The sequence below is a fragment of the Tyto alba genome, unplaced genomic scaffold (genome assembly GCF_018691265.1).
Source record: "Tyto alba isolate M040663 unplaced genomic scaffold, T.alba_DEE_v4.0 Super-Scaffold_7, whole genome shotgun sequence".
Classification (NCBI taxonomy): domain Eukaryota; kingdom Metazoa; phylum Chordata; class Aves; order Strigiformes; family Tytonidae; genus Tyto; species Tyto alba.
In genome coordinates this window covers 25,392,775-25,536,953 of record NW_024881328.1, presented here as the reverse complement: position 1 = coordinate 25,536,953, position 144,179 = coordinate 25,392,775, and the positions used below count along the sequence as shown (strand labels likewise).

Below are 144,179 nucleotides of genomic sequence, written 5' to 3'. Positions count from 1 at the left end.
CACTAATGCAGAACACCTCTCCCATTAATATCTGTTGTCCTGTGCACCAGCTGGGACCAACTCCAATATGTTTTTTTAAGTGACCAAAAACTAGATTTCTGTATCTTAATGAAACATTAACCCAGTCTGGTGTGGTTAATTGTAGTCTCTTTGAATTTGTACCTGACCTAAATTTGCAATTTCTCTAATTTCATGAAGCTTTTCCTGAGCCAGTGATTCTCTGATTGCCCTAATCAGAGTTGGTGGCACAGCTATGCTGTTGTTATTAACATCCATGTTTTTTACCCACAAGGATTCCATTGTGCTTCTTTTTCCCCCATTATATTTTTATGCTGTGCCACTGTATAATACCCTTCACATACAGTGCCTTTCCCTGACCTGTGTGTCCTATTTCATCATTCCTATGAAGTAGGTAATACACATCTCATTAGCTATCCTACTTCCCTCACACTCCAAGAAGCCTATTATATCAGGGTTGTCACTTGATGTCAAGCGTTTTAGCTCCCTCTACCTTTTTAGGCTTCTAGCATTAATGTAGAAGTACTTTCAAGTATTGGCCATGCACCACTGCTTACTGTTGTCTGTGCAGTTCAGCTGGCATGGCAGGCAGTATAATTTACCATTCAGTGAGAATGTGCTGCTTACTTTCCTCCTGACTCTCAGAAATATGTTGCACTTCAGTTACAGCCTGCCCTATTGACTTGTCCCCTGCTTCTGGGTTTGATGCATCTCAATGACTGTTTTAGTTTTTCTATAGTGATGTGCTGGCTTTGTGATGAACAGGCAACCCATCCATCCTGCACAGGTTTCTCCTGTTCCAAATGTCTCCCTGGTTTCCAGCATAGCTCAATTCCTGTTGTCATCTCCTCCGTGCCCTGGAACCCTGGATCTCTTGTCTTTTGGGCTTTGTACGTGGCTTTTTAGAGGATATTACTACGGAAGTCCTGCCCAGCTCCTTTTCAGCAGTCTGATTTTAACCTTCACAGCAACACTTCTATATCACAGTACCAAAGTGGACAGTGACTATAGGCTTTTCCCCTGCAACCTGGGTATTTTGTGAAAATTCCTACCTTTTCACCTGACAGACATTAGCATGGGGCCTTCATGGACATCAGAAACCTAGATATCTGTGCCTGAAAAAATAATCTACTTCTAGCTAAGTCTTCTTATCTTTGACAATTCCCTTTGGGTGCAGAAGCATCCTGAGCACAAGGGGACACAGTGACTGAGACTTACACTATGGATTAAGCAGGCGACATTGAATCTTTGTATCAGTTTCACGATTAAAATGAAGATTAATTTTACAGTCATTTTCGTAGGCATCCTATATAAGCTTCTCAGTTCAGCTCATATTGCAACGCCACCAGGTAATAATAGTAGCTTATGCTTATGCTTACAAGAGAGGCTCATGCCCAGATTGCCAGGCACTAGCCTTGGCCAATGTCTTCCAATTAACCCAGACTCCTGGCTGACAGTGTTGCAAAGGAATCACTGACCTGGGGATATCAAATTAGTTACTAGCCAGACTGTCCTGGCTGGTGCAAGCAGCAGAAGTAGTGGGCTTGAAGAAAAGACCTATTCAAAGGGATCACTGCAGGAAAGCAAAGATTCACCACTGTCAAAGGGTACCAAGGAGGAAAGTATTTTAAAAGATGTGTTTCAAAGAACAAGAAAAAAGGGAAATTGTCCTGGTTTTCAGTATGGAAAGGAGCATTTTTGGTAAAATTTTGGTAAATGTGTTCAAGGCAGATGAAAAAAAACAAAAGGAAAGAAGTTGGACATTCTGCTTTGAGAGAGAAACTTACTTGGAATTAAAATATATTTTCATTGCTAACATGGGAAATTTTTTTTTCTTTGAAAACTTATGTCAATAGCCATACTGGAAGCAGAAAACACAAAACCTCTGAAGAGATTTAAAAGCAATGCAAATGTTTCAGATTTTCATTAGAGAGGAGAGTCTCTGCAGACAAAAGGGCTTTCAGAACATAAACACCTTCGATGCTTCAGTAAACCAGCCCGAGTTTTGCCTGACAGCTGAGAGATATTCCCTGTGGGTCCTTTATGCTCCCGTCCACAGAGTTGATTGAGTAAATATGCAGCAACAAGGAACATTCTTATACCCTGTGTCTGGCGTTTGCTGGCTGATATTTTTAACGTAGGGCAGATACAGTTCGATAATGTTGCTTGCACAGCTCGGCAGTATTCATCAAATACGGAAATGACTTTGATAAATACACCTTGTGGCATCTTCAGTTTTTAGCAGCAGCCATGCTACATTCTAAGTTTGAAGAACTCAAGTGTGGACTTCTGGGAGGATGTTAAATCACCAGTGGGGCTCTGGATAAGAAGTCTGTTTCTGGAGACAGAGTTAAAACACTTTAACTGTAAAGTCTGCCTGAAGTGTCTATGAGGATTCTTTAGGAAAGGTGACAGGAGATTAGCATTCATAAACTTTTCTGCTTTGAAAAGGGAAACGCTTTTTCAGCCTGAACAGAGGTATAGTTTTCATGGGTACTAGATCTACGACAAACTGTGTGAGGAGTTTTCCTAACTGGGGGCCAGCAGACTGGTAGGCAGCTTGGTGGGTGGCAGGGGCAGAGGAGTGGTCTCCCAAGTTCTACAGAGACAGAACACGACCTTTCATTTCTCACCCCTGCAGACTGTTTGATCATGTTTTGAGTGTGACATCATAGAGATTTCTCTGTAACAAAAGTGGTTCTCTAAGTTGTCTCCTGCTTTCTCTAACCAAAGAAAACTCAGTGCAGACATTGGTATTACTGTTCAAGCACAAAAGGCCATTTTCCAGATCTGCCTCTTGACACATCCTCATTTTGGCCTCAGCTATTTTTAGCTGATACACCAGTGATGTTTTTAGATCCATGAACATAGTGATTACGTTTTTTTTAAAGTAAAATTTCAAACTAGCCAATAATATGTACATGATTTTTTAATAATAATTTTCACATAGTTCAAGTTGTGTTTGCCACAGGGATGTTTTGTGATCATATTTGGATGAAGAAATGGAAAATGATGCCAGGAGCTTGAAGGGAAAACTGATTGTAATATCACAAGCTGTACAAAATTTAGGTTTTGAACAGCTCTGTACTAATGCGCTACGCATTTCCTGTGTGAGTTGATGTTTGTGCTAAAACCTTTCACTTTTCATGAATATTTTCACGGATTTACAGCAATTACTGAACTATTTACAAGGAACAAAATGTGACCCACATTAATCATAACTAATCAAGTTCAGCATGTCCAGTCATAAAATTTTCAGTCACTGTTTTGACTACTTTCATCTTTATTCATATCTTCCAAGTTAGTCATGATTCATAAATTAGTATTTACAGCTACCACGTGCTAGTATCTGAGAGCTTTTTCTTTCTGTAATAGACATTTAGTTTAACTGGTATGTAGCCTGAAGAGATGACCCACTCTAAGTTAGCATTGCTATCTTTCTGGGAAATTAAGTTCATGCAAATTGAAGGATTGACAGCTTCTGGAGATTATAGTCCTTTATAGGAGAGGAAAGAAAAGAAGGGCAGAGGGAGTTTGTGCTGTGTCTTGCTAGTGTATCTCAGCTCTGCTTTGCAGAGTTGAGGGAAACACACAACCTTCAGGTTACTCGAACTTAGCTCAAGCTGCTGCCATGTAGCAGGTAGTATGGTGCAGTTTTTTAACTTTGAAGTCATTTGGTAAAAGACAACCAAATACTCACTTCTTATGCTTTTTTTCTATAGTAATTGTTAAGATGCAGTAGGAACTTTAAATGCAACTAGTAAATTTGTCACTACTGGCTGATGGCTGGCTCCATTGGTGGTTTGAGACCTGCGTGGCGCTAAACAACAGAGTCATGCTGTGTTCTGGTGTATACTTCAAGAAAGACCATTAGAGCTGAAATGTCAACACTGACCCCATGCACCTGTAATAAATGTAAGCTTTGTAATTAGTAGCAAGCTGTCTCAGAGGGCTACAGATATATACTAAGATTAATTTTCACTATAGTGCGCCTAAAGTTCTTGTGTAACATAAGGCAACCAGTTAACATTGTCAGGAGAGACTATCAAGTTACGGCATGTCTGGCTTGATGATAGAGCTAGACTCCAAGATCCTTGTGGCAGCAACTGTCTTTCCATACATTTTTCTGGAGCTTACCACACCCTACGAGTGCAGAACAGAATACCCATAGAGGCACACCTCTGTTGTGTCTCCTTGTTCCTCTGCTTCATTATGCATCAAACTTACTGTAGTAACCAATATTTACAGGGCAAAATAATGCCAAATTACATGTCTGTATATATACTTTACTCGTAAGTGCTATAGGTGCCAGAAAGATAGTCAGTGAACACCAGCCTGCAAAAAATTCACACATTGAGGAACTCTCCTGTCTGTTTCAGGCTTTCCTACTGCCTGTGAAAGGCAGGTGGCTCTGGCTTCATATAAAGAAGCCTCAGATGAGGATAGCTGACACTGGAGCACACTTTAGGCAAAAAGGCATTTCAAAAGGTATCATAAAGCACGTCTAGACTGGAATTTGTAGTTGAAAGGAAAAACTATTATCCTTTGGGTTGAAAAGTGACCCATGGCTTTAGGCATTAGTGATTTTTGATAAATGACCTGGTCTTCCCTCTCCCTGGTGTGGGAGGCAATTGGTTTCCACTGTAAACCTGGACTGTAGACAATTTGCTTTATCGTATTTGTAGCAAAGGTAGCATAGCCTAATGCAACAGAGAAAAGAAGGAGCTTTTGAAAATGTTTTCCTTGTGTTTATTTGTAGAAAAATCTGAAATAACAATATAGCACTTCAGACTTGAGACTTCTAATACATTTATTTAACATGAGATGGGGTTTTTTCTCCTATTTTATGAAGTAGTTGTATTTTCATAGAATACAGATTAGCATGATTTTTGGCACGTTATAAATGTGACATTGCTATCGCATATGAACTGTTTTGGTCAAGAGCCATGTTAACTGCCCCATCAATTACACTTCTAAATGCTTGTCAAATTAAAAAAATGCAGCTCTGAGCCCCTTAGGGGTTTTCCTTCTTTTAGGCAAAGATTTTGTTGTGTTCACTCACTACTTTTGATCTCCTTATCATTCTGGAAATTTTCTTGCTTGGGTTTCAGTTTTGGGGGGTTTGGACTTTAGTTTTTTTTAATGAGAGAAATATCTTTGTGTGGGAAGCAAAAGAAGCAGTGTGAAATCCAAAACTCCTTGAGATACTGAAAGAGTCGGGGCATTTAGAATTTCTTATGGATGGATTACTGTGAAGGCAGCATTTAATGTGTTAGGTAGAGTAGCAAAGTTGCAAAGGTAATTGCTATTATATCTTATTCTGTATGTTAATAAAAATGTTTGTCATACTGTGCAGTATATCTGTTAACAAATGTTGCCATTTCAGCCATGGCCAGGTATACCTTTGCATATAATTTCCCCTTAGTATATTTTTGTGCAGAACTTTTTCTGGGAATCTAAGACAAAATATCTATGCCACTTCGGAACACACAGGTACTTAATTCTCTGTGTTCAGCAGACCAAACATTATTGAAATGAATGTGGTGGAACGCAGCAGGAGTTAAATGAACTATTGTTCTCACAGGGTAGGCTAGATTAAAAACCACGAAAAAGAAAAAAGTTTAAAATCCTGTTTTTTAATGGCTCCAACTACAAGCCTATCTCAAGACAAGCAGCTGGCAAACATATGACAATTTTCCCCCCCACAGATCTTATAAAACTGAATTTCACATTCATCCAGCCATGTCTTTCTAAGGGTGCCTGCTGGCACATCATTCTTGAAGTGGTCCATCTGGGAAGGTTTTTAGGGGGCTGGCAAGGCCCCAGTCCTAGTGCGGAGGCAGTGCACAGTGACTGGGAGCAAGGCACACCCAGGGAAAGCTCCAAGCTCATCCCCAGCCTCTAATGGGCAGCTGTGTGAACAGGAACCTGGTGAAGGTTTTCTGCAGCATTGTGAAATGTTCTTTCCCTCCCAGATAAGTTACTGGCAGATGGGAAGAACTCAGTTCTTCCTTTTCTACTTGCACTACAGTACTCTGTAACTCTGATACTGCAGGACTGTACAACTGTACAAGAGCCTCATGTAGTCCTGAGAGCCTCTGTGTAACATTATTAGGCTTACACATATTTTATTATGCTTGGCTGTTGGTGAGAGTCAGATGAAAATTATTTCCAGATTACAATAAAGGAACTTCAAACATAATAAGTGTTGTTAGATCATTGACCATATTAAAATAAAATTTTAAAAGGCTATACATCAATGTTTAAAGGAAACTGTTTAAAAAAAATGTGTAGCATTATTGGCCTAAAGATACTGCTGAACCTTGGGAAAAGATTTGTGCCACGTTTCTTATGACACTAACATCACGGAGGATATAAACCAGTCATTGGCACTCTCTCAAGAAACACATCACTGTAATTCATTATAACAATACCACTGTGATATTTGTTCATAATATTTATGAAAGCTAGGCTATGAAAACAGTATGCACTGACTGTCAGTGGTGATGTATCATTCTTTAAAAGAGAATATACATGACAAAATGTTTTAAATGAACTCTAAAAATATACTGGCGAGTTAAAACAATTTGGCTGGTCTTGCACTTCATGCCAGGAAGGGCTTCCCAGGATATGCTTCTGGATGACCTTTCTGAGGACATATATCAACTAGTCATGTATTTATTATGGTCCCAGTCAGTCTTCAATAGCAATGATGAATGTTGTGTAGTGTACATAGTCATTACAGCTCTGTGTAATACTCTGCTTAGTTTCCAGTTGCTGTCTTTTCTATGGAAAACAGAGCTGCCGGTGTCATGTCAACCCAATAAACCCAACATTTACCCACAAAGTGTTTCCAGTGGCATAAAGCTTTATCTGACCTGGCAGGGGGGTACTAATGCCAGGAGCCCTGGAAGGAGGCTTCTACTCTGCTTCTTCAGTTGTGTCTGTGCCCAACAGAGTTTGGGGGAGCAGTCTGGCCCTTGTGAGTTGGGAGGTTTTATAAGACCTCAGAGCTTCCAGTAGCGTGCTGGGATTCACTGCAGTTCTGACGTCAGTGTAAATTTGGATTTCTGGGCACCGAATAAAGAAGCACACTTCTACGGCTGAATGGCCCTGATGACATGCAATGTTTCCATCTTCCCCATCAGAATTGTGGGGAACATAAGTACCATGATTGTTCTGACATTTGTTTCAACCAGGTATGGGCTCAGTCCGGTTCCCGATGAGAGGAGGTCACCAGTCCTGGATAAGCTCAAGCACAGAGTAGGCTGCATCTTGAAGGTGCTGAGGCTGAGCACCAATGGCAGGCAGAGCACAGGTTAGTTTTCCACTTCAAAAAGAAGTGAGAGATTTTACAGTGGTTTTGGAATGTACCTTACTAGGCAGGGAAGTAGAAACCCCAACCTCTGTCTTTTCCCTCTCTCTTCAGGAAACCCTCCTACTCTGTCCACTCTAGTTCATTTCTCCCAAATTGCTTGATTACTTGCTGTGGTGGGTGAGGAGGGAGAGATGAAAAGCAAAAGGGAAGGCAGTTCCCTCTTACCACTGTGCACAAAGGCTCCAAACAGAATTCAAGCTTGTGTCTGGCAAGAAAGTGGACAAATCTAAAATGACTTTTTAAGCTCAGTTTCCTGGGTTCACTACCCTTTGCATGAATGCTTAGATTTGAGAACAATAAATACCATCACTGCAGGAAGCCCTGCATTTGAATTGTGTGCGTGCAAAGCTATTTATGAATCATCCATTTTTACTTAGCCACTTCCATCTAAGGTAGTTGGCTCAGTTTAATAATGAAATAGCCTCTCCAGAAGTCCTCTGCCAGATGAGCTTATTGTTCTGAAAAAAATGAATCTCAATGATAGTTTTCTGAAATACTTTTTTAAACAGAAATTATTTAGAAAAGATAAGATAGGTGCCACACTAGACACTAATGTGCTGTAGTCAAGGGCTACAGGTCAAAATCATAAAATTGGAAAGACAAAAAAATAATTTCAAACTGAGATGGAATAAAAAAGCCATAGAAAAAAGACAACTAACAGAGCATGGATAACAGAAAGGGAAAGATTAAAACTGAAGCAGAGATGCTTATGCAATGCTTTGTGCAAAAGATTACATCCTACCTTGTACCTTTTAGCTGCTTCTCTATCACTTTCTCCCTTTCTATTTATACCTATATTTATATATTATTTATATGTTATCCATTTCATCTCATGGGCTTTGGGACTCTGAAAGTGTAATAATCTTTTGCCACTTTTTTCCAGTTTAAAGAAATGCATAAACATGAGTTTTAATTAAATTGACATAGTTCATTGGCATGAAAATTTCCTATTCTCTTTCACTATTGAATGCATTGTTTATTTGGAAACAATACCAAGTACTAAGAAACAGCGTTCGAGTACATACATTTTAATCATATTAAGGATGACTGATTCATACAGAGATTGCACCTATGCCAAAGGTTACAGCAGCAATTCTACCTGATAATTTAGACATGTAATTTCAAGCAAAAATAACTGTCCACATTTATAATGAAGTTTCACCTGCAACACTAAAATCAAGGCCAAGGTGAAGCTGGCCAGGAGCCAAGACTGTACCCTTCCTATTTTATTGATCTGGAGGAAATAAATGGTATCACTCCAGATCAGGGAGGTAAGAAACTCAAGACTCCTATTAGCAGTAAGGAATTGTTACTGAATCTTTCTGGCTAAAATTGTCAGCATCCTTGAAAGAAGAATTAAAAATGGAAACCAGTGCACATTTGATAGTAATTTGGTTCCCATTTGAACTTTAATCAAGAAGACTTAGTAATCAGTATATCAACATTAGTGATGTCTTCAGTTGGAATAATTAATAGAAAATATGATGTTTAGATTTAAGTGTAAAAAGTAAAAGGATTTAAAAGTAGGATGCAGATTAAAAATAAAAGACTGAATATCTTCATCTGGCCTAGATAATGGTTGCTTAGTATTTGCATACAAGTCAGATGAAAATTCACGTATTGGAATAGAGAATATGTAAACATACTGGATAGACAATATGTAAAGTAACAAATAAGATGTAAGAAACTCTGAATATTTTTGTCAAGCACACTATAAACACCCTCCAGATGCTCTTATGAGATCATCCATGCTCTTGAACAAAAATTCAAAAGAACAGCCAAGAAGATTTCAGTATCATCCAGCCTGAATTTTAACTCCAGCTTCAGTTTTAAGCTCTAGACCAACCCTAATTTATTCCTAGGCATTATTTTCTTAATCCATTTCTAATATTGATTTCAATGATATAAGCATTTTATTTTTTGCAAAATAGAGGGACAAATATATTTTTTATGCAAGTATTGTACAAATAGCTGAGGCTGTGAAAAGTAGCTGCACGGCAGCTGTGTTCAGTGGAGAAAAACTATGAATGTTGCTGTTTATTCTGAGTATCAACAAACATTTGGAATAACAAATACTTGTTAAAAGAAAAAAAAAAAGGGGGGGGTTGGCTTATGTAGAATTTTACTGTCAAATGGCATGCATAGCTCTGATCCATTAGAACATCTAGTCATGCAGAAATAACAAGTTTCTTATGGCGTGTGTAAGCTATATTTTTCTAGTAATCTTTTGACCTGCAAGAATTGATGACTTAATTTTCTATTTCCAAGTCAGAGGGAAGTTTACTTTGTGAATGGGGAGAATCGTTTTACTTCTGAGCTTCATGTTTTCAAATCACTTCTCTTCCAATGACTTTGACCAGTCATGAGCTGTGTAGGTGGACAAAAACAAAGTCGTATGTGGTTCTTCACCTCCCTCCATGCTCTTTATGAAGGTTCTGTTCTTTCTTCTCTAATCTCTGCAATAACTTACAAAATTTCTTCTTTAAGCACTCTACTTTCTTAAATGTCAAACTATGTTTCCATGGCCTCTTCTGTATTAAGTGCAAAGAACAGAAAGAAATGTTTTCCAGTCCAATGAGAGTACTCTATCTCAAGCTGAATTCTAATACATGCCTACAGTTTATAATTGATACTTCCAAGATGGTCTCAAGGAATTTAAAACAATCTAGAATTTAATAGCAATCAACAGAATCGAGACAAAGTGAAACTATTACGCTGAACTTATCGAAAAGCAGGGTTTAAATTGATGCTGCATATTATTCATTTTGACAGCTGCAAATTCACATTAGAGATAGCAGAGACCAAAAGACAGCAACTAGAAGAGGAAATGCTAATTTATTACTTAGAGAGAAACAACTCTGGACCTAGGCTGTTCAGTTAAAATTATTAAATACTTTGCATTTCCAAGGTACCTTTGATCCACAGAAACCCCAAAGCACTTTGTGAATTACAAGTACAGTCTTAATTTCCTGTCATACCAGGTGATAGGCAAGTGTCTCTGGAGTGGAAATGTAGTAGACATCATTCAATAGCAACCCTACGCAAAGACAAAATGAACACTTTTTTTTAAGTAAGATGGCATGGAAAGGTTACATTGCTAAAGCATGTGTCTTCATCATGCTATGCTGCTTTTGTTAGAAGAATGGGGAATGAAGAAATCCAAAATCTATTCCTAACTGCACTACTGCTTGGTGTACAATCTGAAGCAAGTAACTTAATTTCTTATGTTTCACTATAGAAAGGGAATAATGCTGTCTAATTCCAGTGGTGGTGTGCTGATAGCAAAAGAACAACGTAGTGAATTCCTTCTTATAGGAATTGTATCTCAGCATTTGGGAAGGCTGAAGTACTACAGTTCTAAGAATGCTCTGTAAAATTATTTTAAATCATTCGGGTGGAACAAACATGTCAACTGTGTAAATACAAATTACTATATAATTTAGGAGTTTATAAGCAGGGTGGTGTAAGGTTGATGTTTTGGTATGCAATGATTTCAGTTTCCTACACAAGAATAAAGTTATTTCCAGTGATTGTCACTTTAGGGGGGTTCATATGCATGGGAAGACTAAACAGGGATGTTATACTCATTAATTGATCAAAGTACCAAGTATTTTCAAACCATTAAATCTCTAGAGATATCAGTCTTTAATGAAAAACTATTGGATGGAAGCACAGTGCCCTGTAACGATTGAAGAGAGGGTTATCAATTTTCTAAAACCCTTGAACAAGTCATAGCTTAAAGGCTTGATGAGGCAAGGAAAGATCATTCTGATGATATCGTGCTTTTAATGTTCTATTTCATGAGTATGTAATCTGATTCCTAAGGTACAGTGTAGATTGAAAGTCCTAAAACTCCATTTTCTCTCTGTAGTGTATTGAACAATCACTTAACTGACATCTTAATTGATTAACATTGTTGCTTCAGATTCAATCTGATGTCTGTTCCACTTAGCAGGTGTCAAAACATTAGAGAACAGTGAAGTGGGGGGCGAATACCTTGGAAACCTATGGTCTTCATCCTTTCCTTTGGGAATATTTATAGGTACCATTACTGTCACTGGTATCCATGTTTGTAAATGCTAAAAACTGTGGATTTTGAGTTGCTACCTTTGGTTAATGGCAGAAGTTAGAGAAGTAGTGAATGTAAATATTCAAATATTACACCAAGACATGCCCAGTCAGACATCAGAGCAGTTTACAGGGATCATCCTGAATGACTATAAAGCTGAGACCAAATTCCTCAGACTAGTGCCTTCTCATGGGATCAGAAGATACGACTGCCAGAGTTGGCTCAAGTATATTGCTAAGAATAGGCCAAACCACTTCAAAAATTAATGAGCTGCATGAGCTTAGGACTACTAAGATTTATAGGCTAATGGATAACCATCAGAAGGAGAAAATACTGTATGAAAACAAACACTGGGGAAATTTAGAGCCCTTGTGTCTCTCCTGGCTTATACTGATGTAAATCAGGATTAGTTGCACTGAAGTCACTTGACTTACAATAATATAAGTAGGAAGAGAATGGGTAATTTATGCTCACTTTGCAATGCCACACAGATAGAATTAAGTAGTCTTTTTGGAAATGAGAAATGGGTATTTTCTGAGCCACTTTGCAGGAAATTAAGAATGGCAACCAGATGCTTCATTCAATGCAGATTTTAGATGGGGAAGAAACAAACCTTGGGAGACTCTTACAGAATTTCTCAAGAGCATGTGCTATGTATTTGCCAGCTATAAGTCTGTGAAATTTATATACTCTGTGGACTATATTAATTTTCAAATAAATGTAAAATACACACAACAAGAAATTCTGATAGCTTCCAATAAACACTCTAAAATAGGGTGTTCTCCATAGTCGGCCAAAAATTCAATAAATCTGCAGCACAGCACAAGAACTTAGCTGCTTATCCCTGACCATTCACTAACACTTTATCTATTTACAAAACTGCTGCTGAGTGAATCTCAAATGGAGACCAACTATTCACACTGGGTGAAGCCTCCATGTCTAGAGTCTTATTCTGGGAATTGACCTCTCCACTCAGGGCAGGAGAGAGGTGCCCAGCCATGCAATCCATTCCCTCTCTCCAGCACTAATTTTAAAAAACAAAACAAAATTAAAAAAAAAAAAAAAAAAGACAACCAAAAACACCTCAGTAAAGGAAAATTAACTAGCTGGAATCGTACTTAGTGCAGTAGGAAGAAGAGATGCATCAATGCAGAGAGAGGCCTTTTGTTGAAGAGTATGTTGCCAAATTGCTTTTCTATTTATCAAAAACTGGATTTTGCTTTTCTCTCCCACTGATGAGCAGTTACTCCTGCAAGTAAGTGCAGTGGTTTGAGGGAGGCTACTCTCACAAATACAATATCATAAATCATCTATCAACTGGTTGATAGAATATGCAACAGAGCTAAGTTAACAAGATGCTGGAGCTGCCTAAGTTCCTATTTAATTTGGACACAACATTGGTCTCCAAATTACAGTTTTGTTTTTCATCTGTTTTCTAGGCCATGAAACCAAAAATACTCTGTCCCTTTGAATGCACATGCAACAATCAATTCTCAGTAAAACCAAGGATGTATGTGAAATTGGGGAATTTGTCTTAGAAATAAGTATTATCTTACAGCTTGAAAAAGTATGGCCTGTTGTGTGATTAATGTCCATTATTCAGGTAACTGGGACTTTCTAATGCTAGGCATGCTTTACTCTCCTTCCTTAGTACAGCAACACATTTTGGAAACCCATCATCCTTTTGAGTAGAGGAACACGCTGAAAGTAATTGTCAGGACCTCTCTGTTCATGCCTCTCAATTATCACAGAATTAGGGCACAGATGCATGCTGCACTTTGACTTTTATTGACAGAATAAATGCCTTGGAAATCTGCTGTGCTTTAATGGCCCTGAGTTGTACGTCATCTCCCTGCTCTAGCACAGCTCTTTTGGGTAGCCCCATCCCTGTAACAACTTGCACTTTCACTTTTCAGGTGAGAGTACACAAGCATCCCTAAGCATGATTGTGCATTTTGTAATCGTTGCAGTTTAGTTTGGGAAAGTTTCTTGTGACCTAGTTGCATGGCCACCACCACCACAGACATCGAAACTACACAAACACATGGCTAGAAGACAACTCAGGTGCAGGCAGCTTACAGTGTGTATGCAGAGAGACATTAAGGAAATGGCAAGGTCCAGGCAAGGAGAGACAGCGAGATGCCCTCTGTATCACAGGCCTTGCTGTATCTGTGTCCACGCAATGAAAGTGGAGAAGGCAGGAAGAAATTTCATCATGCAGTGGTATAGTTCTGCAGTGGTATTTCTCATCGCCTCTTGTCAGCTGGGGTCTGAAGCTTTTTCCCTCCCATTCAGGGACCCTTCTCTTCCCCTTGCCTCCCAGTCCTGGCAAGCCTGTCTCCACTGCCACCGTGGCTGCTGTGGTGAAAGACTTCTGAGCGTCTCTGCTATGGAGGAGTGAAAGGCAGAGCTGGGGGCAAAGCACAGCCATCAGCAGACTGGTTTTTATGGCTTCAGGTCTCAGAGGTGAAGAGATATATGACTTTCCTGGGAGGGGAGGCAGGAAATCACCTCTGATAGGGATGCTGGTAGAGTGGAGGTGGGGTAGTTTAGAGAGCAGCTCTGCCCACCCTGGGATAGCACACTGGTTGCTCTAGGTAGCCCCCCTGCCCTAAACACACAGGCCTTCATTGCTTTATCACACAGTGGAGAGGCTTCAGTCGTGCCAGGAAAAGATAAATAGCAGCAAGCTAATATGCGCCCTTGCCTCTGCTTAGAGCAAAGTGCTCTTCAGAGTAGAAGAGGGGGTCTAACCTAAAATTTAGCAGTTCTCAAAAGGAATTCTGCCTTGGTATTCAAGCCTGTAGTTAAACTTCTTAGTTAAGTGTGAAAGTAAGTAATTTACATCTAAAAAGTATGCTGATTTCTTTTTTTTTTTTTTTTTTTTTTTTTAAAGCTGTTCAGGGCATAAATATGCTTCAAACAATGTTAAGAAGCTGACATAAAGTCAGGAAGTCCTAAGTACCAAGGTAAACTTAATTTATGTCATTTTGCTTTTATGTATTTTGGGATTTTTAGATTTAGAATCTAAAGAAGAAGCCTTAACCCAGACTTTTCTTGTTAATTGTTCTAATGTGGCTTAAATATTGATATTTTTTTAAGTTATTGTTAAGCATGTGACAAACTATTAATCCACTAGTGAAGATATTGATATTCTCAAAGATGTTCTCTAATCTCCTTTAGATATTGATTTAATATTATTATAGCATGGCCAAATACTGTATTACTCTTTATCTAAATTAACATTTTTTCAAGATATATTTAGGAAGGAAATGTGTGTTTATTGATTGTATGAATGAAATTACTTTAATTAAGGAAACAGGCCTACTGCCAAAAATGGCATACATGACTATTAGCACAGGCTGCTTCCTACAACAACCCAAAAAGGCTTCATCAAAAGCAGATGCCTAAATTAGTTACAATGTACATCCTGGCCAGACAGATGCTTCAGACACTCAGCCATTTGTAGAATAGATTCTCTTTGCTTTGAATGCAAGCCGGAGCACAGTTTTTCTACCAACAATCGTTTAAGATTTTTCAGCTTTAGATTAAAAATTACTTCAGTGGAGCTTGATTCTCTTGTCAAGAGATTCCCATGTCAGCTTTCAGCACTCTCATTTAGATTAGTGCTTGGAGTACAGGATATGAGATACTTAAAAAATGTTAGAAGTTTCATCTTTTTGCCTGAAAACACAGGCAAAAAAGTGATGACAGTAATGACTACTGAAAAGGAAACATCAGGCTCTTGTGCTTTGTTTTATTTCATAGCAGCATTTGAGCATCCTGACTTGCTTTTACAGCTTTGAGCCTCAGAATTAGTTAGAAATCCAGTGTGGATTTCCAGTGCTGTTGCTGCCTTATACAATGAATAGGAAATCCTCAAAAATGGGCAGGAATCTACAGCTTAGTAACTTCCCATAAGAATGTGATTTTGGAATGTTGTGTAACTGAGAAGTTAATGTATTTTCTGAATCCCAGCTTTATAGTCAATGGGGTACTATATACTCACTGAATCTTTCTCTGGTGCATGAAAATAAAAAATGCTCCAAACATAGGCATTGTGGAATGTCTTTTCTCCACTCAAAATGGAAATGGTTGAAAAATACAGCCTCTGAACCCAACCCCCACAGCTGAGAGTCTTAGAAACCTGGAGGTGGGACTTAAAAGGAAGAATCCCACCCCAGCAAGGGGTATTACAAAATGAGCCATGGAAGCAGGTTCATTGATCCGGAGTCCTGGCAGCAGGGATTGCCCAGATCTGTCTAGCTTTGCCTGATATGACAGTCGAGTTTCAGGAAGTCTTGTGGCCTCACTGGGGCTCTGGCATTTGCTGTAATCAGGATCGAAATTGCCATTCACTGCTTAGCAAGAACTAAGCTTAGCTGTGATGCCGGCAACTTGGGCTGTAGCATGCTCATCCCTGATACACTTTTTCACTTTGGGGGTTTTTTGGTGTTTTGGTTTTTTTTTTCTGCTATACTAGAAGCTTGTTGTCTTGGGAAGATGTCTGTAGTTGACTTGCACTTGAATTGAGGAATATGCCTGTGTGTGAACTGTATGGAGGGGACAGTGAAGGACTATGTTCTGGGATTTTTTGATTGCTTTTTGCAATCCAGCAATCATTCAGGAGGGCACACGTAAGATGAGCTGTTTGTACCCCAGACACAGGAGAGCACCTGGGGGGAAGGTGCCTACTCTGCCAAGCCAGCTTTCTGAGAGACCGTGAAAGTGCATCTGCTTCTGTAGCAGGGAATATGTATAGGGGCATATGCAAACAGTATATGTGTCAGGAAACATGGGAGAGGCTGTAGCTCTGCCCTTCAGTGCTGATGGGTGGTAAGTGTACTTCATCTTACACTGCAGCGTAGTTCCCATCACTGTCAGAGCTGGGCCTAACCCTGTGACACTAAGAAGAGGCTGGCTAGCCTTGGGCACCTGAGATGTTTTCTAAGCCCCTGACCTGACTGCAGCAGCCATATTTAATTCAGCCTTCCAGATTAAGGTTACTACTTTACCTTCAGAGTGAGGAAGTACAACTACAGATCTTCCCACCTTGTGTTCTCTGGGTATTATAGATGTGTCCATACCAGCAGAAGAAATTTCAGTGTAAAGTGCCTGGTTGCATGCCATGGGAAACAGAAGAACATCTCTTCCAATGTTCTTCCAGTATTCCAAATGCAAAGCAGAAGAGTGTTTCTTCTGGCCTTTTTAAAAAACAAAAATAGGATATTCCTGATTCTGGCAAGGTAGAATGTAACTAGCCATGGGGAATACTGAGCTATCAGGACTTAAAAACTTATGCCACTCATTTTTAATAGAACTGTTTTAAACAATGGATAGACACCCTTGAAGGATTAGCTGTACACCTTCATCTCCTGAGCTCTGCCCTGTGGGGTTCTTTGTGACAGTGTGAAAATGCACAGCTGAAGTGTTGACTTCCTCTGCACTTGCAAGCACCCTCTCTCTGAAGCCATGAGGTTTCTCTGTCCTCTGTTCTTACTGGCAGGGGATAACGGTTTCAGCAGTACTTCTGGGATGACTTACATAATTGTCACTGTCTTCTTTTTGTAGCAGCTCTATGTAAATGCCAATAAAATCTTCCAACCATCCTATATAATTGTAATGTATACATATTAGAGGTGTAAATATTGGGATTGGTGTCTTGGTACATAATGTTTGCTTATGCACTTACACACATGCACAGATATGTCACTCTTATTGAAAAGTATCCAAATATCATAAGGATGCTTGCAAATCCAGTAGCCAGTATTTATTGATGATTTGGCATATGTTTGCTAAACATATGCATAAGCTTTGAAGAAAGACTGTGTGAGGGGTCCTCCAATCAAGACATGCAACCAGCAGCTGCTTTGGTTTAAGTCATTTTAGAGCCTTAAAACCATACTGAGGATTTGAGTGCTGTAGTACACCTAGTCACCAGTAAGGGGAACCCTTTTTGCAGTAAACCTTCAAGCTTTTACTGCTTTGATGGAGAGCGTGGTCATAAAGATAATATGACATTTTGGTTCCAAAAAAATTATGTTTAATCAGAAGGCGAACAGAGATAAGCAGTTTAAAATGAAATCTGAATTACAATTTCAAATCTACTTTTTTTTTTTTTTTTACCTCTCAATGAGATTGAATAGGAAATGTGAATGAACATACATCACGCTGCAGGAATTAACCCTTACAGCAGCGCTAAAGAAAAGGAGGAAAGTTGATTTTGACGACCACCTTTAAAGGTGATTCAATATGAATCAATTCACCCCAGAAAAGTGGCTGTCACTGGACATTGTTTTAACAAGGACCATAGATGGTTGATTTATTTTTTGAAATTAGGTCATCATAGGTAAAATTTCATCTGTCATCTTCTTGTTCCAAAAATGTAATTTGGAAACCTAGGCACTAACATTCTAAATATTCTCAAAAGTTATAGTTTTCAATAAACATAAAGATGAATCTCAATACTGTAAATGCTGTAGAAAAACTCCTGAAACTATTTTAATTAATCTATGTTGCTGTACGATAGATGTTATGTCAGGAGAAAATTGGTGTGTACATGGATCTCTGTTCACATAATATCCAAAATCACTATAGTCTTTAACTGTCATAGTAGGTGTATTTTTATATTGTCCAGAGAGAGAAACAAGTTTTATTGGGGTGAATATAAATTCAATATTTACTTGGCTAAATAAACTAACTATAGATTTTCTTATATCAAATGAGCAATTCTGGAACTGGTGTGACGGATTTATCTGAGGCAACTCCTCTCCCTGGCCAGTGCATGCATTTCCATTACTTTTAATCTAGAAAAACATATTATATCTAGTCAGATTTACTTTTTCACTACTATGTACCTAGTAATTAATGTTATGAAATCACTCAACGCACAGGTTCAATTCCACCCATAAAATCTGTAAATAAATACCACTGTAAACTTAAGCCAAAGTTTCTGCCATGCTTTCTCAAATGGCCTTCCCTCTAGACTGCTAATCAGCCTCTCTCTCTAACTTTGCATACTCCATAAATGCACTATGCTGATTGAGAGTGCATCAATATTAATTAATAATTTACCACACTGGAATTTTCCTCTACATGTAATCACAGCTGCAGCTCTTGTAAACCTTTCTTTCTCTAGCAGAAAAAGAGGACCATGCTTTCACTAATTTCAACCTATGTTGTTTAGTCTCCCCTTTGGTTTGTCTGCAAATATTTGGAAAACTCTCTTTTGGATACTTCTGAAAATTCCCATGGTTTGTTTGGTAATGTAGTTCCATTTCACAGAAGTATGCTGCTGCTCCTAATTGGAGCTAGTGTAGCATGCTTCATGTTTTATTTATACGCACAGTACATATGTGAAGTGCTCCAAAGTATCTGTACTCTGTTAGGAACTGGAAGTCTGGCTTTCAGATGGGGCCCCCATGGGCTATGCCATTCTAACCCCCGGATCAGCTGGATGTGCTGCAGGGGACTAGCTCTGCCCAGGTGGGCAGGAGCTCATCAGAGGCACAGTCCTGCTGAAGCAAATTGTTCAGACTGTAGTTAGTGTCCAGATTCACACAGACATTTTTGCAGTCTATGATTTTCATCACAATCAGAAATAATGTAGTTCACGACAGAATTATCAAATTCTTTTATGTCACTCTATTCTAATAAAGATACAGGTGCTCCCTAGGTGGGATAGAGTAGCCCAAATGCTTTAACTGCATTTTCACACTGCTCACAGATCATTTCCTAAAAACATCCTTCTTTTGTGAGAGTCTCTTTGTAACTCCCTATAAACATTTTTGCATAAGAATGATTCCCAAAAAACTTACATTCAGGCCAATATCTACTTTCTAATTATGAGGTCTCAACACAAATGAAAAGCCAAACTTCTGAAAGACCCTACAGGTAATTTATATGAGAGGAGGGATTAAAAAAAAAAAAAATACATTCCATCAGTATTTGAATGTAGCATACAGTGCCTGTCATTTAGCTAATCTTACCTGTGTAGTCCCCCTTTTGTGGGGAAGAGCTGAGGATTTGCAATTCATTCTTGTTGCAATTCATTCCTGTTGCAGTTCATACTGCTCAAAGCTCATACAATCATTCTGTTTTCCTGGTGGCTGTCAGCACCTGCGATGTTACTGAAATGTCCCCAAAAGAAAAACTGCCTTTGCCCAAGACAATATGAGTTGAAGGGTTTTGGTGACAAGCTTGCATTGATTTTGTTTGTGCCACTTCTCTGTTTATTGAATGAGAAACCAGTATATAGTACCAGGCACACGAATCAAATGGCCAGCACCAAGCAAGCCTTCCTTAAGGTATGCTTTCCAATTCTTAATTATTTAAATATGATAGATGAAAGTGTACACTCACGAGCAGTGTTCAAAATACATACATACATATTTAATTTACATTAATATTTTATCTTCAAGGATAACCTCTTCAAAGCACAAGAACAGTCATTCTGATTTGCAGGAGCTCTGACTGACCTAATAAGATGACTGGCTATGTGGATATGGGGAGAGTAGTGGATGTTGTTTACCTTGACTTTTGTAAGGCCTGTGTCAAAGTTTCCAGTAGTATCCTTGTAAGTAAACTGTTAGATTTGCCCTGGATAAGTGGATGTTAAGGAAAGAGGAAAACTGGCTTGCCCACCAGGCTCAAAGTGTTGTGTTCGGAAGTGCAAAATCCAGCTAGCAGGTGGTTTCTTGTGGCATCCCTTAGAGACTGACACATTCAACACCTTTATTAACAGCCCAGACAAGGAGACAGAGGGCATGATCTGAAAGTTTGTGCGCAACACAAAGTTGTGGGGAGCAGTCAATATGCTGGAGGACGGGGATGCCATTCTGAGGGACCGTGACAGGCTGAGGCCATGGCCTGACAGGGTCCTCGTGTTTCAGTGAAGGCAAGTGCGGTGTTCTGCAACTGGGACAAAATATTCCCATGCAACCATACAGACTGGACAATGGAATCAGTGTTGCAGGAAAAGACCTGAAGGTCCCAGTAGATATGAAGCTGAAAAGGAAACAGCAGTGTGTTTTTGTGACAAATAAGGCCAATAGCAGACTGTACCATAATAGCATGATTGTAAGCATGTGGACAAGGGCAGTGATTATTCCCAGCACATTCGGGGTATTGTCTTCTGTTTGGTGTCTTCTGGATCAAAATGGATGTTGGCATACTGGAATTAGTCCAGCAGAAGCCACCAAGGTGGCCTCTAGAGCACCTGACATACGAGCAGAGGCTGGGGGAATCGGGTTTATTCAGCCTTAAGAAAGTGGAGAGGAGATCTTACCTGCTGTCTACAATGATCAGAGCCTGTAGAGTAGACAGACTCTTCTTGGAGGCACGCGATATGACAAAAGGCAACAAATGCAAGTTGTGACATGGGAAATTTTTATTAGAAGCAAGAAAAAATAATTCACTGTGAGGGTGAAGCAGGGGTCCAGAGAAGTAAAGTCTCCATCCTTGGAGACAGTCAAAACTTGACTGGACAAGGCCCTGAGCAGCCCCATCTAGTAGGACTTGTTTTGAGCATGAGGCTGAATCAGATGACATCCCAGAGGTCCCCTCCAACCTAAACTGTTCTATGATTCTGTGATATTGCAACAGATTCAGAAGTATTGACAGAACCAGTCAATATTACTCTGTTAGAGCCATTTACAACGTGTTTTGTCAAAGATCTATCTGTCTCCATACTATAGATTAATGATGTTTTCATTATCAGACTCTGTCTTATGGAGGAAGTAGCTATCTCTAAAATACAGTGTATTTTTTTTAAATGACGATGGAAAAAACATAGACCAAAACCAAGGTCTAGCTGTTATGTTAATTTTGCTAGAGACAGTGAGGATGAAAGGGGCCTAAAATGTTTTTCCAGTCAAAACAGAACAGGACTCCTCATTGAGAGCAATCCCATCAACATTGCAAACATAATCAGAATTCAAGACTTCATCTTAAAATATCTATTTGATAAAGTCTGGGTATTATAGGTTGACATGATGTTTTTTATGAGCTTTAAATTGTCAGAGATCTCTTCCTTAGTGCATTTGTACCATATCCCTGTGGAGAAGTTACAGTGTTGACACATTGCAACACTTGCACATTTGCATGTTGCGAAGGATGCTATTTACTAGTGGCTATGTGTTTCCAATGAGCACAGTCCTGCATTTTTGTCTGCATAAGGTGACTTACTTCCCCGGGACAGTAGGTTTCAACCATGAGAAAGAGAAATCTATTACAAATGTAAGTTAGTGGTTAGGTCCCCCCTGCATCTTGGGGTAACAACATGCTGCTTTTGGGGCAGAGCAGGAGTAAGTATAATTTCACTATAATGATACTGCAGAAACTCTGTTGTCTCTTGCATTGAGCTGAAGATGAATGACCACATGTATCAGACTGCTGAGTAGGAAATTCTCCCTAGTGTTTATGATGTCCTAATAGTGGGACATAATAGGATTTGATAAAGAGAAAAGCCTGTGACAGAAAACACACTGATAGTTTCAGACTACTCTGTATGCTCAAAGAAAGTGGCTTTTTTTCCCCCTCTTAACGTTAATGTAAACTTTGTAATCTGCATAGGCAATAAAATCAAAAGATCACTTGGATGCAAAAATAAATGTAACATTTTTGTAATATGGGTATACCAAGATAACTGTCCTTCAAAATTACTGGATTTTCTACTAAAAATAAGTAGTCTTGTTTTTTTACAAAGTGAAAGTTTAGACCCTCTCATGTCATCTAGACTTTTATACTATGCTAGAAACAGCCATTCAGAGAATAATATTTCTGCAAGTTTTCCCATGCAATTGAAGCTTTTTTTTCATCCAAACATAGGAAGGTCATACAAAAGACCTGAGCTTGGCAAAAAAACCTGCTTATACTGACAGTAGCTAGAATGGAGAGAATGCAAGACCTGTGTTAAGTCCCCCTGGTTCTTGCAGACTTTCCAGGTCGAAGGTAATGCTTCCTATTTAGAAATGCATGGAAATATGTAAGGAGATCTGTAGTTTTTCCTTTCCATACTGGTCCAGAAGCGCCAAAACAGGTTGTCTTGCTTATTCCAGGGTTCAATTCTGAAGGATTATTCACATAATGATCTTGGCCATAATGGTTGTGTACTGGTCTCCGGAAAGCCTGGCCAAGCACCGCTGAAGCTCAAAACTGGTTTAAGAGGAGTTTAGGTTATTTGCTAGGATTAGCCTACATGAATAATCAATTCTGATGTTTTTACTGGTTGGATTCCCTGAAGGCTACATGAAGACAGAGAATTCCACAGAAAATTGTACATAAACTGAATATATATCATAACTTAACTCACTGAATGCAAAATTCCCAGCACTTCCTATTTAGAAGTATCATGGAATATACTGTTTGACTTCTGTGACACCAAGAGCTACAGATCAAATAGGTGTTGGCCAGAAGGCATTTCCCCTTCTCTTTATTAAGGCTGCTGCGTTTCAGTTTTGTGTACATCCAGTGGAAAAGAGATATAAACAGAAGCATTTTGTTACCTCCTCTGACTAATTTTCATTTTCCGAATCTTTTTCCTGGTGTGTCTTTGCTATTGTTGTCCAGTAGGCAGGTTACTTGAATGGGCTGATGGGAAGACTGTGTGTAGTTGTGAATGACAGCTCAGCATCATACTGAATGGGGCTGAAACCACATAGAGTTTGGTGTAGATTAGTCAGTGTACAAACTGACAACAGACTGTGGGATGTATGGGGTGTATGGCCTTTGATACGGTAAACTACAGTACAGGGGTTTCATGCCAGTGAAATATCCAATCAGTACGCCCCACAGTGGGATACAAGACATTCATTCTCAGAAATGTGTATTTTTGCTGCTGCATACCAAGGCTGTTCAGCATAATGTGATCTCTTTACAAAAAGAAATGAGAGGTTTTAGAAATACACCCGTGGCAGTGATCCCCAGGACCAGATTGAACAGACCCTACTAGAAGAGCCCCAGAACACAGGAGGGTAACAGTGAGCTCCACCATCACAGCTCATGGGAAGTTAAAAGTGCTTCTTTTTTGGTTTTCTTTGGATTGTTGGGTCAGTGATATGCAAAGATTATGTCAAACTTCTAGTAAGTAGTTGCCCACAGGAAAGTTGTAGCTTTTTTAATGGTTTCTCTGGTGCCAAACGCTAATTACAAGACTGTAGATGTAGTGTACATTGTTCCTGTCATCTTCGTGATATCCCAACATTTGCAAAGTAGAGTTAGATGCTGTGTTCATGGAAGAAGGAATCGGCCACTGTGCACTCCCCAGACGTGGGAGCAGTTTACATTTTGTGGAGCTGAAAAGTCGATCAGGCCTCAAAATAGTCCCACATTTCAGTTCCTTCCAGAAGCCCTCCCTGGGGAAAATCCTGAAGTCATTCCCTGCTCTTAGCTAGAATTCACAGAGACCTGCCTGTGCAACCTCTGCAGGCACGTAGGGATTTCAGCCACACGTATCCCCCCCGCAGCACTCACTGCCTTTTGCTCACAGCCTTTGCAGGGGGGGATGCAGCGTGGTGATCGACGGATGGAGCTGTGCATCTCCCCTCATGTCAGAGCCGTGTTCCCGCTCGCCATGCAGTCTCGCTCTGCCTGCCTCCTCGCTGGGCCCTTTGTGCTGCTTCCCTGATCCCTCCCCTTCAGTGCCTGCGTCCCAGCTCTCCCCTGCCTCTGCTAGCAGCACTGCAAAATTGATCTGGCTCTGGAGCTCGGAAATACCAGCAAGGGACGGGGATGCTAGTCAGTTTGATTTCTGCTGCTGGGCTGACAGGGAAACAAAATGGAGGGGTGTGATGAGAGAAGAAATGTACAGAAGGTGTAGGAGGAAAGCTAACATCAAGAGTGAGGGGACGGAGGAAAATCAGACAGTAAAGGAAAGAAGCTTTGAGAGATGGGGAGAGCGCAGAACAGAAGTAGTGGGAAGAAATCAGAGCACAAATAAAAACTCCTTTGCTAATTGCGCGGGAGGTAGAAGGTGAAATCCAACAGGAAATGGTGTAAGTGGCTTTGTGTCAAGAGTAAGGGGAATAATTAATGGGGATTTTTTGTGAAATAGAAAGAGGAAAACTGACCTGCTCAAAACAAAGCAGGGAAAATCAGGAGGTACAGCAATTTCACAGAGTTCAAGTTTTCCTTGTAGGTCTGTCAGCAAGGGCTATTTCATACTTGGCAACATCAGCAGTATCAAATCTGAGATTTCAAAAATCACAATTCTAGTCCTCCCCAGGCAATGCCATTTTCTTTAAAGTCATATATTTGGGGATCTCTTTTATGGTTTTGATGCCTTATATACTCAAATCCTGTTTTCATGGGGCTAAAAAATAATGTAAAAAATTATCTGTGGTCTTCAAGAAATCGCCAGAGTTTGAGAACTGAAACTTTATAAATTCACCACAAATGGTAACAAAATCATATGAGTTGGTTTTTCACAGGACTATGACTAACACTGACCATATTAGATTAGATGAGAACTCCTGTGGACCAGGAGCGTATTATCATCTACATTTTTGATGGCACGCTGAAGTGGGGCTGTTTGCTGTTTAATCTGAGGCTGTATCTTGCTATAAGGGTAACTGACAGTGCCAGAGGACTTGGCAGCTCCTCTCCCTGAGGAGGAGCAGCAGTGAGCCAAGACTGAGGAGGAGTGCCGCAGAACTAAGACCGTGAGTGAGGTGAAGGGATACAAGCACAGGATAATCATGTCCTGGATGGATAGTAATAGTGCTTTCCTAATCCATCTTTAAAGTGTGGCCAGGGAGTGGTACCTATACAGTGGTTTGATGGTAACATTGCCAAGACATTAATCTGCAACTATATTTTGATTTCATGACGTCTCTTAGTAACAGAGTGACTGTCCAGCTCTCCAAGGTTAAGTATCCTCGCATTAGAATACTCCATTATCATCAGTGTTAGGATCCCCTTATCCCAGAGGTGTTCTTAGAATATTAAACTGAACAAGTAAAACCAACAAGTAAACCATAAAGGATGGTCTTTTAATAGTAGTCATCACACTTTACTCACTGGCGCAACTTCAGCTTAATGGTTTTTTATTGGTAGCTACGTATATAAGAAGTAATGGTTCTAGCTGCTAGGGTTACTGCATACTTGGGACACCATACAAAAAAATCTTTAGTTTGGAAATCTCTTTCTACCACAGATGCAAAAGACTTCATCAGTATAAAAAGCTCTAATAAAGGATCCCTTTTTTTACCACTTGGACTAGATCGTTTGTCATGATAAATCTAATTTCTGGGCAAGACAGAGACTGACTGGAGACACAAGCATAAATAATGGCAGGAGTGAAAGACATTTAGAAACTTCTCTGCAGCCTCTGCTCCACTGAGGGGAGAATTTTTCTGAGATACACACCTAGCAGCATGGACATTTAAAAATAAAACACAGTGAAAACCCCACCCAAACCATATGCTCCCCTGCATACACACTTCCTCAAGAGAGGAGAATGAAGCAAAGATGATGGATGTTAGTCTTGTCAGTTAATGTGCTACTCAATGGAGTTTAGATGCTATGGGGATGAAGGCAGTTTAAGAGCTTCTATAGACTATGAAAGAATAATTCTATCACTGCCAAAGCATGTAACACCTGCTCACACAGGGGTTCTGACATCAGAAAGAAATTTTCGGCAAGGTCATAAAAAAGCTTCACATTAGGTGAGCTCAAGATATGATGATTAAAAAATCATTATATAAAGCACATTAAATAAAAAAATCACAATAAAAATTTACTAACGTGATGAAAGTTAGGTAGAAAATAGGGCCATTAATCTTTCTCAAATGAAGGAACAACCAACCTAGCTGACATCAAACATCTTATTAGAATAAGCCATCTTTAGTTAGTTAATGAAAGCCAACTTATAATATGTGTGTTGGTCCATCCCTTATTTACTAATATTTATGGGCGTGAGCCTGCAAGGTGATTTTTTATGAGATAGTGATGCCTGGTACCAGTCCATACAGCAGCAAAAAAAAACATCAGCCAATCCCATTCGCAGTTGTAGCCAGTGAAGATATCTCAGCGTTGTCAGGATGGAGTCCTGCTCTGATGTTCCTCGGAGAGACTCTGTTGGAAATGAAGCAGATAGATTTTGAATCAGTCAGATGAGGATCGAGTAGAGGGAGCTGAATCTGAACTTTCCACATGCCAGAAAAATCTTCTGACCCATGAACTGTGATATATGTGGGGAGTGTTAAAAGCAAAAGAACACACAAAATGGAAACACCTATGTAATTTTTTTTAAAAGGCCACATAGGCCCGCTCTCCTCAGTGTTTCCAAGTGATAGGAGGTAGGTGGTCCCTATTCAGCATGCTGATGCTGGAGAACCCAGCTGCAGGTAGCTGACTCTCATTTGCTCTTCCAGACGTTGAAGTCCTGCATACAGGTTCGAGGTACCAGGTCAGAGCCTGTGGAAGCCTCCCACTCCTCCGTGTCATACGCTCTTTTGGTTTTAGCCTTAGTCCTCTGGGAGTTTAAACAACCTCATCATCGGTGCAAAACTCTCACATACGTTTCAAATTACATAGGAAGATGACCATTTCATTAAATGCTTCAGCGAGATTTATAGAGAGCCCTAAATGTGCTTTGTGGCTGATACGGGACACTAATTCCTCTAAGTTTTGTTTTTAGAACAGCTTATACTGTTATTACTTCTCTGGTCAAAGGTTCTGCTTCCTGCCCTCCATCAATGCAACCGGCATGGAAGTGTTTTCTGATATTAGTCAGATTACCTTTTTGCAAGAATCATAGTAGCGAGAATCTGCCTGTAACAGTTAGCAAAGTTATGGCTCTGTCAAGAAGATACGTCCCAGTTTTCCTAGTAGTCAGGACTAACTATATACTTTAATAGTCTGAGAAATTGTGGGAGTCTTTTTAATATACCTCTGTCTACTCATACAATTATTATCATAAAGCATCATACAGAAAACCCATACTACAAATTTTAGAAAATTGTGTAGCAATAACTATCATTAAGAAAACCTACAAAAAAAGTGAAAATACATATTTGTCCCAGAAGAGTCTGTATGGTGTGGCACTGAATCTTGTCTTGGAAGGGGATGAGACTGTAAGTCTGCAGGAGACGACAAACTCCAGCATGAAAGTTAACATTCCATGTTTAACAAGATTTTTTTTTTAAAGTAGCCACATGATCATTGTCTTTTCTACTTGTTCTAGTTCTTTTCTTATTAGATGTTCAGCTGTAGGAGTTCATTGCAATAGAAACCCCGTGTCTTTGAAATACCAGAGGAATATTCTCTGGAGCTGAGCTACAGTTCTTAAACATCCATGTCATCTCAGTTCATGTGTCTGGTGTGGTTTGAAATAATGTCCACTTGTGTTAGCTGAGTAACAATCTCACTCTATATCAGCTTCGACCGTCTTGAGAAAAACAGCATCTTTCTGTACTACCTTCTCTTTTGGTTCCCTGTCCAAGCTGGTGCAGCACACTTTGTGCTGAGTTGTGAAGAATATTTTATTCTCCTGTCTACACACATTCTTACTGAGGTAAGTCCCTTTGAGTAAAGTCATGACAAAAATCTACCTTTATGCAGGGGTGGTGGTAGTTCCCCCTTTCAATTAACTTTTTTTAAGGTAACTAAACAAACCCAGGGCCCATTCGCTACACTAGCCACCTCACATTCTTCATCCCTGTTTTCATCTTTGTTTCTTCAGATAAACCCTCCAATCTTACATGATTCCCCTGGGGCAAACTTTGAAGGTCAACTAATTTAGCAGAGTGAAGTTTAATTTGCTGAAGGAAGGGATTATTAATTTGTTCTGGTTCCTTTTGTTGATTTTCCAGGCTTCCCATATACAAGTCCCAGATGCATATGCAAAGGGCCAGGGAATATTAGTTTCAAATATCTGAAACATATACGTTGAAATGCAAATGTTGAAATGTAACACTCATTTTGTCTTTGGTAATTTTTTGCTTTTTTAAATTCTGTGTGTTTCTTCTAGTGTCAGTTTGCTGAACCCAGACACCATTGCTGGCATGAGCAGATCACAGTCATCAGCTCTGACATTCATTCCTCATAAATCAGAGAGCAGCTTAAAAAAAAAGAAGAATTTATACAAAATTAACTCCAAAAAATATTATATTTTATGGAAAATATTTTGGGGACTTAGTGTGTTGAACTTAAGTCCTGATAGGACTTCAGCTGTCAAGCAGCCAGTAAAGACATGCAGTACCTTATGAAGTTGCATCTGATATAAGCTTTATACTTGAAATGTGTCACATACCTATCAAAGTTACAGTCAAAAGAGTATCCCAAAGAGCAGCTTCAGCTTTGCCTCACATACGCCTCTGGGCTCATTATGGCAGAGCCCATGGCTAGAACAGGGCCTTTGGTGGATTACAATGAATTTGAGATAGAAAGCAGTGCTCGCGTTTAGAGATAAATCACAGCCTGGTGTGTTCTATAAGTTTTGTAATTTGCTTGATCTCCAGATCTGAGACTGTTTTTTCCCAGATGGTTAGCTCTTCAAAGCAGAGGCACAATCTTTGCAGGTATTCACTTGGGGCTTCATATGGTATGGCCCCTATGCTAGTAGTCTTTATTTCAAAACAGGCAGTATATGACAAATTAGTTGCTTGATTGTCCATTACTATGTGCCCATAGGAAGCAGTGTGGATCTCTGTGCAGAATGCGAGGAGGAGTGGCGTGCAGGGCGGCAGCACTGGCTGTGACCGTGGGCCCCACGTGCTCTTACGCACAGCAGCGGCAGTAAGTCACCTTTCAGCACGCTGCTGCTGTGGAGGAAGTCAGGTGTCTTTTTAAGATTTCCTAGTAGTGATGCTGCCGGTTTAATACACTTATTGGTGCCTATCCAGTAGTGTATATCTCCCCTGAACACAAGCTAGGCATCTCACATACACCACTCTTCTTTTTTTTTTTCCCCAGTTTTGTAGTTTTTATTCTTGTACCAGCTTTTCCTGGTCCAGAGGCAGCCCGCACAGATCTGAACAGTATCTCAACCTCAGTGTAGCAGTGACAGAAAACAGACTGTAGATTTGTCCTTCAGCCACTGCCATGGCTTTTATTATGATAATCCCTGAGGATCCTAGGATTAACCACAGGAGAACTGGAAGTATAGTATCACTGATGCTTTCTCTGCCATGACTACAGAATTTGGCCAATACATATGGAAAAATACATAATGTTGGTGATGTCAACTTCTAAAAGCATAGCGACAGTATTAAAGAATCAGTGTTAATGATCTATAAGCATACCTTACAGACAAATAAGAATTTAATTTTAAAATCTCATTACAAATTTTTTGTGACTAAAATTAATGAAAATACTGTATTGGTTGAAGGGAAGACACAACAGCATTGTTTTTCTTCATCAAAATGAGCATTGTTGAGAAACCTGCAAATAATAACAGCTGAAAGAAAAGCCAACAAGTCTGTTTTCAGGGAGAAGTAAGACTTCCAAATATTCAAGTTCAGATGTGAACTTGTGTGCATTTGATACTGAAGAATTCAAAAAAGAAAAACTTATGTAAGGAAAGAAATAGAATACAATATAGCTGAACCTGATTCCAGCTCAGAAATTCCATAGGAAGAAGACAACAAATGTTCTGCTGCAAGAGGAATATTTAGGGCTTACCACAAATACTAAATGACATCAGTGTTTTCAGTGCTTTGTTGACAGAAGTGCCAGTTGCTCTTAGTTGTATTTGCACGCCTCATGCTTGTCATGGTATATCACTACACAGATGGTTTGCACACAAAAAAATAGAATTTCTTTAAAGTCATCTTTTTGAACTATGTTTTCAGAATTACGGACTTGCAGTAAAACAGAAATGGTTTTGAAGTGAAAAGTGAATGTGGCTAAGAATTTTTTTACTCAATATTCTGCCTGACTACTTGAGTCCTATTTAATTCTGCCTTAATTTTGACATAGCAGAAGAGATCGAGAAAATTTCTGGCCTGAGTTTTAAGTTTGCAATTTTAGAAGCAGCACTAAAACCCAGCTAACTGTAGCAATTCACTACCCTCTATTTTAAGAGCATTTCCTGCCAAACATGTTTCCCATTAAATAGTTTGAGATCACCATACGTTATGACAATTTGGATGAATTTTATCTCCGATAGTTTCATAGTTGCCCACATCAGCTTGTAAGCAAGCATTAAGTTCATTTGTTTGTTGGTGTTTTTTTCCTTGATTTCTCCACTAGTCCATATAAACTCTTGTAATGTCCTTACCACACTATCTGAGAACCACACAAAAGTGCGTCAAACAACATGACTAACATTTCACATGTGGTTTGTTCTTTCTTCAGTCCTCTCCTTGGGGAGCAAATTTCATGCATAATGGAACATTTTGCTTTGGCAGAGTTTTATTGTTTAATTGTTGCTTTTTTAAAAAAAGTCTATGGCATGTGTTTATTTGAAAATTGAAGAATTATGTTTTGTACTTAGAGCAGAAGTCGGTGATATTTGTGCTGATGTTTGCTACTACAAAAGCTCATTCTTGGCTGACTCTTGAAGTTTGGGGTTTTTCAAACCCATTGTCCATTTAAAGACATGGCCTAGTGTCTGAAACTTCACTAGCTATCCTCTAGGAGTCAGGATAGGCAATAGAGAATCAGTTTGATGCACTTACAGTAGCATAACCTTGGGTTACTACAAATCTTTCCATGCCATCCTTTCTGATAAATATGAAAGTATTGTGGGATCTTCTTTTGGTTCTTTACAGTGTGTCTGCTTGGTATGTCAGGCTTCTGTTCCATATTCTGCAACCACCTTGTGAGCTTCTTTTGAAGCAATGTATTGATTTTAAAATTGCTCTCTTGACTTCTTCATCATTGTCCATTTTTATTTAATTGATTTTCTTTCTACGTAAGCTTCTGGAGGCCCTGTGAAGTAAAAGGGGAATAAAAGGCAAACAACAACCAACAGCCGGTTTCTTACTTCTGGTTAAATATCCCATGGCATTTCTCAATGATAAGCTGGTAGTGCTGATTTTCTAATCAAATTCTGTTTGGTTAATAATGTTTTTGTCCCCTGTATCTAAACTATGACTGGATCTGTGGCATCAGTATATCTTGTATTGTGTCTTTACAGCATACTGTATGCTGCTGCTATGTGTTGTTAAAACATTTTATTGCTGTCTTCTTAGGGATTGTTTATGCCAGGCAGAGCAGCTAACATGCACAATCTTGTGTGTACAACACCCACACACATTCTCACTCATACATAGTCAGTAGTCAGTAATAAAAGCACTTTGATGCTAAATAAATTGAAAATAGTATTAATGCAATAAATGTCCAAGCAGGATTGATTCTGTGTATTTTATAGCATCTGCTATTGCTCTGTTTTTAAGCTACTAATATGTTTGAGTCTGCATAATATTGTTATTTCCAGATGCTATACTGGAGTTTGTCTGAGTGCCAATATTGACTTATTTTATTTAGTATTAAGTTTAGGCAGAGATTAACCACTCACTATGTAAACAATATCTTGTAGTCTATGTTTCTAATGTATACGTTTGTTGGCTTCAGTCACTTGCATCCATTTTCTATCAACTGCAGAAAAGGTCTATCTTCTATTCCTTTAATTTAGTAAAAACTACTGAAGCTCGACATCAAAGGTCACGTGTAGGTGTTATGAGGACAGTGATGACTTTAAAATTGTTAAAACCAACTAAACTAACTCTGTAGTAGGAGAAACACCTTCTTGTCCCCCTCTTTGATTTCTGTTACATTAGAGGAGCATAACATGTCATTATTCTGTATTTACTCTCTCTATCTAGTTCATTTACATACATAAGGCACAAGAAAGCAGTGATTAGCGTATATAGGTATGGAAAGACATGTTACCAGTTAATGTAATGAAGCAGCATAATTCATTCTTTGCTGTCTACATTATGTAGAGGGAAGCAAATGTGCATTAATCATGCAGAAAGCAGGAAATTGAGATGTATGGAAGGGAAGAGTGATATGATACATGAACCCATCCCCCAGCCTCACATTGCTGCCAACAGGTCCATTTTTGAATAATGTATATTTTGACAGACATGTCATTTGACAGGCAGGGCTGACCAGAAGGGATGTAAGGAAGCAGCTAGTTATTAGCAAGAAAAAGGAGGGAACAAAGCATTGTTACATCTAATGCAAAGTAATACTGACCTGTTTAGCATCCACTAATGCGGAGGTGCTGGCTAACTGACAGGTTTCAGAGAGCAGCCAGCCATGGGGAGTCATCACCAAGCACTGACGTTTCTGGTGAGTGGTACGTCCCACAGGGTTTGCAACCAAGGCTAATGCTGCTAAACACAGTTCAATCCCAGCTTCCCAACAGCCCTGCTCTGCACCATTCCCTCATGGAGAAGTGCAGACAGGGAAAGGTGAAGGGGATCACCTGTCCCTGGAGAGAAGTGTGGGTCCCAGGCTTGCAGCCTGCTTGCCATCTCAGAAGAAGCTGCCTGCAGTTTGTCCTGGGACAGAAGCAGCTTGCAAGGTGCTACCTGTGCAAAGAGCAAAGGTGCAGGCTCAACAGCCTGCTGGGGCAAGGGCAGCCACGGGGCAAAAGTCATGCTGCGAGTAGAGAAGCACAGACAGCTCCTGGCTCCTCCACTCATTGTGCGCGATACGTGCCCATGCTGTGCACGTCCACATGGCTCACAGAGGGAGACAAGCTCATTCGAAATCCGCTGTGCCAAGCGAAGCAGCACTTGTGCGTTTCTCCCTAAAACTCTGGCTCCTGGGGTGCAGGACCAGCTTGGCACTCACTGTGCCAAGGCAAGCAAGACAAAAACCCGGAGTTTGCTCAACTGGTTCCCGTCAGAGCCGTATCTCAGCATCCTTCTTCTGTCACCCTTTCCCCAAGGCACAGCATCACGTCAAGGCCAGAGAGGCAGTATCCGGGGCATCGCTTCCCTGCTGCACTCCAGGCTCCTTCAAGAAGGGGTGGCACATCCCAGAGAGCATTAGTGCTGCTTTGACAGGCCTGAACTCTCAATTCCTGAGATCTTTTGCAGGACTGCAGTCCCTTCACCACACCCTGCAGAGGGAAGACAGGAGCTGAGTGGGAGACTGTCCTCACCCCAGTATAGTTTAATTTTAGCCCCTCTTCTGTTGCCAGTGGTGCAGGTGGGATGTGGGAGTGAAAATCATGACCTTTGCAATCACAGCCCTGATTCGTGGGCTCTGTTATTCTGCACTGGCCAAGGCAGATGTTGCTGAAGGGGTCTACCATATTTTTCTGCTTGATTAAATTTAAATTCCCCAAAATGCAGCATATGACATTTATCTATATTGTTATATACATATATACATTTATACATACTTTAAATTGAATAAGGTCATAAAAATGATGAAGATTAAACATAAAAAGGAAAATCACAGAAAATGCAACTCCAGCTGATGTTCACCAGCCTATACTCAATACTACTTTTTTCGCTGCTTCCTATTTTTCTACTAGTTGTCACTTAAGGAAAGTTAAAATAATTTTTCTTTATTATGAGTCTCATAAAAAACGATCACTGGTTATTTCATCAATGGTTTATTTTCTTTTCTCCTCTCAGGTCTGTTTTTTTTTATACCTGTCTTGCTTTTAGATTTAGTTTGTGGGAATTTATTTTGCTTTTCTATTTCCCCAAATTCCAAAGTGCTTTATACTTAAAAGAAATCAGATAGATACTTCCAAGGTAAAAGATATTTATCTTGCCTAGGTAGTCTCATACTCAGGCAAATAACATGTAATAAAAATAAATCCATAGGAAGAAAAATGATGCTTATGTAATCATAAGCATAAGCATTGGGTAATTCTAAGCCCTTGTGCTGGCTGCAGGTAACAGATTTTTACATTTACTTTGTTATTAATTATTTTGAGACTATTAACTGAGAACTGTGGTTCACTTTAATGACACACAGGACTAGGCTCTGTTACTTTCCTTGATTTTGATTGTTCTCTCCTTTCTTTTTTCCCATTTTCCCCATGGGTTCCCTCATACCAGGACAAAATCTGCAGGTCTGTACTGTTTTGCTATGGAAAAATTCTTTTTCAAGACCCTCTGGATGATATTTCTAGTCACTTCTTTGCCACATCATTTTGTCTGCAGCTGCCAGAAGAAATTTGAAATGCATCATAGTCACTACTCAAACTGATAACATGTGAGAGGTCCAGAAGAAATTGTTTATAAAATTTCTGACACAGTGTGTCTTGTAATGCTGCTCTGTGTCATGTTCCATAGTTTTATGTCCTAATCTGACATTATGAGATTACATAATGCATTCGATCTTTAAACAAGTATTTCTTTGAAATGTTTGACAGAGTTATGGCACTTCAGGTATTATTTCTTATTATGGACAGATAGGTCAAATCTGCAAACAATTTAATGGCCATACATCGCTACCCTTGTCAAATCAATCCTCCTAGAAAATGTGCTATCAGCGGTAGGAACATTTAGAAGCCTAATCCTTCAAGGTGCTAAATATACCAGTCCTCTTAACTCCAAGTGGAGCTGAAGGCTCTCAGCACCTCAGTGGAGAAGGGCTCCAATTAGCCTACTTTTATAGTAATCCTGAATGCATGGACTTCCTGCACGTATATTAGGATTCAAACTGCCCTTCAGATTTACTTCATTGAAACCTGAGAAGAAGCTATGCAACCATGGACTAAAATGGCTCCATATGCTTCTTGGCTCCAGTATGTGCTGAGGATTTCTTTTTTTCTTTCTCAGATGAGCATGCTGCTCTCAGTTCTGCTGAGCTTCAGAGAAATGTGGTGTTCTCGTTAACACTTTAACCCTGATCCCAAATAAATTACCTCACGCCACCATTTAGCTCAGCAGCAGCAGGCAAATTGCAGGGATTTGAGGTGTCAGAAGGGGACCAAACTTGACCCCTGAAGCCTAGGAAAGAAGTGTTTCCTTGTTTAAAGAGTCGGAGGAGAGAACAGTGCCTGAAGTGCACACAGCCTCATGGAGCAAACATTGATATGATTAATCCTCAAACAGGTTGTCCAAAGAAGGCTTGACAGATCTGCTAGCTTCCTTCATTGGAGCACTGACCCTGTGCATGTGTACATGAGCTGAAGTGCTATCCGTACAGAGAGACTGTCAGTCTCTCATTTTATCTGGCTTGCTGTGTAACCCAAGGGGACTTCCTTTCTGACTCATCCAAACAGACAAAAGTCCTAATGAAGGAAAGAAAGATTGAACTAAGAGCCAGATGCTGGACCTGTAAGATTTCCAGGGCACTTCTACTTTTTTGACGGTATCATGGAAAGAGCAGTTTTCATTTCAGGGAACTGTAACTACTGCCATGTTCCTGCTTCTCCCTAAAGCTGCCACTTTCATACATTCTCCCCGAAGACGTATCACAATATCTATCTTCTGATGTGCTGTGAAAGTCATAAGGTACTTTCACCGCTTCTCTGCACAGTGCCCGGGACGGGAAAATACACCAAGGAGACAGCCAACATAAATGGCAGCAGATTTTACTAGACCCAGCACACGCATGCTGACCCCATCTCCTCACTGCTTAACCAACACCCTTTGGACATGTTTCTCTGTGAAACATTTCAGATATGCAACGCAGGGCTGAGGGAGAAGGAGATGGGGTCATGACCAGTAAGTCTGAGAGGGAATGCGTGCGCCTGGGAGGTGATGGGTTGTGCAGTAAGTTCCCTCAAGCCTCATGCAGGTGCACTGAATAAATCAGCCCCAGATTGCTTTAAAGTATGCATGAAATTTTCTGTAGCCAGGGGAGCATGTAGTAAGAGTATCTGGGAATGAAAAGAGGGTCAGCACCAGCTCTGTATCATTACAGAAATCAACAGTCTAAATCAGGGAGTATATGATGATTGTAGGGAGTCCCAGCTGGTCTTAGAGCACCAGCTGAAAGGGGAAGATGATCAAAATGCAGCTCTGGAATTGGACCTCATTCTTAAGCCAGGGTTAATAGGAAGACCTCTGAATACACTGATTGCAAATGATGATTTGTTTCTGACTCTGCAGAGCCCCGCTGTGAAGGGCCCTGGAGCCATGACATATTAAAAAATGAAAAAAAGAGACTTTTAAATTGGCACAGAGAAAATAAATTCCATGTCCTAATCCTGACAGCTGAAATATGTTTGGTTTTTTTTTTTCAGAAGCCACTAAAATAAATGCTGTAAATAAATAGTTTTAAATATTTCTTCACTGTAGCACGGTGTCCCTGCTTGCTAGGAAGGTATTTGTGTTCATGGAAGAGCCAAACCTGTATGCGCTTATTCCAGTATAAATATTTTAATATTCCAGAATAAAATTTTATTTTATAATAACAGATCACTGGTGAAGTAGCATTTAGCTGTAATACTACACTGCTGTTGAGTAGTGATGTCAAAGCTGATTTTACAATTTAATGAGAATGAATCGACACTAAGTAAATAATGGGAAAATACCTTTCAAAGCACCTTACATTTATGTCATTCCTCCCTATTTACCTCTTTCTTCTGAAGTGTTGTTCATTGTGTTTTCTCCTTCCTATTCCAGTTCCATACTAACCTTAAGCTGATTTGAATACCTTTGGCTCATGACTAACTATCTCAGGAGTGCTCAGTAAGTGTAACTAAAGGTACACTACAAAACCAGAAGTTTATTATTAAATATTTCCTAATTTGTTAAATAACTCTGGGTTCTTTCAGGAATTTCATAGGAAGGGACATTTCAGAAATTAGTATAGTGAAATTTGAGCATTTTGATACTGTTTCTATTACACATAAAGATATATCATCTCATTTCTGTGTTTGTCATATAGGTGTTGGCATGGTTAAAATCACCTCACATTTATAATAAGACCATGGTTTGAATTGTTTATTGTTCTCTAAAATCCTAATCAGAACAGCTGAGATTTACTGTGGCTCAGAATTATTTTTTTAATCAAATAAAAACATTTAACCATTTTTGATAAAAAATTGAAAGAAAAATAGGTTGGTTTGTTCCTGTTAAAAAAAAAAATTAAACAGATGTTGAAAAAGTTGTCTATGCATTATCACAGGAAAGTTGTCAGGATACTTGTTCTGCTATTCTGCCTCTCTGTTCCTATTCTTGTGAAAAAATCTACCACACTCAGCAAAGCCTCCAACAAAAGCACGATAAAAAACTCCACATTAAGCCAGTAAAGAAATTCAGTTTGTATGAGCTTAGAGATTCAGCAGTGTTTAGTAATGCTGTCTTTGCAGATGCCACTCCAGTAGACACTCACAGCGCCTGTGTCTTGGCAAAAGCATCACCGCCAGGACACAAGCGAGCGTCTCCTGCACAGTGGCCAAGGGGGCCCAGCCCTGTGGTGCAGCTGCATTTATAGACGCTATCAATTATTTAGAAAATTCCATCTTTTAATGAAGAAATTTATTTGTAACAATAATTTGAGAATTTAAAATTTTTATTCTCAAAACTGAGGAATATGATATCATACTGTTTATGGTTTAATCCTGTATAAGTAGTACTCAAAATTGTGCATGTCCCATCTTCAACCAGCAGAGCACTGTAGTGTGTGCTTCATTTTAAGTGTGTAACTTCCATGGAAGTTAAAGGGAATTTTAAAAAGTGTACTTTGAATGTTTTGCCAAATATTAATAGATATCCAAGGAGTAACCTCAGTTAAGTTAACTTTCATTCCCTTAAATATAAACAGAGCAGTTAGTTTGAAGTTATATACACAGGTACCATGTCTGCAATTGCAGTGATCCATAACAGCAAGATGTATCCCATGGGCTTGAGAAAATGTTTGGCAGTTGAGGTTCTCTGCACGTTACACAGTCAGGCAGATTATCTAATGGGTTTTGGCCATACAAATCACTGAGTCCTAAGCCTATGGTGACTATAAGTGAGAAACAATTTAGTAAGTAACTGCTTTTCCGCTCACAAATAACCAGAAATACCACTTCACAGATATATTCAGTAGACCTCAGCCATGTGACTAAACTTTATCTTTCCTTTTTCTTTGTATGATCTACTGGTTTAAATATTTAAATGACTGCTAACAGTTTAATATAGGTTATCTTGATCACACAGAAATAGGATATGATTAAGTTTCTCAGTGTACTTGTCTGTATCAGCCCTCACATATCCACTTACTAAGGCTATTGTCTGAACTCCTGAAAACAAGATCTCAATGAGGGGGTTTCTTTTGTTGGCTAAGTAGCCGTGTTTCTTCCTGGGGAAATGTGGAAGTGCATATATACCCTAGGGAGAATTTCTTAAGAGATGCATGACCAAGAAATTTGCCTTCTGAATTCCCAGGTAGCTGACACAAATAAGGACCAACAGAGAGTCATAGCCTCAGAGCTGCTGGCAGGAGGTGACCACTGGAGTCCCCAGTCCAGCCTCCTGCTCAAATCAGAACTATTGCCATCTCCAAATCAGGCCAGCCATGGATTTGTATAGTCAAGTGTCAAGACCTCCAAGGATGAAGATTTGACAACCTCCCTGGGCGACCTGCTCTAGTGCTGCACCAGCTCCAGCAGCAACGTAGCAGTGCTGGCATTCAGCAATGTGCTCAGCTAGAGCCAAAGGCCCAGGGAGATTGCTGCCAGGTGGTTTAACGGAGGTTTATAATTTATTTATATTCGAATTGTCTACTGGATCCCAAAGAGAAGTAGCAAATTGGAAACCAGGACCAGTCTGGCTTGTCATTTTTGTTGCCTTAGTTTTGACTTTTCTGAGACTTTTACTTAGTCATGGAGGTCTCCCAAAAGCAGAAAACTTTGCTACAGAAGCAGACTCAGACACTGCACGTGGAGTGGGGTGAGACTGATGAGTCTCACTTGTATGAGAGGGTCACACTGAAGTACCTCTACAGCTTGATCCAGCATCAGCTGGCGAGAGATGATGTGAGCCATGTAGAGCAGATTCTAGTCTGGAGTTAATGCCATTTAGCTGGAAGTCTGTTGTGATCCTGAAGAGCCTAGAAATGTAAACATTACATTCAAATGTGATGTTGGAAGCAGGTTGTTGCTTGCAAGTTTGTTTCAGCCTGCAAGCCTGCTACAGCTTGTGAATTTAATTTTAGCTCTGGAACTTGCTCCAGTTTTGTAAGGTTAATGAAATCCTGAGAGAAGCCAGACTTCTTACTTGCAACATGAATAGCATGACATTGTTTTCTTAAGAATTAAGCCCCCCCTCAAAAAAGTGCCCCCAACACCAAGAGCTTGAACCAGGTTTTCCCACCTGTCAAACACATGCTAAGCCATTGCTGTTTGATAGCAATTACTCCCCACCCCTTTCCTCCCAGCAGCTCTAGCTTAGCTACAAGGTATTAATTAGTGAGTTTTTCCCAGCCCCAGAAATCAGGAGACACAAAGAAGACCAGGAGCCAAAGTTACTTGGTGCTGTGGTTTATACTGTGCCTGCTTTGCTTTGTCTCAGCCGCCCACATTGTCAATAAAACAGGAAAACTGTTTTAAAAGTTAGAGCAGCATTGGTTTGACTAACAGCCTGATCCTTGCAAAGTATTTGTATTTGAGCTTATTGAACATTCATTATGTATCAGACACTCAGCCTTGTAAAATTGATCCAGGAAAGGCTCACAGCATCAGCTGGGCTCCTGCCTTGCCGGCTGTGTGCTGAGGAGTGCATTGCTTTTGCTTCCACGCTCAGGCAGGTAGTGCAGCAAATGCTCTCTGAAGCAGCCTACCACCGAGGGCACAATAATAGCTCTTTTCCTGACCATTAATTCAGACATCATGCAATCAGTCAAATGAATCTGTCCTCCTTTGCGGCTCTTGTGGAGATTGCTGTCCTCTCAGCTCCAATGAAAGGGACCCCGACTCGGTAGCCTGTGTCTTCCTTTAATTAGAGCCGGTGATAACCCACGGACAGGCTCATTTTGCCAACAGCCATATATCACACGACCATCGCTGCCTGGCACCAACAGATTTCTGTCTATAAACAGAGCACCTTTCATATGAAGCCAGCGAGCATGGGAACACCCCGTGAGACCACAAATACAGCTCTTGCAGCCCTCCTCTTTGAGGCTCTCCCACACAGCCTAGCTGGGTTTTCATGTGATTCCCCAGATTTTATTCTGATCCCATGTCAGAGCTGAAAGTGGCACATCAGCCTTGAAAGAGCCCTTTGAAAATGTCTGTGTAGGCAGTCTCATCTCAGCGCGAAGCTTAACTGCTCCAGAGCAATGTGCGTTTTAAGGAGACACAGCTTTGGCATTCCATCAAGTTTTCTCTGTTGCTGCTGCTGCAAATTTTATGCCACCATCATACTACAAAATGAATACTCCATATGACAAAATTAATATTGGAAATACTACTTCTGCATTTTATGGACTTTATTTGTGCTTTGTTTTCACACGATTGTCTTACTTTCGTCTCTAGAGAATTAATAGTATTACTATCAAGGGCAAACAAGCCTGGAATTATTCTGATTTAATGTTTAATTATTACTTATGATGTTTTTTAGATTACATACCAACATTGTAGAATGCTGTTTTACAAGCTAGAACAGAGAGATGCACAGTAAGATGGGACACTGGGATTACTCTGAGAACTCATCAGTGATGTTTTTCAGCAGTAGCATCAACCATTGCATGTTGTGAGGTTTAGTTTAAATTGCCATTGCTCCAATCAAGGGAGCAGGCACAACACGTGGATAGGAAGCTGAAGAAATAATAAAAATTTTAAAGCTAAACTGAGAGCACCCACCTGGATAATTTTGTATTGAGCACAGCTCAGGCCTCCCAGCCTTCCTCTTTGGCAGCAGCTGTTGTCTGGAAGGTTATGTCGAGCGACTGCTATGTAAAGGAATAAAAAAGGAGCTGAAAGAAGATTACTGCACATGTGTTTAGTATCATCTATATAAAGGTGATAGAGTATTTCTGTGGCTTCTTTTGAAAGCTGATAGGGTTGGGTTTCCCCTTGAGCATACCTGGCTGCCTTGCCTGCAGAAATCCTGAACAATACAGATGAAATTTTGGCCTTTCTGAACTTCACAGAAAAACTTTAGTTGGCATCCGTGAGAGGGAGGGCGTCAGACTCCAGTCTTTCCCTAGTCTTTATTTTCTGCCTGCCCTGGGATCGAGGGCATGGATCTGGCTTTGTCAAAGATTCCCTTGGCAAGGAGCACACACGCGAGCTGGGCAGCTGCAGCCTCGCTCTGCAGTGGGGAATTTAGGAAAGGGGTGCGCTGAGGAGCCCTGTGCCAGCGAGATGGAGCCAGCCTGGCCCATGGCAGTGCTGAGGTCTGCTCTGAATGCTGCGGAGGACCTGAAGATGTTCAGTGCAGGCCTGTGAGCGATCCCTTCTTAGGAGGACAGTGACAGTGCACAAGTGAAATAGGGCTGTCTTCCTGCTGTAGGGCTCTGCAGTAGGAGAGTGGACATGTGACAATCTTTTGAGATCATTTCCAGGCTTCCTAATTTGTGTATGAGGTGAAACCCTGATGCTCAGCACTGTGTAGGCATCAAAATCAATAGCAGGGCAGCACCATCCCGTTAAAGACAGGCTTGCAAGCCCTGGGGTAGTGCTGTCTTCAGCAGGGTTAAGTTGTCTGCATTATTTGGAGTGGGGAGGGAGATGGAGCTGTGTCCTCAGGTCTACCAGGGTTGGGAATACTCAATTTCTACTCCTTTTACTCAGAAGAAAAAAATTACTTTTGTGTTTCTCTTTTTCTCTTTTTTTTTTTTTTTTTTTTTTTTTAACTTGAAGAGTGATGATAATAGCGGAGCTAAAGGGTGACCAAACATTGAATGCAAATTGTTTAATTTAAAATAGGGCTTATAACCTCCCAGCAATTTCCAGACAAATTGTTCCTAAAAACTCCTTATTAAACATTGCTTATTGTTGTCTACATTTGAAATTTAGTTTACATAAAGATTTAGGGGTAGTGCTAAATAATTACACGTCAGGATAATCTGTTCTTATATATGGTTATAATTATTTAAAAAATCTATGCACAGTGTAGTTCAGGAACAACTATTCTTCAGCAGCTATTTTGGGTCAACTCAATGCATAGTCTATTAGAGGTAATACTTCTGCTGCAGAGTAATGAATCATATTTGCAGTCAAGAAGTCACTTGTGTAATTGTCACTAAATATAATGAATACAGGGCTATTTAAAGGATTTCAGGATGGTCTGATGTTCTAGAAGGTGCTGTTTCTCTGGAGAGGAAGGGTAGAAGCCCCTTATTCCAGATGCTCTAAGTGGTTTAATAGGGAAGAAAGGGAGCTATCGGGATTTGTGCAGCAGGATATTGTTGTGCTTTTGGAATTCCTATATAAAGTGAAAAGCAGGCTTCTTAATTTGGAAAATTGACTTGTAAACTGGGTATAAAAGTTTAGCAAAATTCCTCTGCATATTAAAGCCTAGATTATCAGTTTAAAAACTGATATTTTGCTTATTTATTATGAGTCCTGTGTTAACACAGGTCTAAATCCCACATTGCAAATCAAAGCAGAGACTGAAAATACTCTGATTGTTGCAGACAAACTCCCTGGTGCTTCATTTGACAAAAAGATGGATTAGAGCAAACTCTGGAGTGTTATTATTACTACCTACATGAAAGATTGTTTCTTTTATTTGTATTAATTACTGATTAGTGCTTTCTGTATCTCCAGTTCTTTCAGATGCTTTGAATGAGATGTATTGCTTTCCATAGTTCCTTATCTAAGGGGAACCCTGACAGAAAACTGGTATCTCAGCCACTGTGCACAAGGAAATCACTGATGTACTCAGACAGTGTACTTCGGGGAAAACCCTGGGTGAGATTCTTGGAGAGGTTAAAATAAGTTCACGGATAATACTGCAGACAGATAATGTTCCCCCTGACAATAATGTCGTGAGTAAATATACTAATTTATTTTAAATTGGAGTGCAGAAGGAAGAAGGAGGTGGGTGTGTGGGACTCCTGGGGTGTGTGGTGACTGGGGAGCAGCGCCAAGCTTGCAGCAGTCCTAGCTGTGGGAGGAGAGCAGGGCAGCCCCTCCAAGCAAGCTGGTATTGCTGACATCGCCTGCCTGGGGTAATGCTCCGGGGCTTTCGCTTATTTGGAAAGAAACACAACAGAGTGGCACCTACCCCAGTGAGTTTGCATGCTAACTGGGACAGAGGGGGTGTGGGAGATGTCCTGGCCAAAGGCTGCATAGACAGTGTGGCTTCCTACTGGCCAGTGAAACGCTCCAGGTCGGACAACAACCCTTGGGCCTGCAGCTGCTAACACGGCGCTCAGTCACTGAATCTTGGCCTTTGCAACCCCCTCAGCTGGGAGAGCCTTCTATGCAGATCCTGTTGGTCTCACTGCTCAGGATGAGCAAAGACCTTTTCTCTGCCTGAGAAAGAAGAAGCAGTTACATAGGTAGGTGGAGGAAAGTTGTGCTTAAGAACCTTAAAATGTTACTGAGCCCTCATTTAGCCTGTGGAGATCTTGAAATGGAAAAATACAGGTTGCCAAGAGATAGGACTGCACTTCAGCATCCTATCTGAGAATTAAAAAAGAGGCTTCCTGAGGTTCAGGGGTCTGGATTTCATACCTTTTGTGCATAAAAATGATCACAACATCTTGGATGCAAGGAAGAGAGGCAGTTATTTAAGGTACCAATTAACAGGAGACCAATATTTTGTCAGGTGACTGCATGAAATTCACCAGTGAGCCTTTCATGGCCCAGGTTTTGTTATAAAGGGTAGTTTTAAAATAGCCTGTTGTACGTCATCAGCTGATCTGTCATTTTCTATAATTCATGAGCACTGGGGCAAGATTAGACAATGGAGTCTTGGGTGAGAATTCATTAATTTCCTCCATGTTTTTATAAATGTCAGAGGTGTAAAGCTGAGAATAATAAAAGTCAAAGTCCTTAGATATATCTACTGTGCTAGGAAGAATATTACTCTGAGCATCGCTGATAGTATACAGTGTCTTAGTGTGCATGTGTCTTTAATTGGTATGCAAGGAGTTTATCTGCTTTACTGCCTGCACTTATCAGAAAAGATATAAAATGGGATGGTGATAATGGCTGCCTTCAAAGAAAAAGATATGTTCTTTCAAGGGTGTAAGTGCAATAAATCTTTCTAGTTTAAGGGCTCACTGGAAGCAGAAAGATTCTGTTCTGCTGACGACTGAATGTGGGGAACTTTCCCAGGGGAAAACAAATCATGTTTCTCTATTCAAAATATAGTAAAAAGTCACTGAAACATGATACTCCAGAATGTATATTACAGTATTTCCTATTGACTCCTTTACCAATTAAGACACACTTATGTACTAAAACGTTTCTCAAACAGCTAATATAAGGTATCTGGCACTGAATTCACTTAGAATACACTTGTGAATGACTCCCACAGTAATCTGCAGTTCAAATTTAGGAAAAAAAAAGACTAAAAATAAGTGGGCGTCTTTAGGTCTTTTTTTTAAACTATACCACAGGAATTAATTTGCCTGCAATAAAAGTGACACTGCTGAAGTCATTGCTATTCCAGAACCATTCTGCGCATCTGTGGAAAGCAGAGTTAATACTACCAGCACCTACTGGGTCATGAAGGGATCTTTTGTGAGTTGAAAAGAAATCAGTATATTTACTTTAGTAAAACCCACATTATTCATAAGAATCAAATGTTGTGCCTGACTGCTATGGAGAAACAAAGCAGACAAGGGTGTTTTAAATTGATCTGTCAGTATGGTACTTTCCAGTGCTCACTTTGTTCATGCAGCCAGCAACTGATGTTAGCATGAATTTAAATAATTCCTCTTGCCTTGAATAATGACCACGAGGGTTGAGTAATGGTATCTAGGAAATATCCTAACTTTTGAGGAGCTGCCTCTTATCTAGGACTATTTGTTTGCTCCTCATTTCCCCCAACCCCTAATTGCAGGGAGGTACTCCACATAGCACATGACTAAACATAATACAATTTGATTTGTGTTGCAGTGTTCTCCAAAGAACAAATCTGTAAAATTACAACATGTGAAAGCTTAACACAATGATATAAAATGGCAGTGGCACGGTTCATATCTTAAACTGACAGACTGATGGTGATTATTGCAAGGACAATGCCCTGCATACGTCAAACGATTTGCAAATAAATTATGTCACCTTATCCTCCATTATTGTTTTTGCAGAGGACATAAACTGTGTCACTAATATTAAACTGTTGGCAAAAAAAGCCTACCTCAGCTTTTTCCTAGCTGAGAATGCAGAGACATCTGCGCAGAGGCAAACATGCATATGGCCATCATTTGTCCAACATCTTACACATTGTGAAGGTTTTTTACTTGAAATGCCAACCTATGTGGCAGATGATGTATGTGTTTCTTCAGTCCTGTGATTACCAGCACAGAGCTGCTCTGCAGTGCTCTTCACCTCATCAGTTCCACAAGCTGCACTCCAAGGTGTGTGAAACATTTGCAGGGAGATGGCATCTGACATGCAGCAAGGCAGAAGCATTCTGGTGTGAATATTTGACTCCAGATTTTGTTCAAATCAGGGTCAGATTCTGACCTGGAGAAATTAGTGCGGGTAGAGATTTAGCACTACAAAATAGCAATTTGAAAACTGGAATGAATATATTTTAAAGATGGGGAAGCAGAGGAAAGTGGTGCTGTCTCCTGGGTGACTCCCGAGGGGCTGTAAAGGAGAGGGGAAAGAGGAAGGCTTTATAAATGACCTGGGCTTTATTCTTTTGGAAGTAAGCAGAGGACAAGGCGATCTTAGTAATTTCTATTTGTTAAGTTGCATCATCTCAACCACTGGGTTCTTTGTTTAGGTATTGATGGTTCATTTATTACTACCAAGAAATGTCTTTGAAGATTTTCAGAGGCCGTTGTGGTTAAAAAAGCAGCAAAGAATGCAGTGCGGTGGTTAGAGCGTGGTGCTGGGAAACCAGCCTCCTGGTCTAGATTTTGCCCTGCTCACATTTGGGACAAATTATTTGCAACTGCTATGGTTTGACTTACTCTTCTGTCAGGCAGGTTTTTCTGTCTGATTCATCCCCTTGGCTAAGTTTGCCAAGTACTTTATAATCTTTGGCTAGAAATCACTCATTTGATTGCAGATCAGTGACATTTCAAACGGGATGCATCAAACAACTTCTGTTGGCTTCAGTGCAAGAGATGGCTCCAATTCACTGCAGCGAGGAGGACAATATACTGAGAAACTCACTAAGATGATTTAAGGATTGAAAGGTGACTCCATTCTCTTACTGGTATCTGGTTTTCCTCTTTTGCAAGCCCCATTTAAGAGTTTTGCACTTTTTAACCCCCTCAGGAGTGAGGAGTCTACTCCTTGCCCTTCTAAGATTTTCTCAGCCTGCTTCTCAATAAATCACAATTTCTGACTACATTGATAATTTTTTAGTATTATAATACAAAAATGCCAAAGAAATTTGAGATAGCTGCATTATCCAAATGAATTTTGATCTTACTTTCTGTTTTTCCAATGTTGAATTTTGTCAAACTTACAAAAAAAACAAAAAACAAACAAAAAAACCCCACAAACATTAACACCAATTACCTTGTTATTGGAATTGTTTGTGATTAGTGAGTTAGAAAAGCAGATTTTAGACATCATAGTTTATGGAAACACAATGTGTTTCCTGTGGCAGTAGCATTTGGACTCACTGTAGATAGACAGAGCAGAAGGTGGTAGGCTTGCAGGATGCTTCTCTCTGACTAAACAAATCCTAGAAAGCATGCTGGTTTTTCTGTTCACGGTAAAGTGATTTTACTGGCACAAGGAATCGCTTTCAAAGCAGAGGGAATGCAGTCCACAGACATAAAAACCTTTCCTAAGTGTGAACCCCTTCCTTTTCCCAGTGCAGGAAGACCCTGAAGTGGCAGCAAAGGCGGAGAAATCACGAAAGGATGTCAGGGAGAAGAGGCAGCAGGACGGGCCGCAGGAAGATGCACTGAACCAAATGAAAGCGCCTCCGCAGAAACAAGTCTGCAGGAGCTGTCCTCTGTGTGTCAAAAGCATTTCCATCAGATGATGGGCAGCATTTTCCACAGCAGTGTTTTTAGGCTTTGCTACAGTTGTGCTTTGGCATAACAGCAAGACCTTTGCACTCACGCATGCATGTAATACACAAGTCACAGTCAGGTGTGTGATCTTTACACACGCCTGTGCGTATTCAGAAACCTACCTGCCTTTTACGAAACGTTATAACCTACAACAAAATATGCTGGAGAGAAGTTTATTTAAGTAATTAAAAACATAACCTTCCCATAATGCCCCCAAACTACTGATCTTCAGCAACTGGCTCCTTAAACATGCCACAACACCGACTTAGGGCTGCAAATGAAAGAGATCATGGAGATAGTCAGTAATCCCAGCCATATACTTCTTGGCTAGAAGGCATTGTAGATCAAGATGCTATGCACTTCTAAGGGGAAGGCGTGACAAAAACTACAAGGAATTTTAGAGAGCAATTTACAGGAATCAAGCTAGAAATAGCAGTGGACCTAAAAGGAAGTTTTTATTGTCTTGACAAGAAAAGAAACTGGGCAGCTCTTAATCTAACAGTCCAAGTGATAACATCTGAGAGAGGAAGGATCATTTTCACAAAATAATCTCAGGCAATAGTGCTGTGCATCAGTGACAAAACTGTTGATCTCAGCAGTGAGAGAATGATGTGACCAGCAACATATAGCTTCGAAGTCAAGAAAACCTGGCCAAAATGGTACTTCGTAGCTAAAAGCAGAGAGAAAAGAGAAGTCACCAGCCATGAGGGCGTATTTTCTATGAATGATCATCACCTCATTCTTGGTTCAAATCTTTGTCACTGAACTGAGGTCACAAACCCCGGAAGACTGATGTTTGGAGCAGTGCTTGTAGGAAAGGTGACCATCATGCCCTAATGTTCTCTAATTTTCTTCTTAAATGCTGAATAAACTTCTAGGTTAAAAAATCTAGATGAAACAACATTTATGTGATATAAAACTTCCTTAAAAAAATGTCTTTATTGACAAACTGGATTACTGACAACTTTAAGCCAAATAGGTGAGGCATGAGTTCGTGTTGATCTCTCATGTCAGCTCACTGTTTCAAGTCAGCCTCTGGGCACATGGGCTGGGTAGACAGGAGTTACTTTGGCTGCCACAGACGTCAGCAGGATCAGTCCCTCTGTGTCAACACTGGCACGTTCTTCACCTCAACTAGTACCAAATTTGAAGTCTGCAGCAATAGATGGAAATGGTTGATGCCCTCCATGGAAGAAGCCTGTGCCTTCTTTCCAGATAATGAATTAGTTGGAGCCAAAAAGGGACTCTCAAATTCTCACTATTTTTCTTTTTTCTTGTAAGCCACAAGAAGCAAACAAAATTGCACCCAAAGTTTCTGCTTGCCTTCAGTGGTGGCGCTTCTCTCCTGGGACAAGCCCTTCAATCATATTCAAGTCTAAAACAATCGGGTTTTAGATCTCATTTATGAACCCAGAAAATAGCATTTTGGTGGGCATTGTTCCACTGTCAGCTCCTCGGCTGGTCTTGCAGGGAGAGGACTTGGTATGCCACATTGACTTGGTGGCTTTGGTTTGTAACAGCACACGGAGACCTCATTGCAACTTCACCACTTGTGTGTAGGCCAACCCTTTTTGTATTTACAGGTGAAATACTTCTGATCAGGTGGCTGGAATTTGTGGGCTGTTGTAATCCGGTAAGTGACTAATGGCCCCAGTATGAATACAGTTACCTGGGTGTAAACTTAATTCTTTTGAAGTCTCTGATTTTGTTTCCTGCACTCCTATTATTGCCTTCACACAGTGGTGTTTCCAGGCTTGTAAGGGTTCCTATGGCAAAACCTTCCAGCCTAGATAAGCCCTGGAAGGTTAAAGTCATTTCAACGTTTCTTTTGAGGCAATTACACAATGGGCCTTGAGCTCCCTGCCAAATGCTACTTTTTTACGCAGTTGGTGATGGGAGTGGAGCGAGCCAAGTATTGCAAACCTCTGACACAGATGAGTGCATGTTAGCAGTTGGTGAATGACAGACCAGAGATCAGCCAGAAAAGTTTCAAACTATATACGGATATATATAGCCTGACTTTGCTAATGCTTTCTACTTCCAACTCCTACTTTTATCCCAAGATCAGATAACGAGTAGCACTTTTTCTTTGTAACAATTCATTAATCAGAGAAATGATCCTTGCTAGTGTTTAGATGTTTTACTTAATTTGGTACTTCTGGCCCGCTGCCCCAGTAGTGCCAAAATTATTATTTCTCACCCAGCAGGTGATAAATAACAACTTCAGTCATGATTAATACCATGAATTTCTCAACCTGACTAATGCAAAAAACTTCAAACCTGCAGAACAAGTGGGTGCTAATTGTTGTGAGAGCCATTGGAGCTGCACTCTGCTTGTAAAGAAAGAAAGCCACAGGAAATGAAGCGTTTTCTAGCAGCACAGCTGATCCTAAGAGGCATCATTAAGTGCAGCTCAGCAGCATTCTCCATGTGCAGGTCTGTGCTAGGCTCTTTTTTTTCCACAACACTGAGCTTTAAGCACATTTGAGAAGCAGGAGATTGCCATGTTATTTTTCTTTCCTTGGGGTGGGGGGTAATAAAACAAAAGGCAGAGAAAATAGCAGATTAATATCTTATTAATAGCTTATTAACACCACTCAAATACTATAATTTTTACTAACTGATATGTGCAGACTGATACATCCTAGCAAAAGCTGCTACCACTGAAGCTCCTTCACATAATGTCTGTCTTGAAATTTCATCATAACATCATAAAGTGTAGCATCAGACATTCCCCAGTCAAGGAGAGCTTTTTTCAGAAAGGGACAAGAAAACCAGGGGCTCAGGAGGGGCTGTCAGCTGGAAACAATGATCCAATCCTATAAATTAGCCTGTGGCTGAAAGCCTGGCGGCTTCTGAGTCACAAACTGGTTTGCCACACCCTGTGCTGGAAGAGGGTGGTTGCTCCATTTTCTGTGCTGTACATGCAGTGGCATGGGCTACACCGAATCCACAGTTAGCTGTGGATCCAGTGCGGTGCTGGTCAGGCAAATGAGACCTCCACAACATCTGGAATTGGCACCACGTATTTCTGGTAGGAGCAGACACCAAAATCCAGCAAGGACACGACCAGGTAACTGTGCTGAGTGGGATTAGTCCCTTCCACAACCCCAGAGAATCATCTTGGGAGCGGAGGAGCAGTCCTGTTTTCACCAGAACTTTCCCAACTGTTTTAGCTCCATCAGGCAAGGAAAGCAGCTGCTACTTTCCAACTAGCATTGAGCATCTCCATATGAAGCTATTAATTTGTGGAACAAAAAGACTACAAGAAGCAAACTACCATGGGTAAGTGATTTATACGTTGTTCAGATTCAGTAATATCTATTCACTTGTAGTTATGAGCTTTTATGACTCTGTGTACTATTTTGGTTGAGTGACTCCTGCAGCTCCTGGTGGGGCATATTTGGAGGATAAGCCACGGTGCAGCTGGTCCTGACATTCTCTCTGTTAGAAATCTAATTTTTGTCTTAATTTTGGGACACAAAAGAAGTTCCAGCTGTCTGCTTCACCCAAATTAGCCTCTGGGAGCTTGGGATTTTTGAGCTTGAAAAACTAGGAAAGAAAATCACTATCCACCCTGCCCTGCTCCATGAAACAGACCATCGGCCTTCCTGGCCTGATTCCTGCCTCTGGGGCAGCAGTTGTGCTTCTGTCATGGGAGATCTTCTAGAAAAACACACAGCCCAAGAGCAGAATTCTCACAGACTGCACTGGCACAGCCTTGGCTCCTGGAGAGCCACTCAGACCAATAGCGAGCCCTCTTCACTTGGCCGTGGATAAGGCAGCTTGGTTGACTTGCTCAGCTCGCTTGCTAGAAACGTTTCTGGGTTTGGGTTGGTTTCATTTTTTTCGACCCTTAACTGGTTTTATCACCGGTCTTGTTTCAACTTTTCGTTCTTTTTCGTGAGCTGTGCACAGCATTTCAGGAGCAATCAGTATCAGTGTCCTTTCAGCATCAGTGTCCTTCATAGGCCTGCAGCTTCCCAGAGTTAAAGCCTGCCTTACAAGCTTTGGTCCTCAGTGCTCAGTCCAGTCTGCTCCGTAGCAGTGCCATGCTAGCAATGTAAGTTAAAAAAAAGCATAATGGCTTTTTAATATCTATGAAGTACAATGTATGTCCTTTGTCTAGGATTTTAATAGCTGTTTTCAACAGATGGCAAAGCCACGATTTTCCTTGTAGTTACAAGTTTAGGTATTGCCTAGAATGAGATGCAGCCTGAAGTACAAACCAGCCCTGTGGCAAACGTGCTGTATAGAAAGGACGCTCTTCAGTCAAGGCAGTAAGGAATGATTTTTCCCCCTTAAATTTTGGTTTACTAAGTTATCAGTCACACACAAGGACCAAGGGGTGGTTAAGCTTTCAGAAACTATTCAGTTTAGCTTCCAGAGCTCAGTCTCTGCTTGTCCTCTCACTTCAATGTTGAAAAATCTGTGTAATTTGCCTGTCTGTATCCTTAAATGCAGTGTCTGAGTAGCTCAGGTGGATTTACACAAACTTTTGATCAGTATCTTTTGCCAAACCACTGCCACAGCATTTATTTTCTAGATGAGACCTTCAAAATGGGTTTATGTATCTGGCTACCTCTGTGCGGTTGTTTTTATCCTCTGAAATTACAAAGCTTGCCATATGTTACCACACAAAATTTGTAGTAACTAGCTGTTCAGCATTCAGAGTGGCGTATTACCAGTGCTTACTCTGCCTCACAGAACCTTGACAAAATAGAAAATCATGGTTTAGTTCAATGTGGTTTCAAAGCAATTGCTAAAATTTGGCTACAGGGTGGCTAATGGCCACCGCAGCCTTGAAAGAGGAGGAATACATGCTCACTTGCACTTTTTCAGGCTGCATGTAAATTAATGTCTGTGCATAGATGAGTTTGGAAATCCATTACATAAATTATTGCTATAGTTCAGTCTACTGGTAGCGGAATAACTGCCAAAACCACAGAAGCTAGGTTAAAATCTTTACTTATGAATGGTGCTCTGTAAATAGCAGGAAGTAAAAGGCAAGTTTAATTGCTCTGGATTAAGATACTTCAGTTTTCACACAGGATTTCCCCAGCACCGTGGCACTGATAGCTTTAGAAACTGAGAGTGTTTTTCTCTCAAAGTAGTGTATATCATAATATTCTCTCCAAACTAAGAGGAAACCCCACAACAAATTATTTTCCAGTTTTTTCCAGAAGTTGCATTAGTGCAGAAAAGCAGGTTTGAAAGAAGTATCTGGGTTCTCAGCTACCGACCCCTTCGATTGATAGCAGAAACTGTCACTAAGCAGTCAAGAGCTGATGGGTTTTAGTTTGTAAAGATATTCAACATACACATGTGAAATTTTAAAATTGAAATGCAGGACAAGGGCAATTTTCTTCTCCTAGCAAGGGTGATTTGATAAAATGCCAAGACTCCTTACACATTGATACTTACATGGATTTGACTCCAGTAGGATTCCTGTATCAAAAAGCAGGCAGCAAGAATTCAGCTCCACTTTCCAGTCGAGCTGGCAAGAGCGGTCCCCCGCAGCAGGAGCGAGTAAGCAGTAGTGGTTCATGAGCCATGGAGCCGAGGGAGACCTGGCCAGTCCGAGGTACACAGCTCTTTCTGTTCAGCTTTTCAAACAGAAGGAAATGGCTGCTGAGATTCGCACAACCATTGCATAACCAGTCCAAGCCATTAAATATTTTGACACTGAGGAGTATAGTCAAAAGAACGTATTTCATACTAAGAAAACACAACGGTTCCAGCTAGCCAAACAGCCTGAGCTGGTTCCCAGCTGCACCCAGGACTTCCCCAGTGCACAAGGGCTGTTTTTGCCACCAGCACATTCCTGGGGCTGTCAGTGCTTTAGGAAAAGCATCAAGTACAACTGATAAAGCAGAACAGAGTGGTGCCATTTAGCGTGTTCAAAGAAATACTAGTCAGATCGAGTCCTTGCCCACACACAGAAACTCTCCCTTGAAAAGTTCCACATTGCCAGGGTTTTTGGAGCACCACAAGATTTTTTTCGTTTACTGCTGTTATTGTCCCTACATGTACTATAGGATAATCGGGAGGCGGAATGACCAAGGCCTGTCAGTCACAGGCTCATACTAAGTCCTTCTGCTACAAGACCTGCCCCAGCGAGTACGTCAAAGTTCAGAAGCAACATTAACACACTGGAAGTAGAAACAGTGAGACAGACACTTAGCTAGCAAATTCATTTCTTAAAGCGCAAGACAAACTGAGAATTAAAACTGGGAAATCATAGGAAGAAAAAAAATAAAGTGTAAATCCAAAAACCAATGGTGAACAAGAAATAAAAGCAGAGGCAGGACACACATAAGAAGTAGTAATGACAGCCAGGAGCTACTTTGACACAAAATAAGAGCTGACTGAAAAAAATCCCATCACTCGGGTGCTGCAGAGCTCCAAGACATTTCTGTCACCCAATTTCTGAATGAATTTTGGCTGAGGCAGGCAAACTTAAGATCTCTAATGAGTCCTTTCATTCCTAGCTTAACAGTTCTAACTAGTTTACCACACAACTGTCTTCCTGCCAACAAGATCCCACTCGTTAACTACATAGACATTAATTACACAGACATAAAAGTTAGTAAGAAAGGCATTTAGAAAGATCAGAGACACATTTTAAAGTATTTTATTTTTTAATACAGATACAATATTTTTCCAAGGTCACTTCAGAGTAAGTGACATACAGGCTATTAAAAGGGAAGTGCCCACACAGTCATCTCAAGTTAAATGTGCACAGTATATTCTACAACACAAAAAAACTGCATTTAGAGTTTTTTCTTGCTCCAGAATGATTTGGCAGCTTCAGTAAGCGAACACACATTTCCATTCTCAAAATTGGTTAACTGAACAACAAAACCCAAAACTGAAATGCAATCCACCCCAGCCACCAACCACCACGCTTATCTCAGTAAGGACCTCTTGGCAGAGCGGGCTGCAACAGTGGTGGAGCTGTCTTTATCATGACCCTCAAAGTACTGCTGCTCTATTCGCCGACAAAAGGCTGTGAGGTTACTGTAGTTTTTCACCTTTTCAGAGAGTTCATCAGTGGTTAGTTGAGTAGTAAGGATTGTGAACAGATGTCCAAATACCAGAGCATCTAATTCAGTTGGTCTGTAAAAGCAAACAGAAAAGACAACAGGTATTTTGGAAGGCAGGCCCTGATCAAGAAAAACCTTGCTGTTCTGACTAAATTTTAGATAGTCATGCAACCTAAGAATTTGGAAGAAAAAAAGGCAACACTGAACAAATGCATGAGAAGTGTGCATACAATATATAAGCATACTGCTAGTTCTCAGTATGGCACCCTTTGCTTTTGGTAGCTTGGAACTGTGGAAATAACACTTCCTAGATTGGGCAGACTTACTGACCCAGTATCAAATCATGCTCCACGTTTTAGTTCCATAACAAGAGCAAATGCTTACCAGGTCTTTTGGGGGATTTTCTTTTTTCTCTGCAGATATTTATTAAAAAAAAAAAAAAAAAAAAAAAAAACAGCTATTATCTTACAAAGACAAAAAAAAAAAGAAAGAGAGGGGAAAAAAAAAAAAAAAAAGGCATAAAACCCCTATTCCTTTTTTGTATTTTTCAGTAGTCAGGAACTATTCAGCCAATAAGAAAAGTAGCTCCAGGGTGACAGCAGCTGGAAACATCCCCTTTTTGAAAAGGGACTACATGGAAGAAAACAAATATTGTGAGAAACAGTGGTCTATTGAATATTTTCAGTCCTACCTTATTTTAGGTAAAAGCCTTCTGAACTGTCATCTTGGACCTTTGCATATAGGTGGCCCACATGCAAATAATTTTTTTTTCAAATATATTAATAACTTAATAGTCCTTTTTTACTAGTGTTCAAAGTAACCAGCATGAGGGTTTTCTGACTGATAATTTTTTTGCCTTTCTATTTGTGGATCACAAAGAACTCTCCAGTGGAAATGTGGACCCTTGTATAACAAACTTAAATCTGTCAGCAACAGGCTGCTTTTCTTATTCACCTCCTACAGACTCCCAGAAGTTACAGACTGAAAAATACTGGACTAAGAACACATATTTTCTTAGTAATATTTCAGACAGCTACTGTGTTTAAGAATTATTTGAGAAGATGCAGTTCAAATTTGTCTTCTGTAATGCATATTTCTGTATCCACTCAATTTACACTTCCCACCTCGTCCCAACTTGGGAAAGATTAAGGGGCAAAGACATGCAGAAAAGTAACCAAGACCATATGCTGCCTTTTGAAGACATGTCTCTGTCCGAATGTAGTTAACTGAAGTCCAGACCTGAGCATTTCTAGTCTGGTCTATGCACAGGAGACAAGAGGGAGCTAATGTGATGTTATCTAAATCCGTAACATTTCAAAAATACTGAATTATTAGAGAGGGAAATAAAAGTGTTTTGCAGTTGGAAGAAACTGGTGAAAGCAGAGGACATCCCATGAAGACAAATGGTTGTTCATTTTTTCTCCCCTGGGAATGTGAATCTTAGTTTTCACTTTGCAACTGATCCCTTGTTGATAACAAGGCTAGCTTCTCCCCCAGTTCCTACAACTCACAGACACCCTCACGCTAATTCAGTTCAGTCAGAATTGCCCCTGGACTTAAGCAGGGCAAGATGAGCTGTCCTGGTGAGGACAGCACGACGTACCTTCACGCCCCTGTACCTAGTAGAGAATGCTACTGAAGAAATACAAGCTTTAAATGTACAATTGTTAATAAGAAATTTACTGTATAAAGGTGCACATTTGTAGCCTACATAAATTGTGGTAGACTGTAGAGAAGACAAACAGGAGTAAAACTAAATCATAAATAGAAAAAAACCTTCCTTTTAAAACCTCCAATTACTTACTTCTGAAATTTCGTGTTTATTTTTCAGTTGCGCGTTTGTATTTCTGCAGCTAATCACATAGCATTAAAATAAAACAGGTGTTTTCCATATATATATATATATATATGTATGTATGTGGATATGTATCTGTATCTCACATTCCTGGATGTAATATTTCAGTAGAGAGTAACTTACTGCTTATTGAAGAAATATGGTTGTGTTCCTAATCTCTGGGAGAGAGCCTGACAACACTGATCTACGTCTTCAAGCACCTATCAAAACACACAAGAGATAAAAGATCCGTATTGTCAGGAAATACCAACACTGCAAAGAACGACCTCCTTACTCTGTTTGCGCTGGCGGTGGGAACAAGGAACATCCGATGCTGGAACATCAAAAGCTGTTAGTCAGTCAAACCCACACAGCGGGCAGGTAGCTAAGTGTTACTTAATCCAACATTTGATGCAAGGCAATTCTGAATAAGCGCTTCCCATAACATTTATAACTTAGCTTAATGAAAGGTACTAACTTATACCTCAAAACTGCTTTGCCCTTTTTTTTTTTTAATGACCTCTGACAAGGGAAGCCGCGGTCCTGCAGAGTGTGCCTATTAACACTGCACAGGAACTGGGGGCCATAACTTACAACCTATTTTCAGGACTATGGCCTAAACTAACATCACCAGAGAAGTACACTCATGGTAAAACATCCTTCCTCCCACCCCACGGGGTTGCATATAATTTAAGATTTATTGCTGCTGAAAGGCAAATACCTGACTCCAGATAATGTTTTAAGTACAGAATATATTTTTTACTGCACCTGTTTCAGGAAAAGTGTTACTGTCCAAAGCCTTTAAACAAAAAAACAGCCAGGTAAATAAGCAAGCCTCACTTTTCATACTAACCTGTTCGAGTGTCTTTCCAGCCCATCCAATGGCTTTCATCTTTCGCCTTACCTCCCACTGCTTCTGATAGGACAAAATGCGGTTAAGAGGCCACGGGTAAGGGGAGCCATACCTTGGGTGCGTAATCTTTGTTTAGAAACAGAAAAGTACTGTGTTATCATATAAGAAATACAGATCTCTATGCACAAAATAGCTAGTATTCAAACCTTTCTATCAGAAAAGGAGCTATAAAAGAGAAAGGGTGTTGTGTGACATGCTGTAATTATTTGTGCAGAACTTATTGTTTATAGCATAACCATTTAAAACTATTACTTCAGAAGCACATACAAAACCCGTACCTATTCTGCAGTCAGCTATCTCCAGTAATGACACAACTTCCTTAAAATGTATATGCAAGCGAAATCAAAGTGAAAAGGCTGTATCATTAATGGTATCAACCTCAATGTTTCATTTATGAGTAGGGACTTGCAATTGTGAGCAAAAGTGTTTTCTCATTAAATTTTAATTAAGATAAATGCTGCAGAACCACTCACCTCCTCTACTGTAACATCATCACACCATTGGAGATAGAGCTAGGAACAGAAAGAACACTTACTAAAACTTCCTAATAAAGGAGAATACAGACACAGTCATTTCTCAGTAGTAGAATTTTATTTTCCATATTAGATTAAATTTCCATTTCATTCCTTCTGTTAGACCTCTCAATGTAGACAAGAAATTAAAGCTGGAAGGCAAGAGCCCAGTTGCTAGTCCTTACTTCACCAGCAGCAGGACCGCTGCCCCCGCAGCACACCGCGCAGCCCACCGGTGACCAGCTTGCAGCGCCACAGCCACCCGCAGCTCACCAGCCTTTCCAACACCGCTCCCACACTGGGACTGTCACGTTAACTGGCCACGGACACGAACTGCAGGAGATCCCAGCCTCCCACCCGGCACGTGAGCACGCACACTGCGGGGGGGGGCAGCGGGTGCCCAGGCAGCATCCCCAGCACCACAGGCATTTTCCAGTCAGTTACTTCTACAGCTACATGACACACCTCAGTGAGGTGAGGGGAATCATACCCGTGGCTTGTGTCTACAAGAACATTACAGCAAGCAATCCACAAGGTTCAGAGAATTTATTCCTGCCTCCTTGCACCTCAAAAATTGACAACCTAATCTAAGAACATGCAGTATTTCCAATATAGGGAAAAATTCTAAAGCTTTCTTGCCTATAGTCACTTATGTAAGCGTGTGGAGTTACTACGGTTTGCTGTACCTCTGCTGTCAAGAGCATATTATTGACTAATTCCATGTAGGCTTTCATCTCAGCTTTTTGGACTTCATCCAACCCATCACTGAGAGAATGGCCCTAATGGGGAAAAGAAAAAAAAAAAGACACATATGTAAGAAAGGATATTGGACTATTCAGCAATGCCTGACCCAAGGACCTCTGAAGTCAATGAGCTTTGGCTCAGATCCTGATCGCTTATGTAGTTCAATAACAAATTGCATAGGCAATTTTTACATACAGTATCCTTTAATGAGAGATCACTGTAACATAGCATAGCTAATCTACAAGAAATGTAGACTATGATCAGTTATAGATGAACACAGTTTGAGCACATAGCCTCCTGGTTAGTGTATCCCTGTGGCAAGAAGTAAACACAAATTTACATCTGTGATACATCTTTATCAACTGCTCAGTGAAGATGCAGTATTTTAAAGTACTGGGGGCACGAGGGGGAGCAAAGGCAAATTTGAACAGTGTCTGACACTTCAGGACTTAAACCAGTCAGTTCTGGGATTAAAGAGCTCTGAGACTCAGAGACAGGGTACACAGAAAAGCAGTCTCAGAAACTGGCACTGGTATGCAACTATCCTGCACAGAATTTACTTCCAGAATTTGAATAAACGACAAAGAACATTTCCACCTCAACAAACTCCTACTCCAGGATATCCTTCTTTTTAAATGGCACTAAATTTATATACTGTTTTAACAAATTAAGTAACATTCCAGAAGAGCACACCAAATCCGCACAGTGCTAAACAGGATTAACATGCTATCCACTAACTGATAAAAACAATGTGTTATTACCTTGGCTTTTACAAACTGGACTATGGGCCCAAGTTCAGATACGACTTGATTTCCCACATGAATAAAGGGTACTTTGCCTGTAAAATGAGAAATGTATTTTAGTAAGAGCTTCTTATACCCATAAAACATAATTTACAATTTTTAAAGTGATTAAATATGGCGGGTACACCTGAACAGCAGTAGGGTTTTTTTTTTTTTTTCAAATCAGCACATGTAAAGCTCTAACATACATAGCTCACCCAGTAAACATCTGTAATAACAAACATCTTTCTTCTGATCTTCCTCCTCCAGAACCTCTTTTCTACATGCAATACTTGCAATTGTGAATTTCGAAGTTATTGAGTGAGATCTATCGACTTGTATTTTTTGCTTTGCTGGAAAGACTTAATTCAATGTTTCTCTGAAGTACAGCTGGGAAATCCTAGGAAAGCAGACAGAGCCCTTGGCTAGTTTTACGACAGAGTGTGTTCCCACCCTCCCTCCTAACCCACTGGCAGGGAAAGGGCTGCTGAGAGGATGACAGGAGATGTGGCACTGCGCCCAGGAAAGCGCAAACGCACACTCAGCAAGGCAGGGCCTTGCCTCCTTCCTCTGGTCCTTCAGATTTCCAACGAGTGGGCCAGCCGGCTCCTGTGGTTCCTGAGAGCTCTTTAGTTGTGAGCTGGCATTTTCGAGCCCCCCATGGTCTTGGGGTCAGCAAGAGGTTCATCGTATGAGGCCCACAGCTTCACGATCTGTGGGGCTGGGAGGGAGAAGGAGCTGCTTCATCATCATGGAAGCAAAATGGGGTTAAAGCTCAGTACTAGTAAGGCTCAACATTCAGTCTCTGAAGCTGAGCCCTGAGGGTCTAGCCTGGAACAGGACTAAAAACAGCTAGTCCTCAAAAGGCGACTGGGAAAAGACTGTGTCACTGGTGGAACTCCTGGGGGTGTGAAGGGCTCCCAAGTCTGTACGCACCACCTTCTCTGCTCGGTAACTTTTCTTACACACAGAACTGAGCCAAAGCTTTAAGGCAGGCAGAGATACAAGAGGAAGCCCTGCTACACACAGCAAGACACGACACATGGCAGGAGTTGCCTTGTGCCCCTTTTCCCAGCTCACAGTATGTGAAGCTGACGGCTACTGCTCCAACCCACCCTAACCAGGTCGCTTGCCCTGCAAATACTCATCCAAGTGCAACTGACAAACATCAGCTTTATACTTAAAACTAAATCTCTGAGTATTACCTACCTGATTGAAATAATCCATGAAATGGTGATAAATGTTGCATGTTTTATATTGCTGAAAACATCCTCAAGCCCAAAGGCAGTGAACGAGCCTGCCCAGTGCAGCAGGGCACAGCATCCTTTTACCTCCCCACCTCTACTCTGCTCTCGTCAGACAGCCCAAAGAGCAAGACCAGTACCTGCCTGACTCCAAATATGTTATTAGCAATACATTCACTCTTTCCACTGAAACACCAAATAAAACCCTGTTTGGCCTAGCTCAAACACTGTTCATGCTAACAGCAGATTCAGTCATGGTTTTTATCATGAGATTCACTTCTCACCGGCTTGATCAGCCTAAGGGTAATAAATGAAGTGCACTGCACCAACAAAGGCTTCATCTGCACCCACATGCCGCATGTTGTGGAAGGAAACGCAGACTTCTCTGTGCTGCAGAATTCAGTGATTTCAGTCAGGCTGTATTTCACACACCAAGACAAACCTTTGGTATCATACTTTTGACTCCCTCAGAATAGGTTGCGTCATCACAACAATTACGAGATTAAATAACCTTCCCCCCCAACATGGTAAGATTCAGATCCTTGGCTGCTGCGAGACAGAGGGTGGTAGGGAGGAAGAAGGAAACAAATTAAAACCTTGTTGGAATCATCATTAAAGAACCAATATAAAGGAAGGAAATGGGGCAAGTGAACAAAAATAATGACTCCAGGAGCAAGGGCTAAAATAATACATGTATTTCTACCTACTCTACCTTAAAATTGAAGCAGAATCGTTTTTCCTCTTGTGCTCCTTGTTTTCAGCAGAAGGAAGTGTTCAGACCCAAATTACAACATCAGATGCCAGCAACTGTGGACATGGGGTGCGAGCGGCAGAGAAGCAAGAGCGTGCAACTGTCACCAGTCCTACTCCTGCGTATGCAAGATGCTCCTCTGTGCATGGATTCAGCATTTCAAAGCTACCTTTATTTACTAATGAATAATTTATATACCTCCATATTTTGCTGTTTTTAAACTGCTGCCAAGCAACTGTTTTTTTAAAAATAGCATCATTCCACTGCTTTGACCAAAATATTGGTAGCAGCAGCAGAACCCATACAGCTGGCAGACATATACTGACAGGCACTTTCATGTGGCAGTCATCATCCAAGCCAGGTAAGCGGTAAATAAATACCTCCTCACTCAACAGAAATCTGGGACAGAGTGCAAGAATCGCCAGACTTCTGCACCCTGCATTCAGCAATTCTCTCTGATTTTTAGGCAACCTTCTGAAGCCAGCCTCTGGACACTTTTAGGCAACCAGTCACCTCCAGCAAAAGGTAGGCTCTGTACCCTTCTAATACTTCATTGTATTGTTGGTGGGTTTAGATTCTTTTCCAGTCTCACGGATCAGAGGAAGATTTAAAATTGTCTGTCACCCTTAACAGTAACAATGCACCCTGCAGCCTTCTCCTGTATCAGCATCCTGGCAATCATCTCCCAGAGAGGGTAACAAAAGATAATCTGTCTCCACTGTTGTCTGATCTCAGCAATGGGAAAATGTAACAGCATTCACTGGAGTATTCCCTGGATGCAGAATAAAACCACTTTTGGAAACCTATGTCTTTCTGCTTCAGGACACAGCCACTCTTAGGCATTTGAGAGGAGGTTTCCACCAGGCATTCTGAACTGTCTGAATGCCTTGTACAGGTTCTGCACTGACAGGCACGGTTGTTGTACCAATGTGACTTTGCATTTGACTGTTTTAATTTCTTGCAGAGGAGAAACTGCACTGGAGAGGAGGGGGGAAGGCAACCCGCACATGGTAGCACTGACCGACCGTTATCAGGAAGACAAGGCGTAGTTGCCATGGTATCAGAATGGAGGTATAACGTAGTAATCTAAATGAAGGCCACACTTACCAGATGGGGACATGTACTCGGCATTAGCCCTGCAAACCACCCGGATTGGCAGATTGCACATTTGCAAAAAGGCCTGGAAACAAAGAGTCACATTTAAAAAGCATTAATACGCCAGTGACAAATAAATGTGTTCTCAATACATCTGACTGTTTCAGCTAGTTCCTAGCCCATGCTTATGAAGTACAGCTCCTTGCATACTGCTTTTAGGAAGAAAGAAGGGTAGGTAAAAAAAAAAAAAGGGGGGTTTTCACTTCCTCAGACAACTGCTTTTCATCCAGTCACTGACTGAAATTCTTCTAATGAGGTTTCATCTACTTTTACTGCTTTTTCAAGACAAGCAAAGAAGCAGTATCTGACAGACACGGTTACTGCTGTGGCTATACAAAATTAAGTGACATTTTGCCCCTCCTGAAAATCACAGTACTTGTTCTGGCTAAAGCTAGCTAACCAAGTTCATGTTGCGTAACACAGCAAACACATACAGCACCTTCCCACACTGTATTTACAATAGTTGCCAGAAGTTTTGCTCTCTGATACTGTCAGAGCACTAGTCCACTTTGGGAGAAAGTATTTATTATCTTTATGTGACTCATGGAGAGCATAAGTGATCGATTTACTGTTTCTTTCTATCTGTAACCTTAGATTCAAAGCATTCTCAGTAGGTTACCGATTTTTGTCAGCACCTGCCATCACAAAATCCTTAGTGTGCCTCCATTGAAATAACAAAATACCGAGAAAAATACTTGCAATTTGGACAGAACAAGGCAAATAAGGAAACTCTTAATCTCTGGAGTCTCTCACAACTCAGCTAAATCCTATCACTTGTCTTTGCAATTAGATAGGCCACAATTCCAGATTCCAAAACTATACCTATTTATCCACAGTGGCTTGAGGTGAAAAATCCTACACAAAGGAGGCTACCACCATGAAGAAAAATGCTGCTGTAACACAGCACTTTTCTACATCAGCCTCCTCCCAGCCCTTCAGGTTACAGGATCTGGCAGGAAACTGCACTCTCACAGCTTTAGATGTTCAGACCCTGATCACAGACATCAAAGTAACCTAAACCTTAACCTTGGGATTGCTCACCTCTGCACTAAATGTGACCATAAGGCATGAACTAACACTGGGCATCAGCCTTATGCCTAGCTTTGTGGCTTCTGCAGTATCCATCAAGCAAACAAAAATAACCCAAACAGCCCCTTCTCTCTCCTGCACTCTTCAAATCCTTTATTCCCAAACCCTAACCCAGTCCCAGGAAAAGAAGCCAAAAGCTTTGGTCCAAATCCAAGAACTGCACAGTCCATTATGACATTTGGCTCTTGCAGATTTAGATGATCTAACTGAAATCCAAATCCCAGTTTAAAGCAAGGAACTACGGTCACAAGCTGCTACATAAGACATTGATTATGGCTCACAAGAGCCCGCCTCACAACTGTGAAGCCCCTGCAATATCTACCACAAACCTGGGTTTCTACATCTTCTGATTTCCTCAGCCTAACTCTAACTTAAAGCACTGCTTGGGAGCCGATTACTACACATACACATGCAGATAGAGAGACAGATATCTAAAGACAGGGTACTAGTCATGGGCAACATAAGCCAAATACTACAGGTTCTGCACTAGCAATAAGCTGGTCTCTAGAGTGCGTCGTCCCAACTAGAACCTCTATTACTGTTTAAGGGTACAACTATCACCCAAAGAAAATACAAGGTACTTGCGACATTTGACACCACCCCACTTTCTAAATCTGTGCACTCATCAGAGTCCACCAAAAATTGAGGCTCTTGCTGTTAAGACATTCCAAACTCCATGCAAACAGTAACAATACCCAAAGGACTAATTCTGAAACAGGAATTTCAGTTATTGCTCTGTCTCGGTCCTAGATCTCTGCCTTTATCTGCTGGCTCCACAGGACCTAGCAGTGTCCACGCTGTCCCAGCTACTGTTATATGCGTCATGTCTCCTGCCCAGACTGGGGCTTCATATGCAACTTCTTTGGAAATAGTTAGACAAGAATGCAGAGACTTTGGTTTAGATTAAATAAATGCTCCTATGCCACTGCTGGACATGGTCTAACCCACCAAAAACATACACTCTGACACAACTGAAACACAGACTTAGTTCTTCTGAAAGCTCCACCAGTAGCTAACGACATCATTTCAACACTGCTGTGCTGCAGTGGAATGGATGGCATCAAACAACAGCTCCAGAGAACTTCATCTTTGGGTGGGAGGAGTGGAGTGAACTTCTACCACACTACTTAATCCTTAGCTGTTGAATGTCATCTCAAAAATATGTTAAGTTTCATCTGGTCTAGACTTACCAAATGAATTTCTTTCACAGTAAGGCACTAAATTAACTCTGCAATTCTGCATTGAACTAGAGATTAATTTTGTAACTGCCATGTACTACTCTCACTGCAAGTTCAGAAGAAGTCTGAGCTGCACTGGAGTTAGGGCAACACATGAATAACTGAAAAGCTTGTAAGTGCAAAGACACCTTCAAGCAAAAGGAAGTGTATCAGAGAACTAATTTTACTTTTTCACATCAGCATGTCAAAAATGAGACACGCTGGCACAGAACACTTAGGTTACATGAGTTGCTTCAGCAAATTATTGCCTACTGTACATCTTACATTGGCTCTTACACAGTACAAGGTTTCTACCAAAAACACAGTTTGTGACTGAAACAGTCCTCAGCGCAGAGGCTAAACTATAAATGAAATCTTTTCCATGTAAAGATTTCAGCCAAGTTTCCATCAAAAATCTACATCTGACCGTTCTCTCCCTCCTTCTCCTCAATAAACATCCACAGACCAAGGAATATTGACCTTTATTACATTTGGCAGGGAAATTCTACCTCAGTCTCTGGCCTAGTGCAAAGGGGTTTGAGAATACGTTGCTATTTTGGCATCTCAGAAATGCAAACACACTGGGTCCATGTGCCTTTTCTGCACTTTGGAAAGAAAAGAGGAGAAAGAAGGCTGAACTAGAATTGAGCTCTAATGTGGGAACAAATATTAACTAAATAAAAACATTTGCTACTCTGCATAATAAACTGCAGATTCTAGTAAGCTTAGAAGTAAATCAGTCTACCCTCACTGAGGTTAAAAAATAGGGGGGGGAAAAAAAAAAAAGATTAAAAAGACCCTGAAGTAAACACCAAACCAAAAACCTGAGAAAACTTCCTTGGAATAGTCATCTTAAGTTCTGATGAACGTTTCATAGATGGGAGACCAGGACTGAGCTTGAGAAACTGATTGGTTCTGCGTTCACTGCAGCAGTCCTCCTGCGAGCTTCAGAAACACTGAGCAGTGGAGCTGCCTCTCCAGCAGCCTTAGAAGGCCTGTTCCAGCCACCCCCTTCAGCATCCACACGCCAACACCTATTCTACTTCAGCCTTTGTCTATATTTCACACTGGCTTTAGGATGAGTGGTGAAATAGTAATGAAACACAAAACTAAGAGAAAACAGAACAGTGAAAGAGTTGAAGACAAAATCATTTAATGCCATACAATAAATCTAAAAATAAAAGAATATTAAAAACTGCTATTACATCTTTGAAAAGATGGAAGCCCAGGGAATTAAAAGACCAGTATGTTGCACTGTAATTTGTACCCAAAGCATAACCTATTAAATTTGAAGTGCTCCTTAAATACTGTTCAGCAGGAAAATGAAGGAAAGCTCCACAATATGAGAGAAGTTTAACCCTTACTGATCTACACTGCTGAACTAATCATCACCTTGAGAAGTGGGTCAGTATCCATTTCTTGATTCAGCTTAAACCAATGGTCCACTGGATAACCTTCAAGTTGACTAAAAAATACATGTCAACTGGTAAAAGGAGACAATACTATTCCAAACTATGAGGACTCTGCCTAAGAAATAAGCCTTACATTTTGCATTGCTTTGAGAGTACCTACATTCTTTCATTGATGTAACCAACAGACTTTGGAAATTATTAGTATTAACAATACAGGTGTTTTTGACTTTTCAAGCACAGTGAATGCATTTCATAATTACGGGGATTATGGGGTTTTTTTAGAAAAAGAGATAGGCAAGGATCATGACCAATGCATTCTTATAAATAGCCACTGCCAGAAAACCTCAAGACTGTTTTTCTGATGCATTCAACTAGATAAATTAGATTTTAGAAAAAAATGATGTTAGACAGTAAGTGGCACGAGCTATTACCAAAATAGTTGAAATCGGCACAGATGAAAGAAATCCTACAGAGACAATACAGGACAAAGCAGCAATTTTTGTGAGTCTTTATCTCATTTAATGCTTTAGCCCAGTGATCAAGGGAGGATTTGTTCCCTTTTTGACCACTCATGTAGAATGTCAAGAACCAGCACATTTGGTGTGCAGATGGTATCAGACCGCCATGGCTTCCAACTCTGATAAAAGATGCAGTAGAACACTGATTATTCCAGCACAGAGCATCTAATTTCCCCTTGGGTACCTCACACATATAACTTGAACAGGAAAGTAAACCCTTGCTTTTCTTGTGAGAGAAACCATCAGCAAATGGGAGTGATCTCAGCTCCTCTGAGTGCTTTTGGAGTGAAGGGTGAGAGATGATTGAAGGCTGAAACCACCCCAGTGCAGTTTTGCTGAGATTTATGAAGATATCAACACCCCTTCAAAGACACAGCATCAAAAGCTGAGCAATGCAAAAGATCAAGGGCCCAGGCTTATTCTAGTACATCAGAGATTACTGTTAACATCATAAATTTGGCTGATCAACTTAAAAAGGGACTGAAAGAGGCCAACTGAATTCCAAGTGACACATAAGCTAGTTCATCAAGCTCTTGCGAAAATTCACCTAAAAATGATAAGCAAGGCGGTAACAGTAAAACTAGAAACAGGACACTTAACTGAGCACAGCCTGTCCTGCTTTGCAAAGGTGCTTGCAGTTCCAAAGAACAGCATTAAATGTCCCGTTCTTTTCTCCTCTGGAAAAAAGAAATGTACTAGCACAGAATGAACAGCGTGACTATTGTAGAGCAGAACCTGGATCTCCTCCAGCACCTAGGATTCTTATGCAATAATACTATAGCAGTTGCAGTTCTTCAAAATATGGAAAAAAAAAAATAGCTCTCATGTCTCTAGTAAAACTGGAACACGTTACTTCATGTAGTTTTCCAGTCCAAAGTAATTGTAAAGATGTTTGCTGAAAATGTTTATTGATACTTTGAAAAGAATTCCTCCAAACAAACGCTAAGCAGGGAAAGTAGAACTGAATTCCTGCTGGAGCAAATAAACTTTTTTTTCATGCTTAACACCTGCCCAAAGAGCTAACCAGTTGGATGAATTCATAAAGGAGAGGGATTAACATTCTTATTTCCCCCTGCCCATGTTACAGAAGATCAAGAGATGACTGTCTATTAGACTTCACACAAATAAAGGAAACTTCATTCAAGCATAAATATACAGCATTCACTACAACTGAAGGACATCAAACCAAAACGCTCAGCCTTTTAAAAGGAATGAGTAATTTCATGGCTCATACTAGCTAATGCAGCATAAAACAAGGGTAATGAAATCTCAGATTGGGAAGAACCGACTTTATTCCCCTGACATCAGCAAGAGTGCCTCCTTTATCCATATGTTCCACTGATTGATTATTTGCATTTCTGTAATTATAGAAACACGGGCCTGATTTCTTGTGCAGTATCCGCATTGGTCAATGACTGAAGCAGATGCGTGGAAAACTGTCCAGTTTAGTAACTTATGTTGAATATAGTATCTGCTACAAATACTTTTTTCCAAGTTATTTCTGGAACAAAGCGTGCCCTTTCTTTGGATGAGGTTAACATGTGAAACAGATAAAGGCATTAAAAAATAAAGATTTGGATTAATAGGGCCTGTCAGCTTCTCGCCCACGTGTGCTCTCTGCCTCCCTGCCCTGCAGGCTAACAGTCTCCCCTCTCACACTCTTCCAGCCTCTCTACCTGTAGCATCACCTACTCTTCTGGCACCTGGGATGGGAAAGGAGAAATGTGAACAATGCATTTTTAGCAATGCTACTTCTCCTCTTCCAGACTGAAAGTACCAGGTCTACAAAGTTGCTACTGTCTGCGTACCTTGTTTTTAATGGGAGACCTTGCTGTAGATAGGGAGGTGGAAAGTTGCTGCGAGTCCATGAGGAGAAATAGAGGGAGGAAAAAAGGTGCCACCAGATAAATTATGTCTGTCCTTCCCAATATTTACTGTTATAGGCTAGGGAAGAAAGAGTGTGGGAGTGAGGACAATGAATAGAAGAAAAAGCATGGAGAAGCCTCTCGGTGCCTTTCCTGCCCTGCTGCACATTGATTTGCAGAGGGCAAGGTTTGCATTGCACTGCCTTCTCCTCCCAGAGAGTAGCATGAGCCGCTCTGTTTTCAAAGTCAGCTCGGAACAAGCCAGTTCATATTTTTGCTGTGAGAGAATGAAGCAGCAGCATCTATGTGAAAAGGGCTCATAGGAAGCTTTGAGGTGACACCTGTTACAAAATTAATCAACAATCTTATGCCTATCATTCATTTCAATCATGGCAGGTGACACCTCCTGCCAGAATTATGGAGTACATTTACAACAGCAGCATTGCTTAAAGGACACGGTCAACTTAAGGCTTGTTTTGTTTTCTCACAGCCTGCCCAATTTCAAATTCAAAATGTAGGTAGTATGTTGGATTTCAATTATCTGAAAATATAATCAGAGCAATCACCTTTGTGTTGCTTTAGCGCAGTTCAAAAGTCCAGAGCCCAGAAACCACAGCCAGTCACAAGGCGACTCAGCCCACCCTCCCCTTCCTCCTCTTCTTACGCGACTGCCATTCTCCTCTCCGCTGCCGCCGCCGCCCTCAAAGCAATGCAAGAAAGGGATGCCATTGTGTCTTCCTATGATGACAAGGATGGAAAATGACTGTGCATGAAATACAATGGGAAGGAGTAAGAGAAAGGAGGGAGGTGTTTTGTATTTATTCCTGTAGGTAATTGGTTTAGGTGCCATTTTTACTCGCTCTCCCTTCCTCTTTGCCCTGCGAAGCTAAGAAAGGGCTGTTTGGACACTGACAGCTGGAAACATAACACATATCAGGCTGTGAATCACCCTGTCAGAGCTCCATCACAACCCTCTCCTCTTCCCCTCCAGTCCCCTCTCAGAATAATACGTATGAGCAAACACATATACTCATTAAAAATGAGTTACAACTTAATGTAAATCATATCCAGATTGCAGTTTCTGAGATCAGAGGCAAGAATGAAATTACTTATGCCGAGACTCAAACAGTTCACAACTTACATCCCCACATGAGGAACACTATTTTCAGATGGCACACTCCAGGCTTCATTTGAAGAAGATATATTCATGATTAGATTTTAATAAAGAACAAGCCATTCCAAGCCATCTCTTATTCAGCAGCACTTCTAAAAGCACTCACACAATACTGTTGTGAAGAAAGAGTGAAAGGAGTTCTCTGTTTTCATTTTTAGATTATTTCATAAGCATACAAAGGACAATATGTGATGACAACTAAAGAGTTATTCTCTACTTTATTGCAGAAACACATCTTAAAATTAAAAACCATGAACAAATCTACAGAATAATGCAGTTTTCATATCAAACAGCTGCAGACTCTGTAACTAAAATAGTGTGTCTAAGGTTATAAATGAAAACTGTTCAGTATCATTCTTTGAGTGACAGATTAAATTCCTAATCCAGTTATGGTAATGGCCACATTTGTAGTTTAACATAAATTAAGAACTTAATTATATTTGTGACTATTTTAAACAAAATTACAAATTCCTTTGTACCTGTGAACGTAATTTATAGCAAAGCCACGTTCATTCTCCAAAACAATCTATTTTATACTGCAGCACAACACTACTCTAATGGTATAATGTAATTCTTGTAGAATGTGGAAAGAGTAGATTCACTGGTAGCACAGAGGTTTTGAAGATAAATGAAGATGCTATTCATTCAGGGGTAATTTCATCTTAGAACTATATGAAAGATGTTTCACTCACAAACAGTACCTGTATGGCTTGGGATTTAAGCATGTTTTCAGCTACAACGCAATGCTGCTAGATTGATTATGTTGATACCGCATTTCTCATCATGAAGAATTCCAGCTTTTATTCTCTTTAAAAAAAAAGAGACTGTCAGATTTTCATTTCAGTACTAAGGCTTTGTTCAAGCCTCAGCAACAAGTTCAAATTTCTGCTAATGTTTTGTCTAGAGAAAAACCAAACCACAAATCATATACACACAGACAAAAAAAATCACAAATCTGTCGAGGGCAATTAATCACGCGTGATTTACACATTCATTTGATTACTTGTTGAAGTAAATAAGCAGTTGGTCTGTGTAACACAATTTTAAATTGCCCAAACATCCTTCTGTCACTCAGGACTAAGAACAGACAATTCTAAATGCACTTTCCTGGAATATATTAAGACCATTTACAAGGACATCAACTGCACAAGCAATTAATACATAACATAATGAGCTGCAGGCTCTATAACCTCAGGATAGCTAGGAGAATTTCCACAATCCTGAACACTTTAGACAGCCTTTTAAGCAAGGCTCTGAGACTACCTGCATAAAGATTTCAGAAGAACCTGTAATAACAGAGGCAGCCTCAACAACCACATTCCTCCGCCTGACAAGTTGGAACAGTGCACAGAGATGCTCCTGCTGCCATTTGAGGCAAGAGGCCTGGCACAGCGCAGCTCTATTAACCCCCTCCCTCCTTCTCAGCCACACGACTTCCAGCTAGGCACTGAACAAAAAGCTTTACCTGTACTGGGCATCAACAGGGAGACGGGGCCTGGACAGGCTCTCTGCTTCAGACTGAAATATACTCCCCTACAGTAATTCAGTTTTAATCCATCTAAAACTCTGTTTTCCCCTCCTTGAAGTTGTGGAGTTGTTTTGTTATTGAAATACAGCTGTGTATTCGCTTCTTGGGTTTGGTGGCTTTTTTACTATGATAAGACTGATCAGCAGGAATGCTCTATAATGGAAGCTGTACAATAAATAAGAGGAGAATGGTCTTAACCGTGAATCATGTTACCCAGGAGGTGTATGTGTTTTCATTAACTTTAATGGGAAGAGGGCTGAACATCTCACAAGAAGAACAGCACCTTCATTCTACATACGTTCTCTTTCCTGTAGCTGGATAATCATTACCGATCAGTATTCTCCCTTGATTTTAATTCATTTGCAGTGAAAATAAAACTTCATTCAATATCAAGATTTTGCCGCCTAAGATCAAACAGGCTTCACTTTCAACAGGACTGCATAATACACTACTTCAAGTTAACAAACAAGGAGTGCAAACACCAAAATGTACCAGAGATAATGCACTAGCTCATTTGAAGTTATGTTGCATTTTCAGCAAATATAAAGAATCTGAATGCAATAAAGGCTAAGGAATTATTAATTTAATCTGTTTCCAAGAACAATGGGCAGAAGAGGAGTTAAAAAACAAACAACAACAACAAAAAAATAACCCCTACCAGGATCTGCAGAGAGGTTCCACAAGGTAAGAGGGATTTTTTTTTTTTTGGTTGGCTTGGTTGTTTTTTAACTACTGAAGATACCACCACAGTCACTTGGCAACTCCCAGAAGAGTCTATCCTCCACTCTCTTATCAGACATGTAGCTATAGTCAGGAGTCCAGATTTCATTGCACAGAAAGAAGTCAAAAATCCAATCATTATTAAAATAGCAAGGCTCAACCAACTTCCTACGTTCATTCTGCAGCCCTCAATACTCATTAATTCAAACAAAACACTTGCAGCAGTCTGCTACACCTACACTGAGAGTAACTTGCTCTGCTGTCTGTTTGACCTGCTCTGTTGACAAGAGGTACACGAAATGCCATCCATATTGCAGGGTCATCAATTTTAAAAGTCAACTTTTACTCTAATTACTTACCATGGCAGTGGATTTTATTCTTTATTTTATATGTAGCTATCTGAATATATGTCCTCTGAGAGCTATCCCAGAGCAGCATTCTGAAGAGGTGCTGCAAGATTGAGAAAAATCTGAAAGACCAGTTGCAGCACATTTAGTCTTGTTGTGAACCACGTACCTTAAAGATTTGACAGTGGTTGACTCCACACGCTCTTTTAATCACAGGGACTCAAAATTCTGATGTGTTTTCACCACATGGAAGTTCAACAAGCCATGAACAAGCTATGTATCTGCTCTGGTGATATTCACATGCCCCAAATCAGTAATGGGGAATTGCAATAGTAGAAAAAAAGTCCCAGGTACCAGATCCTATTTCTCCTCCTAATCCCCATTCCCATTTTTTCCTCAGCAAAAGAACACACCTCACCCTCAACACACACACACCCCCCAAAAAAATACACACCAGCAAAAAGATAAACAGGCTCTCATCAGAATAGAAAGATAAAAAGTACATTTTAAAACAGAGGAACTCAGCAATTTCCATATGCAAAACACACTGGTATATTTAAAGTTTTCTGATCGCTAAGCTACATAGCTACAGATCATAGTATAATTTCAAAATGGACCAAAGACACCGAGGGTAGCTATTCTTTTGCAGTCACAACCATGTTACACAGATTCTTCAAAATAGATATGATTCCCCAATACAAAATTGTTCTATAAAGTTTAAGATCTGATATCTACCAGAGCTGTATTTATAGTCATGGCTACTATCAGCTGTCCAGCTAGAGAATATTGAAGAAAAACAAACATTTTTAATATATTATAGTTAATTTATCATCTAAGTGACATGTGTAGGATAACAATGGACTGAAAACAGTAAAGCACAATGATGCATTAGAAAAGGAAATTTTAGGGTTATGTTGTTGTTTCTCTTTTTTTGTGTGTTTTAAATACAAGCCACACCTATACATATTGTTAGATGGTAAGAAAATTCATGAGAACCACAAAAAATACAATTGCTGGAGTAAAAAGGAACACCAAGATCAAGTGAGCAACACAAACACTTATTTGCATTATTGTGAGGCACAATACAAAACACACTGCGTAAACAAACACTGCCCCATTTATTTGGTGTATCAAAGATGACAACTCTTTCCAGCAAAGGATAAAAGTATCTTCTTACTGTGACAGAATTTACTCTTAGAGGCATTTCCAGACTGGAAGGAAAAAAGTTAGAGATCCTGAAAGTAGTTACCATGATCAAACGACCCTAACCTGTTTACCGGTAACATCAGTTAGAGTCTCCAAGTGTCCCACTTTGGCTAAATGAGATGTGATCTTTTTGGATAACCTTCAAAGACTGCTTGCTCTAGCTGCTCTGAGCTAGACCACACACAAAAAGCAAGTGGCAGAGGATGAATGCAACTCCCTACTTACACAAAATAACAGCAAAGTTGCTCTGAAGAACAGGAACCTTACAGACATCCTGCTCACCACCACTTCTGACAGCCAGGCCCTCTCTACTAATGGGGAAAACATCCCCTTGAGATTTGGGGTTACTGAACTTAACAGGTTAATGGAGTTTACGCGGACTTCACAGCCACAGAGGTGCTTTTAAGTCAATTAGAGATGCAAGTTTGTCAATTATATGGACTATTTCTAAAAACCACATTGGATCCCAACTCTGTAAACACAATGAAATTGAGAAACCTATCAGAGACATACAGAAATTTGACGCCTACAGCATGAAACAAATATGCCTCAAGTTTCGGGCAGTATTAGCTTTGAGAATTAAATAACCAGCAAGCATCATGCAAGATGTTACAAGACAAACTAGCATACCAAGTGATAAAAGATGGGAACCATACACAGTTCCCAGAGTAGGTAGACAAACAGATACTGTACATAGACCAACATAAACACAAGTACAAGCAGCAGCACTCTGTATAGGATTCTCAAAATCCTTGTGTCCTTCAGGCTCTGGCACTTCAGTGACAATGTAAAGCATGTAAGATGCAGGAAATCAGTCATTGATTTTGACAGAAATAATTATTAATTTAGCTAAATACAGTTACTTTAGCTAGATAATCATTCAAAAAAAAATAAAATGGAATTAACATCTTTAGTTTAGAAAAGATGACATTTTACCTGAACAGCAAGGGAAGATGCATTATCAGAAAGCAAAATTTGTTCCTCTGTTGAAAGAAAAAAACAAAAAACACAATTACAAAAAACAGTGCCCATTTAGCTACTGACCTGTAACTGTAAGCCATTCTGGGTTGCATTTCTTAGACATAAAACAAGAAGCACATGTATAATTATTATGCAGCTGGACTAGAAAACCTGTGATACGAATACTAAAAAAAGAGGAAAAAAAAAGAATACCAGGAATATTTCTCCTGCAAATGCAATTGCATTTATCATACATTACCACCAATGCACAATAAAAAATGCTCACAACTAAAAACCAAATGCTTGAGTTTTATGCCAATTACTCTTCTTCTAATCAAAGTTAAATAAAACCGCATCTTCATAACTCCTCTGGCTAAAAAGTAAAAGCATTCAGAAACCTATAAAAGCAGCTTGCAGTTAATATTGCACACTGTGTCTAGGTCTGTCACACAAAAGAAAGATGACAAGTTCACTGCAATAAAAATTCCATGCTTAGAAGACTAGGGCTGCTACCTATTAGTCTTCATTACTTTGCAGTCTTCTGACAACTGTAGCAGGCTGCTGAGCCCCAAATGGGGGCCATAATGTGATCTGATGATATATGAAGAGCTGCTAAAGGGAGCCTGAACCATCCTAGCCTATACATTTTAACAGTTCCTTTTTACTGAGAGCCCACTTTACCACAAGACTTCAAAAATCTGCTGCCTCAGCTATTGGTGCAGTAAATCTGCCAACTGTGCCTGCAACCACATCATTTTACACTGCCTACAGCAGCCAATATAATGAGTCAATAATAAACCAAGGACCTTATAGGCCATGAATAGCTGGTTTATATTGGCAGATGCAAGCGTAGCTAAAACCTCTGACCAGACAAACAACACAAAGGACTCTTTTAACAGCTTCTGTGCTTCCTTGCAGTTAATTATCTTAGTGCATATTTAATGTGTTTTCTAAAAATAAAGTAATCATTAATTGCAAAAACTAGTGTACCCACCCTTCAGTTGCTGATACAATGCAGCATTTTCAGGCCAAGGCTCTGCGGCTGTGGAAAGAAGAGGAATTAATTAAGCAAGCCAAACAACAATGCGCTTGCAGATGCTAACTGAACACAAACATTACCTAGATCAGGAACTCAAACTGCAAAGATGCTGATGCAAGATTTAATCTGCCCTAAAAACATCCCACTGTCACTCTCTTCTCCCATATGTCTATCCTGTTCACAGAGGGACAACACAGAGCAGAAAACTAAGTCCCAAAACTCAATGTTGCTGGAAAATCTAAAATCCAAGCTATGTTACAGAATGGCTTTGTAATTCTCAGGCAGCTAAAGCAGCTATTTTCCCTCTACCATAAAGACATCCTTGTGCACATTCCCATCACAACTCTGGCGACTCTCAAGAGCAACTATTTATCAAGGTATTAAACAAAGAATTCTGGAAAGAACAGGACAAGACACAGGAGAGAGGCACAAACCTCCAAACCCAGTGTGAGGAACGCTTTGGGGAAACGGAAGAGCTTTCTGCCTTTTAAAGTTGTGTCCTCACTGGTCCTGTATAATACCCACGAAGCCAAGTGCTTGGGCATTGTCAAACCAACCCACCAGGATGACTGGGACTACCTATTGCTTTAAATGATGTACTGATCAACCCTAAAATGGGAATATCAATATGCATTAAAAAACTGCATCATCATTTCTGCTGAACTGTTGAACAAAACAGTTGAACAATTGTTAAAAAAAAAAAAAGCAAGGAAAAAAAAGACAATCACATCTTCCAGTTGAGAACTGTTGTATTTAATCAATCATACACCACTTGAATTTATAGAAAGGCAAAAATAATAATCAGTAGTGATTTACTGTTAATGGCAGCATTAAGATAACAACAGATCATCACATTGTTTTGTCTCCATTACATTCCTTGTTAATGTCTGATTAAAAATCTACTTTTAAATAACAATTCAAACCCTGTGTTCTACCCAAACTAGCTATTTGTAAACAAAACTAATGCTCTAATCCCACAAATTATTTTTTTAAAAGCAATAATGTCTATAAATAACTATGTGTGTTTCCAACAAAAATATGCCACTGGTTTCAGTAGGGTCGTTCTTTGTGTCTTCACTCTCAGAACACAAAGAAAAAAAAAAAGCACAATTTTCTAACTATTATTCTTTTTGGATACTCATGAAATATTAACTTTTATGGAAGTCACATAGAACTGTAAAGCTTATAACACTGTACACAGTTTTGCAAAGGTCACTGCCTCTAACATTAAGACACAAAGCTATACTAGTACGGGCATGAAAAAGCAACTAATCACATTTAAGTGTCATGAAAAAATGTTTTATGTTTTATTGTAGCAGTTATTGGTTTTACACCCCTCCATTAAAGTTTTGCCCTGGAGTAAAAATTCTTGAGGTGGAAGTACATTTACTACTTTAAATAAAAAGAGACTAAGATAGTATCTGTGGTACTACAGCCTTAACTGTTTAAAAGAATTTATCTAACATACATTTCTTCAGGTCCACTGAAGTCTTGCAAGAGCAAATGGAATGAGGAAATTAAGAATGTTATTACTATACTTTAGCAAACTTACTGGTGCTGGACTCTTGAGATACTTACAGAAGTAACCAAGTCTTGAAGGTACATTGATCTCATAAATACTCCAGCCAGCCAGTGAAAAAATCCTTTTTACATGCACAAAATGGTACAGAGAACTTCAAACTGCATGAGCCCATTTCTACTGAAAATTTTTGCCTGACCCTCTTCAGACTGAAATGTCAGATTTATATCTAATTCTTGGATTCCAGCCCGAACTGGAAGTGGCCTACTTTTAAATAAGCACATGGCTGAAATATTTCAGGACCACAAAAATCAAACTAACTTTTCATTTTCCAACAAAAGAGCTAGGTATATTTCAAGAAATTCAAACACTAATTCCAGTCTGATCTTGGCACTAAGCTATATGCAGCTGTGAAGATACATGTATATATAGAACAGCTTCTTGGCATGCAGAATCCAAAACTACACCGCTGCTAAGGCATGCCATACCCATGTTATAAACTAAAACACAAGAAGAATACTTTTTATAACTTGTTTCCCTCATTGGCTTAAATTTCCCTTTCACATTCTACTGATCACATACAGATTTTCATGAACTGTATCTACTGACCCTAATTTCATTAGTCATGATATGAAGACTTTATCCCACAGTCTTAGTACACAAGAACAGATGCCCAACTTGAGGGAAGGAAGGGACAAGTGTAGTTTAAAATCTTTGCATTCACTCATTTATAGTTCAGTTGTGTACTAATATACGTCTTTTGACAAGTAAATGAAACGAGAACAAACAGCCACGTGAAAATCTCTGCCTCTGTTATTGGTATACCTTAAACTCCAAATTTCAGCAGTCCTAAGAAAATTAATGATAATACCCCTCGCACTTAGCACCTAACAATCTCCAGAGGGAGGTCAAAATTCTTTGTTTGGACAAGATGGACACATGCTCACGAGCCTCGAACCCAGGACTTCAGTTCTTTGTACACAGACCACAGAAAATAGAATTGATTTTGCTATGCCTGTAAAGACTGGATTTTAAAACAATCAACTTCATGTTAAGATTCACATATTATTACTCATATCCTAGAAAAAATATTCTCCAGCACGCATTCAGAATTGCATGCTGCAGATTGTGTTCAATGATACTGGAGGTATATACACAAAGCCTGTGCAATCCTCTGGAAATCAAAGAATTCAACACCCACTCACTATCTGTCCCATATCTTCCAATTTCTACTCACTCTCTTTCTTCCAAGATGTTTAGAGTATGAAATATTCTTTTCCAGTGGACCAAGAAGTTTAAATACATACTGCTCCATGAGAGGTCCAGGTTCGTAAGGTACAATCTAAGTTCAAACATCAGCTCCCAAGCTGCCATCAATTAGTTGTAAGGTGAAAACACTCAGCTAAGGGAGATCAGAATCCCGCTGGGGGAAAAGAGGAGGAGGAATCGCTGAAGGGATGTCACATGCCTCCACAAGAGGAGAAAGTGTGTAACATCTCTAATGTACGGCAATGACTCTTGCCTTATGAATGTAGGTGAAGACATAATTTGTAGAATAATAGGCACTAATATTACACGCTGCTTCAGTTCTGTCATATTTCCAATCCATCAAGTTGATTAATGCTATAATAACTCCTCACAAACTTATCATTTGTGCACTAATGAAGTCAAATCCAGTTTATCCTTCGGCAACGATAATCTTCTGCTCTGCAGATATTCGTTTCCCTGCTAACCATGGCTACTGTGGCACTAGGTATATAAAGAGAAAATTAACAAATGTGTTGTCAATTCAGTTTCAGAGGCTTTCAACACAGAATCACATTTATGTGCTAGATCCTACACAACAGACATTTTTATCATTAGCTGCTCACAGGGTAAAATAACTGCCTGGAAGTATGCCTTACAGGAATAGCTTCTCTACATATCTTAATAAGGAACTATTTGGTTCTTCCTTATGCCTCCATAATCAGAGGAATTACTACTATGTGGTTTTCAATGGGCCTGTCTCTCAGGCTTGCAGTCTTTAGTAAAAATTGTTTTCCCACCCTACCAAAACTTTTCCCATACTTAACAAGTTCAAATATTTAGTCATTCATGTGGATTGTCTGTTGTTTGTTCAGGACCAGCAGAGCTCACGCTGTTGCCTTTCCCTACTTCTCCCCTACCACACTGCTTGTTTTAATGCCAGTTACAGTAACAACCACCTGTAGAATCAGCCCTCCCTGTTAAATGTGTCAGAAGTGAGCTTGAGTTCAAAAGTCGCTGGAAAGTGAAAATTAAAGGGAGATGGACACAGAAAGCATCACTGCATAAGTCTTGTTATCCAAGGAGCTAAGAATTCAGCAGATGCAGCATCACAATGACCAGAGAAGTCAAGTAGACCACCTACATAAAATATTCTTTGTTTTTGTGGATGACTAAAAATACATGAAAATTTCACTAAGCTCAACATGTTTGTTAGTCAAAGTGGTTTACTTATTAACAGCTTAGCATAGAAAATGCAGATTCCAAAGTGTTACCAGGGTTCCTAGGTGTCAAATTAGACTTCTAGAAGAAAATTCTGTGAACCGGTGTGTTGCATGTTCCCACTGGAGTTTTAATTACTCAAGTTTGTAACTATCTATTGAAACAGATTCCTAGACTCCTCTCACCTGTCATGTCAGAGAATGACAGAAAATACATCATTTCTGCTCTCGCAAAAAAACTTCCAAAACACATAAGTCATGACAGTCATGTCAAATTCTCTGCCACTAAAAATGTATTGCACTAGGTGCATTTTTCCAGATTCTGTGGTGAAATGTTTTACTTCAGCAACATTAAGGCCAGAGACAGAATTTCAAATAGCATTTTTATTTCAGCATTTCCAGATGTTTCAGACTGTCACTTCAATAACGAGACTTTATCCACCCAAATACTTTTGGGACAGCAAGAGAGAAGAATGCACATATGTTGTAAGAAAAGATACTTAAGAGCACTGGACACCACTATCAGCAGGGGATCAGCAGCTCACCTGAGGTCTACACACATCTTGGCTCCAACTAATGCTCTCAAAACAGGACATACTATACTTGCACAGAGGTGAATTTTAATTCAAAGATTGAGAGGCTGCAATAACATTCCCTCAGTGAAGTCTGTGCAAGAGGAAGCACCACATTCCCAAGGTGCTCTACAGTGCCTCAGCCCCAATTTCTTGTCCAGGCTGTTCAGAGTCTCTCTGTGAGTATACAAAACTTGGTTTCAACTCCTACACTCTGAATTACTGGGAAACTATTCATCCTGTGTCAGTGCTGCCTGGATGGATGGGAGAGACAGACATTTTCAGCCACCTTCCTCAAGCAGCTTCACGATGATGAGATACAATGAAATTAATGGTTTACAGTTATGCCTTTAATCCTGTTACTTAAAAAAAAATAAGACTCTGACTGAAAATGAGAAGACACTAAATACTTTGCATGTTAAATTGTGGAATATGCTAAATAACAATATAGCTGTTTCAGTGGCCTAGTATGAATAGCCAGTTTCAAGCAGCAGGGTATGAGGTGTGGTTTGCCCTGCTAGTCTGCCATTCATGTAGCACGCTTGCTGTCAGGCTGAAGCATTCTTGAATATCAGCCACAGACAAATGCCAGACCGGTGGATTCAGCCATCAAGATGTTCCCTCCTGCATGGGAAATTAAGTTATCAACAGGTTAAAGGTTTTTGTAGGAAAACATTCAACTTGCTAAGAGCTGGGAACAACCTGATTTCAATACCACAGAATTTTGGTGGGTCAAGACCATTTTGGAAGGCAATGCAGATAGAAATAATTTTCTGTTATAAAACTAGGCTAAGAATCAAGGCTGAAGAATTAACACCAAATGTTACTATCCTGTTATTATTTCTCAAGTACTGAAACTATACAACGAGATGTAAATCAAGAAAACTTCCGCCCCAAATATCCTATACACTATAATTTACTGAGTCCTCAGTATGCCATCGATTTATCTTTTAGTATCTTCTTTCTGCTTCTGTAAATAAAGTACTCAGTTGACTAACGATCTCTTCCATGAAGTTTACTGGGTGCTGTTGTGTAGGTGAGGCTAGGACTTGGCCCAGGAACATCTGATCTTCTCAAACAGAAGAATTTCCTGAAATGTTAGGAAGTTTATGGATCATATAGAAATAAAGACTACTCCTTGTCTAAAGTCACCACATTTGCATGGACCAGCTTCCTTTCTGTTATATTATTCTTAAACACTTTGTTATTAAAGTTGCATAAAAAGGAGGAAAGCTAAAACATCTGTATTTACCAGTTTGGTTCATATGGCATTAAAGGCCTGTTAAAACAGCCAAGAGGCAAGGTATCCTCTATTAAAAACAAAAAAAGTTGGCATTAATTTGCATCACTGTACTGCAATATTACAGCTGGAGAGATTAACTTACACATTATTTCCACATAGTTTCCTTCAGCTTCTCCCTAGGTGCAAATTTGATTAAATTATAATGAGATACCTCAAAACTGTTTTCTCACAAGAGTAAACACTAAAAACAAATTTAGTCTTACATCTGGGCAACATCCACATCCAACAATATTACTTGCAAGTCTCCAAACATTATACAGCAAACATCATAACCATCAGCAGGAAAACAGCCTTTTTGGTTTCCCAAGACTGGTGCCATGGAGGCACTTGCTTCTCACTATGTTCTAGATGTAGTAACCCAAAGAAAACCATGTGGAAAGCCATCCCACAGACTCCAGAAGGAAAGAAGATTATTAGCTACTTGACATTAAGATGCATCAAAAAGAAGCAGATGATCACTTCTTTCTCTTTTCATAATACAAATTGGTCATATTTTCAAGTAGTAATACATTGTTTAAAAAAGAAAATGCCAGGAATTGATGTGTTTCTATATCCTTATTCTAGTAAATAAGTGGAGGGCTATATTTTGATTAATGTAATGAAGCTGCAGAGACTTTGGAACCAAAGCAGTTAAAAATATACATCTCATACTTTAACAGTGATTGATAAAGGAAGTATAAGAAAGTTGTGAATTAGCTTCCTTAAGACTCACCAGTTCAACCCACCCACACTGAGTACAGATCCATTTCATGTAGTTGGCCTGATTCTGTAAACTAACAAGGGCCAAGAAAAAATGAAAGCATCAGCAACTCCCTGGCTCTGCTGATAAAGAACCAAAAAGTGTTTCACAATGCTTTGCCAAATGAAAGCCAACTTTCACACAAGTTAAACAGTATGAATTAAATCATGTATCAAATAATTACATCATTTGCTTAAATCCATCCCAGGCCTCCTTCACAGAGATATTACAATACAGATAAATCATCACTGTTCAGTAATTATTGATCAAGCAGACTGTCAATGTAAAGACTCAATCTCAGCAACAATTCTCAAACTTGAGTTTCCTGTGGCTGCACCGCTAAGAGAGTCAGCATGTCACATTACTGCAGCAGCCATTTAGCATGACACAATCTGCTTCTTCACCCTCCAAGAAAGCTATTAATTGCATGTATTTAAGCATTAGTCCAATTCTGTTACTGTCTTTGAGCTGACTTTCCAGAGCATACACATCTGCGGTTCAATCCTCCAGGGTGCTCAGCACTCTCACTGATAGGAGAGGCCACAGGAGCAAGATTGCTCAGCATCTCTATGCTTGCAGAATCACAACTCCCGTCAGGAAAGGAGGCAAAAAAATCTCAACAAAATCAAACCCATAAATAAAAGTTGTTCCTAAATCAACATCTGTATTTCTTCAGAAAAATCAGAGAGTGTGCCAGCTAAATGATCTCAAAAGACTTATTTATAAAGTCCTGACAAGCTGGAACTATTTTACTTATTCTTGATATTCAGCACAAATGCTCCACCTCAAAGCAGCTCTGTAACTCTTAATTATAGCTTTTTATAGATCTCTAAATCAATCTCTTCCCTTTGTGCTACTTAAGTCCCTTGACTTTCTTTGGCTCTCACTCAAGAAGTGAAACTTCAAGCATGGGAGCTTGTGAAGAGTAGGTCAGTGAAGGTATGATGCTCGTGAATGCCTTGGGTGCCTTACTGGACTGGAACATTTCTTAGCCATGTTATATACACTTGTATACTTAAAATCAGTCCTTTGAAAGCCCTCTTCGATTGAGATCCCCTCTTCTCTGTGGTAGTCTGAACTCCTCCTCTAAGGATGTCTGGCAGGCAGTCTGAACACCACTTCGGCAAAGTGCCCCAAGGAGCTCCCTGCTTTCTCATCCACAGCACCCCTACTCTGATCCACTAGAGATCCTACACATCTGTCCCACCAGACAGGACCTTGATATCCCATACCTGCTCCAAAAGCTGCTCCCCACACACGCAGTTCCTGCTCACCCAGTCCTGGCCCCTCCGGCCTTTCAGTAAGGCTTCCCTTCACTCCCTCTTTCCTATCTTGCCCACAGCCCTGAGCGCAGGAGTACCAGGAGACACAAAGTGATGATGACAACAGAGACTCCCTGTGCTACAGTCCTGCAAAGGACAGGGAGAGCCAAGATCTCTAGGCGGGAGAGCTCTGCAGGTAGAAATGCAAACAGCACTGGTGCAGTCAGCCAACTAAGCACTGCCACTAGCAAGGAAGAAGATGCTGCTTTAGGGCTCACAGTCCTCAAATCGACCCAAAACAGACAATGGTATTTGCAATAGCACCTCTCAGGCTCTTCCTCACCTCTGGGAAACACTGCAGACTCCCTACTTCAAAATCTGAAAACATTTATCCTGTTCTTCTAGGCATATCCTCAGTCTTTCTCATTTCTTTTCCAAGGCTTTCAGTGAACAGACTCCAAGTGTGGAATTTCTCCAATATGACATTCAAATACAAACAAAACAAATTTAAAAAAAAAAAAAAAAACAACACCACGTAGTTGGACTTTGAAAGTTCTTGATAGGGATGCAAGTATTACATTGGCTTCAATTTCATTACACAACAGATAGAAGGCAGAACTGCTAAAAATTCCCATCTCACCATTTTTACTTTCCAATTCAGTAGTTACATTCCAGTTTTTTTGGTTGGGTTTTTTCACTCAAATGAGACTGGTATCAATTTTCCCTGCATTTCTTGCAGTACTATTGTAATTTTTTACAAATTATTGCATTTTTTTCCTTTTCCAATCCCTCCTACGCATTTCACAGGTTTTACTACTACATGTAACTTCTTCCAGTTTGTATTAGAACATCCATGTTCACATGACATCTATGTCATCTTCTTATTAACTAAAGACCAGAATTTTAAAATACTAATAATGAATATTTCAGAGCCTGGTGTGGACCTTCCCTCTGTCCTCCCCGTCACTTGCATGAACCTGCAGTTTCTCACTCACTTTCAAAACAGACAGCTGAAAATGCCCAGTAGCGCAGTAACATGCAACGCCTGTTCAACTAGAGCAAAGGAGGACAGCAACCAAGCTCTCTTATTCATCCTTGTTTTGAAAAGGAAGCAGCTCACAGGGTCCAAACCTGCAGGAAGGGACCAGATTAGTTCCTGGGGACAGTGAGAGAATAGAGCATCCAAGAACCAGAGAGAAAAAAAGGAGTGAGAAAGAGAAAAAAAATCTGGTTCATCTCCAAAGTCATTCTATGACCTCTTGTGAACTGAAAAGTCAGGCTCCTAAACAGCACTCATATCTAAATCATTCTACAACTGATGAAAGCTCACCTGCAAATCAAACTGGACTATATAAAAATACATGTTACTTTTAATTTATTAATTTTGTTACTATTATTTCTTGAGCAATCTCATTCCTGGCATGAGAGAAGAAGATTATTACTTTAGCAGAAAACATGTAACAATAAAATGCTGATTAGAGAAAGACTGCTTAGTCTTAATGGAGCCAGAAACAACTATAGAAGCATATTCTATTATAAACTGTAATTATATTGCTTCTTAAAAACAAGAAATAACAGTATCTCAAATGAAATGTGTACTGTACTATAACAATTGTGAAATTGAGGCAATTCACTCGAAGGACTGGTCCAAATCAAGTCATAAAACATATGTGTCTGAGCACAAATTGGCAAGAGTAGTCTAAGAGACTTGTTTATAGAAACTGAACAAGAGTTAAAGGGATTCCTTTTAGTTTGATTACAAAAAAAGGAAAAAAATAAAAAAGCACATGCAAAAATGATGAAATCATACAGCCTGACAAATTTGGTATTTTCAAATCACTTCTTTTTGACTATAAGCACCTCTGCAGCAGACCTAAACAATGTGTGCTGCAGACAACTTATTATCAAGCAAGAATAACTATTTTTTTCATCTTAAACGTGCAGAAAATGTTAACATTTACCTATGCATATTCTGATGCACAAAATGTATGCTCAGTTTAAATTTTATGTCTTTATGTGCAGGAACAATTTAGGTGGTCAGGTTCCATTCCCTACGTATTTGTTCTCAGACAAATTGCAGCTTGTCTCAATACATAAAACATGCACATCAGAGATTTATTTTTGCTCTGGCACGTCACACTGGAGGTAGACTCACTAAGAATATAAAATACCTAGAGGCAGAAGGGCATCTGTTTTTCAAACTGTATTTATTTCCCTTAGTACTAAAACTAGCCTAAAACTCTTACACGTAATTCAACTGCAATAAAGAGAGGTAATTTTCCAGAGATCAAAGGACAAACAAGGATATTATTTTCTCTCTTTTGATCACTGATCTAAAACTAATGGTTTTTAGTAAAAAAAAAAAAAAAAAAAAAGTAAAGCATATCGAGTAATTTAGTGATCAATTAAACATATTTTCAACAATCTTTTATAGATGATTTGAGTAGTCAGCTTCTCAGAACGACTAGAGTCAGGAAGATTAATGTTCTGGACCACTTCAAAGTTGGCACTCTAATTCTTCTTACAGTATAAACACTAATTTCCTATCCTGTTAATATGTGATTGATGCTGAGCTACTCTAAACAAATTCTCTACCATATTATCCAATTAATATTTTCTACAGTTCAGAAATAGATGATTTAAAACATGACATAACATGCTTGCTATTCATGAAGCTATGGAAATATTTGTTTATTATTCCCTGGGATACAGCATCAACCTCTTTATATTTCTGAATAAGCAAACAGTTGAATGGCACTAAAGCAAGTGTTTTACTCCACTTAAGTGATTTAGTCATCGTTCTGTATTTAATCATTAATGCATTACAGCAGCAGGCTATGCTCAGCACATTCAGGTGAACGCACATTGCACAGAAAGGGTGCAGAATTACTGCACCAGTGCAAGCAGGCTGAGCAACCGATGGTCACAAAACAGCTGAGGCTGGAAGGCACTTCTGGAGGTCCAGGGTCACCTACAGCAGGTTGCCCAGGGCCATGTCCAGTCTGGTATTGAGCATCAACAAGGATGGAAACTCCACAACTGCTCTGATCAACTTGGTCTAATGTGAAACCATCCTCACAGTAAAAAAAGTTTTTCTTATGTTCAGGTGGTATTTTCTGGGTTTCAATTTGTACCAAGACAGTGAATAGGCAAACCACAAGTGAATATGTAAGGTATAGAAAAGGTAAAGATAGGTTGTACTTAAAAAAAATATATATTAAAGTCTAATACCTACACTAGCAAGTTAGTGTGTAAAAGAAAGTTATGATTCTCTTCTCTACTACAACCCCTCAGCTTTTCAAACATTTCTGGAAAACAAACTGTGCTAGGGATGATTGTCTTCAAACACCTACTTACAAATACCCATGCTTTATATCTGTTAAGTGTTAAAGCAGCAGCAGTTCATTGAAACTGCTATGACAAAGCGACTGACTTCATGGAAAGGACCCTTAATGCCAAGCCAATCAAATTTCGTTTTTATGGACATGGAAAACTTTCTCAATCATTCTTACATCTCCAAACATCCATAACAGAAAGGCAGTATTCACAATCACAGATACAGGGATAAGATCCTATTAAAACAAGTGTCATTGTTAAGTGCTATTTTCCCCTTGCAGATAGACCATTTTTCTTACTCACAAATATTCTTACATTTGTATCTTCTTGGTAACAGAATTAAATATTCTCTGTGTCTGTGCAATGTATCAGGTAATCTAAAAGTGTGGTAGGTATTGGTCAAGGTCCCAGATAACCAGCCCCCCAGCCCCAAAAAATCTTCTATATGAACAAACTGAGTGATTTTGCCATTATTCAGTCCCAGTCTGGGACTGGTACACAATACAAACAAGCTAGGAAGGCCATGACCCACTGGCAAAGGTATTTTTTTATTTTCAAGGCAGATAACTGCTTTTGGCACTGATTCACTTTTGGGAAAGCAAAGGCAATGTTCTAATTTTGTTTTAAAGAACAATTCAGTGGACAGGTCTGCAACAAGAATTTGTACTGGACCTTGAGTCACAGTAAGTAGCTGCATATCTGGCAGAAGTACAAGATTAATAAAATAAGCACCAACCATTTCTGCTCTGCAAGAACTGTGTTGCCAGTATTTTTATATCAGATGCCTACATACTACTTTACCTATGAAAAGAAAATGAGCATCACTTAAACTGTGACTGACAGGTAAAAGATGAGGGGCTACTGTTTTAAGCTTATCAAATTGTAGGAGTGTCCAAGAGTACTTGAGCAGCTCTTATGCCCTCAAAGCACCACCTTAATCCTGCAGTTGTTAACGAGTCTGAGACTAAGATAAACAGCATGCAACTACCCCAAATGGGAGACAAGAATCTCTCCAGGAACAGAAGAAAGCTTCAAGGATGGAAAGAGACAGTTGTTGCAGAACTTTGTCATCTTATTTCCAGTTTTTCAAACGTGTTTTCCTTACACTACACTTAATTTGGATCCATCATTGCTGTATTCTGCAACAATTTGCTTGTTGAGCAGGAAGCTGTCCCAAAAAAACCCCAGCACTTTCAATAGGAAAACAATGAGATGCCTACATACAGTATAGTTTTGAGTTTGTATTTATAATTCCAGAAAAAAAGTAAATATCAGCAAATTATCAGTCCAGAATATTCATAAAGGCCACAAAGCAGAGGAATGCAGCAGAATCAACACCTACTCATGTATGTCAATAACCTTGTGTTTCACAATATAAATAAAATACACTGAAGAGATCATAAAGGCAAGTAAATGGCATAAAGCAATGCTGATTGTAACCATATTCTTCCACATCCTGAGGATGCAGGGCTCTGGCCCTTAGAACGTAAGTATGACTTGTGCTAATGTCTACAAATTAACAAATGCCAACCCAAGAGCCCAGCGCAACTTTCAACCCTGTCTGTGGGCACCTCTACACACCCCTATTCAAGATCCACCACCTTCACTTTACCTACCAGCCAGACTCATGCCTGCTCTGGAAACTGTACATTCATAGTAGAGAATCCAATTCTGACTCTTATGTTGAGGCTTCTACCGTGTGGCCAAAGACCCAGCTCCTGGGACAACACACCAACTTCCTCCTCAACAGTTCAACAGCAATTAAAATGCTGTTTCCTTGCAGCATTTATTGCTTGTGAGCTTGTGTATCAGCAAGAAATCAGGAACAGAGAATAACAAGTAAGGAGAAACTGGCCAATGCACTGATTTTCAGTGTGCAACGTACTCAAATGTATACTGAATTTCCCAGCCAGGAATTATACCTTTTTATTTTTTCAGAGAAGAATAATGTCATTTTTTGCTAAGTAACCCCAAGGCTCATGTCCAGTTTACACAGCCCAGCTGGAGTAGATCACAAGAGCACTAGCAAGTAGCAAAGGTACCAACACATTTCCCACCAGAAAGAGAACATGCACCCGTGGGGATCAGGGAGAGGACTGCACCATACTGAGCTCTCCCACTGAGCAGGGCTCAACTCCGGCTGCTGAAATTATAAATACGATGCGCTTTTTTTTTTTTTTTTTTTGACGACTGAAGAAAAGCAAATCGGTTTAAAGACAGAGAAGTTATTAAAGCCAAGCAAGGCCGCTCCCTAGCACAGCTAGAGGCCAGGCACCCCAGAAAGGAGGGGGCCCGGTGAGCCCGCACGGCTGTGCTCCGTGGGCAGCCGTGGCGGGTGACCTGCCCTCGCCACGCAGCGCCAGGCTGACGACGCGGGGGGGCCGGGCGCCCGGGACCGAGGTCTCACAGCACCCCCGCCCCCGGCAACCTGCCACAGCCGCCCCTCCCCGAGGCCCCCTCCTGAGGGGTCACCCGCGGGGCCGAGCCCGTGAGGGTTCGGCTCCGCACCCCCGCGGGGCGGCTCCTGCTCCGCCACGACCCTCAGGCCGCGACCCGGCGCCCAGCGCCTGACGCGAAGCGGGACCGGGACCGGCCCTGGCCCGCGTCACCCCCCCCCCGCGCCCCTCACCGGCCAGCTGAGCCACGAAGGCCTCCGCCACCAGCGACATGTCGCGGAGGGCGACAGGCCGAGGACACGCACAGGAACTGGGCGCCGCGCCGCCGGGGCAGCAACTGCATCCGGGGCCCGCCCCGCCCCCGCCGCCCGGGGCGGGGCCCCGCGCCTGCTCCCCGCCCCCCCACCCGCGTCCGTGGGCGGGGGAGGCGGAGGGCAGCCGCTCGTCCGTGGGCGCAGCCGTGGCTCCCCTCGCTTACCGCGCCGGATGGCTGGAGCGGGGGGAACTCGGACGGGGGGGCCGCGAGCAAAGCGGAGCTGCCGTCCCTCCCCTCAGTCAGCCCGGCCTGAGGAAAAGCCCCGCTGCGCGCGCGGCCCGCGAGGACGTGGCGGAGGCGTCACGGCGCGTTCAGCCGCGCGCGGCAACTGCCCGAACTTGGGGAGTGCGGCCACGAGGGGAGTGGAAACAAAACCCCGGGCGGTCCAGGTGGTGGGAAGAAACACCGGCCCGACAGATGAGAATATTTGTGTCGTGCCCCCGTGCCTTGCGGTGGGCTGCTGCGGGGAGCGTGGGGCGCAGCCCTGCCCGGGAGCAGCCGAACGCACGACAGATGCCAGAGGCTTCAGCGGAATGGACGTGGCCGGCTCCTGAAATGCGGCAAGCGCCTCGGCTTTATTCCAGCAGGAGCAGAAGGATGTACGGAAGAACTGCGGACCTTTCGCAGCGCTTCCTCGGTGGTGTATTTCGTGCGTGCAACCCAGGCTGTGCTCCTACGGGGAGGAGACGGGCACAAGGCTGCACATCCCAATCATTCAATCAATCAATAAATCAATGAATGAATGTATGTTAAAATACCGTGGCTTAGACAAAGTCCCAGACATCCCAATAAATAAATAAATAATGCCTTAGACAAAGTCCCCAGTCACAGGGAATCTATTGATGGAAAATTAGCTTAACATGCTCCACATGACATGTAGAGACAATATCTTAAGGAGCTAAAATATGCAAGTTCAGACTATTTAACATCCTTTTTTATGAAAGAATCCCAACGGGGCTTTTTGTGGGTTGTTTCAATCTTATTTTTAAATTCAGTGTAGAAAGAGCTGTTGGGAATGATGTAACCAGCTCTAAGGTCTCTCAAGAAAGGTGACTCAAGCCATCTTCAGTTCCTCTGATGTTCATCTACATGGGGCTCTAACACATGTGAGGGTTTAATGCCATTAGTTCTCTGAGGATAACAGAAATAGCTAAATATGGTTTAGAGTCTGAAAGCAGAAAAAATGCCAACCTCTAACAGCCTGAAATTGCCACACTAATTGCAAGTCAGAATTCTTCCCTGATGTAAACGTAAACTGAAGTGTTAGTTCTGGCTATACAGCTTTGGAATACATTGCTCCCCTGGGTTGGTTCATAACAGTGTACCAGCTGGATCATTAATTTTTTGATCTTTAAAACACAGATGATGGAGGAGGGGAGGCAAGGTGGACATAAAATGATCTGAACCTGACAGGAGGCTGTTCTGAGAATCCTAGGTGCTTTCTTTACTGACCAAACTGAGTATCTTCTTTTCCACATCCTGGTACCAAAATGCTTCCTGAAGTGTCTTTGGGACAATAAGTTATAACTAAAGGGACTCAGTAAAGGGTACAGCTGCCTTTTCTTCATCCGAGGTTAAGATTCCAGAAGACAAACTGCATTTTGAGATGTACACCTTGCCTTTAAACAACCATTAATTTCTTAGTCTTAATTCTATAATATAAAGACTACCCAAAGTTTGGAAAAATGCCATAAAATTAAATTATGCATCAAATATGTAGATTGCAGAGAAGATAGTGAATATGTGAAAGACTTGTTCCATTATAGTGCCTCTTGATCCTCATTTCTTTAGCCACACTTTAGTAAGAATTAAGAAATATCTAATTTTATCAAATAGACTTATTCTACTGTGAAAGACAGATAACACACTGATATTTCAGTCTTGTAAGGTAAGATTTTAAATCTTATAAGTACTAGAAGATATGGAACAAATACAGAAATCTATTAACATTTGCAAAGTATGTGAAAGACCTCTGGTGACACTCACTATTAAATCACTAAGCATCATTACTACATATATTCTTCACATGGTAGTGGAAGCATGCTTTTAGAGCAGTAGCAAAAGCAGAAGAGCCAGTACATGCATTGGAACAGCGGACTGAGGACTGAAAACAGTGATGTGTAAGAGGACTGATTGTTTTAAAATGCTGATGAAAGCTACATTTCTAGTTACAGCTGTAAATTGAAGAGCACATAAATTACAGAAGCTCTGAGCAGTCTTGAGAAGTTGAGTGGCTTTGTATTAGGAGATTACAACAGTCTAAATTAATCTGCTGTGTCCTATATGAGTCCTTTTATCACCAACAATACTTAGAAGGCTAAAAGCACAATACATGGTGCAAAAGTGGCCTTGATAATGCTGAGCATGAACTAGGTATGAGCTAGGCCAAATCCACATGTTAGCATCCAATTAAAGAGTTTTTCTGCAGAGCTCAGTTTGATACCAAGATCTTATCTCCAGAAATGGAGGTGGATGATGCAAACTAAATCAGGGAACAGAAATCAGGAAATAATCCAGCAAGTATCAACAAATACAGACCAACAGAAATCTATCAACAAATCCAAAACTGAGGAAAACTGAGTGGAGCTCAGCCCATGCCTCTGACATACGGCAGGTCACGGGTGCTCAGGCTCCCTTCTCTGGGACAGGAGATTGCGGCGATGTTTTGTTTCTGCATTCCCAGTCCTCCTCCCTGCTCCCACTGAAAGGACTTTTTTAGCAGAGTATCATGTAGGAAATCCTCCAGGGAGATCTCCAGTGATGATAGATAGCAGCAGTGAAACCGACTCCATCACCACCTTCACCTTTATTCGATACGCCTCTCTCCTCCCCTGGCTTTTTGAGGAAAGACATTGCTCTTGTGAGCCTGGCTTCCTGCAGGGCCTGAATGTAAATCATTTCTTCATCTGGCCTTGCCATTAACCAACTTCTTTCTGGTAATTCTCTCTGCACACCATGGAAAGCTCCCCAGCTTTCACAGGTGTAACAGCAGATCCCAAGGTGCTAGTCCCTCTGATTTCAGTGCGGAGAGAAGGAAGCACTTTCAGATAGGTTTTCAGGGGAAACCAAAAGGCTGAATTAGGCTGTCTCTGGAGCTTTGAATTTCATAAAGTTAGCCAGAGTAGATCCAGAAGAACCATTACCCCCTTAACAAGGGCCTTACCTTACACAGGCATGCCCAAAAGATGGAGTACAGTTTTCTCATAGCCCATCTCTCCACATGGGCTGCCTTTACCAGGTAAGGTATTAATTTCTAGGGTTAAACTGTCTGCTGGGGAAACAGGACTAGGCCATATATACATATAGTGCATCTGAAATAGAATGGAATTTGAATAGGTAATCTGCATGGTAAAAAAAAAAAAAAAAAAAGAAAAAAAACCCTTTTTATTAGGTCCCTTAATATTATCTATCAGTCAGCTTTTAACATGTATGCTTTATTTGTATTGTTCTTTTGTTCCATGTTAACATTTAATAAAATGTATGGCTATCAATAGTGTATACCTATAGCTGAATAATTTTACAAGTGGAATTGGGAGATAGCAATGAAAGACTTTTAGTCTCTGCATTTTTTAAAGCCATTTGCTTTCTAACACACCTACTATTGCTGGCCATTCAAAGTACAGTCTAGCTGGCCAACTATATGACAGGACATAAGATTAAACAAATCACCAGAAAGTGGAGGCATTTGAATGAGTTTCTCCAAATCTGAGTTCTGCTAGGTGTCACGTGCAGTTCTCAAGTTCATGAGGCTCCTGGTAGGCTAAGTCTAATTTAAGGTGGATATAATGGTATGTGCCAGATACTGATAGCAAACATTCCTCTTCGGAGCACTGTTGAGATGGTAGAGGACACTGCAGTGTTGTTCTGTGTTAAGGTCTGACCTTTCTCCATCACAAGACAACTAGCTGGGACCACATGCTGTTCGACAGACCTCATCAGAGCACTTTCTCAGCACACGACCAGGGACCTCCACCCAAACCACTGCTCTCCATTTCCATGGAGCAGGTCTCTAACAAGTCAGGCCTTTCCAAGACACAGGAGGAGTGCTGACAGTCATAGATTCAATTAGGAATGGTTCTCTCTGAAAGAGAACCATGCGGAAATTTTGCTGATGAGTGAAACCTCTGAAGACTGCTTGTGTGGTACAGCTGATATGAGAAAATAGGCCAAGCTGTAGTGAGAGACAGCAAATAAACTAGCATTGAAACGTCTTCTCATCACCTGGCCCATGGCCAGGCTGCCCCTTTGGTGTAACTTAGGGCATCCTAGGGGCTGCTCTACATTATGCTGCCTGTCAGTGTCTTTAAAAAGCTATTATGGCTGCTGGGAATCTCTGCAATGAAGGAAGACTTGAGTAAGTCCTTCCCTGCCAACACATCCAGTGCCAGGCAGCAGCAGGAGGGTGTTTTTAGCATGACTCCATGCCAGAGGTTCTCTGTACACTAAACAGTCTGGCAAAGTACACAGAGAAACAGAAACAGATGGATCTGGACTAGTGCGATCAAATGGATCTCACAGGATATTTGATATATCTTTAATGCAAGTGTTTGCCTACCAGCCATTTCATGCAATCCACTATTCTTCAGTGTGAGGAATGGTGCCAAAATTGCCCAAGTATGAGCCAAGTTGCAAGTTTTTCAGTTACACACACAGTCTTGTGAGTTTACTAAGGAGCTACCAGCTTATAAGGGAACCTGAACTCAAAACTGAGGCCAAACTTTCACCTCTGCAGCTTATGTGCATTTCCTTGAGAAGGTAGCATGTATGTCCTATGGTAGCATCCATGACAGAGTAAGAAATTAAGTTGTTTTTATGGAAGTTTTATCTTACAATAGATTTACACACTATGATAAAATTAATTGCATGTTACTGACAGTATTCTCTTATTTTCATATTAAGCAAGTACAAGTTTTGGTCTAATGTTTATATGAACATGATAAGGTATGATTTCTAGGAACATGCTTATATAAAAATGCAGTAGTTAGAGTATTAACACTAACCACTTTGCACTTAGGGAAGATACTGAATACTTAATTGACAAATCAATTAATGCTGATGCATTTCCAGCAACCCACATGAGGATAGAAAGAGTTTTCACAGAGTTTTAAGAGGCACAAGAATAGAATTTCTGAGGGCAAACAGGGGATCTCAGACTGTGTATGAATGCCATTAGATGAATCATTTTCTCCTCCTTTTCTCACCTCCCTCTTATTCAGCAGGGCCAGATTTTCAGGGATGCCAAGTCTATTTTAGCACATCTGTCATCCTTGCAGCTGCACTGAGAAGGCTTCAAAGCAGTTGTGCAGAAATCCCAACTTCACTGTTTTTCTCACTGGAGGCATTACCAGCCCCCAGGCTCTTGCCTAGCCCTGTCATTCATAGCAGATGCTGAGGAAGCTTTTCCCATGCTCTTGAAATCAGCCCTTGATCTTCCCAGCTTTACCTAAACTTTCATGGCAGGGCTCCACAGGTTGGCAGGGCAGGGCAGAGCCTCTGCAGCCACAATCCATCCCACTGCTCTCAGCCCAGGGCATCAGGCACCTCTGTGGTGTAGTGATTTGAGCCCAGAGGGTAACTGAGCACCACGAAGCTGTTCACTCACCCCTTCCTTTCCAGTGTTAGGAAAGGGGAAGATGAAGCAAAAAGGCTTGAGAATCGAGATAAGGACAAGGAGGGGTGGCTCGCCCATTACTGTCACAGGCAAAAGACAGACTCATTAGGGGAAGAAAAAGAACATCACTAATTCAAGCACTAACAAAAACAACACTTAACAGCCAAGGTGGGATAGTAAGAAGTATCACCACATCCAAAAAACACCACCCCCTACCCATCCCTTCTCCCCAGAGTCAGTTCTACTCCCAAACTCTCTACCTCCTCCCCCAGAAGCACAGGGGGAAGGGGATAGGGGCTACAATCAGTACCACCACTCCTTTCTCGGGAGGTAGGGTGAACACCACACATTCCTCCCCTGCTCCACCTGTCTCCCCTCTCACTGGAGAGTCCTCCATGAACCTTCTCTGGTTTGAGTCCTTCCCATGGGATACAGATGTTTCCATGCTGATCTGGTGTGGGTCACCCCCACGTGTTGCTGTCCTCCCAGCACCAAACTACTACAGCAGGGGCTTCTTCTCCGCTCAGAGTCTCAGTCTGCTTTAAGCACATCCACCTGTCCTGGTGTGGGCTTCTCTACAGGCTTCAGGTCAGCCTCTGCTCCACTATGGACCTCTATGGGGGGCAGCCTGCCATCCCACCACAGGGACTCTCTACTCCAGCACACCTCCCCCCCTTCCTCCTCCTTCATTCCACTAACCTCAGTATTCACATAGGTGTCCTTCTCAAAACTTCTCTTCACAAGACCCAACCCCCCCTCAGGTTTCCCCTTCTGAAATACATTATTGCAGAGGTACAAGGACTGTCACCAATTGGCTCACCCCTGGCCAGAGGCAGGTTCAACTTGGAACCAGCAGAGCTTTTCACAGGGGGCCACTGCTGTAGCCCCTTTCCCCACTACCAGAACCCCTGCCACAGAAACCCATCACACATGAGAAAAGGGACATCACCAGACAGGTCAGGGTCCAACTAAGCAGGAGCCATGGCTAGGGAAAGAGAGACATGTGCCTGGGCTGAGCTTTAAATAGATCCCCTGGGCCGATGGGCAGGGTGTGGTGGGGTTCCCAGGTGGTGCTGGTCAGGCCCATCAGTGCCCCCAGAATCTTGACAGTGTCTCAGCTGCACATGGAGCATGCTTCTCCACACAAGTGGTAGATCTAGGGCAATTGGTTTCACATAGCTTATGCTATATGGGACCAGGATTTGGCTTTTAAACAAAATCTCAGAGCAGAGGGACTTGGAAGCAGGAGCTCCCAGAAGGGAGACAACAGCTTCAATGGGACTTCACCCTGGTTTCCCTGCCTGTGCTACCACACAGGTCTGCACTGCCTTCCTCTACCCTCCCTGCCAAACTGACTGTACCTTTGGCTCCCTTGGATCCAACCTTTGTTAACAGACTGTTTCCATACTTGTCTATCATTTTTTAATGCCTATCTGTCCAAACACTAACAAATCTTTTTTTTAAAGCATGGATCGGTGCTGCATTGTCAAAACAGCATGTATGATGTCAAAGTGGCAATCATGACTCCAGCTTGCAGTAGTGATGGCTGTAAAGGTTCATCTTGATATTTGTATAGCTCATAGTGCAGCAAAATCCTGATACGTCTTGTTAATGAAAGTAAGAATAATTGTTCACAGTTTGACTGTAGGCACTAGTTAGGCAAGTCTTCTCAAACTCTAAAGATGTTATCTGGAAAATTAAGGAGCTTCAATTGAACTCAGTTTCTGGACAAGTGTGGTAAATACTGAGGAGGTCTATTAATTCATCAAAGCTCCTTGTGAGAGGGTCTAAATCCTTCTCTAGAGGCTGGCATAGAAAGAATTAACTTTCTTCTTCTTCCTGTAGAAATGATCACAAGTGCCTACCCGGCATGGAGGGAAGAGGCAGCTGTAATGAATTATTTATCTGTAGCACACTGTAAGAGGGATGTGCTGTGATTAATTGTAGAGCTGGGCAGGAAATGGTTTCCTTGTCCCAAAAGATTTTTGAGATTAAAAATGTGTTGCTATTCTACACTGGGATAAAACCAAAACCCCTTTAAAAGATCTTAGAAATAGAGACAGCAAGACCCACCTACAAAAAGACCTCATCAGTTGTATGTGTAGGACTCTCTTGCAACACAAAAGCCCAACCGAAAATTTTAACACCTAAGAAGAAAGTTTGGTGGAGAATTCATGGGGTCGAAACCATCCCATTCAATTTCCACATCCTTGGGGAGTGCTTTAGGGAGGAGACCAACATGCTGGAGCGGAGGCATGAACCTTGTTGATCTCATGTGAATGCTGTCTCTGCTGAGTCAGGATGGGGCTTAGCCCTTGGCTTTTTGTGCTCTCCATCTCACTTCAGCAGAAGCGTCATGACTGGTTCTACCCAATTACCTGGTCCTCAGAGAAGCAATCTGTTGTTCGTACTGACTTTTCCGTTTTTACAGCTAAATGCTGCAAAGCTGAATGACCTTTTATAAACTTTTTGCCTCCATATGGGAAACCTCCTTTTTTAAAAAGCCTACATGGAAGTTTTTATTTTCTGAATCATTTCCCCCATGTGTGTAATAAATAAGAAGCTTCACTCTACTTTTTTGTCAAAACTTCCAGTTTAAACATGTATCCTGACCATACAGGAGTTCCCTGCTATATCGCTAAGGGAGGCTGAGAATTGATTCGCTAGATATGACATAGCAGAAACTTCAGAATTTGAATCTACTTCATCTAAAATCATTGTCTTGTACCATAAAAAGGACAAGGGAAGCTTTGCCATAGCTTCATTACAGCTGTAGAAGTTCATACTTGACATAGCTTCTCCCCAGGGTACAACTGTGGTAAGGAAAAAAATTATGCTGACTGAAATAACTTGAAAGTATATGGATTAAAAACATATGGTCTTTTTAGTAGTGGGTATGAGTTGGTGAGGCTGGGTACCTCCTGAGATTCATGAGGAGATGTGGCAGATCAAATTGATCCTTTTCCTGGCACTAGTAGAAGGATGTGAGCAAAGCACCAGGTGTCTCCTTTGGTCTTTTTTGAGACCAAGCAGCCAGAAATAAAAAGTAGTGCAACAATGATTTCAGAACATTTTGCAAAGAATATGCACTTTGAAGTTTTTTGAATATTGGGACATGGAAAAGGAATGCCTGATTGAGAAATATTTTGAGCCACATAAGCCAGATTCAGTTTCCACGAGTGTGCAGAGAGCACAGGCTAGCTAAATTCCAGCCTAGTCCAGCTAGCAGCCGTGTGTAAGTGTGACATCCCCAATCCATTACCTCCTCTCAATTCCCTGAAGGCTGGCAAAAGTTACAAGAGTAATGTTGTTAGGATCTAAAGCCTTCTTAGTCAGATGTTCAGAATTAAATGTGCTTAGTAAAATAAATTCCTGGGCTTGCCAATATATCTCAACTCTAATACAGAAGACATACAGTGATGAGTCAGATGGCCAGTCAGTCTGAACTATCAGCGTAGTTGAATGCAGACAAGATCAAGGCAGAACAAGCCCTGAGACTGACACACCCAGCAAATGTGAGCAATTGGTGGCACTGCTCGTACCTCATGCGGCCACCGGCGAGGCTCAGGCTAGCCTACGGCTGATGACGGCTTTAGGAAACAATTTGCAGACTGGCAGTGACCACAGATCAGGGTGTCCCTGTCTGGATGGGACTGCTGCTGACAACATCCAGATATGCCATCACCTTTTTATTAAATAGAGTGGATTTTAAATTTAGGAAAAAATCTTCGGAAAACCAGGCCAGGACAGTGCTCTTCCAGTTCTTGAAAACACGGTCATCTGCCTCTGCAGTGGGTGAGCTCTGTTGCAGGCCTTACATCACAGGTGACAGACACAACAGCATCATAGATGACACTGACAACATGCAGACAGGAGGTAATGCTTTTTTTTCTTTTTTTTTTTCTTTCTTTCACATTTGTTATTAGCCCCAGAGTTGTGATAGTCCTTTTCTCATGTGGTTCTTGCTGTAACAATTCACACCTGTGAAATCCCAAATCAGATTACCAAATCTATTTGATTTGGTACTACATTTGAAAAGCAACCAGAAGCACCAGGTGGTCCATTTCTTAAGTGAGACGTGACATTAAGAGTGTTCAACAGTCCTGTGCCATTTTTTTGAACTGTCTGCCTGGTCACAATAAAATGAAAGTCACAGTGCTCACAGTGCTAGTTACAACTACAAAATTTTACAAAATTTTGGACCTATTATAAGACATCACCTTGTTGTGTATACTGGGGTCCAGTCTCTCCAGCATGAGAAAAAAGGTTTGATAACCCATTACTGTCATGTACATACCACACTTTTACTCAGCTGAATTTCTAAGGGGAAAGATAGATGTTTTTTATTGATAGGCTTTTAACACTGTTTAATAATTATCATTGGATTTGATACAGTTGGATGTTGAAGAAAATGTCACCCCAGATAAGTGATATAATTTATAAATCCATAAATGTGTGGAATTTTAAAATAATTATTACAATATCTATGCTTAACACATGGATCTGATATTAGAGATTGTCAGGATTAAAAACTGTGTCCATTATCTGAACAGTAACTGGGCAAAATCTGATCTGAGTAGTCATTAAAAATTTTAGTGAGATTTTCAAATACCACTCTAAGCTTTATTGTGCTTAATCTAACTTACTTGTTAAAGGAACATAAAAAGGGGCATTAGGAATGTAGATGTAGTGTAGCACAACCATTACGATGAAGAGTAATGGCTGGGAAGCCTTAGCTCTCAGGTTCTCCTGCTATACTAATGTCACCAAAATCATATTACTGGGACTTAGGTGTTTTTCATAGGCTGTATGGGCGGAAGGAATGGTTCCTTTTGCCCAGCAGAAGTAGCTCTCCTGATCCACTGAATTCACACATGGGTGTAATTTTATTCACAGCCACAGCAGCATGGATCAATGCATTGCAAAAGTCTTTGTTCTCCATGTAAGGACACAAGCACCCAGGTTAGGTATGTCCCACGTGCTGGTGGGTATAAGGGTCTCACTCTAAGGCCAGGGCCATGGGCTAGGCTGCTTGAGTTAGACCTGTTAAACATTTTCATAAGGCATGATATGCTGATCCTAGTTAAAAATGCCTCGGTTTCCAGAATAAACTGAAATTTCTTGTGGTTTATTTGTAACACTGCTTTCTGATGAAGTGTAGTAAAAAGATCTGTTTTCCAGGTGTCGGGAAGTCTGATAGGCAGGTAGAGTAGTGACTGACTGTATTTGTTTATTTGTTAGTTTACTTAAACAGCTGGTTTTCAATCTGCTAATCACCAGGGGCTGATGCCTTTTAAGGAAACAAAAGCACAAGAAAAAAAAATGGTTCATGAAAAGCTCTTTTGTGGGCCAGTGTTCTAAATTTTTTTCAGTATAAAGAAAGCCTTGTCCTGCTTACAAACAGTTCTCGGGACTGTATCTTTAGCGCTCTGTGCAGGCATAAGCCTAAAACTGTGAAGATTCACATGTTGCCCAGCTGAAGGCTACTTTGTTCACTTGGCTGGTGCTCAAGAAGAGCAAATTATTTCTGGCTAAAACTAAAATACAATAAGACATGGGCTCTGGGAAGTATATTTTCCTATATATTGCTCAGAATTATTTGGGGAGCATTTTAGAGATATGGTTGGGAAGGGGTTTGCATAACAGACATTGTAATGATAGGGAACAGAATGATTTGTCATTTGATTCACCTTTCTTTCTTTCAACAGGGTTCCTTCTCCTGGACAAAGACTCCTCTTTCTCATGGGCATCAGGAAAAGTCATAAAAAATGATGGTGGAGATTGAGTGAGTCACATATACATGTAGCTACATGTAGCCATATATCGCCAATAGAAAAGAATGTGTTTCCCCTAAACTTCAGTCACCTCTTAATGATAAACTGATAACAACCATGTCCTATTTGAGGTTTTTCTCCATACCTCCTTCTCCTTGCTTGTCAGGGATTTGCAAGTGTTCTCAGGATTTCCTTGGAATTTAGGCTAACAGAGCAGTGCAGGGCAAATCATAAGTATGATTTATTAACTGTTAGAGACAAGTGCTTGGAACTACAAGGAGGTCTTTCCATTTTGTAATTTTGCCTGCAAAGATTTTTCTTAAAAGAGGTAATAGCCTGTTCACCTCTACTAATAATCTGTACTGTTTTATGCATAAGCCACTCTTCCAGGTTTTACCAATAAATAGAGGAAATGGCACACTTTTAAAAGGAGATTAAAATGTGGCGATTGGGTTGCATATTTTTGTTTTCTGGCTTACTGCTGTGTTCTTTCATGCTCAAAATAAACCTGTATATGCAACGCATACCATAAACCAGAGTTGTGGGTTTGACCCTCAGCAAAGCATTCCCTGTGCTGCATTTGCAAGCGACAACATACTCATTCAGTTCTGCATGGGAAGCCAGATACCCAAGCAAGCCCAGGTTCTTACCTAAGCCTGTTTTTTGAAGAGGTGTGATTTTCTGTTATCACTTACCTATCCAAAGGATATGAAATCTCTACATTCACATATACCACTTAGGAACACTAATTTTACAACCTTTTTCTCCTTGTAAGCCTTCCAAATCAATATTTTTGTTCTGTTTCAGGCAAAATGGGAACACATAAAAAAAAATATTTTATTCATATCCCTTTGTAGCCTGTGGCCCTTTGAGCAACAGTCAGTAGGCAAAAATTAATATATGACTGAAATAGAATGGTCTTTCTGTGGTTTCTAATGATGTCTGAGGGACAATAAGGCCAGGAAATAGTATTTTCATAACTTGGGATAAATTATATAGTGGTGGGTATCTACTGAGGCAAGTCTGGAATATTTTGTTCTGACTGTGGTGGGAACTGCAGCTTGTGCTCTGACCTCTATCTGCCCAACCTAAAACCTGTTTCCAACTGCTAGGCATCAAATTGAACATGTGTGAAACGCAACTCTTGGGATTAATGTTAAATGAGCGAATCTTAGACCTTATATATCATTTATTTGTCTCGTGTACACCCATGTATATCACAGGCATTTTTATTCAATTATTCAGGAATTGGCACATGACTTGCATTAGCTCCTTCCTTTGGGCATCTTGCTGACAGAACAGTGCAAAGGAGCAGTATCTAATCCTCATACAGCTAAAACTGTTCGTGAGGAAGAAAGATCCTATTAAACTGGCCCTATCATGTAAGCAGAAATTACACTTAATACTAAGTACCAGTTCTTAAGAGAGAATATAGTTGTGTTCATACCAGCAAATTGATTCAGACTGCCACAAAAGAGTGGTAAGGTTTCATCTTAATTTGTAAGTAAATCTATATATATTCAGGCTGTGTCATTTTGATGGATACAGAACTGTGCACTGCTACAAGGCCGGCACATGCATTTATTTATTCAGGAAAATATACAGCATGAAAACACTAATTTTAAAAGACTGAGTGTGCTCTAATGGCCTGATCCAACAACACTGAAATCAGTGAGAATCTTTCTCTCCATGTTCGTAGCACAGGAGCATGCCAGCAGTGTGGAAAACGTTCCTCTGGCCTGAAATGCCTAGCACAAATCTCAAAATCATTAGGAAAATAAAAGGCTGACAAACTGGCAACCCCTTAGACCTGTGACAAATTCGTAGGCAATTGAAAACACAGCTGTTTTCTAAAGTTCGCGTGTGAACCATATGCTCTTAGAAAGATGTGTTACTCTTGTTACATGTCTATGTTTATTTGTTGTTTAAAAAACCAAGGAGTACTAACAGGAGACTTGGTACAAACATACCTTAAAAACAGCTGAAAAGGGTTGGTTAGCAGTTGACTTGCCTTTAACATTCAGCTTCAAAAGCAAATTTGATTTACTTTTCATTAGTTTTTTCCAGATTTTGCTTTATTCTGCTTTAAATACCATCTTCTCAAAAACACGTGGCAGAAATGCTATTTTCTAATTGTAATGAAAAATTAGCCTTCAGTATAAACTCTTGTTTGGTGTCATTACTTTAATAAGGAATTGCAAACCACACATTTTGGTTGCAACTAGTTTCACACAAGTACTTCCATCCTGAGAATTTTCCAGTGATAGCCCATGAAGTGAATCAGCCAGTGGGACAGGAACTGTAACAACATATACAGAAGAAAAACATCCCTGTGTGCATGCACAACCACAAGCCTTCTAGCTTTATTGTACTTTCCAGGTACAGTTGGGATACGATGTGTAACCAAACACGTCTGTCTGGCGGGTCCCCTCCCTCAGATGCTCACCGTGGGGACCCCCGTCTCCTTGCCGAGGCAGCCTCCTGCCCCGCTCCACCGTGGGCCTGCCACCACAGCACCATCCCAGCGTGCCTGCCCAGCTTTGGGAGCACGCCGTGTCCCAGGGCTCCCGCCACCCTCCGCTGAAGCTGCCATCGGTGGTGGCTTCCCAAGTACCTCAGCAGAAGAGAGTCTTCGTAAGAAAACCTGTAAGCAGCAGGGTGCCTTGGGGAATGGAAGACGTTACAGAGTACCTCCTACATTGGGGACTTTCTGACTTGAGACATCCATCTTCATCTTCTGTGTTTCTTTTGCCCAGCAAGCATCCAACAAAGACCAGCAGCTGTTGGTGTCTGGGGCTGGCTTTCAGACAGGGACCTAGTGCTTACAGGTCCCCAGAGATCCAGCTCCCCTGGCGCTACAATTTGTGCTTTACCCCAAAGTCCAACACCTGGCAGAGATCTGAAGCAAAGGGAAAATTGTCCAAAATGATTGTCCCACAAATAAATAAAATCACCTTCCCGTAAATCCAGATGTCATTCCTCTCCACATTGCTGTTATGCTTTCCCAGTCAACAGGCAGAAAAAGAGTTTAAACTTGGCTCCTTTGTCCACTTTGATACTATTATTTTATCTCTGGGGAAGATGAAATCAGGAAAAGTGAGGATCACTGGTGAATTTTGCACCTGTATGGGGTAATCAGTCGTTGTCACTCTTTTTGAACAAGGAATCCTCATGGTCTTTTAGTGGCAGCAGTCCGTGATCAAACCCAAGGATCTTTCTGCACTTTAACAGCTCTCAAGGTTCTGCATGTGGTAAGATTTGCTGCAAACTGATCTAACGTGGTGCATTTCTTTAACCATAAGATAAAATTTCTTTAACCATAAACTTGGGAGAGCTGGATGGTCTGAGAATCACCCTAGACGCTGTAAGAGGCTTTACATTGTCTTCTCCTTGCCCGGGCACATGAGAGGTGCTGGGAGACAGCAGAGCGGCTGCTGGCCTGTCCTGGGCAGCCCAGAACTGCTGCAAGGAAAATCCCAGCACCTCTGCAGTTTGAATGGGGAAAGTTGCTCTTCCTAAGACTTTATTTCTTTTAAAACCCTCCCTTACCGTTACTAAACAAATTTTTGACTGAATCAGCCACATCAGGGAAAGGAATGGGAACCAATGAGGAATAAAAACAAAGCATAAACAGCCTCAGTTTTTTGCAGCAATTTTGCGAAGGGTAGGGCAGAAGACAAGGGCACTTTTTTCAAACTGGAGTCAAACTGGTAGCGCTTATCACCTCTGCCCCTTCCCACGGGAGAAGTTTTCCCGACGCTCTGCCTTCTTGGGGTTTCCCCCCCTCTTCTGCACGAACTCTGCCTGCAGGTCTCTCTTTTTGAAGACAAAACGAAGGAAGCGTGGGGAGCTTGGGGCGGCCCCCCCCCGTGCACCCACCGCCCCGCCGATCCAGGGGAGCTGACGGAGCTGCCCGCTGCTCTCTCCCCGACAGCTCCCAGCCGCGCCCGCCGCTGCCTCGGCCCGGCCCGAAATTCAGCAGCAGCAGCGGCGGCGGCGCCGTGTCGGGCTGGCGCCTCCCTGAATCCTCATCAATAAAACTGTAAATAAGTTGCAACAGAAAAAAAAGCGGAGCGACATCGCCGCGGTCCCGCGTGGAAGGACACCTCGGGCGCCCCGACGTCCCCGGCAGACCCCTCCGTGGGGGGCGGCGGGGCCTCACGCGGGGCCGCCCGGGGCACCCGTGGGCGCGGCGGCGGCGGGGGCGGCCAGCGCCTCCCGCTCCCGCTTCTTCTGCTTCATGCGGCGGTTCTGGAACCAGACCTTCACCTGGGCGTCGCGGAGGCGCAGCGAGCGGGCCACCTCGAGGCGGCGGGCCCGCGACAGGTACCGGCTGAAGTGAAACTCCTTCTCCAGCTCCGTGAGCTGCCGGGTGCTGAAGCTGGTGCGTGAGGGGCAGGCGGGAGGTTCCCCCCTGCACGGCGCCGCGCCGCCTGCAACGCCGAAAAACACCGCGCTTCATCGGGGGCTGGGGAAGGGAGCGGGGCGGGGGTCGGGGCCGGGGCCGGGACAGGATGGGGGGCACAGGGGAGCTGGGATGGGAGCAGCCCCCGCCCGCGCCCTGCCGCCCCCACTCACTTCTCCCGGGCGGGCTCCGCTTCGCTCGCATCCACTCGAAGGTGCGGGGCACCGCCGGGGCCCCCGCCGGGGCCGGGGAGCCGAGCGCGAGGGCGGCCCCGGGGCAGGGCGAGGGGCGCCGCAGCCCCCCGCCGCCCGCGCCGGGGCAGGGGCGGCCGGGCTCCGGCGGCGGCGCCGGCGGCGGCGGCAGGCGGCCGCTCCCGGGGAAGATGGACGGCCGGTAGTCGGGGCCCAGCGCCGCGGGGGTGGGGGCTGCGTGCCCCTCCGCCCCCGCGCAGGCAGGCGGCGGGGGGGATGCGGCGCTGGCCGCGGTGCCCAGAGCCAGGAAGGCGCCGTCCCCCCGCCGGGGATAGGGGGGCTGCGGGGTCCCGCGGCACAGCCCCGGCGGGAAGGCGAGGGGAAAGTACCCCAGGTCCATGGCCGCGGGGCAGCGCCGCTCCCCGCGCCCCTCTGGGGCAATATTGCTCTAATATAGGGCCAGGAGTGGGGCGGCACGTCCCGCCCCGCGGCCAATGGGAGCCCAGCGAGGGGAGCCCGCACCGGGGGTCCCGGGCCCCGCTGGCTCTTCTGCCCACGCCCGGCTGTCCAGGGCCGGCGCGGGGCTGCGGGTGGGCAGCCCGCCCCCGAACCCTCCCGGGACCCCCCCGAGCCCGGCCGCTCTCTCTGGGCTCGCCGGAGCCGCCGCGCACTTCGGAGCCGCTTGTCGGGAGTTGGGAGGGTGGGGGAGCCGGCGCTTTCCCTCTACGCGGGCTCCCGTCTCGGGACAGCTCTGCCCCCTCCTCTTGCCTTCCCGCCGGCCAGGCCCCCGGAGGCTCCCCACGGGAGCCCACGCAGCCCGGGGGAGTATCTGGGGGGGGGGGCGGGCTGCACGGGCACCCCCCAGGCTGTCCACACCCCGAGGAGGGGGGGTTGCTGCACCTCGCGGCACTTAATGGTCTCGCTCCATCAGATAAGTGCTCTGCAGCCTATCAAAAGTGAATCCCCGGACTCACCCCGTTAATGGGCTTTCATTTTTCCCTTGGCGATTCGGCATTGTTTACTGAGCGCTTGCAGCTGGCAGAGAGTGCAGCAAGTTGCACTGCCCAGCCAAACCCTCCAACCCTCTCTCTTGGTTTTCATCCCCCCAGAATGGCAGGAACAAGCATAGAGGATGTGAAGTCTGGACTCCAAAAGTGATTGCCTTTCCCTAAATGGCTCCAATTGATGCTTGACCATCCAGTCTCAGCTACACATATGCTTGATTTGGATAATGATGGGTTTCATCCAACTCGTCAACTGATAACCATGTGTCAGGGCAGTCTGGAACAGCAAGAGTACACTGGGCAGAGCACACTTGGGCTTTGGTGACTTGGGACTGGACAGACGAGGAACACAAAGAAGAGCTATGTTGTCCTGCTTTGAATTAGACACATAAGCTTCTAAGTTTTAGGAGGTAGATGTGGACCCATCTGGGAAATGCAAGGGTGGTACCTTATAAAAAAATTATTTCTTAATAAAAGCAAGAATTTGAAATGACTTCATCCAGTGACTTCTGCTCAACAGCCCAAAGAGCACTACAAGCTCTTGGCCAAAGTGCCACTCAATGTGGTCAGGAAGACGCCACAAATTTTGCAAGGACCAGACATGGTGCCAACTACCCAAGGGCAACCAGAATCCCCAGAGGACAAAAATTATGCTGGGTCTTTTTCAGATTTCAGAGCACTGGGCTGGTGGCAGGAAAGGGGCACCGTGGGCAGACACAGCCAGACCACTTCACTGAGTCAGCCTCAAGTCTTTACCACAGAGGCTTGGGCTTTGCATCTCCGCCTCAGCTGCCCTGTCCAGCTGATGGTTCAGAGCAAGCCTGGTTTTCTTTCCTGCGGAGGCCCTGAGAGGACACATCCCTGGGACAGGCAGACACAACCCCACAAGGACACGGCAGCGCTTCCCTGCATATGCGCTCTGGCCAGTGACACAACTGCCTGTCAGCCCCACTTTCTCCCCAGCTCGTCCAGCCCATCTGCTATAAAGCAACTGTTACAGAGCGAAGGCTGGCTATACAGATTACTACCTTAACATGCCTGGGACTCAGAGTCTACAAACAGAACGGGTGCGGTAAGCCCAGAGACCCGAAGTTAAGTGTTGTCCAAACACAGACGTATTGACTGTTCTGGGCTGTGCTACCCTGCAGCACTAATAATGGGATAACACCTACATTTCCATTTGCAGAGGATGCAGGTATAAATTAGAAGAACAGTTTAAATCACATATACCTTGTCAGGAAACCTACATTTTGAGGGAGGGATTAAATTCTGGATGATAACAAACTTGCTCAGCACACCCGTGTCAATCAGAGCAGTTTGGAACATGTCATCTTCTGACAGAACAGAAGCCTGGGAACACCAGGCTTTCTCTTTAGCAGAGAAAGGCTGTCCACTCAGGAGAGCATCTGTGCTCTTCAGTCTCCCCTGCTGTAAAAACTCCTGCCCACAGTGAAGCAAACAGCACCGGCTCCAGAGGAGGGCTGCTGCTTTACTTGAGTCTTCTGTTTGAAGAACACAGCCAGTTTAATTACACTTAAAGCTGTGTTTCAAATGCTAGAATAGCTGTCTGTGTTCACACCAACATACGATCTTTCCATTCACCCAGCTGGATTCTGTTACCGAGTTTCTCCTTTGTTACCTGTTTGTTTTTGTAGGACTGTCCAGGGATGAGGAAAGCAGAAATCAGTGGCTAAACACAGGCAAAGCATCTCTTGTTGCTGCTCTGGCTTTTGAGGGGGCTGCAATGTTCTATGCTCCTGAATTTCACAGTGTTTAGACTTAAATAGCTAAGCCCCAGTAATACAAAGTTGAGTGACTGCAGCTGGTTTTTTTGCAAGAGTTCTAATAGGAAAGTGTCCCTGGAAGTCAAAGGAGGAAGAAGAAAAGTGGGTTAAAAAGAAGAGTGGGAGGAACATGATGCTGTCAAAGTTAATTTGAGAATGGCTGGGAGGTTTAGGGACATCTGTGCAAGCAGTGTGGTGATGGCACGAGCTAGAGGAGCTGCTGGGGCAGAATTCTCTGCGAGAACAATGGACCAGACCAGCCCCTGTGCCACCACACTTCTGTAAACATGTGGGCAACTGCAAAGCCTGAGACAGCCACTGTGAAATTAAGACATGATGTAGGAACAAGCCCAGCCAAAAAGCCCCAAGTCCCGTTGGGTGCAGACACCAGCAGTGCCCTGGGGACGCTGCTTGAGCAGTGCGGTTTGAAGGCAATGGCAGCCCTGAGCCACAGGGACCACTTAGAGGTTGGGGTGTGCTGCCTTTCCCCTCTGGAGCAAGCCTCCACCCTCTGTGCTTGTCATAGTAACTCACAGACAGGAGATGGAACAGATCCCTCTCCAGCCCTTAGGAAAATGATGTGAAAGGTCTGGCTCAAGCGTGACCTGGTCCCGGCCCCTCTGCTGCCAGGACATTGCCAGCCGGGGAGAGCTGGTTCGCAGCAGTACGTGGGGATGTACATCCACGGTGCGGAGACAGCCGGGGTGTGGGTGGGCATCCCAACGAGAGATGAGCAAACACCGGAGATTTAAGCAGTGGCCCTGTTAACACAGGCAAACCATCAAAGGCCCCTGGGAGGAAGGCTATCAGAGAAGAAGGAGGAGAACCTCTGTGGGGCTTATTTTGTAAAGTGTGACTAAAACCAGGGATATACAGAAACCCCAAAGCAAAGAAGGGGAATTGCCCTGCTGCTCCGGGGGAGCCAGGCTCATCTCCGGCACAACCACAGCCCTTCCAGGCAGGCTGGGCACTTCGTGATCTTCCTGAAGAAGGTGTGTTTCCCTCTGCCATCGGTATTTCCCTGCCACAAGCTCCTCTTTGCTGACTGACTCCTGAAGCAGTTTCACCAGCCCTGGGACAGGGACCTCTGTTCTCCCAGTATGTGAGGTTCATTACAAAGATCCTCTGCATGAACATAGAGGAGTGGAAAGTCTCTCCCTCCTTCTGTAAGGATTTCCCTAGATGAGTGATTCCGCATGCCCTGTTTCCTGTCCCATGGCTGTGAATTTGGTAGGAAGGAAAAATTACATGTATCGATAACCCAGAGGTATCAAGGTAAACCATACTGCTATGTGCAAAACAGATATCAAAGGGTTTACAGGCAAGATTTCTGCCTTGCCTAGCCTTTCTTGATTCCAAAGATCCTGAAAGGTGGCCCAGGTTCCTTGGAGGAAAGATTGAGGCTACGCACCTTCTTTAGCACGGGGATGTCTACCCTCTCCCAAAACTAATGTTGCAAGAAAAACTGCACATCAGAAAATAAAGAAAATATGAACACAAGTGTTCAAATTGTACATTTGGGAGTATTTTTATGCAGAAGACCTCCATCCTGCCTAGTACAGATCCCATGCTAATTTTGTTCAGCTTTGTGCTTATGGTCATTGCAGCTGAGCTGTTCTGGGGTTCATCCCAGAGCAGTTCAGGGAGCTCTGGGACCATGGGCTCTGAAGGTGGAGACAAAAGGCCCACCTCTGCTCCAGAGCAGCATCTACAGAGGCCTGGGGATGTGCAGGCACAGACACTTCAGTGTCCCCTTTTGCATATCAGCCTTTGTGACCAAAGGTGCTCGGTCCCATCCTGCCACGTTACTCCATGGCTCTTGGGCTCCAGGACTGGGCTTTGCCTCTGCTGGCCAGGGTTTCTGGTCGAGTCCCAGCTGGCTCAGGCCCAAGCAGAAGTAGGAGGAACTGCTGTCGAGTGAAAAGTGCTCATCATGTGATTGATGACCCTTAATAGAGCCAGCCCCCTCCCTCCCCCTCCAGCCTCGCTCCCAGCGAGGACCACGGCATACCCACTGCCGCTGCTCACATGGGAATCAGAGCTGTTGCCCGTTCAGGGATTAACCTGCCTCTCAGGCCCTGGAAAGTGGCTGTGGCCAACAGAGCTCTGGTCCAGCCCATCTCGCGCCTTTTAAAAGCAGAGGTAGCCAGTTGATCAATATATATAACATCACGTGGTGCCCAGCCAACCACCGCGGCCCTAATTGCCCCGGCAGCCCCTTTGTGCTGCCCGTCTGGCTCCAGCTTTTGTTCCCCGGCAGCTCTGCAGCGGCGGTGCCGGACGCCTGGGCCTCTCCGCCACGCAGCACGCTGCGCCTTCGCCAGGCTGCCATTGTGTGCGGCCGCTGGGCACACACGGCAGGCTGGCACCTAGAAAGATGGCGTTGCGACCTGCAGCTCCTTCCCTCCCTCCCCGGTCGACAGCTGTCAGCGAAGCACCCTCCCAGCCGTAGTCTGGCAGCCCCATCCCCTTTGCCCTCTTTTTTCCTTAATCGAGTAGTCGCTTCTGTGCCTGGCCCTCCCTGCAGGCTGTTTCATAGGGCTTCCCATGGGACTGGAGGCATGCAGAGACCCCAGTGGTGGATCCTGCCTTCAGACTTCTTGCCATGGAGCTTCAGTGACCCAGCTGGTCTGTAAGAAAGTCAGGGGGCTTCTAGGTGGTGCCGGTGGGCTCGCTCTTTCTTAGCCAGCCTCCCCCCTGCCTGTCCTTGCTTCCTGGGTGTGGAGCCAGCTGCCTCCTCTTCACTCATGGACAAGGTTGCCCACAGTCCCGGGTGACCCAGGCATGGTCCCATGGTGGCAGCCATGTGGGGTGCACCAGAGTCCCTCCCCAGCCTGCCCAGGAACCAGGGCTGGGAGCCTGCAGTGCTCTGCCCAGGGAGCACTTGCTAACGGAGCAGGAGGCACTTGGCTTTGTTTTCCCAGCCCCACACAAGTGGCACCTGCAAGACAGTGGCATCTCTGGGAGCCCCTGGCTGTGCCTGCCTAGGTCCCCCTGCCCTGGTCCTGCTCACCAGGCCCTAGACAGAGGGACATGAATGTGACCCCCGCCTCAAAAGAAACAGGTTGCGAAGGGGCAGTTCAGCCCTGCACTGACTGCACAGAGCTACGACAAACCGTCACCTCCTTTTTGCAGCAGTGGAACTGCTGCAGCCCCATTAAATGGTGGGTTACTGTAAGGGCCAAATCAACAAGTGGAGACCCCAAAACCCACTGATCTGAACAGGAGAACCTGCATGGCCTCAGTGAAGCTTGGTGTATCCCTGACGCCTCTCAACCAGTGCTGTCGGCAGCTCTCTAGCCCAAAGACTGATGCAGCACTGCCAGCATTTCAAGTCCCTGGCTCGGTGACCCTGTTATGGGTCTGGAGCAAATGGAGAGAGCAGGGAAGGAGGAGAAGGGGTGCTACGGCTCCTATTTGCAAAGAAAGGCAAGGCTGGGATCAGCCCCAGGCCTGGCCTTGGCTGACGGGTTGTGTTTTAAATAGGTGATTGGAGTTCAGCACACCAGATGCTGTTGCAAAGGAGCTGAGTTCCTATTGAGTGTGAAAGGGGGTTATTTATAATTTATGGGTTCTAAATGATGGGCCAAGAAAAAGTCTAGCTTGTGCCAAAGTGTCTCTCTCCTCTAGATGGCTGATGCTTGTACAAACATTGTAAAAATGCCAGCGATCTCACTAAAGTAACATTACTACTAATAATTAGGTTATCATCACGGGCTTCTATTGCATTACAAATGAGACACCTCTGCCAGAGTCACAGAGAAGAAAGTGAATTTATTTACAAGAAGGTTCCCCCTCACACATGCTCCTCCTTCTACCCCACTGGAAACCAAGTCTGCAAACCCCATCTTTCTGCAGTATGAAAATAATTCAGGATAGTGTGCCTCAGTAACACTGTGGTTTTGGTCAGGGTTCCTCTGAAACCCCCTTCTTCCTCAGATCTGGGGAAGGGCTATCTATAAACGGCCTTTTCCTTCTTAACAGATTTAATGAAGGACTAATAGTGTAAGTCAGAGCAGACACTGAAGAACAGCTTACAGAGCACGAAAGTGGGAAACACTTGGGAAAAGCATATTGGGTTACACCTGGGATGGCCCTGCAGAAACAGGGGTGCCTTGCCGTTTCACAGATACAAGCAGGTGATGCAAAATATGTTGTGTTTTCAGTAACACACAAAAAACCCTACATGGACAATTTCAGTTGTGGGTACAGAAAGTTTTGGAGATACAAACAAATATATATATAAATATGTGGACTATTATAGAAGTAAAACTCATGAGTGGTGTTTAGCCTTACTTTTTGTGTTGTGTATTTTGATTACTCCTGGATGGAGCTTCTAAGAAATAATTTGTGTGAAAGCTTCCATAGAAAACAATTTTAGGGCTCAAAATGGTTAAAATATGTCTCCGAACAAAGTAGTTTATTCTGTTCTGTTTTGTTTACAGATCTACAACACATATGTCCAAATTTGCTTGGGTGAAAGTGAAATTTAACAAAATATACAGTTCTCAACGTAGCATGACATTGTTAAAATCACACAGAGGGGAAAATAAAACCCTAAGTAATACTTTGAATCATTACTGTCCAGCCAAACACAAATACCAGAAGGAGAGGAAGAAAGCAGGGAGGAGAAAGAAAAGAAGAATAAAAGAACGAAAGAAAACTTGTCTGTGTTGACCAGAAGTGGAAGAGTTAAAATATTTCTCACAATAGGAATGCCAGGTCCTGTCATTAGAGGATGGAGTGGGAGCTGCAGTGTTTGTCAAACTGGAAAGTGGCGTCAGATGGCTTGGTGGGGAATATAGAAGTTCGGATTAATCTTTAACTCGACACTTTTTTTAAAAGAGATAAGAATAGTCTTCTCGGAGCAACATGTACCATCAGGAAGAGACTTTAATGACAACGTTTACAAAAGAAGTATCTCTGTAAATCCAGCAAGGGATTCAACACAGCCATGTAACTAGAGAGGAGGAAACACGAGGGTTTAGAGCATCGTTCCTTTTTTTTTTCTCCTTTCTTTGTTTTCTCTCATTTTTTTTAAGAATATTTATTTATTTATTTATTTGTTATTCTTCCCCGTGTTAGCTGTCCCGTCCGTGGCAGAGCGCGGCGGCAGTGCCCCCCGGCCACGGTCGAAGGGGACAGGACCGTCCTGGCCGGGCGGCGGGGGAGCGAAGCGGCACTGCCCAGCCACTGCCCGCACCCCGCCTTCGGCTGCCTGGATCTGATTGTCAATTTTCTTTCAAAGTTTATTTTTACGAAAAACAAGACGAAAAGCTCAGGCTTCCCAAGATGTCTAAAAAATTGATTTATGGTTAGTATAAAGACAACAGTATAAATAACAAAGGAGGCGGCAGCTGCTGCGTGGATTGCTATGGAGACCCTAATGAAATTAGCACTATCAGAGGGCTTCTAATTTTTTTGCGTTCTAAGCTTCTATTTTCTTTCCTATTTCAGATAGCCAGAGTGTAATTTAAAAAAAAAAAAAAAAAAAAGCCCACCGAAATAATAATATGTGCGATAGATACCCAGTCAATAAATAAATGTTAACCTCACCGAGGTTTTTGTATGCAGGATTTGATCTGAAACAAGATGGCCAAGCGCCCTGCTTTGTAGATCGCCTCCTCAAAGCGGCCGCTCTTCCAACTACAGGGTGGCTTCACCCGGCCGAGCCAGCTGCAGCCAAGCCACCGAGGCGCTCGAGTGGGGCCAGCCGGTTAGAAATAAATACTTTAAAAATACTTTCGATATTTAAAAAAAAAAAAAAAAAAAAAAGTGTAACGGCTCTTTGTGTGATGCCACAGTTTGTTTTACTCTATTAATGACTTACGACTTGCTGTCTTAATTAATCCTTACATAAACTACAAACACCAGCCACTGTTACAACTGTTCAAGACTACTCTCTCAACTAGCTCAGACCGAATATACTAAATAGGTGAAATGTAAGTCACCACGGACCTGAATCGCTCTCCCGAAGCATTGGTGAAGAAACTACAAATACCCACATAAATACATTAAGACGAGGATAAATAATCAGTGATACAAAAATGTCTCGCTTAAAATAATAAATACATATCATTTAGTCCGATGCGATCCTTACGTTACGGCAGAATTCATAAATTAACTTCTCTGAAATAAGCTCACGCGCGGGCGAGTTCCCACCGCCCACGACTGGTCTAACACACCTCAGCATGACGCGCTGCTAACACTACGGCATCTCTAAGACTTACCTTCAAGTACATCATTACCAGCTTATCAGTCCCTCGGTTTGCAGTATATTGCACTGTCATGCTTTAACACAGCTCTAAGAGGAAGGCTCCTGCTCACGGACCTACTCGGGGCTGCAGAAGAAAAGAAGGGAGCTGCTAGGGGAGACAAATCCACTAACACTGTTGGCACTCGAGAGCAAAGTAACACTGTCCCGTCAGAAAAGTGAGGTAATGGAGAGGGGAGCGGGCCCCGCCGGCCGCCGCCCCGCTACAGATGCGTGAGCTTGGGCGCCTCCTGCATCCGTCCCTGAGAGGAGTGGTGAGAGGAGAGGTCCGTGTAGGTGGGGTGGGGGTCGCAAGGTCCGTGGTGGTGGCCGCCGGGGATCTGGGCGGCGCAGCTGTAGTCCACGCTGGCGGAGGAGGGGTGCTGCAGGTGCCCCAGGTTGAACATGGGGCCCGAGGCCGGCATCGAGTCCACGAAGTTCCCCCCCACGTAGACGGGGCTGCCCTGCAGGCTGGGGTTGGCGAAGCCGCCGCCGCCGCTCTGCATGGGGTGGGGGTCGTACTCCGCGCCCGCGTAGCGCTTCTGCTGCGGCAGGCAGCTGCTCAGCGGCGCCGTGTAGGCGGCCAGCCCGTACATGCTCTGCTGGGATTTGGCGAAGGAGGTGGGCGAGGGCGCGTCGTAGCTCAGGCTGTTAACGCTGGGGAGCTGGCTGGAGTAGCCGACGTGGTTTGGGCCGCTCAGGGGGGGGCTGCGGTCCGGGGACTGTCCGACGGGGGAGTGCATGATGCCTTTGGCTTTCTGGTCCTTTTTGTACTTCATCCGGCGGTTCTGGAACCAGATCTTGATCTGCCGCTCGGTCAGGTTCAGCAGGTTGGCCATCTCCACCCGGCGCGGCCGGCACAGGTAGCGGTTGAAGTGGAACTCCTTCTCCAGCTCCACCAGCTGCGCGCTGGTGTAGGCTGTGCGCACCCGCTTGGAGGCCGGCCCGGGGGGGCTCTTGTCCTCGCAGCTCTCTCCTGCGGGGAAGAGGCACAGAGAGCCGTTGGTCCCCCCCGAAAGCCCCCCCCCGGGGTCCCCCGGAGCCCCGCCGTCCTCTCCCACTCTGCCGCCGCCCGCGGAGGGGGCCCGGGGGCGACCTCCCACCCCTCCCTGCCCGGCATACACCCCACCCCACCCTCCGCAACTGCCTCCCCCCGGGGACACCCAGCGGCCCCTGTCCGGGCGCTGCCGGCACCCGTCGGGGCCGCGCCCGCCGCCGCGGGGCTGTCAGAGGGAGCGGGGCGGGAGCCCTCAGCCCGCCCCACCTGCAGCGCCCGGCAGGGCTGGGACCCCCGAGCGGAGGGCGGGGGCGATGGAGGGCGGGGGCGATGGATGGCAGCCGGAGGAGAAGGGGACGAGGCTGAGGGCCGGGGGGTGCAGCCCGAGAGGTGCAGCCCGAGGGCCTCATACCGGCTCCCCGGGTGGGCAGTGGGCCGGGGCGGGGGTGTCGGGCTACCTGAGGGGGCGCAGGTGCTTTTCTGCTTGGAGTTCTGCCGGGACTCCTTCATCCAGGGGAATATCTGCTTGCTGAGGGTGGCGGTGGCCGAGCCCGAGGAGTTGGGGCCCCCCTTGGCTTTTTTCGGAGGGGGCGCGCTGGGAGGGGGGTTGGGCGGGGAGGAGGGCGGCAGGGCCGGCGGCTGCTGCTCGCCGATGCCCGGGGGCTGGCTGCCCCCCGGCCCCCCCCCGGCCGTCCGCATACAGCTGCCGCTCAGCTCGCTGCCCTTGTGGGCCGGGGCGCGGCCCGGCACCGAGCCCTGCACGGAGCAGGCGGAGCTGGGGTACTCGCCGTCCAGGCCGGCCTGGCCGTAGGGCTGGTGGGCCGCGCCGTAGGGGTAGGCGTCGGCCTTGCTGTAGGTGTAGCCCCCGAAGAGCCCCGCGTTGTCGTAGTAGGCGGCTTTCTGCATCCTCCGCTCTGCGATCGCCGAGGCCCGCGGCCCCCGCTCAAATAACATTGACCGCCGCCCCGCGCCTCACGTCGTCGACCCGGGCCACTCGCAGCCACCTGGGGAGGGGGACAGCGGGGACACAAAACAGACCTTCAGTGGAGGGGGGGGGGGGTTTGGGAGGGTGAACCGGCTGGGAGCGGCCGGGCCGGCCCCGGCACCCCCCGCACCACGGCACCCCCAGCCTCGGCTGGGCCGGTGGGCCCGGGGGCAGCGGGGCAGGAGTGGGGGGGACCAGGGAGAGACCGGGGGACACCCAGGGAAGGACCGGGAGACATCAAGGAAGGAGCAGGGGACACCGGAGAAGGAGCAAGGAACACCAGAAAAGGAGCAGGGGACACCAGGGAAGGCGCAGGGTCACCAGGCAGGAGCCAGGGCACACAGGGAAAGATCAGGACACACTAGGGAAGGACCGGGGAACGGCAGGAGGCGAGGGTGCTGGGGGAAACGGGGACACATGGCGGGACTTCCTAGAGGCCACTTTTCAGGGCATTTGGGGGGATGTTTTCCTGCTTTGTTTTGTTTTTGGACCGTTCCCGCACGCGTTTGGCCGGATCGGCCCCCGCGGGTGCAGGCCGGGGCTCTCGGGGCGGTGTCCCCGGGCACCCAGCAGCCGCTTTGGGCTCCGGGCCCCCCGCGCCCCACGCCTGCCCGCCCGCCACGCGTGCGCACGGCCGCGCACGGCTGACATGATGGATTGAGCCCGGGCTGCGGCCGGGCAGGGGCAGAGAAATCCCGTCTCCTTTGTAAACCCGGCCTCCTTCTTCCCCCGGATTCCTCCGGAGTTAAAGTGTAACCGGCGCCATTCACTCCCTTCACTTTGCACTATAAAGGAAGTCGCAGGTCAGCTCCCCTATTTTAATTCTATGATGAATTAAAATCCCTCACCCAACGTTTCTCGTCCCTTTCATTTGTCCCCAGCAGAAAGAACCAGAGACATAGGAGATCATTTTTGGGGGTTTCTCTTCTTTACCAGCCTGCAAACCTATGACGCTGCACTCCCCGCTGCCCTGGCCCCCTGGTCAGGCTGGAAAACGCCCGGACAGCCCCGAGTCCCCTTAGGGCAGGCGTTTTGGGACAGAGTGCTCTTTGCTTTCCCCTTGCTGCTCCCGAAACTTCTCTGCACTTGTTTGCGAGACAGAAACGGTCACGCAATTTTGCTGTGCCTTTTTCATATTCCCTGTCCTTATTTTTCTTGTCGGATAGGGGTTTTCTCCGAAATTTTTAGTGATTTTGTAAATTAGCACATACTTCACCTGGCAATGTATGTCTGTAACTCAATGTATCTTGAGAGTTAATTGTATTTCTTCAGGGTTTAAGCCTATTAGCATACCAGAGAAGAGTAGCTAGAAATTTCTGAGTAGTGTCCGGTCATTCTCGTTCTCTAGCCTGTACTTGAGCTGTACTACCAGAGCACTGCTCTTTCTCCTGCAGAAGTTGGTACCGCCAAGTACTGCTGATCTGTTCTCTAAAATTCACCGGGAAACACGTCTGCATAACTCAGAATAACCTCATCAAGCTGCGATCCACGGCCGCTCATGGCGGTTTATCCCTTGTCACAAACCACCAGGGTCCTTTTCTTCCCTGAACAAAAGCTTGGAAATATTTGCGAAGCTGATGGAAATGGGGAAAGAGCTATTTTCCTCTTCTGGAAAATCTTAGAGAAAAAATGTCTATGGAAATAGATGGTGGCGATTCAGACGAGTTTTTATATGCTGTGATAATCTTGACAAGTCTTGAAAGTATTTTTGTGCAAAATAACTCTGTCGCTCGTTTTTCCACTCCTATCATCTACATTTTCAGGAACTGAGGACTTTTGTTAGCACAACATCGCCTTAAGCGTAGGCTTTTATGTGCCTCGTAAAATATAGTTCCCAAAAGAATACGCAGAATCTTAAGAAAGAATATTGCTGTTAAGCTGTTAAAGGCCTTATTTCTTTTCTGAAATACCAACTGCTTGTGAACTCTGCTTGAACCTAAAAAGGAGGCTATGGGCCATAAATCAAATGGACAATGCTCAACTGTTTGGTGGCTCATCTTTAGATCTTAAAAAGAGAGAGAGGAAGAGAAAGAGGGAGACCTTTCCAGGGTTTGATTTTCCACTAGTGCAAGGCCCGGGGTGATGTTTTTATAGGTAACACCAAAGCAGGGGCTCAACACTTGGTGGTTTGGCCAGAAACAGCCTCCAGGGGAAAAAAAAAAGAAAAAAAAAAAAAAAAAAAAAAAAAAAGTGACATCCAAATGGTGAGTCCGAGCCGTGGGAGGTGGGCTCGGAGGCACCGAGGGTAGGAAACCGCAAAGTATCCATGTCTGTGTTTCAGATTTCCCTTCCTCCTCTCCAGAAAGGTTAACCTCATCTGAACTGTTAGGCGTTGCACACGATAATGGGGCTTTTTGTCCCGCCGCTGGTTCCAACGCTTTTGGAGGTTACCGAACTTCTCATGGCTCTATCTGGGGAGCAGCCAGGAGCCCACGCATCCACCCGCACGTGTGCGCGGAGCACGGCCGGCCCACGCTGACACCGGCCCGGCACTGCCAGTTGCTTTCCCCTCGACAGTTTCATATTAAGCAGTTCTCTACTAAAACTTCCACTACACTTAATTCTGCTTAGGATCAATATCTAATATGATACCGAATAAATAAGAGGCGGTGAGAGCGGCCAGCGGAGCGGTTATTAAAGCAGCCGGAGCTCTCAGGGTGCATATCAATGCACCTGTCACTGCGGTTTGTAACAAAATTTATGACTGCTAGCGCCGTGGCAGTAAACGCTCCGGCCAGGAATGAAAAGGAAAACACTTCCCAAGCCCCGGCACTTTCAGAAGTGCAAAGCAGCCGGCGCGTAGGAGGGAGCCCGGGGAAAGCATCCCCCGCTCGGCACGTTTCCCGGCCGCCGGCCCGGGGCAGCCCCGTATATAAGGAAAGCGCCGGAGTCGCCGCCGGACCCGGCCGCCGCGCCGGGCCGCGGGCAAGGCAGCCGGGCGAGGGGGAGCCCCGGCCCGGGGACCCCCGAACCTGGGGAGCCTCGGGCCCGAGCGGGCGCCCGCCGCCGGGGCTGCGCCTGAGCCGGGGGCGGGGGGGGGGGGTTGTCTCTCGCATTCGGGGGGTGCTGAGAGCACTGGGGAGCGCCGGGGGGCCCGCGGACCGGGGAGCGGCGGGGGAGGGTGGAGTTGGCTTCGGCACGGAGCGGTGGCCGCCGTGGGGCGTCTTCAGCCGGCTACGGAGCCCCCCGCCCCGGGGAACCCCCCGCTGTCCCCGGCTAGGTGCAGGGCTCGGCTGCTTTCATCGGGGCTTTCTGCGGCCTGTTATTTATTTGGCGTGGGGGGCGGCGGGGCGCCCCGCGTGTCCGCGGCGCCGGGCTGAGCCGAGCTGCACTCCCTGCCAGGGGCCTGTCGCGCTGGGGGAAGCGAGAGATGGATGGGAAAGGAAATTTAGAGAACTCACCACACTTATGTTTTTTCTTGATTTTTGACTTTAACTGTGTGGGTAGGATCTTCAGATTCCTTTGGATAATCCGTGGGCACGGACCTGCAACAGAAGTGAGAACTCTCAGTGGAAACTGCTTTGCTTTGGACTTTCTTCCTTAGGACTTTGTTAATAAATGCAGCTCTCGTCCGCAGCCCCTCACCGTGTCTCTCTGTCCGCGTCAGATCTTTTACCAGACAAAGGGCAGATGCTTCTCTCCGTTTATTAATAGTACTTTGAGAGAGGCGGGGAGCAAACAAACGAGCGAAATACCCCGGCTGCGGGTCGGGCCCGGGCAGGCCGGCCTGCGGCAGCCGCTCCGCCGGGCCCGGCGCACCGGCCGCGGCCGCGGAGCCGCGCTCGCCTCCCTGAGCGCCCAGCCCGGGCCGAGGCGCGGAGAGGCGGCTGCGGGGGGACGGGAGCGCCGTTGCGGCGGAGCTGCGGTCACCCCCGTCGGTCACAGCCCCCACACCCGCCGGCCCCACTCACGGCCCGCGGAGCGCCCTGCGGGAACGGAACCAGTGCGGGTCTCTCTTCCTTCCTTCCCCCCCTGCCCCCGGTTACAACAGAGAGAAAGATAAGCGAAGAAACCCCAGCGCTGAAAATGCGCCGCAAATATTTGCGGCTGGAAACGAGCATTTTGCATTTAGCTGTGTAACATGTCGACTCAGGACTTTAAGAACTTAAGAGTGCCAGAATATCCCCCACAAAGAAGCCCAGGTCATTATAAAGAGGATATCTAGCCACCATAAGCCTTTGAAATGACCTTTGGCTCGTACAGCAATAACTCACCACTTAATGAACAACCAACGGAAGCGCCTCCAATAGCTCACAACACAACAGACCTTACAACTTTCCACCAAGTCTTCTCTCTCCCTACCCAAACCCGGTAGGATGCAACATTCCCCCTCCAAATCGCCTTAATTTATGCTGGCAAACTGGAGTTAGGGAAGTGGAGCTTCATGATTACACATGATGCTCGCTCAGGTTCTTGGCCCGGGCCTGTCCCGGTAACGTCTTATATAATATATTCATGTGGGCGTACGTCAACTTTAAGTGCTTTGTTTTTTTTAAAGAGAGTTCATTAGAAATAGCACTTTACAGGGTATATGAAGGCAGCGTAAATTGGGTTGCACCTTAGCCCCTGAGTGGAGAGATCATAATATTGCAAACCGAGTCATTGTTTCCCGCTGTTGATTAACACGGTAAGTTATCATTTCGTGCCTAATTAATTATCGACTTCTCATCCCTTTCTGAAGCAGCTCCTCAGCCTCCCAAGCGGTAGCCTTCTTGCTCTAGACATGCTTTACTTGGAGAGAGCTTGGCCAAATACCGAGATTTCCATGGCCACAGAAATAGCCCCCAAAGTTTGTTCTGCAGAGAGGGGAGTCCGGGCACGCTGGGGCTGTGCTCTGCTCCCAGCGCCGCTCCTGCAGAGCCGACGCCGGAGAAGTTGCCAGAGCTAAACCTAGGGAAATCTTTAGAACTATTCAGGCGTGGGGCCAATATAGGTATTATTGAAATTTTAGGTGAAGTTATAAGTGAGTGCTTCCATCGAGCCAAATGAAATGCTGCTTGCAGTAATTGGATTCAGCTGACTAACTTGGCAGGCCAGCAGCTTGGAGGCATACAGCTAAGAAAAATGTTCACTGCTTTTAACTTCTGATCGAGCAGAGAAACACGCAACGGAAGGACAGAAACCCACCGCAACTTTCTTCCCTTCCCCTCGCCTCCCTGTTCTGTTCCCCGCGGGGCAGCTCGGCCCCCACGGGGGACTCGCCCGGGTGACTGGGGGCGGGCAGGGTCCGGCGCAGCCTTACACCCACTCCTGCTCGCCCGCACAAAGGTGGGCTGTGCTCGGGGGCTCTCCAACAACCACCAACGAGAGTTCACCCGGGTTCTAGGCAGGCCACAAGTCAGGGGAAACAGGCACTCCTGGGGGAGCCGGGCTGGTTGCAACAGCCCAGGAGGGAGCTGAGCTGCAAATGTATGTGGGGAGGCTGTGTGGCCGCTTCCAGCCCCCCAGTCTGCCCCGAGAGGCACCGGTCCCCCCCAGGCACATTCCCACCGCCTTATTGATCAAACCGCACAAATGCAGGGCAAAAAACTTCTCGGTAGATAAATATCAAGCCGTGCTTCACACAGCGTGTGTAACTCGAAGGCATGAACACACCGGTAATATCAGCACTAAAATAACTGGGGGAGGAAAACAACAGCCATTGAGGAGCACGAATGCACGACGAGGGGGAAAGGTTCGGGCAGGCACTTGGCAGGAATATTTAAGAGACCCTGTGTAGGGGCTACATTACCGATGAGCCCATTTTAAATCGCCCTTTACAGATCAACACGGCTACCCCCTGCCCGGCTATCCACGGCAACGCATTAACGTGATGCTCAATCTTACTTCGGCAATGGGAGCATCTAGCAAAGTTGTCTCTCCCTCGTTTCTTTGCTTATTTGTAATTCCCTTCCTGAAACCACCGAAAATTGGGAAAAGGATAGGGATAAACCTCTTCCCCTAGCCTTTGGGAAGGAGTCCACGTTTTATTTAAAGAGCATAAGCAAAAGAAGATACGGCTTAAAACGTTCAAGGAGGTGGAGACCACTCCATGCATTTGCAGCCGTTACGGGCAGAGATTGCAAACAAATTCCAGACAGTCTCTGAGTAAAGGCGATAATGCAGCCCCTGTGGTTAAAGGTCCCATTTTGTCATGCAGTTGCTTACCTGTGCATCAATTTATCATAAACCTGGGCTCCTCACTTTTCAGGATCTGCGCTTGCAGTTCTTAGAATATATCCTTCACCCTTTGTCTGCAGACAATACTCTCCTAAACCTGATCTTGCGGTTTTACTGACATTTCCATACACCAGAATTCCCGATAGAACGAAAACAGGCTCAGGCTCAACTACCAATAAAAGAGAGCGAGTGGAAATCGGAATTTGTTGGGCTTTAAAAAAAAAAAAAAAAAAAAAAAATCAACACCACACAACCCTTTAGCCATCAGCCTCCTGGAACCAAAGGCAGCAATTGGCCGGCTCGTGTTTTGTTTTGGTTTTAAATCGTGCGACCATTGATGAATTTTGGGGGCGAGCAGGAGAAACCCCTTTATAATCAGAAATATAGGCACTGCCTTAAAATACAGGCATAGGGGCCCACGTGACCGCAGGAGCCGCTCGCCGGGGCCGCGGCTGCCGCGCTCCCCGCGCCCCCGCGCAGCCCCGCGGGGCGGGCCGCCCCCCGCGCCCCGCGCCCCGGCCCGCCCGCGCGGCCGGGCCCCGCTCTCCTCCCGCAGAGCTCCGCACCGCACCGCACCGCTCCGCACCGCTGCGCGGCGGCCGGCGGCGGCGGCGCCCGCACTTACGCGCCCCGCGGGGCCGGCGGAGCCGGCGGAAAGGTGATTCCGCGGGGTGATCCCAGGGAGCAGAAATTCCCGGCGGAGAAAGAGGAGGTATTGGGGACCGGCTGGAGCCCAGAGCCTGCGCCGGGGGCAGCTCCGCAGCGGCGCTGCACCGGCGGAAAGGCGCTGGGGCTCACTGGCGTGCGCGAATTTTTGTTTTCTCCTTCTCCGTACCGGGAAGATGCGGGGCAGCGGGGACTACCCCTGTCTGGAGGCTAAAGAAACGTTGGGGGAAAAAAAAAAAAAAACAAACACAAAAAAACCCAAAAACAAAAACAAAAAAAAAACCCACCACAACTCATGACATTTGTGCGTGTGTGTGTCTGCCCTGAGCTTGCCTCCCCTCTCTGTGTATGAAGAGACATAGAGCAAACCCGGTGTATATCCGTCATGTGTGCCCACAAAGCTCCCCAACAATCCCAGTACGGCAGGGGGAAAAAAATATATATATTACCTCCTCTGATTTTTCTAACATATCTGTAGCTATAAATACACCACACCTAATCTAACATCTGCTATGATTTCATTACCATCCAAAGCATGGGGATGTGACAGTAACATATTACCTTACAATACTAACCATAAGTGCATTGTAACATTTATCTAAATTACATTGCTTTTCCTGACTTTGCAAACCAGTTATAAAAAGATTGGAGTCCAGTGATGGAAACATAAGTTCAATGTAAATTATTGTGTACGGCTTTGGATTTATAATCCTATATTTCTTCGGAATGATGCACTTAAATCTCGCCTCAAGTAAGAGGTAATGGTTCTTTATATCCTTTTCCGCCAGCCATATATTTCGGCGTCTGGGTAGTTTTGCAGAGCCCCCCGCGCTCGCGTGTCTGTGTGTACATACAGCAACCCCTACACGCACAGCGTGTTCTGCATACTTGTGTACGTATACACAAAGCCGAATATAATTCTGGCCGATGTTTAGACATTTTGGATGACGGAGAGGTCTTTCACTTCCTGCACAAAAGTGCGAGGGAAAAGCTGAGCACCGGTCGAGCAAAGAGCACGAAGAGGATTCAGAAGAAAATGCCTTTTTGGAGAGCAGTTCGAAACCCCCTGGAAAAAGCCCCACAGCCCTCGGGCGTCTTTTCAGAGTCTAGGGCTAAGGAAAAAAAAAAAAAAAAAAAAAAAAAACCAAAAACCAAGAGGCGAAATTTAATGTGAAAATGGAGGACGGGTGAAAGAAAGGAGCGCCTTCGCCACCGCCACCAGAATTAAGACATAGTAAAGGGGACTGAAAAAGTATTAAGGAAATGTTAATCCTTTGGCTGGTGGGACTCCAGCTTTGTGCGAATTTGTCTCCAGTAAAGGATCTAAGACTTCTTCAATCGGAGCATATGTTCATAGAGCAATAAAACAGAAAGATTTACAGTCTCCGCCCGCCCCCCAGCAGCCTCGCACCCTTTCAGGAATTACTTATGATGATTTATAACAACAACTCCGGCAATTGTCAAACTGATAAAATAGCCCGGGCTATATGCGGGAATAAACGCTCTTATGAAAGGGCTGCGATTTATGTTCGGGTCCATTTTACTGCGTGTCTTGGTGGAGTTTGGTTTCTTTCCCGGACCAACAGGATAATATAAAACTTCATTGATAAAAATGTAGGAGTTCTCATGAAGTAGCAAATCTGTTCCTTAGTCACTACCAAAGCACATAAACATTTGTCATCTTTGAATAATTGAATTAATGTGTTATTGTTTGAATGTATAATTCATAACATAGGAAACTTTGTCTCTGTCCTGCCACCAAAACGGAAGCAATAAAAAGCTACAATCTAGAGGTTTTTAGAAATTACTCCAGCAAGGGATAATAAAGAATATCCTGTTTGCATAAAGTATTTCCAGCTGACTTTGGGATTTCACAGAGAAATCTCAACCTCCTTGTCCATATTCTGTGGAGCTTATAGAGAGTGGCTTTGTATAAAAATACAAAACCGATTTCCCCCTAGTCCGGGCTATTGATCGGAGACTTGAAAGCCGGCGTGCCCGCTCCGGGGGCTGGATGTGCCCGGTTCCTCCGCAGCACCGCTCCGGGCGGCCAGGCTCGGGCGGAGGCGGCCGGGGAGCGGGCAGGAGCGGGCAGGAGCGGGGGGCTGGAGCGGGCAGGAGCGGGGGGCTGGAGCGGGGGGCAGGAGCGGGCAGGAGCGGGGGACTGGAGCGGGCAGAAGCTGGGGGCAGGAGAGGGCAGGAGCGGGGGGCTGGAGCGGGGGGCTGGAGCGGGCAGGAGCGGGGGGCTGGAGCGGGGGGCTGGAGCGGGCAGGAGCGGGGGGCTGGAGCGGGCAGGGCGGCCGGGGCCGGAGCGGGGGGCCGGGGCAGGGCGGCCGGGGAGCGGGGCGGGGGGCCGGGGCGGGAGCGGGCAGGGCGGCCGGGGCCGGGGAGCGGGGCGGGGGGCCGGGGCCGGGGCCGGCCGGCCTTTGTGCGGGCGGCGGGGGGAAGGCGCGCTCGGCGCTAGCTGCGGCCCCGCTGTCAAGACTCACGGCAAAATTTACGACCTCGCTTGCAAAGCAGCTGAGGGCCTTTCCCCGCCGGTGGGACCGGGCAGCGGCTGCCCTGACAGGCGCATTGTTCCTGCCGCTCCGCGCCTCCCCGCGCAAGCGGCCGCGGCCAGCGCCGCCACTCCGGGAGGCGGTCGGTCAGCCTGCCTCCTCCGCGGCGCTCCGCGGCGCTCCGCGCTCGCCCTCTTCCCCCCGCTCCCTGGGCAGCAAAGGTCACCTCTTGCGCCCGGTCCGGTTCCCGGCCGCTGCCGAGCTGGAAATCAGGAAGCAGCGTGCCCTATTTGTCAAGCGTTTGACAGCTGAGTTCATTAAGCCTTAAATAAGAAGGAATAAAAGTAAAAAAAAAAAAAAACAAACGTTTACGTACCGGGCGTCTCTTTTTCGGCAGCTACCAAAGAGCTAGGTGTGCAGAGAGAGAGACTGCACCCTTTGTATATTATATTCTTGGGATCTCTTCAGTTTTCAAGTCTGATAGAGTCCTTTGCTTGGCAGATTAATGACGACTCCGTGTTTCTTAAGGGACGTGCTGAATTAATTATTTCGCAAATCACGTGGTCAGGACTTGTAGAAATCTATTCTTATCATCTTCCTTGCACTTTGAAATTCTGCCTGTTATGACTGTTCCTAGCAAGATTATTTTGGTCTCTAGGCTGGGGGGGGGGGGGGGGGGGGGGAGGGAAGGGGAAAAAAAAAAAAAAAAAAAAGGAAAAAGAATCAGGGGAAAGGGCTAACAAACATGGCCGTTGGAAGCGGTGTGGCTCTGCACTGAGAGGTCCCTATTTACTGTACTGTACAGTGAGTGGGGTTTGCTATTGACTCTGCCTTTCCTCTTCATTCTTACCTTAACGACTAGTGGTGATATAATATACAGAACTGTATTGATGTATCTGGAGTAACAGGAGGAGCCATTAAACAGAAGAGAGAGAAAGTATAATCACAAAATGTGCCTCGACATTTAAACTTAGCGAGTGTGTGCTTAGAAAGGCACCCGCACCCTTCCCTCCGCGCAGCCCGGGCAGGGAGGGCACATGCCTGGCCCTGGGCACCGGCCGCCTGCCCGGGCCGAGCAAGGGACTGGCTCGAGGGGGGGCCATGCCTTGACCCCGCTCCAGGACAGGACAAGTCCTCAGTGACAAACACTTATGAAAAAAATAGCCCAACCGACTTCTCCTGGCCAGAGGTATGTGTTACTGTCTGAGGTGCTTATGCAGGGGGGAAAAAAAACCTGATGTTTGCCTTAGGCGCAGAGAAAGTTTAAACTTTCCAAGTTTGTGTTTTCTTGTGATCTTTCATTTGTATCGGCTGAAAAAGTGAAGCTTACTGCTCTGGAAAAGCTACCCACTGCATTCCAATTTCAAATTTCCATTTCTTTTTTGAACTGATTCCTTCCAGGACTCACCTAAAAGGCACACATCTGTACGGGGATCGAGGTGATTTCAGGTGTGGTTCCTTGCCTCCTACCACACACGCATAAATCCGGGAGTCATTCTAGGAGGGCTTGTTAAATGCAAAGCAGTAGCAAATGGATGACAGGCACTTTTAACTGCAGCCTAAATGTAAATACAGACTCCAGCTTAGCCTAGAGTCACACCATTATGGCTGGGGCGATCAGCAAACCTGTTCAAAGGGACATTTGGAAGGATGCTATGCAGAGTCACTCATCTTTTAACACTGTAATGATGGGAGGGACCAGCATTTTCACAGAAGAGAGACCCACCTTGTAAAGACTGTTTGTTCAAGGTACAAACCAGAATCTATTTCTCTACACCTTTTATTATTTCAAATGTATATGGAGGGCTTACATCAAAACTACAGGCAACAATTAGTATAAATAACGCTTTAATCAATGGCAGCAAAACATTGGCAAAGTCTATAAAAAGCATCACACTTCAATGGAGACGAGAGTATTGCTGGACAATGCGACCGTTTAACAAAGGCTCCAATGCACAACGTTTCACCCATGATAAACAAAAATAACCAGCTTCCCTTCCTACACAAAATAACTCTGGATGAGGGTTAAAAACCAGTTAAAAAACCTCCCCAATTTCGTTTTCCACGGGAGATAATGACCAGTGAGTGCTCCTGGTCGTTATTACAGACATTCCTGACCCTTCAGAGCTTTGGCAGCTGGAAACTATTTCTCTTGGTACTTTCTGCCTCCAGTTCACGTATTCTCCCAGTTTACAGCGCAATTACAACTATGTAAACTTACAGTGCCCCAGCCTCGCTCAAAGGGGACTTGCAAACAGGGTTGTAAGAGCTGTGCCTGCTGAACCCAACACTCGTCCTGGAGTTATTAACATTTCAAAAGACAATGAGACAAATTCTGCTCGCAGCTACATCCCTGTTTGACTTCGGTGGGCGGGGGAAGAAAAGCTGGGAGCAGAATTTGGACCTTTAACTTCAGGAGCCATCTCGGTGGATAAGAAGCACAAAGTAAGGATTTGCCTATCCAAGGCCATTATTTTCCAGAACTGTACCACAGATGCCAAAGTTGGTTGCTCTCTAATAACACTTTTGCCCTGCTCGAAGCCAACTTATCACAGACTTTAAGTAAACAGCGGGGGTCCAGGAGGGGGGATTTTCAAGAAGAGCAGACAGAGAGGTTTTTCTGGTTTTGTTTTGTTTTCCTTTTTTTCCATCCTTTCCTCTTTTTTCTTTCCCTAGACTCGTATGAAGAGCAAAGGGAGGGCTTTGGACAACTCTGGAGACGAAAGGCCGCTACCGCAGGAAGCGGGTGTAACAAAACTTGCAAACTTGTCTCAGGCATTCCCTCCTCAAGCGCTGCTGCTAGCTGCTCTCCATGCCAGAGAAAGGGAAGGGTAGTTTGGGTCCAAAAGGTTAAGGGTTTAGAGGTCACTCTTCCCGGCTGAAATACAACTAATCGAATAGAAAATTTGTCCTCTGGGTGAACCTGTTCCTGCAATTTAGCCGAACTTCAGTAAAATACCTTTTCAGCTTCTCAACGTGAAGGCGTCAGAAAAAAGACGTCTTTACTATGTATGAACTCGGCGCTTTTTGTCATAGAAACAATGATGCGAATAATGCGGGAATATCCATCTTTAATATCACGACGTGGAGATATTCAAGTATTGCCATGTGCAAGTCTGAGAACTGGGCTAACCCTAAGGAAGAACAAAGAGTTTTCTCCAGGCTCTAAAACAAAAGACCAAGTCCTAAAGACACTTTGCGGACTTCTAGGGATGAGAAAAGGGCAGAAATTAACCGCTGGCCACACTTAATGCTGCCGAATACACTCCTGTTGAAAAGCTCGCCTTTCATTTTCGAATTCATTCAAGCCCATTTTGGCCAGTGTTTTCCCGAGCGAGCCCAGAAAGCAGCGAGTCCTTGGTGGGAAGCACCCAGCCTGGAGATGGGCACATTAACTCACCCCCTGCTCTCCCCACCTCCCTTCAGCGTTTGCTCCGGGTTTCCTTCTTTGCCCCTTTTCTCTTTAATAAAGGCATCACCTCGTTACAATTTCGATGATATGCCCCCTCTCCCAGGCTGCCCTGAGGGTACAGGAGATAAGGGCTGAGCTTTAAAATCGCCTGAGCGGAGGTGGAAGTGGCTGAGGGAGCTGGTTTGGCTAGGTTTGGTAGTTACAGCGCACTAAAACTTTGGCACGATTCAGCCAGCAGCCAGGGACAAATCCGTGGGTATTAGACCAGCTCTGCTCTCATCCAAGCCTTTCCCCTTTCCGTGAAAGCAACTTGCTGAGATTTCCAGCCATTGTAGCCATGTGTCGTGGTTTGCTTAAAAACAGTCACTGTTCTTCAAAAAACCTCGAAGCCAATAGACCAAAATAACCCCAAAACAAAACAAAGCAACAACCCACATAGCCCCTCTTTCTCCTGGGCAGAAAAGAAATTTAAAATCTGGTTGAAAGAATGCATTCAGCTTTCATCTTTCAGTGGCTCAGGTTATATCAGAAATCACATTAATTTTTCACTCTGGGGTTTTCTTTTTATTTTTTTGTTGTGGGGGTTGGGGTTTTGTGGTCTTCCCCCCCCTTTTTTTTTTTTCTTCTCCGTTTTTAAATGATGTATCGATGATTTAAAGCACAGCGCTGAGCAGAGCGGACTTTGGAAACTGATTTCAAGCCTGTTAGCCCTGGATGGTACACGGTAAGGAGCAGGGACGCTTTTCCTATTCACAAAGATGGAAATTCAAAAAAAGGGAGAAGAAAGTTGTGTACGTTCAAGACAAGTAAACATTATACATGTGTTCATGAGACTGGGAAGGAGAAATACTGTATTTCAGCTCCCCTTCCCCGTTTTTGGTTTGACTATTTTTCTTTTTATCTTCACTCCTCTACATAACAAATAAATAAATATGCTAACACTATCAGTACATAAAATAACCCGTTTTCACTTAATTCCTATGCACACCTTCTGAGACGTTATGGAAATGAGCAAGTATTTTCATTACACCAAGAAAGGTAAAGCAGCACAAAAAGTTCACAATTACTAGTCTTTATGTTAAAATAAAAGACTATGCCATAAATTTCCTGTCCTCAACTTGGCCAAATGCATCCTCCCGAAATTACATGGGATAAAAAGACAATTAAAGTACAAATCTCAGAATAAAGCATCAAAGCTTCACTTTCGAATTCAAAACTGAAACACAGGACAGTTTCATTTTCAATGATTTATTACTTTTTATGGACAGAAGGTCTCGTTTAATATTTTCCCAATTCCCACTGCCTGCATCATGATGTTTCTTTTCTTTCTTTCTTTCTTTCTTTCTTTCTTTCTTTCTTTCTTTCCCCCCCCCCTTTTTTTTTTTGTTCCTTTTTTTTTTTTTTTTTTAGGTTGTGCTAGCAGAGGCAAATAAAATAAAGTCCAAAGTAGCGTCATTTTGTCTCCTTTGTACAACAGTACCTTAAAGAAAGATGACAGTTTCTCGAGTCCTTAGCTGCTACATGCAGGTTCTGCTTGGGCAGTGTCAGTTATGTACAGTACTGGTCAGAAGCAAAGGATGAAATGGAAAATTTCACCTCTTCTACAAAGTTGTCAAGTCAGTCTGGTGGTCCTTGGAACCAGTCTGTAAATGGGGGTTTGAACCAGAGGAAGAAGACCTGCCCTTCGTGTTGGGCAGTTTGTGATCTTTTTTCCACTTCATTCTTCTGTTCTGAAACCAGATCTTGATCTGGCGCTCAGAGAGACACAAAGTGTGGGCTATCTCGATACGGCGGCGCCTGGTCAGGTACCTGTTAAAATGAAATTCTTTTTCCAGTTCTAGGACTTGCTGTCTGGTGTAAGCTGTGCGGGAGCGTTTAGGTTCCCCTCCGTTGTAATTGGGATTCACTGGGAAAAAAATACGGAGAACTTTACAAAGCTAATCTTGACTTGCCGGTTCGACTTTACAAAAGAAAACCCTACGAGCTGCGAGCATGTGGCCAGGCTGGATTCGTCCCAGTTGCTTACAATGGACGGGCTGCTCTCCCCCTCACTTAAGGCAGGCACTACAGGCACACGCAGCTAGGTAGGCTGGGAGCCTCTAGCAGGCTCCTAAAATGGAGTTTTCTCCTGCACGGCAAAGCCCCGCATAGCCAACGGCCTCTTTCCTCAGCAATAAAAATTTATGACGAGTGTAATTGGCTACCTCGGCTTAAAAAGCTCGTCCACAAGTCTGGCAGGGACTCGAGCGAGCGTCGCTGAGGCCGATCGGAAGCAGGGTAGAAGAGCAAAGTAAGAAGAGGATCCTTACCCGAGTTAACATGGACTTTCTTCATCCAGGGATAAACTACTGCTGGCTGCTTAACTGCTGACCCATTTGGGGGTTTGAGGGCCGGCTGCTGGCTGCAGGCTCGCGAGTTGGACATTGGAGGCGGTGGACAATGCTCTGCTTGGCCGGGGAAGTGGCTCGCTGGGCCGGATTGCTCCTGTCCATGACCCCGCGGCTGCACGGCAGAGCCTTGGGCATTGCTACAGCTAAAGGGCTGCTCGCTGTAGTTTGACCGTGGGTAGAGTCCCTGGTGCTGGAAATCAGAGCCCTGTGAGGCACTGTAGTACTCGGCCCCCTGCTCGCCTAGGTAGCTATTCTGCAAATATTCCTCACAAGGAGGAAATTTGGGATCCACATACTTAGAGTTCACCATATACGAACTCATGGCCATTAATTTCTGAAGGTAGAAAATACTAATTTTTCTCGTGTTGTCTTTTTTTCCCCTGCCATAGAGCCCTCCTACTTGCTGTCAACTGAATAAAGTTAGGCGGGCATGTGACCGGCCTGGCCAATGGGGAGCCGGGAGCCGATCACCGGATTTCTCCGCAGCTCAGCATTTCCACCAATTTCACTCAATAATATCCCCGTAACCGAGTGACCCCCCTCTCCGGCGGGTCGCACCCCCCAAACCAGGTACCGGAGGTGTAGGGGTACTCCTCAGGCAGCGGCCGCCCCCCCAGCCCACAGGTAGGGCCAGCCTTTTGTCTGAGCTGGCTCCCCTCAGCCCCGATGGATGATGCCCCGCCGTCTGATTCACCAGCCGCAATCGCCACCGGCATTTGTCACCTCGCTTTAAATAAAATATCGAAAGAAGTATACGGAGCGAGGAGCTGAAGTGGGGTTAAAAGGGAGGAAACAGATAAGGAGGCGAGGAAAAGAAAAGCCATCAAAGAAGAGGGTAATATGATGTACAATAGGTCTGTCCTGTCTTTGTCTCGCAGAGGTCATCCAAAAGTTACCAGAATTTAGTTCTGCTGAATAAAATTAGGCAATCAGTAACTTCTCATTCACTTTCAAGCCTCAATATATATGTGTGCCTATGTATGCATGCACACATGCAAACGCACACACACACATATATAAATCTATACACATATGTATGTAAAAACATACAGATGGCAAGAAACCGTTCACTTTTAACCACTAAAGTTCAATCAATTGAACTGAAGACGGCATTTAATTAGGTTAAAAATATCACGGGTTTAATGAGATAAATTCGGTCTTCATTCATCAATATCATTCCTGGAGCACAAGTAAACACATTCCAGTGAGGCGAATGCTGCTTTTGTTGCTGTCTTAAATATTTTGATGCGATCTGGACCCTTGACAGGAAAATTTTGCTAGCGTCTGGCATATCTAGCTAATTTATGAGCATCTTTTAAAAGATTCATTCACTGATTGGTAGATAATTTTTTTATTTTTTTCAGAAAATTTGTAACTTCTGGTGAGATTAACTGTTTAAATTCACAGTCAGTGAGAATTACGACTGAACGACAACTGAAATTTTAAGAGACATCCAAAAACCTAGCAAATAGGAGCGAGGCAGCAAAACTTTTATAATTTCTGACTGTTCAGCACGCACATGCCTTTTGATTCCGCCAGTATTTAAACTTCTAACCATTTGCAGAAAGGTGAAGTTTTTGCATCGACCATATATTCCCCTAGAATCGAATCTGTGACTATATGAATATCACACAAATTCGGTTCTACAGGGTATATATAGACAACGTAATAACATTCTGTTTTCATCTACAATATAGCAGGTCTTTGCAATTCTTAGTCCTTACTGTCTTCTGAGGAATGCAAACTATTCTGCTGGGACTGAGTTCTGAAATACGGATTTGCAGGAAGGTGGGATTTCAGAAAAGATTCACGCTTGTTATTACTGCTGCAATAGAGCTATACGACTCTCCACCAATTTATAGCGATGAATTTCGCCTACCAAATTCTCTGAAAGACCTGCTGCTCACTTTAAATGCTCTGCCGTTTATGTCCTCACTACGGAGAAAGGACGTTACCCCGGTCAAATTGCGCTATTTAGAATAATAATGGTTAAAATAATTTAGAAACGAGCCTTTATCTATTTAGGCTAACACGAATCTGAAGAGATTCTCCATAATTAGAAATCCCCCCTCCCCCTCAGACAAAAAGAATTTAAAAAAAAAAAAATCGAAACAGAAGTAAAACAGCCGACAACAGAAACAGCGATTGGTGAAAAAGAGGAGATTAAAGGCTGAAGTTAGTTGCTCTGGGGAAGAAGAGAGTTTCCAAATTTACCTTCATCCCATTATGCTGGTCTAGCTATTATCCCCGCGAGCTGCCTGCGAGCCGCAGCCTCGCACCCTCCCAGGTTCTCCCCTCCGTAGCGTTTATGGTGAAGGGCAGGGCGAGAGGTCAGCCGAAATCATTTACAAACATATCACAAAGTTTCATTATTTTTACTTTGTCGACAGCGGCACACAGGAGTACAAAAGTTCATGAATTGTGTCTGACCCAGCTCCTCACTGCTGTCCTGCGGTCAACCTCTTCTCCTTCCACTATTTAAAACAGGCACCATAAGGACAAATAATGGTGCGGGTGTGATACATCCAACCACTGCGGAGGGCAGATTTGGGGGTGTTGCGTTTATCCAACTGATGTGGACCGGTTTGTTTGCCTGCCTCCAACTCCCAGCTGCCTGATCTGGGGGATGCTATTTTTAAACATCTGATTTCTTAACACTGCGGTAGTGTCTTCTTCACAGCAAGTGCAACTCGAAACGACTTTGTGTCCCTAACCTTCCCCCCCCCTCCCCGCAGATTATTTAAATCTCCACCCAACTATTTTAAACGTCTCGCCCCGCTTTCTCCTCCTTTCTCTGAGGGGAGGGGGGATACCTCCCCCACTGGGGGGTTGTTAACCACCGGACTGAACTGACAGGGTAACACCCCACCCCCCCCCAACCCGAGCTCGCGTTTGGGGGAGCCCCTGGAAGCGGACAAGCCCGCCGAGGGCTGCCCGGGGAGAAGCGATGGGGCTGGGGAAGCAGCAGCTCCCCGCTCTGCTTAATACTACACATTTTCATATTTGTTAGACGCTGTGACCTGCGTTTCACCTTATTGCACGACTTGCTCAGACAGGTCAAAGCCAAAGAGTTATTGATGAACAAAAGCGTTATATATTCACCTCCTGTTCAACTGCCCATATAAAATGCTTTTGATCTATCAGGCTTTTTGTATTCTGGTTCATAATCAGTATGCTAAATATACGTTACTAGAAAACAAGTAATCCATACATTTAGGGCCGGCCCTGGAATAAAACGCCAAGGGCATCTACATAGCACAGGACTGAGCTACAGGGGGGAAGAAAGTTACCTATGGAACACAATTAAAACTGCAACGCTCGAGGCGATTCTTTAGTTCGTATTTTAAGGGCTCGAAAACCAATACCACAACGCAAGGCAAAAGGAGAAGCCTGGCACAAGCAGTGAAAGAGAATATTTATCAGCAATCAGGGATAGCAAACAGGGAGAACCGCAGACAAACACAGCTCCGCTCTGGTGCATGCTCCCGCTCCGAGCGGGGCTGGCAGGAGCCGGGAGGGCAATGTGTGCCTAATGAATCTCCAAATATCGCAGGCTTTCTTTTCCTCTTTGAGAGACAAGCCGGTCTCAGTCTGAAGCACCAGGACTAATGCCCTTAGCTCCTTACTGCAGCCAGAAAGATTCAACAGCATCTCCTGCTACACACCGAACTGCTGCCCTCCCCTCGGTCCCCCCAGCGCAGCTCACGCGGGACCGTCGGGGATGCGAAACCCCCTACAGTAAAAGGTTGCCCTCCTAAGCTCAGACAGCCATTCCTTCCCGTGCCTTCACAACATTTATATCCACGTTTGAATCTCCCTTGCCCAGAGAGACCTAGTAGAAGAGGACGGGTGGTACCGCCCCGCAGGACCGGGCTGCGGCGTGGGCTGGAGCTGGCAGCCCCCAGAGCCCGCCGCCTCTCTCGCCCATTCACCAGGCAATGCCAAACGACGTTAACATCAGAGAGCAGGCACAGCTCTGCTTGGAATCCCGTCTGCAGAAAAGAGGGGGAGTAGCCAGGGTTATGAGGCGCTGGGACACAACGTGACGGGTGCGGGCTCTGCGCGGGGAGGCGCTGTACAGTCCCGCCACTTACAATGGGAACGCTGCTAATTGCTTCGCAGCGCTAAGGAGCAGGAGGACACCTGTACAGCCCTGTAATAAACCCTCAGGAGGCTGCACCTCTACTTTTAACGCTAGCCAGGATTATGACATGGTACCACAAACTGATTCCACAAAAGCCTTCACATGCTGACATCACCTTTTTTTCCTTTTTTTTTTTTTTTGGAGGGGGGAGGGGGGCGGAGGAGAGGGGGGGGTTGGCAATATTCAGCAGGGATACATCAGTTTTAATTCTTCCAGTCTAAAGGAAAGAAACAGGATTTTCAAGCATCACAAACTCTACAAGAAATAAGAGGTTACCTACCGTGGATGTCCTTCCATGCTGCCGAACCTGTTGCAATAAAAACGTTTGTTACTGTTGTATTCCACATACGGGTGATATTTCTGGCGAACAGTTACAGACCGCGTTTGATAGATGAAGGCAGAGAGGAGCTGGTGGTAAATCCTGCGAGCTGCGGAGTGGTGGGGTGGAAGCCCCTTCCGAATGAGGACCACGTTGCATTCAGGCAGTTTTTTTATGAACACATGCTTTCTCTGTTCCTGGGGTGTGATCTTTCACTTTTAATGTTCATAGTCTAGATTTCATACCGAATAATTTCTAAAGGAATTGAAAATCAGACCTCCCTCTTTCACTGATGGAAAAAAAAAAAAGAATAACAAAGGCCTTTTTTTTTTGGTTATTGTTCTGTGACAATCCAGTCACTTACAAATGAAATATTCAGATCACCTTTGCTAAACCATCACCCATAAAATGTCACAACACGCCACGCAGCACCGTATCCATGCTGAGCACAGAAAGAACAACAATTATCTAAGAATAAATCTCGAATTACTCTAAGATAGGTCCCCTTTAAGATCACCTAATTAACCTAACAGTAACCATGAGACATGCGTCTTTGTTTGCATTATAGAAGGATAGATTTGACTTGAGCTTTCCTTCGTATGTTTTAGCAAATACATTCGAAGCTCACATTAAGGAAAACAAAAACACGCGCTCAGTCTAATGCTCCTGAAAGGCACCATATATTTAAAAGTAAATAATGATGGGGGGTTCTTTTCTGTAAGCGAATTTTCACCTCCTCTATTGCCTTCCTACGATATCTTGGAGAGTCATTATATTACACACAGAGTAATTGCCTCCGTACCAATAGTTCACTAGATAGATCTTCCCAAGACTGTTTTTGTTAAAAAAAAAAAATTGTTTTAGTTCTGCCCACTCTGGGTAGCATTCAGAGCTCGCGAGGGCAGTGAAATAATATCAGCATTTCGGCAAAACATTCCCTTACCGTTCCTTTCCTTTCAATTTTTTTTTTTTTTTAATAAAATAGGTTAGCTCCAAATAAGATGTTCCATTAAATTCAGAAATCTCCGATGGGGAGCAGCTGGCCGGTCCCGGCTCTGCCCTAACCACCTGAGCTCTACCTGTCCATTTTCCCCAGCAAAGCTGTCCCACATGGCGGGGCGGAGCACGCCGGTGCCCCACTCCCACGTAGTTTCCAGGGGCACAGAGAGAGCCCGAGCGCAGCGGTGACAGGGGGGAGGCCGGTAGCGGACTTACTGCGCGCCCCCCCCGCGGCCGGGGGGGCCCGGGAGCGGAGGTGCCTGCATGGCCGCATTCCCGCAGACGGTTCCCTGCTAACACTTTCCCGATTACTGCTTCCAGGAACGAAAGCATCTGCACTTGTATGCTCTTAAACTAATTTATGGTGGGAATTATATTTTGGCTTGTCAACTCTCAAGCCATAAAACAAAGTTTATTGGAATCACGTGCTTCTAAATAGCCACTCAGGACCTATCTCTGTGGAACCATAAATAACCTTCAGCTTTAAACTTTTATTCGCTAACTAAACGTTCGCTGAATCTGCCCTGTAAAACGGGACTGGGTCGGAATAACGGGGATGGGCGGAAGGTCAGCTCCGCGGCGTTATGCCGGCCTTTTTGAGGAGCGTGTTGTAGGGAAGCTGCTAAGAGGGGAGTTGGCGCTCCCAAATTGCTCTCGAGAGGGGAACCGGGTGCATTTTGCCGTGGGTACCCCTTCAAACCTTTCTTTGCACCTCCTAGGAGGCAGGGAAGCCCATCGTTAGGAAAAAAGCCAGAGGTACTGCGGGGAGAGGGGGGTCCCTCTCTCCCTTCCCGAGATGTTTCTGGCACTTTGGTCAGGCGCCCCTGGAAAATGGTTTTGACTCGTTCACCTCCTGAGCTGTTGCTCGGGCGAGCTGTGTCAGGGGCTGGGGGCTCTCCAGGCACCCGACCGACCTTTGCAGGTGACCAAACTGCTGGAAACAGCGAGGGCACCGGGCTTTGGAAAGGGAGAAAGTGTGAAGACTGCCACAATGAGATCTTTGAGGACTGGAAGTTTAAGGAGGGTTATAAAACAATAAAACAGCCCTGGTGTGAAGGGAGCAGGGTGTGAGTTAGCGAATGAGAATTTCAAGGAGCCCGAGCACAGGAAGGAAGTCAAATGTCCCTGGCAGTCACACAGCATAAAGCAACCTGGGCATCAGCTCCCAATCTATCATGGCTAAAATGAGGAAGTCGGAGCGGCCAGCAGCTCCTGGTGCCTCCAAGGAGGGGCTTGTCCCTTCCTCAGAGGGCGGGGATCCGCGTCCTACTCGTCGGGGACCGGCCGCGGACAGTGGGGACCAGCTGCTTCCCCGTCCCGTGGGCGCGGATGCGCCTCCGCCCAGTGGCTCCGCTCTGAAAAACGAGTCAACTCCAGCTCCTTGCTGGGTGCTGGCACCAGCTGCGTGGTGCCTGACTAACGCCAGGGTTAGGTCCCTCCTGGTCTGCTCGCTCTTGGCCGTGTCCTACCGAATCTGGCTATACAAGTTTGAAGTTGCCTAAAAGGGGCAGCTTAGCTCTCTCCGTACTCTTCAGGTGGCTCAAATCACAGCTGATCAATTCGGTTTTCTCCAGAGAGCAAGAGGCGTCCTGATCACCTTTGCTGCTCCTTTGCGACGCGGGGTTATTTTGCATTCCGCTATTCGCCTTGCTCTGTGTCAATGCTTTAATCACACGGCAGCACCTTCGTGCTTTATTGATGGCCTAAGCTGGGGACAGGCTCTATCTCCCTGTTCCCTCTCCCGCCCAGGACAGCTGGCAGAGGCGCCCATGGCAGCGGGGTGGGCTGCCCTGAGTGGGGCTGACTCGTGGGGTCGCTTTCAGCTGGAGCACGGCCGGTGCTACCAGCCCCGGGCGGGCAAGGGGAAGAGCTCCACGGGGCTGTACCCCGCGCCTTGCTCAGGCACCCGGGCCTGGGCACGGCAGGCGCTGGACCAGGCTCGGCAGCAGCCTTCGGAGCCCCCCCCCCCCCGAACTGTCTGGCCTCCAAGGGAACGGCTTCATTGGCAGGCAGCTGCAAGAAGCCAGGGTGCCGGTCCCCTGAAAAAGTGAGAGAAAAGGATCCGGATCGGGACGTGAGGGGAAGGGTGCAACGGGAAAGTCCAACAGAATGTGGGGAAAAGAGGCCAGGACGACAGGAACCACGTTGCAGAGACAAACGCATTTGTCCCGGGGGCCTGGCAGCGGGTGCTTGAGTACGGCGGAGGTCTGGACCCGGGCAACGGGGACCACGGGTGGGCTTCAGCCCCTGTGGCGGCACGGGGAACGCCACGTCCCTCCCTGCGTGTCTGCGATCACTTTGACTCTCTTGGCCCATCTCGTGGGCAAGAGAAACCCCACGGTTTGGAGACAGTGTACGGTCCCGCGGGTGCGGGAAGAGAGGAGCCGTGGCGAGGCAGGCGGCGTGGCAGCCCCACAGGCGGCCGGCCGGCGCGTCAGCCCCTGGCAAACGGGGCGGGAGGGCGGCCCGGGCCAGGCAAGTGCCTCGGGCAAACGTGTCCGGGAGGCTGGGGCTGGGAAAGGTGAGGCTGTGGGATAATAAGGAGTTGATGAGCGAGATACAACTCCCTGTGATCTAGGGGCAAGATGAATGTTTCTGCAACTGAGTAATTCTAGCCCTGACATTTTGAAGAGGGAATTAGGAGGATTTTCACATTTCCTATTCCAAAATGCAGATGTGAAAGTTGACTTTCAAGCTCTGGCCAGTTCGTTCTCTAGGCTTTTATGCGAGTTCTCATATTTGGAGCTGACGATCTGGAGATGGATAAGATGTGGAATGAAGTAACCCAGTAATAATTGGTTTCCCTCTGGTAATTGTTGCGATAAAAGGGTTGGGGAAATTGAATTGCATGTGTAAACCACCGCCGCTCTCGATGCTACTTGACAGACACGAAGTCCTACGCCGAGGACCACACCGCCAGAAAATGACAGGCTGGATCTCTGACTTTGAAGACCTACCGACCGCCTTGATAGCGTCGGCTTTTATCATAACCCCGACCTCTCAGCAGTCCCTTCGCCACCCATGCCCTCGCCGAGCAGGATGTGGGCATGCAAAGGCCCCTGCCCGCAGCACCCCGCGCCCGCGGGCGAATCCGCGGAGGCGCGGAGCGGGCAGGGCGGCGGCGAGCCGCGCCTCGACATCAAACAGGGGCAGCAGCCCCGGGTCCGCGGGGGAAGAGGGCGAGGAGCACGGGGCAGGGAGGGGAGGCCGGGGGCCGTGGGAGCGTCTCGCTGGGGCAGGCACGGCCCGAGGGGCCGGGGGCCGTCAGGGTCGTGTCCGGGCACGGCTGGGGAAGATGAAGCCTGGAGGCAACAGGTGAGGCGGAGGCAGGGAAAGCGGCCGGGCCCCGGCTTGCAGGGGACAGGGGGAATGGGGGGGGGGGGGGGGGCTCTGCCCGGGGTAAGGGAGCCGGCGCGGAGGCGGGTGCGGGCCGCCACGGTGCTCTGGCACCCACATCAAAGGGGCAGGAAAGGAAGCGGCGGCTGCCCGACATCAAAGGCGGGCCGGTGACCGGGAGGGCGGCGGGGCACTCGAAGTGAGCCCCGCCGGCACCGTGGGGAAGGCAGGGAGTGCGGAGGGGCGCCCACAGGTGTGCGCAAGGGACCCACGGACCCGGGCGGGAGGGAGGCCGCAGCGCTGGAGGTAGTGGGACAAGTGGGGCCCATCTGGGGAGGGCTCCGTGGACGCCCGAGAAAGGTGGCGGAGCGCCCACCCGTGCCCCCCGGCCGCCGGTGGGCCTCTCCCCTGGGCAGGCGGGCGGCCGGGTCGGGGTCCCGGGGCGGATGCAGGGGGCGGCGGGCCCCTCGCCCAGGCGGGGAGAGCGGCCAGGCTTGTCCTACAGCGCCTTCTCCTGGAAGAGCCCGTGGAGACAAAATGGCTGGTGGCGGCGGCCGGGGCCTGCCGCGCCCCCGGCGGCCGCTCCGCTCCGCTCCGCGCCCCGGCCGCCCTGAGGGCGGGATCCGCGGGCAGGTGACCCCGGCCCGGGCCGTCGGGGCGGGCGCCCACCCGCGGGCAGAGGCGGCGGGGCCGGGCGGGCGGCTGGGCTGCTCCCGCCGCCCCCGCACCCACGCGGGGCCCAGCCCGGGTCGCCCCCGGCGTGGGGCGCTGGGTGGGCGAAGCGGGCTGCCTCCCCCTCCCCGCACCGCCCACCTCCCCCGCGGGCGATGGGAGGCGAGTGCTGGGTTTGGGCCGAGCCTGCTGCCGCTGAATGCAATTTTATTGCCTCTTGTCTCTGGCAGAGACCCTTCCTCCGCGCCCTGCCCGGCCCCCGCGACCTGCTGCAATGTTTATTGTGCCTCATCTTTTCCTTTCGCTTCCTGTTTTTTCCTCTCCCGCTCCAGCAGCATTCAGTGCCGCACTGCAGTAGAGCCGTAAATACTTTTAACAGCTGCCTGCCAACCGAGGGGTGAAATACTGTCTTTGTTCGGATTTTTTTCTGCCCCAAGCGCTCATAAAACACCCCGTGAGAATTATATTTGTTTGGGGAAAGAGAAACATTATTGGGAAATAAACGAATCGGCGGGATTTGCCGCTCTTAAGAGCGCAAAACCATCGTGTATTTCTTTGCTCAGCCTTATAGGGATTTAGCGGGTTCGCAGTTCACACCGCCTCCCCTACTTGCACCAAACCGCTGCCAGACTCGGGGAGCAGAGGCTGCACTTCTTCCCCAGACAATCTGAAGCAGCTAAGCGGGACCCCAACCTGACTTCCCAAATGGCAGCTGGCGCCCGCGGTACCTGGGCTCTGCCAGGGAACGCAGGCTGCCCTTTCCTGCTGGTTATTTTGTGGTGGTGCTCTTTTACTGCCCGTGCGTCAGTTGAAGTGTGGGCTAGGGACCAGCTATTTCAACAAAAAAAAATGAGATGAGTCATAAATTCTGTTGAACACGTCGGAAAACGAAGCAGGTGTGAGAAATGTAAATGTGAATTCTGTATTCCAAAAATTACAGCACACCAACACATCTACACTCATGCAGGAGCTCACCTTATATGGTTTTATATATACATATAAAAATAGAGTCCTCCTATGTACCATATATATGTATACACACACATACATACAGAGTTTCTTATGAATTCTCACAAAAACACAAAAACACATAGGTATATTTAGGAGCATACACATACTTATGTGTGCTCCAATGTTAGTGAAATAAGTAAAAAAAAAAAAAAAAAGCCAACAAACAAGGGGAGGGGGGAAAGGAGAAAAAGCAAGGAAGGAAGGAAGCCGTTTAGGAGGGAAAAAAGCCGAACTGCCACATAAACCAGTGGGATCATAAATGCATATGTGTATCCGTATGTGTCAACATATGGACCCGCAGACACACACATGCACATTAGAATTCGTTAGAACATCCTGCTTTTGTTTTCTTTTTTTCCCCCAGGCTATGAATAATTTTTCAAAACAGCTCAAGGACGAGACTTTTCGAAGTTTTTGGAGAGATTTATAGCCAAGCAGCTATAATTACTGTGTCACCTCGGAGGGATTCTGGGGGTGAAACCTAACACAATACATACTTTCCAAGTTACTCTTGAAGACTGTTGCTATGTTGAAAACGATTCCTCCCAAATAATCCCCAAGTCCTGCAGCAGCGCAGGGCGGTCGGCTGGTGCGAACAGCCAAAGCGTGAGGGAAAGGCATCCTGGAGCTCACTCCAGCGGGCTGAGGCTCAGCAGGCTGGGGAGCTGCTCGGGGACGGATTAAAGAAGAATTTCTTCTGCGACTTCAGAATATGTACCTGGGGCACGACCCACACCTTTCCACCCTCACCCTGGGTATGGTTTAATCAGGCATTTTGCTTTACCGTTAAATAGGTGGCTGCTTTTGAGGTAAATGGCGAGTCGGTAAATTCCTGCAGTGCAATGGCACGGTGCGTTTCCATCACTGCCCATCGATGTGAATGGTAAATGCCAGGCAGCAGAATTTCTACCGCGCATTAACGTTTTGAAAATGAAGAAGAGATGTGTACAATATATATACGTTCAAAATAATATACCTCCAAAGAATATATGCTCTACGGAGAGAAATAGATGTGTAGATACATATATAGGTAGTGCAGATATGGGTATATACCTATATATGATAGGTAACGCAGATAAAGTTTGAGTGACTGTTCTACCTCCTCTGCATATTTCAAAATAAACCTGGGTTTCGTTTGTTTGTTTGTTTGTTTGTTTGCTTGTTTTCTCCCGAGAACTCGCCCCCGATTTAGCCCCCGGTGATTTCCACATGGGAAAGCAGCCGTGCTAGGGGCTGCGCTGCCGGCCGCGGCTCCGCGCAGCTCGGCTCCGCGCTCCGGGCCACCGACCCCGGCCCGGTGCCTCCCGCCGAGCCGGCCGGAGCCTCAGCCCTGGCTCCTGCACCGGACGGCGGGAGAAGGATGCGCTAAACCGTCCCGGCGGGGCCAGCGGAGGCTCCCGGAGCCGGCCCCGGGCACGGCCCCCGGCCCGACCGGCTCGGCGGGGCCGCCCTCCGCCCCCGCGGGAGCACTGACCCCGATTCTCCTGCGAAAACACCTGTTAAGCTTTAAAGTTACGCGACCGCCCTTCCGCCATGGGAAAAAAAAACAAACCACAGCATCACCGTCCCGCGCTTCAGACTGGCAGGGGGAAAAGTGCCCCCAAAAAAGGCCTTTGATTGGAAGAAACCCCGAGGCAGAAGAAGCGCTGCCTGTGAGCATTGCGCCCCAGCCTTCCGCCCCTCGGTGCGGAGGCTCGCGGATCGCCGCGCCCTCGCGGCCCGCAGCGTCTTTCCTGAGCCAGACCGCGCAACAGCCGCATGCACCCCGCGGCATAGCCACAACTATTACTAATAATAATGACAACACTGATAACTACAATAGCGACAACAGCAACAGTCATAACAGCAATAATAATAATAATAATAATAATAATAATAATAATGCTAATAGCAAGATTAAGGGGCTGCGAGGGACAGGTGACCAAGCAGGGCAGGAGGACAGCGGAGCCCGTGCCGTGCCGAGGAACGGGACGGTGCGCGGGCGCGGAGTACCGGCGGCCAGCCCGAGAGGAGCCGAGTGCTTACCGGTTCGCGGCACTGCCCGCCTGCGGAGGAGCCCGGGAGGGTCGCTGTAATCCATTTTGCACCCGCGTAACAATCCGTGTGCCGGAGGAGAGAGCGGCAGCGGGGGCAACCAGCGGCGGGAGAGGAGCGGGGGGCTGGAGGCGGCGCGGCGGCG

At 44.1% G+C, this 144,179-nt stretch overlaps 3 protein-coding genes and 1 long non-coding RNA gene across 8 annotated transcripts; 1 reads left to right on the top strand and 3 right to left on the bottom strand.

Annotated features, from left to right (window-relative positions):
- Positions 1 to 54,044: 54,044 nt before the first annotated feature.
- MTX2 (metaxin 2) lies at positions 54,045 to 89,428 on the bottom strand. Of its 5 annotated transcripts, none has more exons than XM_042784084.1 (11): positions 74,420 to 74,466; positions 71,869 to 72,014; positions 71,148 to 71,375; positions 70,384 to 70,489; positions 62,360 to 62,432; positions 59,237 to 59,313; positions 58,418 to 58,510; positions 57,693 to 57,731; positions 57,160 to 57,285; positions 56,451 to 56,527; positions 54,045 to 54,545 (listed from the first exon to the last, which is right to left on the bottom strand). In XM_042784084.1, the coding sequence occupies exons 4-11, from the start codon at positions 70,405 to 70,407 to the stop codon at positions 54,335 to 54,337; spliced, it is 720 nt and encodes a 239-aa protein (XP_042640018.1). In that variant the 5' UTR covers positions 70,408 to 70,489; positions 71,148 to 71,375; positions 71,869 to 72,014; positions 74,420 to 74,466; the 3' UTR covers positions 54,045 to 54,334. The 5 variants fall into 5 exon arrangements, with proteins under 5 accessions (XP_042640018.1, XP_042640020.1, XP_042640017.1 ...); XM_042784086.1 differs by lacking the exon at positions 74,420 to 74,466 and adding an exon at positions 69,075 to 69,246; XM_042784083.1 differs by lacking the exons at positions 70,384 to 70,489; positions 71,148 to 71,375; positions 71,869 to 72,014 and adding exons at positions 75,438 to 75,485; positions 89,308 to 89,428.
- LOC122152435 lies at positions 59,363 to 62,353 on the top strand. Its single transcript, XR_006164547.1, has 3 exons — positions 59,363 to 61,613; positions 61,719 to 61,777; positions 62,217 to 62,353. It is a non-coding gene; the product is annotated as an uncharacterized LOC122152435 (long non-coding RNA).
- A 25,101-nt stretch (positions 89,429 to 114,529) lies between the features above and the next one.
- HOXD3 (homeobox D3) lies at positions 114,530 to 126,206 on the bottom strand. Its single transcript, XM_042784302.1, has 4 exons — positions 126,094 to 126,206; positions 119,796 to 119,879; positions 115,868 to 116,413; positions 114,530 to 115,388 (listed from the first exon to the last, which is right to left on the bottom strand). The coding sequence occupies exons 3-4, from the start codon at positions 116,361 to 116,363 to the stop codon at positions 114,637 to 114,639; spliced, it is 1,248 nt and encodes a 415-aa protein (XP_042640236.1). The 5' UTR covers positions 116,364 to 116,413; positions 119,796 to 119,879; positions 126,094 to 126,206; the 3' UTR covers positions 114,530 to 114,636.
- Positions 126,207 to 130,574: 4,368 nt separating this feature from the next.
- HOXD4 (homeobox D4) lies at positions 130,575 to 131,856 on the bottom strand. The gene is made up of 2 exons (XM_009972438.3): positions 131,439 to 131,856; positions 130,575 to 131,035 (listed from the first exon to the last, which is right to left on the bottom strand). Exons 1-2 carry the CDS (start codon positions 131,845 to 131,847, stop codon positions 130,731 to 130,733), a joined length of 714 nt encoding a protein of 237 aa, XP_009970740.2. The 5' UTR covers positions 131,848 to 131,856; the 3' UTR covers positions 130,575 to 130,730.
- Positions 131,857 to 144,179: the final 12,323 nt, after the last annotated feature.

Excerpts from the sequence above, each read along its gene's own strand:
- MTX2 (XM_042784083.1), bottom strand. The coding sequence starts at position 89,347 with ATGTCGCTGGTGGCGGAGGCCTTCGTGGCTCAGCTGGCCG. Across the intron at positions 75,486-89,307 it reads CTTCGTGGCTCAGCTGGCCG|CCGCAGAGCCTTGGCCTGAA; the intron begins GTGAGGGGCGCG and ends TTCTTTCCACAG. Across the intron at positions 57,732-58,417 it reads ATATGCTCTTGACAGCAGAG|CTCTATCTCCAATGGTGTGA; the intron begins GTACAGCAAACC and ends TTCTGTTCCTAG.
- HOXD3 (XM_042784302.1), bottom strand. The coding sequence starts at position 116,363 with ATGTTATTTGAGCGGGGGCCGCGGGCCTCGGCGATCGCAGAGCGGAGG. Across the intron at positions 115,389-115,867 it reads AAGCACCTGCGCCCCCTCAG|GAGAGAGCTGCGAGGACAAG; the intron begins GTAGCCCGACAC and ends TCTTCCCCGCAG.
- HOXD4 (XM_009972438.3), bottom strand. The coding sequence starts at position 131,847 with ATGGCCATGAGTTCGTATATGGTGAACTCTAAGTATGTGGATCCCAAA. Across the intron at positions 131,036-131,438 it reads GAAAGTCCATGTTAACTCGG|TGAATCCCAATTACAACGGA; the intron begins GTAAGGATCCTC and ends TTTTTTTCCCAG.